We start from the raw sequence: 144,179 nt of genomic DNA, 5'->3' as shown, positions 1-144,179 counted from the left end.
ATGCATTGCATAGTGTGTTTGGGAAGATTGATAAGCCCGCTGATTTACTGTACAAATTTGAACACACCTACCAGAGGGTTGGAGAAAAGCTATCAAGTTATGTAAGGCGACTAGACCGCCTCCTGCATCAGTTAGTGTTAAGTAAAGGAATAGACCCAAAGCAGGTGGATCGGGCCGAATCCGTCAAATCCAAGAGGGATCACAAGCTCTTGACCCAGTGGTGTTCAAGTTACACTTGGGGGATCAAGTGGAGGTGCCAAGCTATCCTCAACTGATTAAGAAAATTCGAGAAGAGGAGGCATTACAAGATCTAAAGTCTGGGTATACTAGTGCAAGGCCCGTGAAGATTTCTCAAGTCCGTACAGTGGAGGCAGAACCAGTGTCTCAAACAACTTTCCGGAGGATGCATCATTAACCAGTCTGTGGAAGGTGTTGACCCAAGTAGTACAGACACAATGCGAAATGCAGAAGACACAGTTGCGAGTCCTGCAGGCTCTGACATCACAGAAGACAGGAAGGTCCTCTTCTGATGTATCCAAGTACCAGACAGAAGCAATAGTCCCGTCAAGGGGAGGACCACAAAAAAAGACTGGTTATCGTGGTGGTGAGTTGGGTCACATCCAGCAGGAGTGTAGCTGGCAATCAGATTTCAACAGCAGGAAGAGGAAGACCAATCAGCTTGTGGAAAACCACTTTGGTAACAAAATCTCCAAAGACTTTGCCAGTAAGAAAGTGACTGAGCAAAAAGAGTCATTGGGAGCTGCACCCACATCAGGCTTTACACGTACCCAATGCCAACAAATGAGGAAACGAGAGAGGAGGCCGAAAGCTTTGGCCAAATCTGCTTCTGAAGCAGGAGCCACCACATTCCCTAAAGATCTTTTGGGACCATCGCCAGTGGTGCCAGTACAGATAGAAGGTGTATTCACTCATGCATTACTGGACACAGGCGCACAAGTGACATTGTTGTATAGAGACTTTTATGAGAAGCATTTAGCTCATTGTCCTTTACAGGCACTGGATAAGCTGGAGATCTGGGGAATCAGTGAGAAACAGCTACCATATGATGGATATGTGAACCTTCAGATTCAGCTCGGATATAAAGTGGCAGGAACTCAAGAAGTCCTGGATACACTAGCAGTAGTCTGCCCCCGACTGCCAGGGTCCTCACGGTACTCAGTGATCCTTGGAACTAATAATCACCTGGTTAGACGAGTATTGGAGCCCATCATGGACCGTTATGGGCAGCCACCTAGTCCATTGCACCCTTTGCTTCAAGCCGCATGGGAACAACTGTTGGTGGAGCGGGAGGCCCCAGCCCATGGGGTTGGAAGTGTATGGTTATCTCAGCGAGAAGACTGTCAGTTGATGCCTGGACAAGTGGTATGTCTGAAAGCTGAAGTGAGAACGACATGGAAGGAGTCAGTCCCGTTGCTGTTGATCGAAGGGGAGGAAGGATCTGGATTGCCGCTAGGGGTGGAAATTATCCCTGAGACTATCCCCGCAGAGGATTTGCAACGCAAGAATGGCAGAGTGCTTGTAGGAATCAGAAACACCTTACCACAACCAGTCATGTTAAGACCTTGGGCAAAACTAGGAACGGTGTTTGTAGCAAGCCGAGTGACGACCCCTTTTCAAGTGGGGGGAGAGGCAGAAGAGCTGGAGAACAAATTGGAGATCTCAGTTTCTCAAAACTCCCTTTTGCCTTCAGAGTGGAGACAACGATTGCTCAACATTCTGCGAGGACAAAGTGAAATCTTTGCACAACACGAATATGATGTCGGATGTGCAAAAAGTACACAGCACCGTATTCGCCTTCAAGATGACCGGCCATTCCGGGAAAGGTCAAGGCGGCTAGCCCTTGGAGACATTGAAGATTTACGGAAACAGCTGGAAGAACTCAAAAGAACTGGAATCATTAGAGAGTCTCGAAGTCCCTATGCTTCACCAATTGTAGTGGTGCGGAAGAAGAATGGTACTATTCGAATGTGTGTAGACTATAGAACTTTGAATCGACGTACTATTCCAGATCAGTATACCACACCACGAGTGGAAGATGTATTGCAATGCTTGGCTGGAGCTAAGTGGTTTAGTGTGCTGGATCTTAAAAGTGGATATCATCAGATTCCAATGCATCCTGAAGACAAGGAGCGAACTGCCTTCATTTGTCCTTTAGGATTCTTCGAATTCAATAGGATGCCCCCGGGACTCATGGGTGCTCCAGCCACCTTTCAGAGGTTAATGGAAAATACAATGGGAGATATGAACCTGCTGGAGGTGCTTGTGTATTTGGATGATGTCATTGTGTTTGGAAGAGACCTGGAAGAGCATGAGACTCGGCTAATCAAGGTGCTGGACCGGTTGAAGAAGGAAGGGTTAAAGTTGTCGCTGGAAAAGTGCCAATTCTGCCTTCCATCTGTAACGTACCTGGGACATGTAGTGTCGGCTGATGGTGTAGCAATGGATCCTTCAAAGGTTGAAGCACTAACAACTTGGCCAAAACCTAAAACAGTTTCTGAGCTCCGTTCATACTTGGGTTTCAGTTCTTACTATCGAAGGTTTGTCAAAGGCTTTGCACAGATCGCAAGACCCCTCAATGATTTGCTCCAAGTGAAAGAAAAGGTGCAGGCTCCAGGGTCTAAACAAGTTGTCTAACCAGCACACCTGTTTTAGCTTATGCAGACCCTCAGAAGCCGTATGTCTTACACATTGATGCCAGCAGAGATGGGCTAGGGGGTGTTTTGTACCAGGAGCAGGAGAGTAGACTGAAGCTGATAGCCTTTGTGAGCAGGAGTCTGTCACCAACAGAGCGGAATTACCCAGCACACAAGCTTGAGTTCCTGGCACTGAAGTGGACTGTGGTAGACAAGCTTCATGAGTATCTATATGGAGCCGAGTTTGAAGTACTGACTGATAACAACCCTCTCACCTATGTGCTGACCACAGCTAAATTAGATGCTACAGGACATCGATGGTTGGCGGCCCTTGCTAATTACAGATTCAGTCTCAAGTACCGTCCAGGCATGGCCAATCAGGATGCAGATGGGCTTTCTAGAAGACCTCATGATGTGTTGCAGCCTGAAGATGAGTGGCTAGAGATTCCAGCCCCAGGTGTGAGAGCCATGTGCCAAGGTCTACAATGCGAGATTCAGACAATCTGTGCTGCTGAAAAGCTAGGACTATCACATGAAGCAATTCCTCAGAGGTACTGCAATATGGTGACATTAAAAAGCACTTCATTACCTGCACTGAGTTTGTCAGATCTGCATCACGATCAAGCTGAAGATACACTGTGCCGGGGTGTCAAAAAGGCTCTACATGAGAATAACCAAAACCACCTAAAAGATATCAACCATCCACTGGTTGGATTATTGCTTAGAGAGTGGAGTCATCTGAAAATGAAGAATGGTTTGGTGTACCGGTTAGCACCAGCTGCTGAGAACACAGAGACATGGCAGTTACTGCTACCTGAAAAATACAGGGACATGGTCTGTTCCTCCCTTCATGATGATCATGGGCATTTGGGTGTTGATCGCACCCTGAAGTTGTTGCAGGATCGCCTTTACTGGCCGGGTATGAGACAGGATGTGGAGAATTACTGCCGGTCTTGCTCCAGGTGCGTACAACGGAAGACACAGCCAGTGCGAGCTGCACCATTGGGACATCTACAAAGCCAAGGACCAATGGACTTAGTGTGCATTGACTTCTTATGTATCGAGCCTGATGAGGGTGGGTTTGCCAATGTCTTGGTGGTCACCGACCATTATACCAGGTATGCCCAGGCCTTCCCTACTAGGGACCAGAAGGCTATGACAGTAGCAAAGGTACTGGTGGAGAGATACTTCGTACATTATGGCCTCCCGCAACGCATTCACTCAGATCAGGGTCGAGATTTTGAAAGCAAGTTGATACGTGAGTTGCTGAGTTTGTTGGGTGTAAAGAAGACCAGAACTACACCTTATCATCCTCAGGGAGATCCACAACCAGAGAGATTCAACAGAACATTGTTAAATATGTTGGGGACCTTACCCAGTGAGAAGAAGGCTCAATGGAGCAAACATATTGCTGCTGTTGTCCATGCCTACAATAGTACTGAGAATGATGCCACTGGATTTTCTCCATACTTTCTGATGTTTGGGCGGGAGGCCCGGTTGCCAATTGACACTGTTTTTGGGACTTTTTGTGATGATACAACAACAGTCTCTTACAAGGGGTATGTGGAGCGTCTCCAAAAGAGCCTGAAGACTGCTTATGAAAAAGCTCAAGAGGCTGCAGAAAGGCGGGGACAGCAGAATAAGGCCAGGTACGACCAAAGAATCCGGATTCATGATTTAAAGCCAGGTGATCGTGTGTTGTTAAGAAATCTGGGGATCCCTGGAAAACACAAGCTTGCTGATCGCTGGAGTTCGCAGGTGTATGAGGTGTGTTCTCAACTGCCAGGTATTCCTGTATATCGGATTCGGCCAGAAGGACAAAGTGGGCCTGTGAAGTCATGGCACCGCAATAACCTGTTACCACTGGGACAAGCAGTGAGAATGCCTGATCCTGTGGCAGCTGAGCATGATCAAGGTCGTCAGTTGAGGAGGTCACAGCGGCTAGCCACACAGAAGGGGAGCATGGCAGCATCACCTGAGTGTGACCACAACACTGAAGAAGATGATGAAGAGTGAGGATGGGACGCACCCCCAGTAGGAAGATTTGTTTTGGGTCCTCTTGAGAATGGCTTAGATTTAAGGCCCGAAGATGTGAGTGTGCCACAGACTAGTCCAGATGTAGTGGAGAAAGATGCTGAGGAGAGCCAACTCAGAATAGAAGCGCCCGAGTTTGTCCCATCGAGTAGTCTGGAACAAAATGCTTCAGGCAATCTAGAAGACCTGGTGACTGAAAGTGATACAGATGGTACTCTTCTTTCAGACAAAGTTGAGGAAGAATTGCTACCAGTGGATATTTTGAAGGATAAAGAACCAGAAAGTCATACAATAATAGAACAAGAAGTTCAGGAAGAAAATGTCCAAGAAAGTCCATTGGAGAAAAGGGAGCCTCGACAAATTAGAGCTCCTAAAAGATTAACTTATGATTCTTTGGGGAACTGCAGTGAAGAGAGAGTATGTGCTTCACACCGAGAGATCAACGCCCATGTTCCCAAAACCATGAACTCAGGTCTTTCAGGTGGCACCCTGTATCCCTGTGGAGCCAAAGTACCTAGTGCTAGTTGGTGGGTTCCATTTAGTTATGGTCAGTATATCCAGACCATTTAGGTATGTCTATGTCTGTGAATTAAAGAAAAGTTGTGTAACTTTCCGTACTTGGGAGGACCCAAGCTTGTCAAGTGGGGGGAGAATGTAACACCATATAATGTGCTGTTATTGTTATGTTATGTACTGCTGCCTTTAGAGGGCATAGTTCCTTTAAGACTGCAGAGAATTCTGGAAGAGAGGCTGGAGTGAGCAGAGGCTGCTGGGAGCTGAGGTGTGGCTGGTGTGCCTAGAGCCTGGGAGTGAGGTCTGGAGTGACTGGGACTGGATCTTCAGGCCTAAATCCATAGGACTGGCTTCCATTTGATTGCTGAGTGTGAAGAAGGGATCCTGTGACACAGATTTGCTGCACCCTGAGCTGAATCTTGCTGCTGGATCTTGGTGAAAGGATACAGCTGCCGGACCAGAACTGTGTGAACCTGTGAGGTTGGTGGAGTCTGGATTGTACAAGCCGCGTGGACTTCAGAAGGAACCATTTTAGCTGGATTACAAAGTTTGTGAATCTCAATCTCCTCAAAACTTCTGCCTGTGAGTTCTGCACCTGCTGAGTGACCATTATCAGGGACTGGCCCTGCACCTCATGGTAGGAACATCTTTGCAGTGACAGAGGGGCATTAACCTTGCTGAGAGGTTTGGGAGTCATATACCACTCCTCTTACAACAAACTGTGGACAGTGTATGTCAGGACTGTTTGCTAGAGTTGGGCCGAACGGTTCGCCTGCGAACGGTTCCATGCGAACTTCAGTGGTTCGCGTTCGCGTCCCGCAGGCGAACCTTTGCGGAAGTTCGGTTCGCCCCATAATGCACATGGAGGGTCAACTTTGACCCTCTACATCACAGTCAGCAGGCCCAGTGTAGCCAATTAGGCTACACTAGCCCCTGGAGCCCCCCCCCCCCCTTATATAAGGCAGGCAGCGGCGGCCATTACGGTCACTCGTGTGCTGCCTGCGTTAGTGAGAGTAGGGCGAGCTGCTGCAGACTGTCTCTCAGGGAAAGATTAGTTAGGCTTAACTTGTTCCTGTCTGGCTGCATACCTGTTCTGTGAACCCACCACTGCATACCTGTGCTGTGAACCCACCACTGCATACCTGTGCTGTGAACCCACCACTGCATACCTGTGCTGTGAACCCACCACTGCATACCTGTGCTGTGAACCCACCACTGCATACCTGTGCTGTGAACCCACCACTGCATACCTGTTCAGTGAACCTGCCACTGCATACCTGTTCTGTTCAGTGGACCCGCCACTGTATACCTGTTCATTGAACCCACCACTGCATACCTGTGCTGTGAACCCACCACTGCATACCTGTTCTGTGAACCCACCACTGCATACCTGTTCAGTGAACCCGCCACTGTATACCTGTTCTGTTTAGTGAACCCGCCACGATAATAAGGTCGTTGCCTCATTGTGGTCAGACCAAATTTGATCAGCTGGACAGTCACTGTTCTGTCATTCAGCTACATCAGCCAGGCGACCATATGGGCTGTAAAGCCACCAAAACCTGCACTCTCGCCATGGTGCGCATCAGTCCAGCACGGCCGTCACTACACAAACAGCTGTTTGCGCTGCGTTACACGGTGAGTTTGGTGTGTCAGTGTGAAGCAGTACCTTAATTACACTACCTGATTGATGTATACACATGCAAGATGTTTGAAAGCACTTTAGGCCTGTCATTTAGCATTCAATGTGATTTCTGCCCTTAAAACGCTGCTTTGCGTCAAATCCAGATTTTTCCCGGGGACTTTTGGCATGTATCCCACTCCGCCATGCCCCCCTCCAGGTGTTAGACCCCTTGAAACATCTTTTCCATCACTTTTGTGGCCAGCATAATTTTTTTTTTTTTTTCAAAGTTCGCATCCCCATTGAAGTCTATTGCGGTTCGCGAACTTTAACGCGAACCGAACCTTCCGCGGAAGTTCGCGAACCAGGTTCGCGAACCTAAAATCGGAGGTTCGGCCCAACTCTACTGTTTGCCATAGCCTGCCATTCTGAACTGTAGCCTGGTTAACCTGTCCCCTCTCACATCACTGGCATCTATGCTGTTTTTGCTGAGTGCATCAGGAGTCTTCTTGCTGCTGCACCTTCTTCACAAGGCGCCCAACTGTGCACATAACGTTCCTTAAAGGGGTACCCTGAGTGCAACTGCACTATAGCCCACTGGCCAGTCGGGAGTTAAATAAGAATGTGCTACTGATTGCATTGTCTTAGGTTTGTTTCTTTGCTATGGTTGTGCGTCTTTCGCCAGTGTAGTGTGCACTCCTTTAAAGTGACACTGGAGGGGCGCAAGAGGTTACTACCGTGTGTTGATTGCAGTTTATTAAGCTTGTCCCTTTGCTGCGGTGCGTTCTGTGCCAGGCTAGTGTACACTTGTTTAGAGTGACACTGGAGGGGCGCAGGAGGTGGCTACCTTGGACATACACTTTCTATGCACTTTGAATGTGTGAAGCGTATTACTGTTACTGTTATGATCTTGCTGAGTTAACAAGTGTTTGATTAGTGCTATATTTTCTATTGCTTACTTCACCCCATTAGATCACGTTGGTCTGTGGGGAATAAATATATTGCATTGATACTGGTGTCTGCATGATTCTAGGAGGCAGGGTGCCACTGGAGGCGGTATCCACTAAGAGGCCCTGTTACATTCATTAGCGATCCAGTCTGTCTCGCTACACGTGTTTCCAACATATAGTTTACTACAGGGGCATTGTGGGGTATACATCACATTCTTTGTCATGCAGTTTATAGAGGAAAACACATGAAATTTCTTGGTACCATCTTGACCAGTAGATTCTGCACCTCTCTTAACATGCCTACAGATACTGCATGCCCCATGGGGAAAAATTCTCTGGAAAGGGGATCCTAAAACCACACCTACCTCTTCACCACACCCAACAGTGTAAATTCTTGCTCCACAAGGCATTGTTCAAGAGGAACTGCAGTGAAAATAATGTAATAAAAACATGCTTATTTTTTACAATAATTATTTATACAATGATTGAGTCAGTGTTTGCCCATTGTAAAATATTTCCTCTCCCTGATTTACATTCTGGAATTGATCACAGGAGATATCTTTACTGCTGGCAGGTGATGTCTGAGGAAGGGGATGCTGCTTTTTTTGGCAGTTTGAAACAGCTGTTGTTTCCCACAATGCAACAAGGCTCCCACGGTGTGATGTCAGTACCTAGGTGCTGACATCACACTGTGGGAGGGGATTCACCACAATACCGCCCACACAGACCCCTCTGATGATCTATTAGAGAAAAGGTAGAGATTTCTCATGGGAAAGGGGGTATCAGTTACTGATTGAGATAAAGTTCAATCCTTGGTTACAGTTCCCCTAAAATCAGTGGTTCATCCAAGAATGTAAAGAAGCCACCCTACTTTGGATAAGTTCCTCAGGATAACACCTATTTTTGACCTTTTGACCTTCCATCCTTTGTTATCATTATCAGGAATTACTAGTCAGCTAACAAAATGGCTGTGATAAGCCATCCTGAGCCTTTAGAATGGAAGGGGTACACTAGAAAGGTCACATTTTATGCTATTTTCCAGACATACCAAGATGAATAAAGCATACTGTTAAGTTTGGCATGCTGGTACTGTAACATAAATATAGAATCCAGCATGTATGGACACAGAGCAAGCAGAAGACAGGGAGGCATTTTTCTGCTGTCAGGCTAAGCCTGTATAGTTGCTGGTGGGTGGGAGTTGTCACGACTAGTGACAAAGTGAACAGGGATGTTGGTAGATAAGGCCTGTATAAGATGAGTAGCAACATGATGCGAATGTTCAACTTTCAGTGACCCACTGTAGTTTCCTTGTGCATGAAATTCCACAAAGATCAGACTCATTTTACCATGAAGAAAAGAAAAATGCTTGAAAGAAGGAATGTACGATAACATTATGTTGACTGGAAGTTTCAGTCAGAAGTCACGAGAGGGAAGTCTGAGAAAGCTACTGCGTATTCATGGCTGAAACATGACAGTAATGTAGATATAATCAATCTTAATAAACAGTGGAAGTCTGACCATGAACTACAGTGTTCACAAAAATGTAGGCCACCATTTTGAGAATGCAGGCTCTGTCACGTGATAAAGGATTTTGGTACCATGGTACTGACAGACACTGCAGAAGATAAAAAGTGTTAAATTCACATCTTATGTCAGCCACTATAGCCTCTCGTTAACTCCTATGAAGTTAAGCTGTATGATCTGTCATTTGTACGTAGAAAGACATCACAACTGATGATCTGAATGGACAGACACTCAACAATCTAGGATGTATTGTTCAGTTAGCTGTAGTAAGTTGGACACTTTGCCTTCAAATTGAGCAACTAGGGCTTACCCTATCTGTGACGGTTGCCCTGTCAGTCTTACCCTGCACATACATTTTCCAGTGTTCAGGACAGAAATCTAAGTAGCACTAAGCTGAAGGGGCATTATGGGTAATGTTTACTAAACTGCTGACCTTTACACACACACACACGCACACGCACACACGCATGCACGCACGCACACGCACACACACACACACACGTACACACACGCGCATACCTCCCAACTTTTTGAGATAAGAAAGAGGGACACTTAAGCCATGCCCCTGCCCCACTCCTGACCACGCCCCCATCACACCCCTAGTCATGAATACCATGAAAATTTCATAAGAAAAATATGTTGTTTTATAACTCAAATGACACTGGTCCTTTCTATCCTGGTTCATTTTCCTTTATATTAACATTTGTAAATTAGAAATATATCAATTTAAAGGATGGGAATAAAGTTAGCTGTAGTAAGTTGGACACTATGCCTTCAAATTGAGCAACTAGGGCTTACCCTATCTGTGATGGTTGCCCTGTCAGTCTTACCCTGCACATACATTTTCCAGTGTTCAGGACAGAAATCTAAGTAGCACTAAGCTGAAGGGGCATTGTGGGCAATGTTCACTAAACTGCTGACCTTTACACGTACACACGCACACACACAAACACACGCACACGCACGCACGCACACATGCACACACACAAACGCACACGCACGCACACACGCACACACACGCATACCTCCCAACTTTTTGAGATGAGAAAGAGGGACACTTAAGCCATGCCCCTGCCCCACCCCTGACCACGCCTCATCACAACCCTAGTCATGAATACCATGAAGATTTTATAAGAAAAATATGTTGTTTTATAACTCAAATGACACTGGTCCTTTCTATCCTGGTTCATTTTCCTTCATATTAACATTTGTAAATTAGAAATAGATCAATTTAAAGGATGGGAATAAAGTTTAGAGTCAATCAAACACATTTTTCAGTAGAGAAATACCCATATATATAGAAAGAGGGACAAAGTCCTGAAAGAGGGACAACTGAGGAGGAAAGAGGGACAGAGGGACAGGGCATCCAAAGAGGCACTGTCCCTCCAAAAGAGGGACAGTTGGGAGCTATGCACATGCACGCACACACTCACTCACTCACCTTTCCCTGCGCTTTCTAAGCACTTTTGCAGAGCGATTCTTTTTTTTTCACTTCCTGACGTCAGGAAATGAATAAATACAATTTATTTACTTATTCATAGAAGCACACGGGAAATTGCTATACACAGAGCTTTGTGATTTCCCTATACCTTCCATTGAGCCAAAGTGCTCAGAAAATGGTACAGGCAGCGCTTTTGGAAGCAGATCGTAATCGAACCGCTCATATGTGAACACTCTCATAGGGAATCATTGCACAAGCGTTTTTAGGACGATTTTCAAAATCACCAGCACTTAAAAAAATATGCTAATGCTCATAGGGCTTGATTCACTAAACCATGATGTAACAATCGCGTCTAGTGAAAAATGGCGCCGGCAAAATAATGGCGCCCCCTTCTGCACGATATATGTTTAAAACGATATTTATCGTTTTAAAGGTTAAAATAGTGCAGACATTTTGAACGAAATTTATCGTTTTAAAACTTTTTTTTTGTCCTGCCTGAACGATATTTATCGTTTTAACCCCTGCTTTGCTGCCGTTTGGAAAATATCTGCCCGCCGGCTTTAATGTTTAATAGCAAAGCCCCCTTAAAAGTTAAAAACACCAAATTTGCAGGAAATGTTAAGAAGAAAATTGTGAACAAGAGGAAAAAAAATGTTTTCAAAAAGACCTTATAGTTTTTGAGAAAATCGATTTTGAATATTCTTCTTCTGACCATGGGAAAATTAAATGCCCGCCGACTTTAGCGGTTAATAGCAAAGCCCCTTTAAATGCCAGAAACACCAAATGTGTAGGGAATGTTAAGAAGAAAATTGTGAACAAGAGGAAAACATTTTTTTTTCAAAAAGACCTTATAGTTTTTGAGAAAATCGATTTTAAATCTTCAAAGAGGAAAATGTAACTATTTAAATCGCGTACTGACATTTCCGCGGCGGAAACAATTCCCGCCGACTTTAGCAGTTAACAGCAAAGTCCCCTTAAATCCTAGCAACACCAAATTTTCAGGATATGTTAAAAAGATACTGGGAAACAATATTTAAAAAAAAATTGATTTTTTTTTTTTAATTTAAATTTTTGGGTTATGTTCAGAGTGTGGGAAATTTTTTGAAAAAAATGACGTGGGGTCCCCCCTCCCGAGCCTCTGTAACCCCTTGTCCCCCATGCAGGCTGGGATAGCCAGAATGCGGAGCCCCTGCCGACTGGGGCTTCGCACCCTGAGCTATACCAGCCCGCATGGTCCATGGTATGGGGGGGGGCTTCGGGGGGTAGGGGCGGCCAAGCCTTCCCCTCCCCCCCGGAGCCCTTGTCCAATCCATGGACAAGGGGCTTTTCCCCACCTCCGGTGCCCCAGGAGGAGGTGGGGGTGACGACTCCCTGGGGGGGTTCATGGTGGCATCTGGGAGTCCCCTTTAAGAAGGGGAACCCAGATGCCTGCCCCCCTCCCAGGAAAGATGAGTATAGGGGTGCACCCCTTACCCATTTCCATAAAGGGTTAAATGAAATAAAAACGCAACAACGAGAAAAGTCCTTTAATGTTCTAAATTAACCAGAAATACTTACCTGTACCTTTAATAAAAAAATCCAAAGCCAATTAGGTCCCACGACAGTATCCTCCATCTTGCGATCTTCAGAAATACTTACCTGTACCTTTAAGAAAAAATTCCCACACCATTATCCTCGGAAAAGGTCCCGCGCTATAATCTGTTATGTCCCACGACGACAGTATCCTCTGTCTTGCGATCTTCAGAAATACTTACCTCTACCTTTAAGAAAAAAATCCCACGCCAATTAGGTCCCACGACAGTATCTTCTATCTTGCAACCTTCTGTTACATGTTGATTGAACATCTCCTCCGCCTCGACGCCACACAAGCCGCCTCCGCCGAACTGCTCTCAGCCAGGCATGTGCACAGGGGGGTGCTCCACCCCCCTTTTTAAAATCTTCAAAAAAGGCCCAACTCACGATGCAAAATAAGCTCCGCCCCCGACCTCGTCAAGCCCCGCCCACCCGCGGGAAGCTTCACCCCCGCCTGGGACACTTTCAAGTGAAGAGGCCCAGACAGGAATCCTAGTGTGGCAAACTAACCTCTCCCTCCACCTAGGACCCATACTGACCTCTACCTCCCCCAGCACCCATAGTGACCTCTCCCTCCACCTAGCACCCACAGTGACCTCTTCCTCCTCCTAGCACCCACAGTGACCTCTCTCTTACCCAGCACCCACAGTGACCTCTCCCTCCACCTAGCACCCACAGTGACCTCTCCCTCCACCTGGGACCCATAGTGACCTCCAGGGGCGTCGCTAGGCCTATTTTGGGGGGGCCCGTGCCCCCAATCTGTCCTGGGGTGCCACGGATCTCCCGGCCGCCTCTGCCCTGCTGTCCTTGCTGCGCTGCCATTCAGACCTCGATCAGCGCCGGGTGACCAGATAGAGCGGGCGCTAGGACCTAGCGGACACCGCTGATATGCGGAAGTGACATCACTTCCGCATATTTGTGCCCGGCGCCCGCTGTATCTGGTCGGGTCGCCCGCTGATCCTGAGGTCTGAAGCGGCAAGGTAGGTGGGGTGGGGAGCGCGCCTGCCACTCACTACCTAACGGGGGTCCCTGGTCACTCACTCACTAACGGGGGTCCCTGCTGTCACTCACTAATGGGGGTCCCTGCTGTCACTCACTAACAGGGGTCCCTGCTGTCACTCACTAACGGGGGTCCCTGCTGTCACTCACTCACTAACGGGGGTCCCTGCTGTCACTCACTCACTAACGGGGGGTCCCTGCTGTCACTCACTCACTAACGGGGGGGTCCCTGCTGTCACTCACTGCCCAACTGGGGGTCCCTGCTGTCACTCACTGCCCAACTGGGGGTCCCTGCTGTCACTCACTGCCTAACTGGGGGTCCCTGCTGTCACTCACTGCCCAACTGGGGGTCCCTGCTGTCACTCACTGCCCAACTGGGGTACTCCTGGTGCTACCTTAACTATCCAGGCCAGCCAGCCCAGCATCACCACCAGCCAACCAGCCCAGAATCACTATCAAAAAGGCCACAGCATCGCCACCAGTCAGGCCAGCATTTACTTCAACCAGCCAAGCACAGCCCAGCATCACTGCCAGCCAACCGAGCCACAACATCGGCCACAGCATCACCGCCAGCCAGGCCACAGCATCACTGCCAGGCCTTTCAGCTCACACATCATCCCCAATCCAGCCAAAAAGAGTATTGCCAGGTACAGCAGCCAGTAGAGGAGAATTCAGAAGCCAGGTGAGAGGTGTCTACCATATTAAGGGGGCATTCTGCCTATTTATGTGAAATGCTGTCTATTTATGTGCCTCATGATTGCTGAATTTGTCTTGTTGAGGGCCTCAAGATTGCTGAATTTGTCTTGTTGGGTGCCTCATGATTTGTTGGGGGCCTCACGCTTGCTGACTTTGTCTTGTTGGGGGCCTCATGATTGCTGAATTTGTCTTGTTGGGGGCCTCATGATTTCTGAATTTGTCTTGATAGGGGCCTCATGATTGCTGAATTTGTCTTGTTGAGGGTCACATGATTGCTAACTGCGAGACTATGAGAAAAGCTGAATCATCATCATATGAGACAATAGGAGTAGGATGGATGAAATAGGTTATCTTTTCAGTTTTTCAACTTGGATTTTCCATAATGTTCATGTATGAGTGATAACGTTTGTATAGTATTTAGTTTAAATTGCTGTTGCCACTTTGCGATAGATAAGTGACTTGTGGGTTGCAGTATGGGCCTCCAAAAAGTTCGCCACCACTGTCCTAATCTAATATACGATTGGCCCCACCCATGGCCACACCCACTCACTGCATCCCCACGCCCATTTTTGCAGCTGGGCGCGCCGCACATACCCCCCACCTAGTGCCCCCAGGTGCCACTGATCTCCAAGGACCCTAGGAACGCCCCTGGTGACCTCTCCCTCCCCAGCACCCACAGTGACCTCTCCTTCCCCCAGCACCCACAGTGACCTCTCCCTCTACCTAGCACCCACAGTGACCTCTCTCTTACCCAGCACCCACAGTGACCTCTCACTCCATCTAGCACCCACAGTGACCTCTCCTTCCACCTAGGACCCATAGTGACCTCTCCCTCCACCTAGGACCCATACTGACCTCTACCTCCCCCAGCACCCACAGTGACCTCTCCTTCCACCTAGGACCCATAGTGACCTCTCCCTCCACCTAGGACCCATACTGACCTCTACCTCCCCCAGCACCCATAGTGACCTCTCCCTCCACCTAGCACCCACAGTGACCTCTTCCTCCTCCTAGCACCCACAGTGACCTCTCTCTTACCCAGCACCCACAGTGACCTCTCCCTCCATCTAGCACCCACAGTGACCTCTCCTTCTACCTAGGACCCATAGTGACCTCTCCCTCCCCTAACACCCACAGTGACCTCTCCCTCCCCCAGCACCCACGGTGACCTCTCCCTCCCCCAGCACCCACAGTGACCTCTCCCTCCCCCAGCACCAACAGTGACCTCTCCCTTCACCTAGCACCCACAGTGATCTCTCCCTCCACCTAGGAACCATAGTGACCTCTCCCTCCCCCAGCACCCACAGTGAACTCTCCCTCCCTAGCACACACAGTGACCTCTCCCTCCACCTAGCACCCACAGGGACCTCTCCCTCCCCAGCTCTAGCAGTGATCCTGCCTACCCCAGCACCCACACTGACCTATCCCTCCCCCAGCACCCACAGTGATTTTTCCCTTCCCCAGTGGCTACCCTCCTGTCCCCAGCAGCACCCACAGGGACCTCCCATCCCAAAAGCAGCACCTACAGTGACCTCTCCCATTGCCAGCGCTCACAGTGGCTTCTCCCAACACCCAGCATCCACTCCCTCCTCCAGTAACCACACTGACTTCTCCCAGCACCCACAGTGGCCTACCCTTCCTCCAGCACCCACACTGACCTCTACCTCCCTTAGCAGCAACTATGCCATTCATAACAGCACCCATAGTGACCTCCCACCCCCTGCACCCACAATGACCTCTACCTCCCGAGACCCACAGTGATCTCCCCCAAAGGACCCACAGTGACCTCCCTTTCCTCCAGCACCTATACTGACCTCTACTTTCCCCAGCACCCACAGTTACTTCTCCCCCCAGTACCCACAGTGACCTACCCTTTCCCCATCAACCACACTGACCTCAACCTCCCCTAGCAAAACTATGCCATTCATAGCAGTACCCACAGTGACCTCCCACCCCTGCACCCACAGCAATCCCACCAATATTCAGCACCCACATTACACTCAACCAGTAACCCCCACTATAGCAAGCACCCAGTACTTGCACCAAGCACCCTGCACCCAATACTCACATCCGGCCTCAATATGGCACTTAGTACTTGCATCAAACAGCCACATGACACCCAATACCTGCACCCCTTCACCCTATAGCTGGCACCCAGTACTCACACCTACATGGCACAGTACTTGCACCCAGCTCTGACATGTCACTCACTACTCACACCTGCACACAGCCTCCACATGGCACCCACTCACATAACCAGTACTAGCACCCGAAGTACCTGCACTCAGAATCCACATGACACACAATGCCCACCCATAGCTAGCACCCAGTGCAGACATGGCACCATGTACTTGCACCTATGTGATACCCAGTACCTGCACCCAACACCCACATGTTTCATCTGCAGTAGTTCCAGTTGCACTAAGCCTCCAGTTGGTGGCCATTACCCACACCAAGCACTCACATATGACATCCAGTACTTGCATCCAGAACTCAAAAGGGACTGAGTACCTGAAATCAACACCTACATGATGGTTGATACACACACATACAGCCAGAATCCACATGACACCCTGTGCCAGCACCCAGAACCCACATGGCACCCATCATCTGCATTCAGCAGCATGACAATCAATACCCCCCTAGCCAGAAACGAGGAAGGGGGGAGGAGCATGCGGGGGAAGCCATTGCCAGGCCCCTTTTTTAAATTTGAGCACCCCCCACTTAAGGACCCTCTGCACGGCCCTGCTCTCAGCTATACTAAGTATAGCTAAGAGCAAAAAGCATCTTTACATTTTAGGTCCAATGGTCCCCATTGGTTCCTTAACAGACCAATGAGGATCAGGAGGATCCCCATTGGTCGATAAGGAACCAATGGGGAGCCTTGGAGCCAAAATTTAAAGATGCTTTTTACCTGTCACCCTCCCCCATGCTGGCACCCATGGGTGCATTGGGTGCCAGCATGGGTGAGGGTGAGGTGGGGGGAGGCAGTTAGGGCAGCGGCAGCCAGTGGTAATGCGTCTGTATAGACGCACTCTCAGCTATACTTAGTATAGCTGAGAGCAGTGCGGCGGGGTCGGCGTGTGTTGCATCGGGGCGGCGGAGATCTTCAATCAAGATGTATCAGAAGATCGCAAGATAGAGGATACTGTCGTGGGACCTGATTGGCGTGGGATTTTTTTCTTAAAGGTACAGGTAAGTATTTGTGGTTAATTTAGAACAATAAAGGACTTTTCTCGTGATTGTGTTTTTATTTCATTTAACCCTTTGTGGAAATGGGTAAGGGGTGCACCCCTATACTCATTTCTCCTGGGAGGGGGGCAGGCATCTTGGTTCCCCTTCTTAAAGGGGACTCCCAGATGCCACCATGAACCCCCCCCCCCAGGGAGTCGTCGCCCCCACCTCCTCCTGGGGCACCGGAGGTGGAGAAGAGCCCCTTGTCCATGGATTGGACAAGGGCTCCGGGGGGGAGGGGAAGGCTTGGCCGCCCCTGCCCCCGAAGCCCCCCCATACCATGGACCATGCGGGCTGGTATAGCTCAGGGTGCGAAGCCCCAGTCGGCCGGGGCTCCGCATTCTGGCTATCCCAGCCTGCAAGGGGGACAAGGGGTTACAGAGGCTCGGGAGGGGGGACCCCACGTCATTTTTTTCAAAAAATTTCCCACACTCTGAACATAACCCAAAAATTTAAATTAAAAAAAAAAAATAAATACAATTTTTCAATTTTTTTTTAAATATTGTTTCCCAGTATCTTTTTAACATATCCTGAAAATTTGGTGTTGCTAGGATTTAAGGGGACTTTGCTATTAACTGCTAAAGTCGGCGGGAATTGTTTCCGCCGCGGAAATGTCAGTACGCGATTTAAATAGATACATTTTCCTCTTTGAAGATTTAAAATTGATTTTCTCAAAAACTATAAGGTCTTTTTGAAAAACATTTTTTTCCTCTTGTTCACAATTTTCTTCTTAACATTCCCTACACATTTGGTGTTTCTGGCATTTAAAGGGGCTTTGCTATTAACCGCTAAAGTCGGCGGGCGTTTAATTTCCCCACGGTCAGAAGAAGAATATTCAAAATCGATTTTCTCAAAAACTATAAAGTCTTTTTGAAAAAAAAATTTTTCCTCTTGTTCACAATTTGCTTCTTAACATTCCCTGCAAATTTGGTGTTTTTAGCTTTTAAGGGGGCTTTGCTATTAAACATTAAAGCCGGCGGACAGATATTTTCCAAACGGCAGCAAAGCAAGGGTTAAAACGAAAATTATCGTTTGGGAGCAATACAAATATAAATATAAACGATAAATTTCGTTTTTAAAGCCAGCGCCGTTTTTTAGCTGTCAAAAACTAAAAATAACTAGCGATAGTGGTTCTCTATGGGGCGCCGTTTTTTAACTATGATAACTGGCGCCATTTTTAACAGACCCCCGTAACAATCGGTGTCAGCACACAGAGAGAATCTGATTATTGGTGATCTGCAGTATCACCAAGAATACAGATGTATACCTGATTATTGATGATATGCAGAATCACCAATAATACAAGTATGACTAACCTCTGGACACCTAGAAATGAGTAAATGTATTGGTGCAACAGTAGGCTATCTCCCGTGGAGCGGGAGATGCAGCAACTATGAGCGTGGACCACCCGAGGAGCAGGTGGCCTATGGCTGTGTGGGAACTATCCCCTAGGAGAGGGGATAGAGATAACCTGGGAGCCAATGATTCCCTGCAGTACTGGGAATCAGACTATACTGCAGCCAACACCTGGTGGAATGGTGTTGCTGCTAGTACAGTTAGGCTGAGCACTCGGGGTGAGTGACAGCTTGGGTGGTCGGGCAGGCCAGGTCGGCAACACACGAGCAGATCAGGTACAGAGAGAGAGAGACTGATGCGGTAACAGGCAGGGCCTGGCAACAAGTAGGCAGATATGCAGAGGTACCGAATCAGAAAGCAAGAGAAAGGTCGACAGAGCAAATGGTCATAACATATAAGTAACAAAATCCTAGACTGGGGTGTGAGTTCCTTGGTCTTGACACCCTGGAACTAGTCTAGAGTATAACACAGCAATGACACAGTATCCCTAAGCTTGGGTGTGAGGTCCGTGGTCACAACACCCTGGAACTGGTCTAAAGTATAACACATCAAATGACACAGTATCTCTAGGCTTGGGTGTGAGGTCTGTGGTCACAACACCCTGGAACTGGTCTAAAGTATAACACATCAAATGACACAGTATCCCTAAGCTTGGGTGTGAGGTCCGTGGTCACAACACCCTGGAACTGGTCTAAAGTATAACACATCAAATGACACAGTATCCCTCAGCTTGGGTGTGAGGTCCGTGATCACAACACCCTGGAACTGGTCTAAAGTATAACACACACGTAATCTGGCTAAGTGTGAATTCCCAGGTCCTCCTGGTTCTAACACACTGAGAGATCTGACTGGTCTGAGTACTCACACGTAAGTTACATAGTTACATAGTTATTTTGGTTGAAAAAAAGACATACGTCCATCGAGTTCAACCAGTACAAAGTACAACTCCAGCCTGCTCCCTCACATATCCCTGTTGATCCAGAGGAAGGCGAAAAAACCCTTACAAGGCATGGTCCAATTGGCCCCAAAAGGGAAAAATTCCTTCCCGACTCCAGATGGCAATCAGATAAAATCCTTGGATCAACATCATTAGGCCTTACCTAGTAATTGTAGCCATGGATGTCATTCAACCCAAGGAAAGCATCTAAGCCCCCTTTAAATGCAGGTATAGAGTTTGCCATAACGACTTCCTGTGGCAATGCATTCCACATCTTTATCACTCTTACTGTAAAGAACCCTTTCCTAAATAAGTGGCTAAAACGTTTTTCCTCCATGCGCAGATCATGTCCTCTAGTCCTTTGAGAAGGCCTAGGGACAAAAAGCTCATCCGCCAAGCTATTATATTGCCCTCTGATGTATTTATACATGTTAATTAGATCTCCTCTAAGGCGTCTTTTCTCTAGACTAAATAAACTCAGTTTATCTAACCTTTCTTGGTAAGTGAGACCTTCCATCCCACGTATCAATTTTGTTGCTCGTCTCTGCACCTGCTCTAAAACTGCAATATCTTTTTTGTAATGTGGTGCCCAGAACTGAATTCCATATTCCAGATGTGGCCTTACTAGAGAGTTAAACAGGGGCAATATTATCCACTTTACCCCCACGCATACAAATTTCTCCGTCCCTTTTTCCATCCTTTAACCCCCAGGGACGGAGAAATCCGTACTTTGCGCAATCCCGCTGCTGACCGCGCTCTCGCTCGTAAACACGCCGCCCGCCGCTAGTAAACACGCCGCCGCCCGCTCGCCCGGAGATCAATGAACGGGAAAATCCATTCCCGTTCGTTGATCTAAGCCCCGCAATGATCCGCTGCTCTCCGATGGGCAGCGCGATCATTGTGATCTTACCCAGCCTCCAAGTACTTCCTCCAAGCTTCCGGAAGGACGCTTGGAGGTCGCATTAAAACAAAAAGTTACTGTGGCCATCTTGTGGCCAAATAGTAAAACTATACCCTAAGCATTTTTCCCATACAAATAAATTACTTTTACACAAAAAATGTACTCATTACCTCCCACACTCCCAATTTTTTTTTTTTGTAATTAAAAAAAAATTAAAAAATGTACAATAAAAAAAATACATAAATAGTTACCTTAGGGACTGAACTTTTTAAATATTTATATCAGGAGGGTACAACACTGTTACTTTATAAACTATGGGCTTGTAATTAGGGATGGACGCAAAACTGAAAAAAATGCACCTTTATTTCCAAATAAAATATTGGCGCCAAACATTGTGATAGGGGCATAATTTAAACGGTTTTATAACCGGGACAAAAGGGCAAATACATTTCATAGGTTTTAATTACAGTAGCATGCATTATTTAAAAACTATAATGGCCGAAAACTAAAAAATAATTAATTTTTTTCCGCATTTTTCCTATTTTCCCATTAAAACACATTTAGAATAAAATAATTTTTGGCATAATGTCCCACTTAAAGAAAGCCTAATTGGTGGCGGAAAAAACAAGATATAGTTCATTTCATTGCGATAAATAATAATAAAGTTATAGACGAATGAGTGGAAGGAGCGCTGAAAGGTGAAAATTGCTCTGGTGGTCAGGGGGTAAAACCCCTCAGTGGTGAAGTGGTTATACTCGCATCTCGAGTTTTTATTTCCCTTTTAATGCATCCCAAAATTTTGTTAGCTTTAGCTGCAGCGGCTTGGCATTGAGTACGATTATTTAACTTGTTGTCGATGAGTACTCCTAAGTCCTTCTCCAAGTTTGATGTTCCCAACTGTATCCCATTTATTTTGTATGGTGCTAGACCATTGGTACGACCAAAATGCATGACTTTACATTTGTCAACATTGAATTTCATCTGCCATGTATGTGCCCATATAGCCATCCTATCCAGATCCTGTTGCAATATGACACTATCTTCATGGGAGTTGATGATTCTGCACAAAAATAGCAACATTTGTGCTCACTACTGCATCCACTAGGTCATTAATAAATAAATTGAAGAGCACTGGACCCAGTACAGACCCCTGTGGGACCCCACTGCTAACAGTCTCACATTTTGAGTATGATCCATTGACCACAACTCTTTGTTTTCTGTCCATTAGCCAGTTCCCTATCCAAGCACACAGACTCTTCCCCAGTCCTTGCATCCTCAACTTTTGCACCAGACTTTTGTGGGGAACAGTGTCGAAGGCCTTGGCAAAGTCCAAGTATATCACATCTACAGCATTCCCAATATCCATATTAGCATTCACTACCTCATAAAAGCTGAGCATGTTAGTCAAACAGGACCTGTCTTTAGTAAACCCATGTTGATGCTGAGAAATAAGATTATTTTCTACTATGAAGTCATGTATAGTATCTCTTAGTAACCCCTCAAATAGTTTGCATACAACTGATGTTAAGCTTACAGGTCTATAATTTCCTGGATCTGATTTTTTGCCCTTCTTAAATAATGGGAAAACGTGGGCTGTATGCCAATCCACTGGGACTCTGCCAGTTGAAAGAGAGTCACAAAAGATAAGATAAAGGGGTTTATCTATAACTGAACTTAATTCCCTTAAGACCCGAGGATGCATGCCATCCGGGCCAGGTGCCTTGTCTATTTTTAATTTATTTAGTCTTGCCTTTACTTCTTCCTGCGTTAAGTATTTAATATTACAGTTTGAAGATTGAGACTCTTCTGCATCTGTAATTTGCAACAGTGCTGTTTCCTTTGTGAAGACAGAAGCAAAGAAAGCATTTAATAACTCTGCCTTACCTTGGTCATCCACCATTGAGTTCACACCCTCATCCTTTAGGAGTCCTATACAGTCAACCTTTCTTTTTTTAGAGTTGATGTACTTGTAAAACTTTTTTGGGTTAGATTTGATATCCCTAGCGATTTGATTTTCAGCTTCGATCTTTGCCAGCCTAATTTCTTTTTTACAATTTTTATTGCACTCCTTAAAATTGCTGAGTGCAGCCTCGGCCCCCTCCTGTTTTAGGACCTTATAGGCATTCTTTTTCCTCTTCATTTTATCTCTAACCTTTCTATTCATCCATAGAGGCCTTTTTTTATTCCTAGACATTTTGTTTCCATATGGGATATACATACTACAATATTGATTGAGAATACGTTTAAAAGCTTGCCATTTCCCTTCAGTGTCTTCCCCTTGTAGTACATTATCCCAGTTCACCAAACATAGTGCCTGCCTAATTTGATTGAACTTTGCTTTTCTAAAATTCATAGTTTTAGTGGTCCCGCTGCCCCGTGGCCTATCAGTCACCAGATCAAACGTTATCATGTTGTGATCACTATTTCCCAAATGTTCTTGAACCTGCACATTTGATACATTATCTGGTCTATTAGAAATGATCAGATCCAGTAACGCATTTCCCCTAGTTGGTTCCGTTACCATTTGAGTCAAGTAATTGTCCTGTAGTGCTGCCAGAAATCTGGCAACGGCAGACAACCAGCAACTGACAGGCAAGAAGTATATATAGTGCAGCGCTGCTCATCGCCGCCCAGTCCCATTCAGCCAATCACCCACAGTGCTGGGATCAGCTGATCGTCCTGATCAGCTGATCCCTCTCCTATTGGCATTAAGGTCCTGCCTCCTAGCGCGCGCGCGTAGCTCTCCATCTGTGTGCACTACTAGGCTCAGACAACCCAGACGCATGCTGCTGTGCGGAAACCGCCGGTCTGAACGCGGAGACAGCCGCCCCGCTGCCAGACCGCGCGGCGGTGTCTCCGCCATCCATTACACATGACAACTCATTTCACGGCCGCGCTAGTGTTTTTTGGGCGCAATCGTGAATTTTCATGCGCGATCGCAAATATTTGAGTGCAAAAATTTGGGATTGCATGCAACATCGCGCACAAAAATGCTAGCGTGGCCGTGATATGAGTTATCACGGTTTAGTGAATCAAGCCCCTAGTATGAACAAGCCCTTAAAGGGAACCAGAGAGGATAAAAAAAGGTTTTATACATACCTGGGGCTTCCTCCAGCCCCATACGCACGGATCGCTCCCACGCCGCCATCCTCTGCTGCCTGGATCCGCCGCCACCGGGTCCCGTCATTGCCGCGAGTCGGCCAGTCCGCCGGCGGACGCGGCCGATTCTCCGCATCACACGGAGCTCCCTCTATACAAGTACGCATGAGGCTGCCTACCGCGCAGCCGCATGCGTACGGGTATGGAGGGAGCCCCTGTGATGCAGCCAATTGTCCGCGTCCGCCGGAAGTGACGGGCCCGGTAACGGCGGTTCCGGGAAGCGGAGGATGGCGGCGTGGGAGCGATCCAGGCTTATGGGGCTGGAAGAAGCCCCAGGTATGTATAAAAGCTTTTTTCATTTTCCAGGCTCCATTCCTCTCTGGTTCCCTTTAAGCAATGGCATTCATACTTACTGCCATGCTCCTGACAGAATAAACTGAAGTTGCATAAAAAATGTTTTATTGTAGCATCACAGAGGCAGAGCTCAATATTTTTTAAATGTCTGTGCATGGAGATATTCATAGTGATTTTTAAATGATATATTAAAATGCAACAAGAGAAGTTAATACATATTTACAGAAAAATAGAAAAAATGTATCAAATAAACATGATAGCAAGGAGAATTAAAATAAAAAGTATAATGACCGGCGTGGCCTGGCAATAGTGGGAGGAAGAAGTGCTTAACCAGAGCTCCGCACCCGTCCTTGATATACCCCATTACTTACCTGCTGTCGGACTGCTGACAGCATGGGGAAATACTCCAAATCCAAAAACACAGTAGAAGCGTGAGGCTCCACAAGTTAGGACACCATTACTCCTTCTTGTCCAAAAATCTTCTGCTCACAGTGGAAGCCTGAGTCTGCCTCTCGCAAACCTTTTTTTTACCATCTTGTAATATAATTTGATGCTCACCTAAAAACTCTCCTCTGCTCTATACTCTCGAGGAAGGAATTTGAGGGGTTTGCCCAGTACATTTTTATTAGCATATAAGAGAAATCTGGAGGGGGTTAAAGAGACTCTGAAGCGAGAATAAATCTCGCTTCAGAGCTTATATATAGCAGGGGCATGAGTGCCCCTGCTAAAATGCCGCTATCCCGCGGCTGCACGGGGGTCCCTTACCTCCCGAATCCCCCCTTGCAAAATCTACGACCAACTTGGTGGTAGATTTTGCTGCTGTTGGAGGCAGGGCTAACGGCTGCAGCCCTGCCTCACAGCGCGTCTATCAGCGGTGCATCGCCACCTCTCCCCGCCCCTCTCAGTGAAGGAAGACTGAGAGGGGCGGGGGAGAGGCGGAGATACTCGCTGACAGACGCGTGTGAGGGCAGGGCTGCGGCCATTAGCCCTGCCTCACCAGGAAGAGATCCCCGGGCACCACGGAGGGGATTTGGGAGGTAAGGGACCCCTGTTCAGCCGTGGGATATCGGCGTTTTAGCAGGGGCACACATGCCCCTGCTGAATATAAGAGCTGAATCGAGTTTTATTCTTGCTTCAGACTCTCTTTAAGGCTGTGTTCCCACTAGAGAGGTGAGTGGACTTTTTTGTCTGTTCTCCGCTCATCACTAATTGGACCGCGAATGGCTCCTATTTTCTACATAGGAGCCATTCACACTTGTCACTCTGCAATGGATCCGCAGGATGCGCCTGCATGTGTCCGGGCTACGCATTTCATTGCCGATCATCACCACAATCATCCTGTACACAGGGAAGAAGCATGGGGATCCCCACTGGGCTGCAAAAGTCCAATGGGAATCCTCGGCAATAGGGAGAATTATCATTGGTTCATAGTGGACCAATGAAAATGCTCCCTGTTGCTAGGGAGGATTGGCCTAATGCAGTCTATGGAGAGCTCCATGCTCCTGCTGGCCTCAGGGCTGAATATAGAGGGACCAGCAGGACAGATTATCAACAATCGCTTCTGACGGCGGGCGAATGCGCAGACCGGATGAAAAATGGAAAGAGCGCATCCGCTTAGGGGATGTGCTTAACAGGACCGTTGCATCTGCTCATGTTGGAACCGAGCCTGAATCAGACTTCAAACAGTTGGGAGAGCGGGGTTGAGACACTGGAATAGACCCAGACACTAGTAGAGGAGAAAGAGGAGAAATTGAGCATGTTGATTGATAAAAGGAACACCCCTGATCATCTGACCCCTGGACCTTGTTCTTAAAATGGACTACATGGAAAACAGGTGTCACAGGAATAATGTATGCATGCGGAGTCTGCCAGAAGCAATGAGGCAAGAGGATTTGATTTCATCCATGCAGGGTTTTCTGCTTACTTTTTCATAAAGATGCAGATTTTCCAATTGTCATTGATAGGGCTCATACAGCATTTAGCTCGGTTAGGCCTGTCTCTCAGCACCACGTTATTTGTTGCCTACATCTATATTCCCTGCAAGAGGACATAATGGCAGCTGTACATCACAAGCGGTCTCTGATTCTCGTTGATGGGGCTATCTAATCATTTTTTCCTGACTTTTCTCGTTATACCCTCCGGTGTATTCTTAGGGCTTTCCGATTCAACTGCAAATGAAAAAGGATGGTTGGTCTACTACTTTTCAGGGTCTGCAATACTTGCAAAAAGTTTTGGATCTGTATTCATTGCCTCATGTCTCCTTGCCAGACTTGCCTAGTTTGGAAAATCATTACCCTGAAGAGAAAGATGGCACACACCGGGTTCAGCTTCATGCCAATGACAGTGTTCTAATCACTACTGATGGGCCGAATATCACATTTTGGGTTCGCAAATTTCGAATGCGAATTTCCGCAAAAATATTTGAATATGCGAATCTGGTGAATCTCCATAGACTTCAATGGGCTGGAGAATTTTAAAAACTACAAAGACTGTTTTTTGGCCACAAAAGTGATGGAAAAGTTGTTTCAAGGGTCCTTACACCTGGACTGTGGGATGCCGTAGAGGGATCCATGGCAAAAGTCCCACCAAAAATTAAGTCCTTGATGCAGAGTCATGTTTTAATTGCTAAAGGGCAGAAATCACATTACATTCTCAAATTGGTGGAATAAAGTGCTTTAAAACATCCGGCGTGTGTACATGTCGATCAGGTAGTGTAAGGGTTGGACTTGCTTCACTCTGACAGATGAAACGTCGCATTTAACGCACCGCAGTCCACAAACAACAGTAAAGACCTTTAGTGATTACGTCAGGTGAGAATATCTTTGTTTTTACTAGTTGGCACCTCCAGGACATAAATGTTAGTCCTCTCGGCTGCAATCTTTGTGTAGTGGTGTGTAGTGGCCACTGTGCTTGTGTGCACAACCGTTGGAGTGCAGGCGATCGTGGTTTTCCAGCCTCTATGGTCAGGATGAGGTAGTTCAATGACAGCTAAGTGAACAAAAAAACACTGATTCTGCACTGAGGCCTTAAGGTGGCCACTAATGATACAGTTTGCTGAAAGATCGATTACAAACCATTCTTCATATGGACGATTGTAAATGATAGTTTGAGACCACTAATGGACAAAAATCTCCAAACCAATCTGATCAGATTAATGAAATTGATTTGAGTTTTGGTTCAATCCGTTCAATCTGATTGCATTGTTTAGGAGATTATTGTCCATTAGTGTCCCAAATGATCATTTACAATCGTTAATACGAAGAATTGTTCATATTCAATCGTTCAGCAAATTGTATCATTAGTGGCCACCTTTATACAGGGGACAGTAGTGGATACTAGATGCCAGTAGTGGTGTGAAGGATTATTGGGTTATGGGCATTGCACTACTAAGACTAGCAGACCTATCTCCTACAGCAGGGGTCCCCAACCTGCTGTAGGAGATAGTGACCCGGGGACCGCTATCCATACCAAACTCTTCCCTGGGGACCGGGGGGGGGGGAGGGGGGGCGAGGGGGGAGTGAAGGGTGTGGCAGGTTTCATTGGGAGTGGCTTTGGTTGGATGCGGCAAAGGTAGCCAGGTACAGGTATAGGATATCTAGGTATAGTTGCCCCAGTAGAGGTGGTATAGTTACCCCAGTATAGGTAGTACAGTTGCCCCAGTATAGGGAGTAGAGTTAACCCAGTATAGTTTCCCCAGTATAGGGAATATAGTTACCCCAGTATAGGTAGGTACCCCCCTACCCCCATGGCCGCCACTTGTGATACCTTAGCTGGCGGCCGCTTTCTCTTTCATATTACTCTATCTGCCCCTCTCCTCCATGCCCGTCTTTTCATTCACAGCAATGTGTCCCCCGGCTGCTGTGAATAAACAGCGGCTTCCTATAGCGGCGATGTGTATTGCCGATACCAGGGGAACCACTGCCCTGCTTCCTGCTTGTAAACAACAGTCAGGGGACGCGCTACTGTGAATGAAAAGATGGGCATGGAGGAGAAGGACAGACAGAGGAATATGACAGAGGAAGCAGCCGCCAGCTAAGGTATCATTAGCGGCAGCTGCTGGGATGGTGGACAAGAGGCCAGCGGCCCAGCAGGAAACGGCCCACGGACCAGTTGTGGGCCACAGCCCAGTGGTTGGGGACCCCTGTGACCTACAGCACTGAGGTTTTACACTGGGGCCAGTGGATACTAGATGCCAGTAATGGTGTGAAGGATTATTGGGTCGGTGCACTAGTAGGACAAGCAGACTTGTCTCCAACAGCTAACTTGTGCTCTGGTCACAGAAGAGCAATACAATAGTAAAAAAAATCTATGTATCAGCCCTAAGAAGAGCTTATCTCTTCAGGAAAATGTGGTAGCACTGCAGCAAGAATCTGCACTAAGGACACAGAACAAAGGCCTACCTAACTCTCTCCCTGTCAGCAACACACTGTCCCTGTCACTGTGCTCTCACTAACACTGCAGCCACAGACTGAGTCTAAGATGGCTGCCGTCCTGACGTTTTTATAGGGGGGTCCAGGAGTGGGTGCTAGCTTATTGTCTGCTGACTGTAAGGTAAGGGGTCAAAGTTTAGCTCAATGATGATGTATAGGGGGCGGATCAAATCCACCATGTATTCTCCTGAGGAGGCGTATGCGATCCTTACTGCAAATTATTCGCCTGGTGAATACTTCGGCCCATCTCTACTAATCACAAGGAAGATTGAGGTTGTCCTGGATCTAGGTGACTATGTACAAGTGTTTTTTGTTTTTTTTTACTTACTAGCTATGCCCAGGAGGCCATGTGCGCATCCGCGCGCTCCCGGCCACGGATCGTTAGCCCACGAATCAGTGAATCGTGCTATGGTGCCCGGTCACTGATTCCTCTCCTCCGCAGAAAAAGCGACAGCTTCTCTCAGAAGCTCCGCTTTTTCTGGCTGTTGCGTCCCCCATACGTCCCTCTAAGCGTATGTTACGCTCAGAGTGACGTCATGTAAACAAACTCATGGCTGCCATCTTGTGGCCAAAAAGTAAAACTACAATTAAAGTAAAAAAAAAAAACTTAAAGTGACTCCGAGCTCACCCAAAAAAAGAAAGTTGTACTCACCAGGGGCTTTCTCCAGCCCAGTGCTGGTCGGGAGGTCCCACGCCGGCGTCCTGGCTCCTCTCCTTCTCCCCGCTCCGGAATGTCTGACAGGCCGCAGCCCGGGCGACACTCGGTAGAGTGTCGGGCTGCAGCTTCCGCGTATGACGCGGCTGACGTCACACGCTGGCCGCCTCGCGTCATCACGGCGGCCGGCGTGAAAGTACTGCGCATGCGCGCTTTAAACGCGCATGCGCAGTGTTTTCACGCCGGCCACCGTGATGACGCGAGGCGGCCGGCGTGTGACGTCAGCCGCGTCATACGCGGAAGCTGCAGCCCGACACTCTACTGAGTGTCGCCCGGGCTGCGGCCTGTCAGACATTCCGGAGCGGGGAGAAGGAGAGGAGCCAGGACGCCGGCGTGGGACCTCCCGACCAGCACTGGGCTGGAGAAAGCCCCTGGTGAGTACAACTTTCTTTTTTTGGGTGAGCTCGGAGTCCCTTTAACACACATTTACATTATAAAAGTTCTGTTTACATCCCACCCTCCCAAAAAACCCAAATACAATGTTTAATATAAAAAAAAACAACATTACAATAATAATAAAAATAAGACATGTAAATATTTACCTAGGGGTCTAAACTTTTTAAATATCAATGTAAAGATGAAATATTTCTATACTATTTTTATTTTAAACTTGTAAATAGTGATCGATGCAAAACTGAAAAAATGCACCTTTATTTCCAAATAAAATATTGTCGGCATACATTGTTATAGGGACATAATTTTATTGGTGTAATAACCGGGACATATGGGCAAATACAATACGTGAGTTTTAATTATGGAGGCATGTATTATTTTAAAACTATAATGGCTGAAAACTGAGAAATAATGAATGTTTCCATTTTTTTCTTATTCTTCCTGTTAAAATGCATTTACAGTAAAGTGGCTCTTAGCAAAATGTACCACCCAAAGAAAGCCTAATTGGTGGCGGAAAAAACAAGATATAGATCAGTTCATTCTGATAAGTAGTGATAAAGTTATAGGCTAATGAATGGGAGGTAAACATTGCTCGGATGCATAAAGTGAAAACGACTGAAGGCTGAAGTGGTTAATCTCACCATCCTGACTTTGATTTTTGATATTTTTGGATCTTGTTTTTTCCTCACCTTGGGCTTGATTCACTAAACCGCGATAGGTCATATCACGGCCGTTTTTGGGCACATCTTCGCGTTTGCATGCAATCGCAAATTTTTGCGTAAAAACGATATCGTTCTCGTGCAAAAAATCACGATGGATCACGCAAATTTGCAATTGCGCAAGCAAACGCGAAAATGCGCGTGATAACGGTCGTGATATTACTTATCATGGTTTAGACTAACCAGCAAGCTCATGGTGACCCAGAACTCATTGGAGTGTGTAAGGGACTACAATGGTCCTAAAAGCCCCCTTACTAAGATGTTAAGAAAAACAAAAATTTGCTTTCCTAAAACAGAAAGAATTTGCGATAATTCAGGTTGGAGTGAGCTCGAGATGTCTCCCAGAGCACCACTGCTGAATATATGCAAATTAACCATTGTGCCCTTAGAAGCTAAACACACCTCCAGAACCGCTGGATTATCATGGTTTAGTGCATCAAGCCCCTTATGTTGCCAGACATGGGTATGTTTTATCTATGAGATGCCTGGAACCGGCATAGGCTCTGACCATACGGTGCCTTATATGCAAGCATGTACAAGTAAGTAACCAGCATCATGGATGGTTAACGTATATTAGTTTATTTAATTTGTAGCTTTACACAATTCTGTTTTTTCATTGTCTGCAGGATATAGACTTTCATTTTAGCACTAATGATTGCACTTTCTTTACCCACAAGGGGGCAGAGTTGTTCAACATTCACTGCACTGTTTTGTACACTGATCACAGTTAACCATACATGAACATGACAACTCCTTTCCTTTCCCTCCTTTTTGGTATTAAACTGTATATATATCAGGCTTTTATATGCATGGTTTATAATGCTATTTGCTTATTTAGGGGTTTTGATGGAAGGGGAAGGCCTCGCTTGTACCATATTAGTTACGTTCCCCCAGGAATATGCATATACTACTGCTGAAACTGTATTTCAGTCTGTTTCTTGTACTATATCCTGCTAGCCAGTATATTTGGGGTGTTCTGGAGACTCCTGGGTACAAGGCAATCTCTAAGGGTTGGGGGTGGGCTTTCTTTCCTGTTGGGCCCTGTGTTATACCTTAGCTGACATGTGATACTGTTTGTTTTATGTTCTACTGCTGTGTTATACCTCAGATGACGTGTGTGATACTGTTTGTTTTATGTTCTGCTCCACTGATTTTTAAATACTTTGGACATTGAACTTTTAGTTATGCTCCCTTAATTCACATGGGCGTTTTTGTGGAGTTAAACGCAGCTATGCGGACACAGAGCGTTTTTGGGGATCTACCGCTGTCCCATTCAAGTGAATGGAAGCATTTAGAGCTGGCTTTTGTAGGTTTTCATGAAAGCCTGGCAGCAGATCCCGGAGCTGCGTCTCATCTCGAAAGCAACATGTTGCTTTCAGAGGCGGCTAATGCCGTGAAACAAGTGCAGAGACCCGAACTGCTAGCCTTGAAGGCTTTCCAAAAGCCTTCAAAAGCTAGCGTCTAAACGCCGGCGTTTGAACGTGGTGCAGAGTGAAAGCTCAGCAGAAGCCTGTGTGAACCAGCCCTTAATGTTAAAGAGGAACTTCAGCCTAAACAAACATACTGTCATTAAGTTACATTAGTAATGTTAATAAAAATAGATAGGTAATATAATCTCTTACCCACCCTGTTTTAAAAGAACAGGCAAAGGTTTGTGATTTCATAAGGGCAGCCATGTTTTTGGTTGAAAGAAGGTGACAGGGAGCATGAGACACAGTTCCAACTGTCCTGTGTCCTGCTCACCCCTCCCAGTTGCTAGGCAACGTGATCAACAACATAGGAAATCCCATCATGCTTTGCACAGCATCAGGGGAGAAAAGCCCGGGCTGGTTTCTTTAATGGGGCGGAGCTTAGCTAAAAATGCAGCTAAAAATGAGACTTCTATAAGAAAAACAAAGTTCTGATGCCGTGAAACTGTTAAAGAAACACCAAGCTTTTTCAGTTCTGCTGAGTAGATTTTTAGTCTGGAGGTTCACTTAAAGGGTTTTAATAAGACTAAAAAACATTCCCACATTCTGCACAGGTGGCACATAGAAAAAGTAAACATGCTTCTGTCCTCCTGCAGGATCCATCCTGCAAGCAGGGGCAGACTGACAACTCATGGGGCCCCTGGGCAATGGGAGATTATTGGGCCCCGTACAAGTGTTGCCAACCTTTCACATTATTTTTTACTGACAAAGATATAACAATTTACTGACAAAGGATATTTTTTACTGACAAAGATAAAAAAATTACTGACAAAGATATTTTTTACTGATGCTGAAAATAGGTGTGTTCATGCACTAGAATGTGAGCGTAGTCATGGGTGGGGCCAAATATGCATGACCTTAGCAGTGGTGTAAAAGGTCTGCTGATGAAGTTTGAGCTCGGCCGTAGTGCTTCCCCCCAAAATACATGTAATCTGACATAATTTTACCAAAAATAAATGTAATCTGGCAGAGTTCCTCCAAAATAGACGTAATCTGGCAGCAGCAGTTCCCGCAACATACACATAATCTGGCAGCGGTTCCCCAAAATACACATAATCTGGCAACACATCAACCAAAATACATGTAATCTGGCAGCAGTGGTTCCCCCAAAATACACATAATGTGGAGGCAGCGGTTCCCCCAACATACACAATCTGACAGTGGTTCCAAACTGCGGTTCCCCAACATACACATTATCTGGCAGATGTTCCCAAAAATTCCCTTAATCTGGCAGCAACGGTTCCCCAAAAATGCAGTTAATCTGGCAGCAGTTCCCCCAAAATAGGTGCCCCCAGTATTGGTAACCAGGTCTATAGGTATCCCCAGTGGAAGTAACCAGGTCTGTAGGTGTTCCCAGTATAGGTAGCCAGGTATATAGGTGTCCCCAGTATAGGTAGCCAGGTCTATAGGTGTCCCCAGTATAGAAAGCCAGGTCTATAGGTGTCCCCAGTATAAGTACCCAGGTCTATAGGTGTTCCCAGAATAGGTAGCCAGGTCTATAGGTGTCCTCAGTATAAGTAGCCAGGTCTATTTCTCTCTGCTTCAAACACAATAGGAAAATGATCGCTGAGTGAGTTGTACATGTAATCTGACATAATTTTACCAAAAATAAATGTAATCTGGCAGAGTTCCTCCAAAATAGACGTAATCTGGCAGCAGCAGTTCCCGCAACATACACATAATCTGGCAGCGGTTCCCCAAAATACACATAATCTGGCAACACATCAACCAAAATACATGTAATCTGGCAGCAGTGGTTCCCCCAAAATACACATAATGTGGAGGCAGCGGTTCCCCCAACATACATGTGTGTGTGTGTGTGTGTGTGGGTGTGTGGGTGTGTGTGTGTGTGTGTGTATGTGTGTGTGTGTGTATGTGTGTGTGTGTGTGTGTGTGTGTGTGTGTGTGTGTGTGTGTGTGTGTGTGTGTGTGTGTATAAGTGTGTGTATAAGTGTGTGTGTGTGTGTGTGTGTGTGTGTGTGTGTACGTGTGTGTGTGTGTGTGTGTGTGTGTGTGTGTGTGTGTACGTGTGTGTGTGTGTGTGTGTGTGTGTGTGTGTGTGTGTGTGTGTGTGTGTGGTGCGACGCATACAGTGAAGCATACAGTAAGTAAAAAGTATGCTTCACTGGCACTGTTAACTGGTAATGTACTGCATGCATTGCATTATGCCAACAGATCCGTCACACCACACTTCTAATGCACTAAGGGCATGTGTGTACTAGATGCAAACTTTTGCATTGCATCCAATCTGAAGCCAATGCATGTCAATGAGTACTTTCAATAGCATGTGAATTTTGTGATGTGAGGCGACCCAGGAAAGGAATGGGATGCATGCTGCATATATTCACAGCACACATCCGATTCCTCTTGGCAGTAATAGACGGCCACATCCAGGGCCAGATTTGTACTTTCCAGTGCCCTAGGCCTGCAGTCACCAACCCCCCCCCCCCTCCCCCCAAAAAAATGTTGTCCAACACCCTGACTAGTGATCATTGGTTTGAATGGGCTCATTTCAGTTGTGCTGCTCTGCCCCCCATTCAACAAATAATTCCTGTAATTTGCGCTCCTGCCCGAATGTGCACAGCAGCCGATAGTGTTCTGGGCATGCATACTGGAGAAATGACACTGATGTATGACCGGTACTTGTCAAGAATGCATAACACTGTACCGGCCATGAGCAGGAGCGAGAAATTACAGGGAGCGCGAGTGGAAAGAGCATGCGCTGCTTCTTTGTCCTCTGTGGGACTGGCTGCAGTCATAGCCACAAACAGGTGACAGGGCAGTGCAATGGAGAGAAGCCCATCCAAAACAGAGAACAGGTAAGTAGCAAACATCCTGTCAAGACCCACTTTGGATGTTCTGTTGTAATTATAGTGGACCTGAGCTCAGAATTTCCTCTCTGCTTTAAAAGATACGCAAAAACATAACCTTTAAATAAAAACATTTCTTTGTTACAGCTGATACAAAACCTGCAATAAATCTGCAGTGTGTCTACTTCCTGCTTTTATGGAAGCAGCCATATTTTTAACATCCCGTGCTTTCAAATGAGCTTAGATGTTGTGGCAGTCAGGTGACACAGTGTAGAGATCAAATTACAACTTGTGATTAGACACAGATGAGGGGGAATTAGACAGGCTCTCGAAATACATACATGGTACATTTCTCTGTTTTCCTTCTGTCCTGTGCAAGAGTTCAGCTCCACTTTAAAGCATCTGAATGACATTTATTTATATTTGCTGAAAAATCTATGCATCTCTTTTGAATGTTGAATGTACATATGGTGGTGTGCTCTAACATATTGACAGTATACAGGAACAAAGTCTGAAGAAGGCTTATTAGCAGAAAGCTTACTCTTTTTCTTTTAAGCCAATAAATGGTATCATCCTGGTTCAAAACTCTCTGCTTTCGCTGATGGGTAAGATGGTACAATGCTCTACTGCTACAGGAAAGTAGAAGAATACCAAATCATACACTAGCATAGAGGTAGTAACAGTTCAGGTGCAGTGCTGCTCGGATATCTTTTTCAAAATCCGGATTGAATTCAGATCCGGATACCCAGATATCCGATCCGAATCGGATATACGAGTTTGAAATTTTGGAACCCGAATCCGAATTGGATATCTGAACCCAGTATCCCAGATATCCGCCCGGATTCGGATATCCAGGTAGAAAACCGGAAGTGGGTTTTAAATTGCCTTTAAAACGTTTTTTAGGTTAAATGATGCATGTAGCATTATGTTTTTTTTAATGATGTGGGGACTTAAAATCCCCCCTCAAAAAAATCTCTCTCTCTCTCTCTCTCAGATGGTAAATCAGAGTTTGCTCGGATAGTGCTATTCAGATTTTAAAAAATATCAGAATTGCTATTCATAATTCGGATAGTGGAAAAAGTTCGGATTATCTGGATAGTTCGGATACCCGAATATTGGATGAGCACCACTGCTCAGGTGTCCTTTAAAATGACAGTTTAGCAATGAAAGGGAAGAAAACTGCATTTTTATCCCTGCAGTTCTCATAGATGGTAGGAGCTGGAGGACAGAAAATGAGTCAGGAAAGAATTAACTAAGGAAGCGAAGAGACCACTGCTAGCTAGGAAAAAAAAAGAAAAACAGTCATAAATTAGGATTAGATAAATTAATTAACAGCTGCTGGGGTCAGTGTCAAAGCTGTAAAAGAGAAGAAACTAGCAGAGCTCACTAATGTTTGGGAATGATCTATATCACATTAATTATTGCACCATATTAGTTTGCACCACATAGTATCCAGACCTTTTTCCAATCCATATGCATATACCTATTATTCCCTATATATCCATAAACCATCAACCCTATCCATATTAATACAGATTACATTTAATCCTCTTATTGTGCAATCATTATGTGTATATATCATAACCGTGCCCCATTTTAAACATACTCATTTTCCTCTTCTTCATCTTATACATATGTCCACCCCCCCCCCTTCCCACCCCCCCTTATTAATATATCATACGTGCTTTATTCACATCTCCGTGTATTATTACCTACTCATCTTATCTCCTCATTTACGCTACTCATCTTATCTCCTCATTTACGCCCTCTAGTGACCAATTGTTGTATTGCGTGCACCACTTATATTCCTCATTAGCAACCAACTTATATTCCTCATTAGCAACCAACTTATACATCAATACCATCTTGTAAGGCTGGCAAGGATTGATGCTTTTAGAAGAAGTGATCGCAGTATTTTGAAAAATTGATGGACTGTTACAGATTGGTAATCTGCAAATAAAGCAATCCACGGAGGAAAGGGATTGGTATATATATATGTGTTGTGGCCCTAGCGAGGGATAAAGCGCAGCACACAATATATTGATTTTTTTTCTAAAAACTGTATATACTACAACGGTGCAGCAGCTGACATGGATCTATTTGAACGTAGAAACCAGAGAGGAATGGACTTAGATGCTATATTTAGGGAACATCCAGAGGGGGAGGGGAGGGGGTGGGGATGGATAATGATTTTAAGAATTTACAAACGGTGATGCTAAAGGAACAACAAACATGGTGGGATGTAGCCACTCTGACAAAATACGATAAGAAAGGGATAGTTCCTAGAAAGATTAGGTGGGATATAACCCCAAATGATGGGGAGGAGGGAGGGGTAAATGATGAAGAATGGGAAGATTACTTTGAGAAATGTGGTAATGGCTTAATTAAATTAATGATAAAGAGAAAAACCAGACGGTTGGACCGTTTAGGTGCGGAAATTGAACAATTAAAATCCAACTTATAACCATTCAAGGGAGGGGAGGAATATAAAAGGAAATCGGAAAGACTACAGGAATTATTAACTAAAAGTGAGAAAGAGATCATTATAGATAAACAGAAGTCAACGAATAGTAAGGAATATGAATGGAGCGCAAGCCGGATATGGTAGAACATATATGAGGTGGAACGCAAATAGGAAGTAGAAGGGGATGACGCATGCGCACTCAGGAATAGAGTATGTAGTATGACACACTGGAAGGAGGGAGGAGATAGCAAACATGGTAATGAGTGCGGAGGACATGGCGTAATGCGGAAGTAAATTAAGGACGGATCGTGAGGAATAAGGTAAAGTATAATCTAGATAATATAGGATTTCTCTTGAAGTGAAGGTAATTCTAATACACACTGGAAGGTAACGGGCAACCAGTGATCTCGGCCCTATTGCATGCGCACGACACCGGGCTTGTACGTAATATGTAAATGTGGTGGGAGGCGGATATAAGACTCGGCTGGATGTGCTGTCATTAGCCCCTGATGAGTCATGTGATATGACGAAACCGGTAGGGTGGAGCTACAGGGCATACGAGCTGAGTCTATAAGGCGGCGTGGAGGCGGTGGAGACACGAGACGCTGAATCCTGCCTTGACCGAGGGGATGGTGATATACAATGCTGTTATTGTATTTTCTTAATGTACGGGCATTACTATGTTTTTAATCTAAGTATTAAAATTGGTTTTACACATAGCGTATCTCTCTAAGTTTGGTGGCAGATATATCCATGAGGGAATGCCCAGGTGGCAGACATTGATGAGTGATTAAAGGCGAGCTTTTGGTGAGCAGAGATATATGGGGGGGGGGGGGAGCGCCTGAGCCCGCAGGTGGTGGACCCCTTCAGTGTTTACTCACACCTTGTATGTCTATGGATGTCTGTCACATGAGGGTGATAGAATAGGAGTTTAAACCGGCTACACCATATATGTTTTTTTTCCCTTTTTCAAGGTGTTTTCTTGTAAGGCTGGTAAGGATTGATGCTATTAGAAGAAGTGATCGCAGTATTTTGAAAAATTGATGGAATGTTTGGGAATGGCTGCATTAAAACTCAGCGGAACTTAGTTCTATCTGCTTTGTAATGTAAATCTCTGGTATTTCTCACTCACATCGATCTCTATGTCAATCATACAGAGGAATGGATTATCAGGTGACAGTTATGATTGATTCTGATTGTTTTAACACATCAGGAAATGAGAGAGAGATGCAGGGATTGGGGAACTCTGGAATTCAGCTATTAGTGCAGAGCAGGGTTCTGGATGGCAGCGCTGCGGGACCAGAAGAGATGATTTACTTTGACATATGACCTCTTCTCTCTCCAAGTCGTGCCGCCCTTCTTATCTTATCTAATTGTATCGCCCTAGGCCGTGACCTTCTGGCCTTCCCAGAAATCCAGCCCTGGCCACATCCAGACTTCCAGAAGACAACCTGAAGTAACCATCAGGTAGATGCAGGGCAATGCGATCGCATCCGCACAGTGGGAACGGGCGGGCACTAAAGTGAACGTACCATTGCAATATAACTGCAATATGGTAGTAATGTGATTATATTAAATCTGCAGTACTTGCCATAGCAATAGAGCCAAATCCTGTGAAGCTGTGTGACAGGCAGGTCTGCCCTGAGGTACCATCATTCCAGTAATTCATCTGTAAACTGGTCATTCAGCACCGCACATTCCATAATTGTCTGTGAATGTCAAGGCTGTGTCAATTTCAAGTGCTTTGTCACTCTGAGGTTTGCTAAAACCACAGATTCATTTAAAATACTCGAGTCTATTTCTTTGTATACTCATTTGTCTGTATGATTATATTGTCACTGTGTTTTATAGCACACATTAAATATTTATTGACTGTGACTTTTAGGTATAATGTTCCTGATTTTAAAACTTTCTCCTGAGTTCTCGAGGATGTTTTCTCAGCTTGTTTACCAAAATACCTGTTAAGCTCGGAGCAATGCTTTTCAGCGCTGCTAGATTTGGGCGCAGCCGGCGCCTCCATAGACTTTAGTAGGAATCACTCCTATTGAAGCGCTCAGTGAGTAACGTCGGCTCCTTCAGAAGACGGAGCCGAGGTTGCTTAAAAACATAATAATTCGGCCTCCAGCAATCGCTGGAAGCCGAATTATTTCATTCCCCCACTATCCATGGCGGCCTGGGGGGGGGGGGGGGAAAGTAATTAAATCGGCCCGGACTTGTGCAGAAGCAGGATCAGCTATATACCGCTGTATCCTGCGCCCAAGTCTACCGGCACCGATTTCAAATGTACTCGTTAAGCTGGGTATGAGTGAGCAAGATTTTTAAGTTTAATCTTGCAGCGAATTGGACCTTTCTCACTTACCAAACTTTTCAGTGAGAGCGGAGATTCGCCATGTGGTCATATTTTCGCCAAATGAGTGGCATTAACTGAGGGTCAGTAAAGTTGCCACATTTTGGCGGGAATAGGTATCTGCTTGCGCAAATTATTTGCTCCCAGGATGCACAGCAAGGCCCAGCAGCCAATCATAAGAGATCCCATCACAAGCAGATATATAGAGGGGCTGAAGGAGGGGTTAGTCACCCCATATTGTGATCTATGTGTAGGAGGTAGAGTCAGGGAAAGAATTCAGGGGCGTATGGCTATGGTTGCAGCAGTCGCCTGCGCAACCGGGCCCGGGTCCCTGAAGGGCCCACTCATCCTCCCCATCTGCTGCCGCTGAGGGAGTAAGATACTCACTTCGCCAAGATCCAAGCGCTGCAGCTACAAACTTCTTCCTGTTCTTGTGTTCCATCTCACAGTAAGAGCGCCCTCTATGGGGTGCTCTTACTGTGAGGAAGAAGATGGTAGCTGCAGCATGTGGATCGTGGCAAGTGAGTATATGATGACAGCTGAGCTGCTGCTGGTCCTGCTGCTGCGTCCCCCCTCTGCCTGGCTACCCTGGCTACCTATACTGAGGTACCTATTCCTGACTATCTATTTTTAGTCATCTAATCTTGGCTATCTATACTGAGGTACCTATTCCTGACCATCTATACTGAGGCATCTATGACTGGCTATCTATACTGAAGTACCTATTTTTGACTATCTATACTGAGGTATCTATCCCTAGCTATTTATACAGAGGTACCTATTCCTGACTATCTATACTGAGGCATCTAATCATGGTTACCTATACTGAGGTACCTATTCCTGACTATCTACTATACTCAGGCATCTATCCCTGACTATCTATACTCAGGTACCTATTCCTGGCTATCTATACTAAGGTACCTATTCCTGGCTGGGTGGGGGGTGGCTATTTAATGTAGGGTGGGGGGCCCAGGTCCAATGTCTGCATCGGGGCCCTGAGGTTTGTAGCTACGCTACTGAAAGAATTGTATTGTGTCAGGGAGAGATAGGAGCTTAGGTAGGCCAGATTTACCAACATAGTTCTGTGCCTTATAGGCTATATACTGTACAGAAAGTTATTGTGTAGGATTTATTGTTTACAGAAGTGGTTAGGCAGATGTCATCTCTGTTGCACTAGTTTTATTTTATTATTACGGTAATCTTTATTGTGTTTTTCCAAATAGAGAGAACAACCCCCTACATGATCACACAGCACAATGCCACAGATGTCGCATCATTTGAGGGAGCGTGCAACTGGCATGCTGTCTGCAGGAATGTCTACTAGAGCTGTTGCCCGTGAAATTAATGTTCTTTTCTCTACCAAAAGCAGTCTCCAAAGGCGTTTCAAAGAATTTGGCAGTACATCCAACCAGTCTCACAACCGCAGACCACGTGTAACCACACCAGCCCAGGACCTCCACATCCAAACTGCAAACTGTACAAAACTGAGCACATTCCAGAGTGGCCTGTATTGTGACCAGTCTAATGCTAGGTACACACTTCCTGCAGCACCCACACTGACCTCTACTTTTCCCAGCATCCACCCCTTCCCCTCATAGCTGGCACCCAGGCCAGTACTCCCACTCACATGACACCAAGTATCTGCACCCAGGCCTAAAATTGCACACAGTACTCACACCTGCACACAGCTTCCACATGGCCCCCACTATCTGAACCAAGCACCCACTTAACCCGTACCCGCACCTAAAGTACCTGCATTCAAAACCCATGTGATGCCCAAAGCCCACGCATAGCCTGCACCCAGTACAGGCATGGCACCAAGTATTCACACCCATGTCACATCCAGTACCTGCACCCAGTACCCACATGACATCCAGTACATGCACCCAGATCTTACGTGGCACTAAGTACTTGCAATCAACACCCGCATGACACTCGATACCTAGCCATAGCCAGAACCCACATGACACTCTGTGCTCACACCCAGAACCCACATGGCGCCCAGCATCTGCATTCAGCACCCACATGACAACCAATACCCCCCTAGCCAGAAACGAGGAGGGGGGGCATGTGGGGGAAGACGTTGCCAGGCCCCTTTTTTAAATTTGAGCACCCCCGGGTAAAGGACCCTCTGCACGGCCCTGCACACGATACAATTTTCTGTTAGATTTACCTGCCAGATCGATTTTTTTCAACATGTCAGATCCTAATTTCGATTGATTTTCTGATCGATTTCCGTTCACTTCTATGGAAATCGATTGAATAATCAATCAGAAAATCAGTCAAAATTAAGATCGGACATGTTGAAAAAAAAATTGATCTGGCAGGTAAATCTAACAGAAAATTGTACCGTGTGCACCTAGCATTAGGCACACCTGTGCAATATTCATGCTGTCTAATCATCACATTGATATGCCACGCCCGTGAAGTGGGATGGATTATCTTGGCAAAGGAGAAGTGCTCACTAAGGGCTCATTCACACTAAGGGCATCTGTGCCCTTTTTTCAAGCATAGGCGATTTTCAAAATCGCCGTAAAATTGCTTGTGTAATGATTCCCTACGAGAGAGTTCACATCTGAGCGGTTCGTTTCCGATCCGCTCAGCAAAGCGGTGCCTGTACCTTTTTTGAGGTGATTCTGCCTCAATGGAAGGTATAGGAAAAACTCAAAACGCTCACAAAATCGCAGCAATTGTGTTCATGTTTTTAAGAATAAATACATTGTATTTATTATTTTCCGGGTCAAAGAGTTCACTTCCTGACTTGCATCCGGGAATGAATTAAAAAAACGCTCTGGAAAAGCGCTTAGAAAAGCAGGGGAGCGCCGGAAGGGGGGGAAAAACATTGCACAAAAATGCAAAACGCTTGCGTTTGTGTTTTTGTTTTTAGGTGTGAATGAGGCCAAAGAATTACCACAGACATAAAACAGATATCTCAGCATGCTTCTAAAAACTAGGGTAATGGCTAGTTCAAATTAGAACATTCTAGCTGCTGTAGAAACAGAGTTATTTAATGTCTGATGAACACACAAGTTAACCTGTCCACGTTTGGTATAATTTTCTGAAGCGTTGCTGGCAGGTTATAAATCTGCCCTCAGATTTATTGTAGGCCAATCCATAGAGAAATAGCAAAGGATATTAATAAATTGTGTCATTTCTGCTTGGGGAACCTGGGACCCACCTCCCTTCCCTAGAGAGCGGGAAGGGCCGGCTTTAGGGGGGGGCGAGAGGGGGCAGAGCCCCCTCAAATAGACTTCTTGCCCCCTCAAATCAGCCGCTCTGCCACTGCTTCCTGGTCCATGAAACGCGCAGTGGCAGTGTGAGTGTAGTGAGCGGCAGGCGCGTCGTAATGACGCCGCCACTCTCTGCTCTCCCTCCTTGCACTCAGCTGTACAGTGGCTGGGGTACGCAGTGCCAAGCTGCTCCGCCCCTTCTTCCTGTCACCTTCCTAGATTTGGCCCTCCCAGCTGGATTTGAATTCAGCGCGGTCTCGCTGAGGCTGGGGGGGAGCAGAGCAGAAGTGTGCCGACAAGATCAAAGGGCTGCAGGCAGGGGAGGACTGGCCCAGGGGGACGGGGGGCAATTGCCCCCCGGGCTGCCCGAATCTTAAGTAATTAGGGCTGGCCACTGCTATACGCAGCGGCCGCAGACATACCACAGGTGACAGGTTCGCAGTGGGGATCGCAACCTCGCGCGATATTTCCCGGCAAGTTGAAGTATCCAATCAAAGAAGGGGCTGAGGCGGCCGGCCGTGGTGTGCCCTTGTGCGTGGCTGCGCCTGCGGTGGATGTGAGCGGCACAAGGACACAAATAGCTTAGGTCCTCTCCGGCCAGGTGGGTTGAAACTGCTTGACTCCGCCCCCCGCCTGGAGCCATTGCCGCCCGCAACGTGCTGCTGTGCCTGCGGTGTCATCGGAGTGAGCTGTCTCACTCTTCAGCTTTCTGTGCTGGGGGGGCTGGGGGCCTGGAGCTGTGGCTACGAGTGGCTGGCTGGAGGAGTCGGACACAGTCCTCCCCTGTGCTGCTGTGCCTGAGGTGTCATCGGAGTGAGCTGTCTCACTCTTCAGCTTTCTGTGCTGGGGGGGGCTGGGGGCCTGGAGCTGCGGCTACGAGTGGCTGGCTGGCTGTCCTGGCTGGAGGAGTCGGACACTCTTGGGGCTGGGAGTTGGAGATGCCACCTATAGCTGCTTGCTGCTGTGGAGGAGGAGGAGGTGTAGGACTGAGGAGACAGGAGGAAAGAGGAGGTCGGGTCCAGGTTGCCAGAGGAGAAGGTGTTTTTTATAAATTTTGTTTCTGTACTTCTTCTCCCTTCTTGTCACTGAGTTACTCACACTTTGCTGCCTGCCTGCTACTGCTGTCAAATTCAATTCTCTGCCCAGTTCAGTGCCCTCTGAGGTTTTTTTTGTGTGATAATCATCCCCATTCTGACCCTGGCCTGAGGGGGAACGTTTTTTCTTCTTGTGGTGTGATTGGCGGCAGGGGAGGGGGGAGGCAGGCAGTTAGGCACTGTCAAACAGGTAGTTGGAGGGGGGGGGGGGGAGTAGGTGTCAGACAAGTAGTTTGTATGGTGGGTGGGCAGGAGTGGGGTTAGGCATCAGCAGGTAGGTAGGTTTGTGTGTGTGTGTGTGTGTGGGGGGGGGGGGTTGTTTAAAGGAGTTATCAGGCATTTTTAATGAAATAAATGCTACTTACCCGGGGCTTCCTCCAGCCCCACGCTCCCAGCATGTTCCTCGCCGCAGCTCTGCAGTCAGCCATTCGCTGCCGCTGTCTCCCAGTCCTTGGCGATGGCACCAGTCCGACCTGGATGTCGGCCTGTACTGCGCCTGTGCGAGCAGCACTGTCAATCACCGCCACTTGGACCGGAGTGTACTGCGCAGGCGCAGTAGTTCTGCGTCTGCACAGTACGCTCTGGTCCATGTGGCAGTGATTGACAGCGCCGCTCGCACAGGCACAGTTGGCCTGACGTCATCGCCGGGGGCTGGGAGGCTGGACGAGCCCTGGGTAAGTAGCACTTATTTTCATAAAAAAAAAAAAAGCCTGATAACTCCTTTAAGGTTAGGCATCAGACACAGACAGGTAGATTGTGCGGAGAAATGGGGTTAGGCATCAGGTACATAGTGTCTGTGTGTGTGTGTGTGTGTGTGTGTGTGTGTGTGGCTGGGGCTGTTAGTCATCACAATTTGAAGATTTGCACACAAGAAAGATATGGCTTTGGGCTGGGGATGCCGTGAAACGGGCCTCTAGTTTGTGTTGTCCCCCCAGGCCAAAAGGTCCCAGTCCTCCCCTGGCTGCAGGCACCTGCTGGCACTTCACTGCTCTGAAGACTGAGCAGCGATGAAGCAAGACTGACTGATGAGGGGGAGAACACTGAATGTTCTCACAGCTAGGAACTCGGAGGATGCAGTGGCAGCTGGCCAGCAGAGCTTTGAGGACTGCACGTCGGGGGAGGAGGTCTGGATTCCTGTCTATCTTCTTGGGGATTTTTGTGTGTGTCTGTCTCTCCCCCTCTCTCTCCCTCCCCCCCCCCCCCCCTCTCTTTTTCTCACCCTCCTTCTTTCTCTGTCTCGCTCTGTGTGTGTGTAGGTAGTGTTATGTGTGCAGTGCAATGTGTGTGTGTTGGGGTAGTATGGAAACAGTGTGTGTGTTGTGTGCCCATGTGTGTGCCTCTCTCTCTGTGTCCTAGTGTGTGTAGTGTTGTGTGCAGTGCAGTGCAGTGTGTGTGTTGGGATAGTATGGAAACGGTGTGTGTTGTGTGCCTCTATCTGTGCCCATGTGTGTGCCTCTCTCTGTGTCCGTGTGTGCGCGCGCGCCTCTGTGCCCAGTCCTGTGTGCGTGTATGTTTTTTGTTGTGTCCCCCCCATCGTGTGTGTGTGTGTGTGTGTGTGTAGGGTGTGTGTGTAGGGTGTGTGTGTAGGGTGTGTGTGTAGGGTGTGTGTGTAGGGTGTGTGTGTAGGGTGTGTGTAGGGGGTGTGTGTAGGGGGTGTGTGTGTAGGGTGTGTGTGTGTGTGTGTGTGTGCCTCTCTCTGTGTCCGTGTGTGCGCACGCGCCTCTGTGTCCAGTCCTGTGTGCGTGTATGTTTTTTGTTGTGTCCCCCCCATCGTGTGTGTGTGTGTGTGTGTGTGTGTGTGTGTGTGCGCGCGCGCGCATCTGTGTCCAGTCCTGTGTGCGTGTATGTTTTTGGTGTGTGTGTGTGTGCTTCTTTCTGTGCCCTGTGTGTGTCTCTCTTAGTGATATAGCCCCTGCTAAAGCTTATACTCTGTGCTTGTACTGACAGTAAACTAGCTGCAGTGTGAGATCTCTGATGCCTCCATTATGTACAGTGTAAGCTGTTCCTCTATGCCTGTACTGATACTAATCTAGCTGCAGTGTGTGCTGATCTCTGCTACCTCCAGTTTGTACAGCATTAGCTGTTACTGTGTGCCTGTGCTGATGGTAAACTAGCTGCAGTGTGTACTGATCTCTGCTACCTCCTGTATGTACAGCATTAGCTGTTACTCTGTACCTAAACTCAACGTTAACTCACTGTAGTGTGTGCCCTTCATTTCTAATCCCCGTGTGTTGTTCATTTCTACCCCTACCTCCAGTATGTACAGTATAAGCTGTTACTCTGTGCCTGTGCTGATAGTAAACTAGCTGAAGCATGTTTTGATCTCTGCTACCTCCAGTATGTACTATATAAGTTGTTATTCTGTGCCTTCTGATTGTAAACCAGCTGTATTGTATGTACAGTATTAGCTGTAAAGCCTGGTACACACATAAATTTTGATTGGCCAATTTTACTCTTCTAGGTATTATGAGAGCTCAGCTCTGTTCATAGTATTTAAAGTCTGTTGGCCCTCATACTAGATGGGGGTGGTACAATTGGTCAGTGATTGGCCAATCAAAATTGAACGTGTGTATGCATTTTTACTCTATGCCTATACTAATAGTAAATAATCTAATTAAAGGATAGGAGGCTCCACCCAACATTTTTCTGGGCAGGCCCTTTATCTTTAGGTTACAACGCTGCTAAGTTCATGTATATTTGGCCCCACTCATGACCACGCCCATGGTCTGCTGCATGACCACGCCCATTTTTCGACGCGCCGCGCCACGCGCGGCGCAGGGTTTTTTTTTGTGCCCCCTGCAAATTTCTGTCTGCCCCCTCATATGTGCCTGTCTAGAACCGGCCCTGGCGGGAACGCCCACTTTCTAGCCCAGACCACCTCCACAGGTCAAATTCTATAAAGGTCTGGCCCAGCAGCAGTCATTTTAGTCTTCCAAATTTCATTGACTAAGAACTCTACACACGTATCCTCAGGAAGATCGACACATGGGCCTACAAACTCTTTGCTTTCAAGGACTTTGACCTCATGGCATACATTTGAACTGGACTATTTTCATTCATCCCAAAAGACTGAATGCAGCTAAGTACCTTTCTCATGTTATCCCTTTTATTTTATGCTGTGTGTATATGTGTTAATTTGTTAGTTTGTGTAAATTTGTGTAATGCATGTTTGTTATAAAAATGTTTAAAATCGTTTTAACGGTTATCACCTGTTCCTGAGTATCCAAAAACATACTTACTCCTCCGAAATGTTACCTTGTGTTCTATAGCATTTTCCATCTGCAATCCATATACTGGACTCGAGCACAGATAGACAGATCTGCAGCCAAACCCTGCATACAGCTAAGGGTTAAGTTAAAGTTTTCTTAAATAGTAACTGTCAGGCTGCAGAAGCTAATTTAAACCTCTATTCTCCTGTGTTAAACAGTTTAGAAGGAAGCTCAAAAGCCATTAGTGAAGATAAACATCTCAGTTACCTTTGATGTGTGCTTATCTTAAAGTCTGTTATAGACCCATAAAGACGCAAGCCGCAGCTAAACTGCAAAGCATTCTGGGGCCCTCCCCTCGGCTGCTAATGAGACGGTACAGGAGCTTCTAATCAGTCCAGCGCGAAACACTGATAAATCTCGGGGCAGAGTTTCACTGCAGGAGTCAGCTATTGTTCCTAGCCACATGGCTCATTAATATTCACTGCACACCGTGTTGTTCAAGAACGAGCTTATCTGTGATCAGAAGCAGGCAGGACATGAGGACACATTTGGCTTCACAAACATGGAGCCTGCCATGAGCTGTCAGGAGCATCTATCTCTGCATATACTATATACAAATTCTGTGAAATCCAAACGTGGACAGTGAAATGCATATGTAATGTAAGTACAGCCAATCTTTAGCTACTGATATATGTGTTTATTTTCTCTGAGACCCTATACCTAACAGCTCCTCTTTAATGTGTTATTATAGTTTAGTCATGCACATGTTGGTAAGCAATTAAAATTGTACATGTGTGGGGAATCCTTTGGGGTCAGAACTCTACTCCCAGCTAGTCAGTTCATAGATTGTGAATCAACATCTGGGTGTCTATGGGCACATTGACAGCGCAGCTGAGTACCTGAATCTGAAGCGATTAACCCAATCACGGATCATCCCTTGCGGTCTGTGACATTGTCTAGCTAAACTACTTTCCTTACAGCTACCGCGATTTAACATTGTGGACTTGGCTCCCTTGCGTGAGCCGATGATCTGTGCCGAGCTTTAATGGAATATACCAAGCAGGCATTACTTCTCCTGCACGGCTGTGCCTAGTTTACACAAGCATGCTATGAAGAACATTTCTTAGACTTTGGGATTTTCTGTGTGTAGCCAACTCCATATCACCATGGACAGCTGAACAATGCTACCTGTCTTTCACCACTTACTGGGTGATCTTATCGCTCAGTCGATGGTTGTCTGCAAGAGGTATTACAGCACCTGGTATACCTGCCAAGGGGTGTGGTGGGAAAGCATAGGCCACCCCAGTCCTCTACTTTCTCCTCCTGCATTTCTTCTACCGGCACCCCCTCTCTTTTTAATACTCCTCCTTTTAATACTTTTAATACTTTTAATACTCCTCCTTTGGTTTTTTCTACCTACATATAATACTCCTCCTGAAAGGCAAGCAGCAGAATAAACAATGGTTAAACAGACACGCCACTATGGCTCTCTCAAGCAGACAGGTTGCCAGGCAGTGCTGAAAATGGTGTCCTTGGGGTAGAAAAGTCACACGGCAAAGAGACTATCAAGCTTCTTTCAGGCACTGCATCCAGTGTTCTGTCCAAAGAAACCTTCAGTGTCACAGACAACCGATCACAGAAGTTGTCTGAAAATATTAATCACCTCACCTTTTTGAAAATGAATGAATGGTGGGTTACCAGCTACTATCATACCCCAGATGTCACTGATTGACTGACAAAAGGACTCACTGGCCAACAAAGATACCTGAACCCACACCGCTCCCGTGCTGAGCCTCTGGCAACCGCCAGCACACTGCAAGCTGCAGATGCCCCAATTTTTCTACTAGTTATCGCAACATAGAGGAGTGGTATTTGTATTTGATGGGGTCAATCACTGAGAGTCAGAACCTCGGCCTCGCTGTCGCTTTGCGCATAGATGCCCATTTGTGGATTCGCAGTCTATAAACCGACTAGCCGAGAGGAGCATCCTGACTCCAAAGGATTCACCACACACGTACAATTCAAATGCTTGCCACCACATGTGAGTCAGCACAGGACTGTAAATATATTAGCACACTGCGAACACTGTAAGTTAACCCTTAGCTGTATGCAGGGATCGGCGCCAGACCTGTTTATCTGTGCCCCATTCAAGCATACAAGTTATAAATACAGGATACTTCAGAACACAAGGTAACGTTTTTTTGGAGGAGTAAGTACGATTGTGTATGTTCAGCTACAGGTCATAACCGGTAATGATTTTTTTTAAATGTTCAATAACAAAAATGCATTACACACATTTACATACACCAACTAACATATAAAAACAAAGCTTAAAATAAAAGGGAATAATTGTGAAAAGGTTTACTTAGCCGAAATGCAGTCTGTGTGGGGATATCTCTGTCTGGGAGAATAAATGCAAAGTCCTTGGTTTCAGAATCAGAGGCCTTTAGGTATACTTTGTAATCCAAACTGATGCTACAGTTTCAAGATGGCTGCTAACCACATGGTCCTCAGGTTAGCAGCAGCAGGTCGAGTTGTAATCCAGATGATGTTAAAATGGAGGACTGAAGTCCGCCTGCAGGCAATGTGCTTTTGATGAAGCTGGTTTGGGGGCGTGGCAACGCCTGCCCACTCTGAATTACCCACCAATGACAGTCCACCTCCTCCTAGGAGGATGTTGAGCTTAAACTGTAAAACTCTGTAACTAATAAACTATACATGTCATATTTGGGTGGATAGCAGATTAATATTCATCAGATTATGAATGACATCAGACTTGATTAGGGTAGGGGGTCCAGTTCTTGAGAAGTTTAATAACTTGGTTGTAGCATACCCCTTGCCCCTCAAGACTGGTATCAAAAGTTTCAGCAAGACACTACAAACCCAATGATACAACCATAACTATACTATATTCCATAAATAGACAAAAAATCATATACAGCATTCATCTTCTCTCTGCTTCTGACGGAGTCAGGCACTCTGGTCTCATGCTGAGTTTATCCTGTCTCTTCAAAAGGCAGTAACACTTGCCATTTGGTTACTGCTGGAGAGCTTTCACACCTCTGTCCCTGGCCAGCAAGGAATCCTTTTGAACCAGTTAATTAAATGTGGGTGATGAGTTTGATTTCACTCAGAAGAGAGGAAAAGACATCTGTTGTACGTTTAAAAAGAAAAAAAAATGTCATTCTGCTCTGCTGTGCGGATCGATACAGAATCGCTAATCATCCCGACTTCCGTATCATTTATCACAGTATTCATCACCAATGTCATGCTTGTCATGCTGCCAGCTAGCAATCTACTTTCCATTTCTGCTAATTCCAGGAGGTTGGGTCAGATGAAAAACCCTGAGCACTGCCACACTGATAGGTATTGTTGCCTATCAGGCAGTCACCTAGAGCTCCATTGTTCCTGGAAGGCGTCACGGCAGTGTCTGCTGAAAGTGATCAGTAAGATCACTTCAGCAGCACTGTCTCCCTGATTCGTCCCCCTGCTCTCCGCTCAATCTCCTCCATAGTAACAGCTCAGCAGTGGACTCCCCCCATGATTTCTTCCCCCATGATTCAACTTCTTAGGCTGTTTGTGGACTCTGCTGTGCTGAAAGAATGGGTTCCATGTCTCTTCCAAGGTCAATATACTTCCAATTACTGTATTTTAACATTTAATACAGAGTTTATGGAATGTACGTGGAGTGGGGTATAGCACTGTATCAGCTAGACTTATTTTTAACATTTACTTTCAAGCGAACAGAAAGCACACTTATCTGGCCGATTCCCTTTGGTGCTAAATAACCATGACTCTACTGTAGTTCTACTGTATGTAGAATATCTTACCACAGGAAGTTGTAATGGAAAATTATACTCTTGCATTTAAAAAGGGCTTAACTGCTTTCCTTAATTTGATTGACATCCACACAGGGAAGGTTTTAGAGTAAATGGGGTAATTAGAAAAAATAAATGCTGGGCTCCTTACATTTTAGTACTGTATTGGGAAGTTTACCAGAGTTCCACTAGCCCTGTTACCTTCATGAAGTCCTTCCTATGGATTAAGATGCATGCAGCAGGGTTTAAGAGGTTGAGCTTGATACACATGTATTTTTTTCAATTTATATAGATATAATGATATTTAAAAAACAAAAATTACAATATTTGTATAAGACATTCTTCAGAGAAATATGACTTTTAGCTGATATAAAGGAAAGGGCCATTTAATTTTTGGGCAAGCTGAAACCATCTTGGACCCACAGTACAAGTCCCAGGGCTTGTTGATGCCACTACATGTGAGGGAATAGGAGTTTGGGTTATGCCTGATAAATCTTAAAGAAAAATTACAATAGTAAAATAAATACTCAAAAGAAAAATTACAATAGTCGAATAAATACTGAAACCTCATTACATTGAATACTCAAAAAAAAAAAAGAAAGAAAGAAAGAAAAAAAAAAAAAAGAGAGAATGTCTAGGTTTTGGGTTTATTTCACATAAACATGCTTACCACTTACCTGTGATGCAATGCAATATTTTTAATGGTTCAAAATTCATAGAAAACAAACTCATCAGGCGCCCCGAACAAAACATTGGGCGGAGTCTGGCTGTGAGGTTTGAGCTGCAAGCACGCAGGACACAGGGTGGCTGAACCCAGCTTTGTTTGTTTTTAATGCAGTAAGTTTGTGGGGCCCCGAGCGCATAGCTTAGCAGGAATAGCTTGGTCCATTGCTTCACTAGCGAGGCTGGTCTGGCCAGGGGGGTATATCTCGATACCCACACTGCTGTTTGTGTTTTAAAGTGTTAGTGCACATTTTAAAATATTTTTAATAAAAAGCCCAGGGGTATTTTTATGCTATTTGGAGCCTTTTTACTTTGTGAGGTGTAATGGAAGACTCTCTACAGGTCAGAGGAGAATGGCAGACGGAGATTGCCTGAGGGGCTGGGGGTGGCCATCCACCCCGCAAGCACAGATAGACCGAGGAGGTCTCAGCATCTGGTGAGTTGTTACCCTCAGGGAGGAGCACAGTGTGTTGTGCATTTCAGAGGCGGTTGACTGCTGTCTTTCCAAGAATTTATGACATCATAGTGCCTGTGGAGTTGATAACCAGATTTGAGCGCTACTTAATAAATTCTGAACCTTTGTTTCATCCTGAATAGTGATTAGGACTGAGAGCGCTCCACCGATTGATGAGAGCCCTCTTTGCATTTGCAGGTTGACTGAATTTGCAAGGGAGTTCTGCATGTTGATTTGCAAGGACTTTGCATTAGCAGTTTATTAACATTCAGTTCCCTATATGTGTGAGCGCTTTTAAATCATTGCTATCCACAATATTTGTATTGAGCATACCAAGCCTAAGAAGGGAACCTTGACAATTGTAGCGGGTTGACTTAATATGAGAATGCTGCAGCGTTTTTGGTACACTAAGTTCCTCCCCTTGGTTTGGCAGTTTTCATTACTGTGTGCTATGTGTTGTTGCCAGTGCAAGCTTTGATTACAATTTGCATTTATGTGAGGAATAGCCAGATGCACTACTTATTTTTAAGATGGAGATGACAGTAGGTATGGAGCAAATGTAAAATTTAAATAAGAGCACATAATCAAATGGTATCCCTCAAAGAACAGGTCTATGAAGTAGAGATATTGATGTGTTGTCAGGAGATGCAGCTTATTCTATACAGTTCAACCAGCAACCTCTATAGTGTTTTTTGTTTTTTCACTATAACACACAAAATTTTGTATTTGTCAAAAAAAAGCTGATTCTTTGCATAAGGTAGCTGTACAGCTGGCTGGTGCATTGCTATACTACTGTTGATATCAGTTCCAAGTAAGTGGGCACATACTGTCTGCAGGTGTGTAATAAAAATGGAAATAGTGCTCTTTAATAAACAGGTGTTGCACTGTGTTTGGGAACACTGGGCTTGTTTTTGTCTGGTGGTGTGGGACAGAAAGTTGGAGCGCAATGATAAAATCCAGAGGTGTCTCGATCCTCCATCCACATGTTGACATTTCCGTCCGAATTCAGAGAGTCTGTATCAGCGAGGACCAGACAGGCAAAGCATTGACAAGACGTTCCCGGGACAGAACAATGGTACATTGTGTTCTTGGTCATTCTTGTTACTGTGGAGGGGAAGCGAACGACAGGCACACAAACTGTTTACTGATTCCTCAGCAGAAGGGCACCCAGAGCACAAGCACCTACCAAGAGGTGTCAACTTCCGAGGGCTGGTGGCACCACGTCTGGCTGAGCCTGTGCCAGGTTCAGTGCTTTGCTGGTGATGCCCACAAGAACTTGAGGGATGACAGCTAATCCATGGTGATGTAGGCAGAGATCCGAATTTAGGATCCATCTACCAAGGTGAGGTCTCGTCTTATTAAAGAAAAGCTGAGAGAAGCAGCCTGAGAGAGACTTAAACAGATCACTAGGTATATGGAAGGAGATACACAGAGAGAGAAAAGGAGAAATGTGTAAAGATAGATTATCTATATAGTGCTGATTTCTTCTGCAGAGTACATAGTCATGTTACTAAGAGTTTTTTAGAGGGCCTTACAGTCTAATCCCTACTATACTCATTTTCATATGTTCATACTATAGTTGGGCCTGTTTCCACTTGTGCCCGGCGTGCATTTCCATATTGCGGACTGGTATATGTTACAATGAGCCTGATGCACTAACTAGCGGTAATATTACCAATACTACCACAACAGTTATGAACGATACCCGTAGTAACTAAATAATGTAAGTGTTGCTAATGTAATGCACATTACTAATGCATGTTACTGTGGGTTGAGCTAATAGCGTAACTTGTGGTACTCTGCTGTGGTAGTACCGGTAATATTGCTGTGCATGGTCTCTGCACGGCAATATTACTGCTGCTTAGTGCATCAAACACAATTTGTGTACACAAGTGATTCCTTCTAGCCATGCCACACATTTGGGGATGGCAGACTATTGATTTCAGTAGACAGCGTTTTCGGAATAGCATGAAGGGAAATGCCATGAGTTCGCAGCAGTGGAAATGGGCCCCAAGGGCAATTTTTAGGAGCACTGGAAAACTATACAGATTAATAGGTGAGAAAACATTTTCCACTTATGAGGATGAGAATATGACATAATAACACTTATTACAAATAGTTAAATACAATAATGGAATCTGGCCTTGAGTTTGAATATGTTACATACTGTACATGAACGAGTTAAATGTCACATAAAATGTCATTGTGGAAAATGAGTGTAAAATGTAAGCTCACCATGAGGCTTTGGTAGTGACACAATCCTCTCTTGTATGTATCAGACAGATCACAGAGCATCCCTCATGAAGATGAAAGGATTCACCCCCCTTCTACTTCTTCTCTTCTCTTCTGTCTCTATAGAGGAGCCTGGAATCTATCGCAGCGCAGACCGGAATCAAGGTCTATTACTCTGGGGTTCATGAGGTGCAAAGACAAAAATGGCTGGGCCTAGAATAGAAACAAACAGAAAGGCACTAGTATAGTATACGAATATAGTATACGAATATGTAGTTTAAAGTGTGCCAGAACTGGGTATCTTTTTTTAAATAAAAGTTCTCCTCTGAAATATGGTTATCGATATAGTTTTTACTCTGTCTCTAATAAAGTACATTTTAAAAAATAACGTAAGCATGTAAGATAACTAAAAATGTAATTTTAACTTCTTAAAGACCGTTCCACACCAATTGGCGTGGACGCGGCAGCAGCCCCAGGACTGCCTAATGCCAATTGGTGTGCAGTCCTGGGGGCGTTTTGCAGGAGATCGCACGCACTGATGCTACACGGTTGTCCCCCGAGGGGGGGTGGTGGAATCACTTGTGTGCTGAGCTGTACAGCCCTGCAGTGAGCCCTTAAAGCTGCAGTGGCCTAATTAGTGAGAATGGCCTGGCCACTAGGGGGGTATAAGCCCGGGGTCCCTAAGTGGTTAAGGAGTAGGAGGATAGATACAACGGCGCATGGCTGTCCGTTCTCACCTGCATTGCCATTTATAAATGACACTCGGTAATTGCAGCAGCCCAACCACCCCTCCCCTTCCCGCCGCTCATATCCCATGGGACCCTGAAGTATGGTGCAAAAATTCTGCTTCAGATTTTCAGTCCATGGAAATGCACTAAGTCGATTGTGGACCCCCAGTTCTCTAACAATGCGACTGAGGCATTGGTATTTGGTATCCCCATTCATGGGAGAAGTTGAGGAATATATTTTAGGGTGTATTTTGTGGCCTCCAAACAGCATGTGTACATTATGTGCTTTCAAATTAGCATGTTTCCCCACCAAAAATGAATGAATTTTTACATTTTACCCCATTTTTTCAATCAAAATTGAGAAAAGACTTAAAGAGGAACTGTAACGACAAAATGGCCCCTGGGGGTACTCACTTCGGGTGGGGGAAGCCTCAGGATCCTAATAAGGCTTCCCATGCCGTCCTGCGTCCCTCGGGGGTCTCGCTGTAGCCCTCCGTACAGCCGTGACGCAATATTTACCTTCCTGGCTCCTGCGCAGGCGCTCTGATGGCTGTCGGCGCCGAAGTAGGCGGAAATACCCGATCGCCGTCGGGTCTGCTCTACTGCGCAGGCGCAAGTTTCCGGCGCCTGCGCAGTAGAGCGGACCCGACGGAGATCGGGTATTTCCGTCTATTTCCGTGCCGAAAGTCGCCACAGCGCCCCCGCTGGAGCCAGCAAAGGTAAATATTGAAGCTACAGTCGGCTCTGTCGCCGGCTGTTCGGAGGGCTGCAGCGAGACCCCCGTGGGACAGAGGACGGCGTGGGAAGCCTCATTAGGATCCGGAGGCTTCCCCCACCCGAGGTGAGTACCCCTCAGGGGAGGTTTTTGTTGTTACAGAGTCTCTTTAAGAGTCAAATTTCTAATTATACCCCTTGTTGAATATGTTTGGGGGTCTAGTTTTCTAGATGGAGTCATTTTGGGGGATATTCTGAGGAATGCGTCCTTCTACACCGCTATAAATGAAGTATGCAGTGGTGCTCACCGCCAGGTCGTGATCACGCTTACGCGTGGATTCACGACCATTTTGACGCATTCCGCCTCGGACACAAAAATCCGTGAATAGATTTTCAACCACGAAAATCTACTTCGGCTTCGCGTGAATGCGGACAGAAATCCGCATTCACGCTCGTGAAACCCGGTGCTGAAGTCGTGGTTTGCGGAAATGCGTCAAACTATGTGGAAGTGACACATTGCAGGCCAATCAGAGTGCCCCAGCCAGGCCCTAGCAACCAATCACAGGAGGGGAGCTATGCCCTCCCCTCCTGAATATAAAGCGGCGGCCATGATGGAAAAGCTCTGTCCTTGCTAGACTGTGGTGCTGAGAGGATTATCTCCAGGCCATTGTTGTTTGAGCAAGTGCATTTATTGTGTTAAAAACAAAGCGTTTTTTTTGCTAACACTGCTCTTATACTGTACACAGTTAGCTAGTCAGTGAGTGATTGCTGTAGTTAGTTGTAGTCAGTGTAGTGTAGTGGGAGTGTGGGAGTCTAGTGATTATTTAACTGTGTGTAGTGCTGTGCAGGCAGGTTCAGTGCTGCAGTGTAGTGGGAGTGGGGATTATCTGTGTGTAGAGTGCAGGCAGGCAGGTTAGTGCAGCTGCAGTGTTCACTTGTATATTCCAGTGACAGTTATACACTTGTACTATTTGCAGGCAGCCAGTCACACCGCCGGCACCGCCACTCTCTGCCAGCGCTGTTCATTCATTCTGTCAGTGACCTTGTGCCATGCCCAGTGCCCACTGCTCGCTCGCTCGCTGGCATATGAGCATCTCATTACACAGTGTGACATCCTTGTGTGCCCACTGCATCCTTCAGTGACCTAGTTGTATATCCAGTGCCCACTGCTGTGCCCACTGCATCCTTCAGTGACCTTTTACTGTGCCCACTGCATCCTTCAGTGACCTTGTACTGTGCCCACTGCATCCTTCAGTGACCTAGTTGTATATCCAGTGCCCACTGCTGTGCCCAGTGCATCCTTCAGTGACCTTGTACTGTGGCCACTGCATCCTTCAGTGACCTAGTTGTATATCCAGTGGCCACTGCTGTGCCCACTGCATCCTTCAGTGACCTTGTACTGTGCCCACTGCATCCTTCAGTGACCTTGTACTGTGCCCACTGCATCCTTCAGTGACCTAGTTGTATATCCAGTGCCCACTGCTGTGCCCAGTGCATCCTTCAGTGACCTTGTACTGTGGCCACTGCATCCTTCAGTGACCTAGTTGTATATCCAGTGCCCACTGCTGTGCCCACTGCATCCTTCAGTGACCTTGTACTGTGGCCACTGCATCCTTCAGTGACCTAGTTTATATCCAGTGGCCACTGCTGTGCCCACTGCATCCTTCAGTGACCTTGTACTGTGCCCACTGCATCCTTCAGTGACCTTGTAGTGTGCCCACTGCATCCTTCAGTGACCTAGTTGTATATCCAGTGCCCACTGCTGTGCCCATTGCATCCTTCAGTGACCTTGTACTGTGGCCACTGCATCCTTCAGTGACCTAGTTGTATATCCAGTGCCCACTGCTGTGCCCACTGCATCCTTCAGTGACCTTGTACTGTGCCCACTGCATCCTTCAGTGACCTTGTACTGTGCCCACTGCATCCTTCAGTGACCTAGTTGTATATCCAGTGCCCACTGCTGTGCCCAGTGCATCCTTCAGTGACCTTGTACTGTGCCCACTGCATCCAGTGATTCATTACTAGCAACATGTCTGGCAGGGTTTCGCGGGGTGAGAGGAAAGGGAGTTCAATTGCCTCAGCCACTTCTGGGACTGCTCCACGTCCAGGGAGAGGACGTCCAGCTGTACGTGGTCGTGATGCAGCAGAAAGGGGGGCAGCAAAGCCTGGGCCGAGTCAGCGGACGCCATTGTCCAAATATTTTAAAGTTTCTGGTCCCCGTGTGGTGGTTGAGCAAATGGAACCTGACGTACTCATGGACATCATGACTTCCTCCCAGACCTCTACTGTGAGCACCACTCCAAGCAGTAGCAGCAGCAGCCAACATCCCACACTTGTTGTGACATCCACCCCAGCACCCACTGGTCAGCAGCCCTCCAAGGATGACAGCGTTCTGTCCCTCAGTCCAGCATCTGGGAACCTGCTGATGCAAGAAGCTCAGGACTTACTGGGGACTGATGTGGCAGAGATTGAGATCGGGCCACAATCACAAGCGTTGTTGAGTTCTGGTGATGAAGAAGAGGGGTCTGTGTCTGGGGATGTAGGGACAGAAGAGGAGGCGGGGGAGTCAGAGGAAGAGCTGGATTATGATGATGCTGCTGATGATGACGACGTTGTGGACCCTAACTATGAGCAGCCTGCTGAGTCCGTGGAAGAATGGTCAGAGGCAGAGCAGGATGACGAGTCACCTCGGCCTAGGCAAGGATATCGCCATATGTCAGGCAGGGGCATCGGCAGCAGTGGGCGTGGAGGAAGTAGACAGGACACTGCTTCAGCCGGCACCACCACCATGCAACCCCCGGCAACTACTACCACACATTGCTCCTCTGCACCCTCTGCTAGTGGGGGCCGCAGTAAATTAAAGTCACCAGTGTGGGATTGCTTTGAGGAATGTACTGATGACAAAAGGTATGTGGTGTGCAGGTTATGCAGCAAAAGATTGAGCCGTGGGAAAAGTCTGAGCAAGATGGGTACCTCATCCCTCCAGGGCCACCTGAGAAGCCGCCACTGCCGCGAGTATGCGGACTTTAAGAGGAAGCAGGCACTGCTGGCAGGGGTTCCTGAGAGCAGAAGGCCCACCAGCGCAGCAGCATCCTCCCTCCCTCAGAGTCGTGAATCCCCCACAGCAGCAGCAGTAGTAGCACGCAAGCGCTCTTCCACCTTGGCTGCTCAGGACACAGACATTGAGGCTGGCAGCCAGTGTTCGTCTCTCTCCTCTGTCTCCCCTGCATCCCAGCGTCGTCAGACCCTGCTGAGCGACACCTTTCAGGGTCTGACCAAGCCTCTGCCTCCAAGCCACAGGCGGATCCGCAAACTAAATGGCTTGCTGGCCCGGGCCATGGCATCACAGCTGCTTCCCTACTCCCTGGTGCAGGAGGGGAGCGCCATGCGGACGCTGCTCCAATTTGGCATCCCCGAGTGGCAAGTCCCCAGTCGCCACTATTTCAGCAGGATCCCAGCACTCCACAAGTTTGCGGTGGAAAACGTGGCCCGTTCCCTGGACTACTCTGTGGGCAAGCGGGTCCACGTGACCATGGACTCGTGGAGTAGCAGATTTGGGACAGGTCGCTACCTGTCCTTTACGGCCCACTGGGTGACACTGATGGAAGGGAGGGAGGACAAGAGCGCATCAGCCCAGCTAGTGGTGCCACCACGCGGGATCAGGGGGGATGCAGAAGGGTCCTGTCACGACACTCCCTCAGCACCTGGAAAGCAAGCCTGCCTCGGCAGCAGCAGCGCCAAGCCTCGGCACTGCCAAGCCCTTTTAAAATTGGTGACCCTGGGGAAGGAGAGGCTTACGGCCACCAACGTCCTGGCCGCCTTCAGGAAGCAGGAGCGGAGGTGGCTGACCCCCAGAGGCCTGGAAGTGGCAGCCGATAACGGGGCCAACCTGGTGGCAGCAGTGCAGCAGGGAAACCTCCAGCACATCCCCTGCTTGGCCCACGTGCTCAATCTTGTGGTGCAGCGCTTCTTGCACCCCTCCTAGGGGATGAGCGAGCTGCTGCAGGATGCCCCCGGCGGTGGTACGCTTTTTCCGCCTGTCAGCCACTGCCTCTGCACTCTTGTCCACCTTACAGCAGCAGTATGGAAGGCCACAACACCGGCTGATCATCGACATGCCAGTTCGCTGGAATTCGACTCTGGCCATGTTGGAGCGGCTGTGTCAGCACAGGCTTGCTGTTAGGGCCTACATGCTAGACCCAAGTGTCCCCAGCAACCAGCAAGTCCCCATGATTACTGCCACTCAGTGGACACTGATGCACCAAGTATGCCTGGTGCTGAGTCCCTTCCTGGAGGCAACCAAGATGGTCAGTGAGGAGCGGGCCTCTGTGTGCCAGTGGGTGCCCTTGGTTTGTCTACTGGAGCAGGCAATGGACAATTTAATTGAGCGTGGGGATGAAGCCCTGAGGCAGTTGGAAGAACAGGAGCAGATGGCAGCACAGTCCAGCTCAGAGGAGGGCTCACAGCAGGTAGTGGAAGAGTTGGAGGTCCCTAACCTGAATGAGGAGGAGGAGGAGGAGCAGAGTGCAGCAGGCGTTGTACGTGGATGGCGGTTTGAGGAGGACAACGACATGGCACAGGAAGAGGACAGGCATGCGTTATGGGACAATGGCGAGGACGAGGAAGATCTTGCTGGCAGGGCCCACTTGTTTCCCATAGCTGTGCACATGTTGCGCTGCCTTCGCAGGGACCCCCGGGTGATCCAGATGCGTTCAAGGGAGGACATCTGGATTACCTTGATGCTTGATCCCCGTCTGAAGGGGAAGCTGGGAGACTTAATGACGCCATCCACCACCGAGCAACGCACAAGGGAGTTGAAGGAGGCCCTTGTGCGCAGACTACTGGAAGCATTCCCCCAGCCTTCCACCCCGACTGTAACTGCTCTGCCAAGCCAGCAAGAGGTGCCTGCCATTGCCACTAGCAGCACAACAACAACCACCAGCAGCAGCAGCAGCAGCAACTGGCGCCCCGGAGACCTGAAGAGCCTAAGCAAGAGCCTGTATGCAGTGCAGCAGCCAAGAACAGAGGTGCCCGCCACAGCATCCACCACCAACCAGCACAAGCAACGACTGACCACCATGGTGTCTGACTATATGAGGTCATCCAGCGGGCTCAATGACACCGACAACCCCGTGGACACCTTGGAGTACTGGGTCAAGAGACTGGACATCTGGAGCGAGCTTTCCCAGTACGCCCTGGAACTCCTATCCTGCCCTCCTTCCAGTGTCCTCTCAGAGAGATGCTTTAGTGCGGCCGGTGGCGTGGTCACAGAGAAGCGCTCTCGGCTCTCCCACGCCTCTGTGGACAAACTCACCTTCCTGAAAATCAACCAGGCTTGGGTGGAAGGTGAGTTCCTGGCCCCTATTGTCAGACACAGGGGGACATGAAGTGGCTGCTGCATGTGCTGTTGTTAACTATGCCTGCCTTTATAAAGACATTTACTACCTGCCTAGTGCCTACCTTGGTTAATTTTTTGGTGTTATGGTACTACTACCAGTAAGTTGCCATGGTCCTCCTTCTGAGCTGCTGAACTGACCGCCCGCTTTGTCCTCCTGACTCAGTCGCTACTACACTCTGCGTTCACACTGCCCGGGTCGCTGGGTGCATTTAATTTTTTGGCCAGCACTATGACGCTGTGCTACTACTACTGTGCTGCTGCTGCTGAACTGACCGCCCGCTTTGTCCTCCTGACTCAGTCGCTACTACACTCTGCGTTCACACTGCCCGGGTCGCCGGGTGCATTTAATTTTTTGGCCAGCACTATGACGCTGTGCTACTACTACTGTGCTGCTGCTGCTGAACTGACCGCCCGCTTTGTCCTCCTGACTCAGTCGCTACTACACTCTGCGTTCACACTGCGCGGGTCACCGGGTGCATTTAATTTTTTGGCCAGCACTATGACGCTGTGCTACTACTACTGTGCTGCTGCTGCTGAACTGACCGCCCGCTTTGTCCTCCTGACTCAGTCGCTACTACACTCTGCGTTCACACTGCCCGGGTCACCAGGTGCATTTAATTTTTTGGCCAGCACTATGATGCTGTGCTACTACTACTGTGCTGCTGCTGCTGAACTGACCGCCCGCTTTGTCCTCCTGACTCAGTCGCTACTACACTCTGCGTTCACACTGCCCGGGTCGCCGGGTGCATTTAATTTTTTGGCCAGCACTATGACGCTGTGCTACTACTACTGTGCTGCTGAACTGACCGCCCGCTTTGTCCTCCTGACTCAGTCGCTACTACACTCTGCGTTCACACTGCCCGGGTCATCGTGTGCATTTAATTTTTTGGCCAGCACTATGACGCTGTGCTACTACTACTGTGCTGCTGCTGCTGAACTGACCGCCCGCTTTGTCCTCCTGACTCAGTCGCTACTACACTCTGCGTTCACACTGCCCGGGTCGCCGGGTGCATTTAATTTTTTGGCCAGCACTATGACGCTGTGCTACTACTACTGTGCTGCTGCTGCTGAACTGACCGCCCGCTTTGTCCTCCTGACTCAGTCGCTACTACACTCTGCGTTCACACTGCCCGGGTCATCGGGTGCATTTAATTTTTTGGCCAGCACTATGACGCTGTGCTACTACTACTGTGCTGCTGCTGCTGAACTGACCGCCCGCTTTGTCCTCCTGACTCAGTCGCTACTACACTCTGCGTTCACACTGCCCGGGTCGCCGGGTGCATTTAATTTTTTGGCCAGCACTATGACGCTGTGCTACTACTACTGTGCTGCTGCTGCTGAACTGACCGCCCGCTTTGTCCTCCTGACTCAGTCGCTACTACACTCTGCGTTCACACTGCCCGGGTCGCCGGGTGCATTTAATTTTTTGGCCAGCACTATGACGCTGTGCGCTACTACTGTGCTGCTGCTGCTGAACTGACCGCCCGCTTTGTCCTCCTGACTCAGTCGCTACTACACTCTGCGTTCACACTGCCCGGGTCACCTAGTGCATTTAATTTTTTGGCCAGCACTATGACGCTGTGCTACTACTACTGTGCTGCTGCTGCTGAATTGACCGCCCGCTTTGTCCTCCTGACTCAGTCGCTACTACACTCTGCGTTCACACTGCCCGGGTCGCCGGGTGCATTTAATTTTTTGGCCAGCACTATGACGCTGTGCTACTACTACTGTGCTGCTGCTGCTGAACTGACCGCCCGCTTTGTCCTCCTGACTCAGTCGCTACTACACTCTGCGTTCACACTGCCCGGGTCGCCGGGTGCATTTAATTTTTTGGCCAGCACTATGACGCTGTGCTACTACTACTGTGCTGCTGAACTGACCGCCCGCTTTGTCCTCCTGACTCAGTCGCTACTACACTCTGCGTTCACACTGCCCGGGTCATCGTGTGCATTTAATTTTTTGGCCAGCACTATGACGCTGTGCTACTACTACTGTGCTGCTGCTGCTGAACTGACCGCCCGCTTTGTCCTCCTGACTCAGTCGCTACTACACTCTGCGTTCACACTGCCCGGGTCGCCGGGTGCATTTAATTTTTTGGCCAGCACTATGACGCTGTGCTACTACTACTGTGCTGCTGCTGCTGAACTGACCGCCCGCTTTGTCCTCCTGACTCAGTCGCTACTACACTCTGCGTTCACACTGCCCGGGTCATCGGGTGCATTTAATTTTTTGGCCAGCACTATGACGCTGTGCTACTACTACTGTGCTGCTGCTGCTGAACTGACCGCCCGCTTTGTCCTCCTGACTCAGTCGCTACTACACTCTGCGTTCACACTGCCCGGGTCGCCGGGTGCATTTAATTTTTTGGCCAGCACTATGACGCTGTGCTACTACTACTGTGCTGCTGCTGCTGAACTGACCGCCCGCTTTGTCCTCCTGACTCAGTCGCTACTACACTCTGCGTTCACACTGCCCGGGTCGCCGGGTGCATTTAATTTTTTGGCCAGCACTATGACGCTGTGCTACTACTACTGTGCTGCTGCTGCTGAACTGACCGCCCGCTTTGTCCTCCTGACTCAGTCGCTACTACACTCTGCGTTCACACTGCCCGGGTCACCGGGTGCATTTAATTTTTTGGCCAGCACTATGACGCTGTGCTACTACTACTGTGCTGCTGCTGCTGAACTGACCGCCCGCTTTGTCCTCCTGACTCAGTCGCTACTACACTCTGCGTTCACACTGCCCGGGTCGCCGGGTGCATTTAATTTTTTGGCCAGCACTATGACGCTGTGCTACTACTACTGTGCTGCTACTGCTGAACTGACCGCCCGCTTTGTCCTCCTGACTCAGTCGCTACTACACTCTGCGTTCACACTGCCCGGGTCACCGGGTGCATTTAATTTTTTGGCCAGCACTATGACGCTGTGCTACTACTACTGTGCTGCTGCTGCTGCTGAACTGACCGCCCGCTTTGTCCTCCTGACTCAGTCGCTACTACACTCTGCGTTCACACTGCCCGGGTCACCGGGTGCATTTAATTTTTTGGCCAGCACTATGACGCTGTGCTGCTACTACTACCACCAGTATGTTGCCGTGGTCCTTCTGTGCTGCTGAACTGACCGCCCGCATAGTCCTTCTCCTGACTCAGTCGCTACCACCACTGCACTCTGCGTTCACACTGCCCGTGTCCACTGACAACTCTGCTGCGATGTCATTGCTAATTGCTGCAAAAAAAACAAAAAAAAATATTACAAAAACCTCTCTGGAGCCTTTTTGCCGTCAGCCACTCATCCTCCTCCAGCGGTACCTTCGCCGCCAAGTGCCATTGGAACTCGCCTTCACCTCTTTGACTGCTTAACGCGTATATCCCTTTTTAAAACCACTTATTACCAATTAATAGCCCCATTTAAAGTGTTGATTTCACTTTAACCACCTGAGCGGTCTGGACGAGCTCAGCTCGTCCAACACCGCCGGAGGCTGCCGCTCAGGCCCTGCTGGGCCGATTTTAACGAAATAAAAAGCAGCACACGCAGCCGGCACTTTGCCAGCCGCGTGTGCTGCCTGATTGCCACTGCAGCGCGGCGATCCGCCGCGTGCAGCGGCGAAAGAGGGTCCCCCCAGCCGCCCGAGCCCAGCGTAACCGGAACAAACAGTTCCGGCCAGCGCTAAGGGCTGGATCGGAGGCGGCTGACGTCAGGACGTCGGCTGACGTCCATGACGTCACTCCGCTCGTCGCCATGGCGACGAGGTAAGCGAAACACGGAAGGCCGCTTATTGCGGCCTTCCGTGTTACTTCTGGCCGCCGGAGGCGATCGGAAGAACGCCTCCGGAGCGCCTTCTAGTGGGCTTTCATGCAGCCAACTTTCAGTTGGCTGCATGGAAGTTTTTTTTTTATTTAGAAAAAACCCTCCCGCAGCCACCCTGGCGATTTTATCAGAACGCCAGGGTGGTTAAAATCCATTTTCTCTAGAAAAAAAAAATTTTGGGAATTTTTTATGTTGAAGTTATGTTGCTCCTTATCACCTCGATAATCCATGCTATTTGGGGGACTGTAGCATGTATGGGGGCTTTGTTATTAACGTTAAAAGAAAATCCGCCTCCGGGCGTAAATCCACGCGTGATTACGCCATTCACAGAAAAAATCTGCGTGGTTGCGTGGACGCGACCGCAAATCCGCATGCGGCGGGGCCGAATGCGGATTTTTTTTTTCAACCACGCGGATTTCCGAATTCGTGGATGAGGCACATCCGAGCATCCCTGGAAGTATGGTGCTAAAAATTCTGCTTTGAATTTTCAGTTCATAAAAATGCAAAATGCACTCTGTTGATTCCAGGCAGCCCAGTTCTCTAACAATGTGACCGAGGCATTAGTGTTCCCCATGCACAGGAGAAGTACATGCATATGTTTTAGGATGTATTTTGTGGCTTGTAATTAGCATGTGGGCATTATGTGCTTTCAAATTATACCCCATTCTTCTGATCAAAATTTAAAAAAAAGGTGGTCAAATCCCTAATTTTTCGGAAGAAAGAAAAAGTTCCATCAGGCACTGCAGTTGATTCAGATTTAATTGTGTTTTCAGTGTGATTTAAATCACAACATGTATATATCTTGCATTCAAAGAGGTAGGTACAAAAGTCATGTGCAGACAACTTGTGCTTATATAATATTTGCAAGAGATGGATGTCCTACCATATCAGAGGGTGGCAGTGGTGGGTGCAGGGCAAAAATGGTAGCCTAATGGCCGTTTCGCACGCGGTGCTTCTTCTGAGGTTGATCCATGCCAATACACAAAAATACACAGGTTTTTATTTCCTGTGTCACCTGTTAGAGGCGGGTGCGCGATGACGTAAGCGTTCCGGCTGTATGCCTAAAGACGTATGTGTCGACCAGACGTGCACGCGTCCAATTGGAAGCGTGTTCCTGAATGCGTACAAAGCTATGCATCAGTGTAGACCATGCGTACCACAGTGGGACGCACGCTGACGCGTAACTACGTAAGCTTGAAATCATAAATGAGGCGTATTCACCATCTTAAAGGAGTACATTACTTCTATTGCAAATTGGTAGCATAAATGGCCGTTTGAATGGCTGTGAGAAAATACAGTGACTCAAATGTGCATGTGGAACGTGAGAATTGCATAAAAACGCTAAAAATGCGTGGGGAGAGAGAAAGCTGGGGGACGTTGCAGAAAGATATTGTAGGAGACATAAATCTTCATTACAAACAAGGGTACATAAAATTGTATAACAAGTTTTACATTTTAAGCATTTGAACTAGCACTGCAAATTTAAACAGTGGATAAAATCTCGTATGCAAGATAAGCTGTGACTATGGGTCTAGAAAACATGCTAAGTCATTATAGTTGTTAAAACCTAATGGGTCAAGGGCTTCACTCCTGATAATCAAGAGTGACTATTTCCTTAATAAGAGGCAGGAGCGATCTCCCCCTCTTCTAGGGATCATAACTTGCACTAACCCACAAAATCTCAGTACGTCTGGGTTGCTACCATGTATCTGTCGGACATGGTCTATCATTCTTGTGGCCCCTTTGCCGTTGTCAATGGAACGCCAGTGTTCCTGTATTCTCTCTTTTAGGGGGTGAGTGGTTTTACCAATGTAAAATCGGCCACAAGGGCACCACAGAGCGCAAACTACAAATTTAGTATTGCAAGTTATTAAATGATGCACTGTCCACTGCAATGCGCCTACACGATAAAACGTGCCGGTCTGCATAAATTGGCAGTGGGAGCAAAATTGACATCTGTGGTTGCCCTTTGGCCGACATCTTTGTAGCCAGTTTTCAGTGGGACCCAGAGTGCTCTCACTGTTGGTGTCATAGTCCCCAACAGTGGGTGCGCGTCTGAATGCCACTAATGGAGATGGAGGCAGAAAAGTTTTAAGGATGGGGTCCCTAACTAGTATTGACCTTTTCTTCTTAATAACGTTTTTGACAGTATTGGCCATTTGGGTATAATTGAAAGTGAATTGCGATCTTTGAATAAAAGTTCATCCCGATTTTTTTGTAGGGCTTCATTGAAAGCGTTATCAAGTTCATTCTCAGGATATCCTCTACCATGGAGTCGCTCCTTTAAGGCAGTTCCTTGAACTATGAAGTCCTCCAATTCTGTATTGTTTCTCCTCAGATGGAGCAATTGACCGTATGGTAGCGATCTAGTTACATGGTCTGGATGGAAACTATCCCTCCGTAGTAGCGAGTTGGTAGCTGTAGGTTTGCGGTGCCCCCTTGCCACTAGGCGGGAACCGCAAACCCGCAGCTCCAGATCCAAAAAGGCAATTTTCTCGGGACCCATTTCAAATGTGATGGTCATATTGACCTAATTGAGGTTAAGATAATCCACAAATTTTGTGAATTCCAGGGGTGACCCAGACCAGAACACCAGGATGTCGTCCACGTACCTGGACCATCTCCTGATAAAGTGTCTGAAGGCATTATGTCTACTATAGACATAATCTTCCTCCCAGACCGCTAAAAATAAATTAGCGTAAGCGCATGCGACCGGCATTCCCATTGCGGTGCCCGACTCTTGCGTGTACTAGGCACCGTCAAATCTGAACGCATTATGGTTAAGGACAAACATTAACAGACGAAAGCAATCTAGTCCTTGTTGGACCAAACCCGATTTAAGAAGCGTTCGACTGCCTCTATGCCTGCATTATGAGGTATGCGGCTATAGAGGCTCTCGACGTCAATAGACTTCAACAAGTCACCTGGTAGCCATACATAATTTTCGATTCCTTGGAAAAACTCTAAGGTGTCAGACATGTAGGAAGGCACCAATTGTAGAAGAGGTCCCAGGGGATGGTCCAGGTAGCGGGAAAGTCTCTCAGTCAGGGCCGGATTACCGACCAGGCAACAAAAGCAGTCGCTCGGGGCCCCATTCAGAGTCAAAGGGGCCCCATCAGCACATAAACCAGCCCTCGCCATCCTGTCAGCGGTGGCTGGATGCTATAATGGTTAAAGGGACTCTGAGCAGTGCAGTAACTATGGAAAGATGCATATCATTTTAAAGCTCTCTTTCTCCTCTTTCCAATGATATATAAACTGCCCTATGCCTTTTAGTTTAGTTTAGTTTTTAGTTGCCTTTCGAAATCGCGGCCACTGCAATTTCAATCATGAAAATAGTGAAAACTAAAAGGGGTAGGGTGGCAGTTTATCTATCATTGGAAAGAGGAGAAAGAGAGCTTCAAAATGATATGTATCTTTCCATAGTTACATTGTATTACACAGGACGACTTTTCTCCAAAGTCGGCAGCTTGATTCTGCACAATGCAATGAAATATAAGGAACCTAGGGGGATATAATTACAAACATCATGCTGGTAGGTGTGAGGATGTAATTAATTAGTTGTGGGTATGCTTAAAGGCATACCCACAGGCACTGCTCGGAGTCCATTTAAGGGCTCTGCCTCTGACACAGGAGACCAGGGTTCGAATCTCGGCTCTGCCTGTTCAGTAAGCCAGCACCTATTCAGGAGGAGACCTTAGGCAAGTCTCTCTAACACTGCTACTGCCTATAGGGTGCGTCCTAGTGGCTGCAGCTCTGGCACTTTGAGTCCGCCAGGAGAAAAGCGCGATATAAATGTTATTTGTCTTGTCTTGTCAAATGATGCCGTGCGCTGCTGATTGTCTTCAGAGCCAGGATCTCCACCTAGGTCCCCCTCCTGCTACTGTGCGCTCTGCCGCTGCCCACTCCTCCCTCCCTTCCCACTGAGAAAACCACAGCTGCAGCAAGAATGATAGCAGCAGATGGCGATCACTCACTCACCTATCCATGATCCAAGCGATAGAGATCCCGTGATCTGAAACCCATTTGTCTCTTCTACAGTGCAGCCACTCGCTCTGAACTTCCTGATTCTCAGATCAGACAGGAAGTAGGAAGTAGTAATAGTAGTAGTAACAGAGCGGCAGCACTCTAGAGGAGACAGATGGGCTCCGGATGACGGGACCTCTATTGCTTGGATCGCAATAGGTGAATGTGAGTCATCTGGTGCTGTCATTCTCCCCCGCTGGGCCTGCCTTCTCTGCTGGACTATCGTATTCACTGGGATGGAGGCTGCATGGTGGCTGTCTAGTTTGGGAGGAAATCGGTTGTTCGGTGGTGGGGGTGGTTATGTAATTCTGTCTGGGGAACGGCTTCTGGTTTGGCGGTGTCCAGAGCTTTCTGCTATTGCCAGGCTGGAGATGCAGGGGGGAAAGTGCTGCTGCTGTGATATCTGGCGCCCTCTTCACAGGGGTGCCCCAGCCCCTGAGTGCAAATGTCACAGCCATTCATCTCTTACTCTGCATTTTGCCGCTGCTATTCCCTGCATTGTGCACCCTCAGAGTAAAGCGGGCTGTTGCCCATAGCAACCAGTAGCTCGGCTGCCCCGGTGTGTGCGGCATGTTGCTGTGCAGCTGCATCTTCTGATTCTATTACGACATGATGGGGGGGCCCAAATCAGTTACTTTGCTTAGGGCCCCATTTAGCCTTAATCCGGCTCTGCTGCTGCCTACTGAGTGCGCTCTAGTGGCTGCCTCACAAGCGCTTTGAGTCCGACAGGAGAAAGGCGCTATACAAATACTGCAATTATTATTAATTATTATTATTATTATATTGCGGTTCACACACGGAGGGGAGGAAGAAGCCTGTGCATGCTCAGAGAGGACCCGCAGTCTTTCTGTTCTGGGTCACAGCGTGACTTTATTTTAAGAGTTACCGATCCAATGTAATTTATAGCGTCTAGCCCGGGAGCAGGAGAAATTAGATAACCTTCTATAGCCTTAATCCGGCTCTGCTCTCAGTGACAGAGCCGACTCCCGAGACAATCGGACGTCCTGGTGGTTTGGTCCGGGATTTATGAATTTTGGGGATACAGTACCACACTGGCTTGCGGGGAAATTCAGGAAGTAGATTAGTTGCCAGATTTGGGGCCAGAAAACCTTTCTCGACTCCTTGTCTAAGAAGAGATCTTAACGCCCCCTGATATTTAAAGAGACTCTGAAGCGAGAATAAATCTCGCTTCAGAGCTCATAGTTAGCAGGGGCATGTGTGCCCCTGCTAAACCGCTGCTATCGCGCCGCTAAACGGGGGTCCCTTCACCCCCAAACCCCCCGCTGCAACACTTGGTCGCAGACTTGGTCGCTCCTGGAGGCAGGGCTAACGGCTGCAGCCCTGCCTCCAGTCGCGTCTATCAGCGGCGCATCGCCGCTTCTCCCCCGCCCCTCTCAGTGAAGGAAGACTGAGAGGGGCGGGGGAGAGGCGGAGATACGCGCTGACAGACGCGCGTGGGGACGGGCTGCGGCGGTTAGCCCTGTCCCAACCAGGAAGCGCTCCCCCGCTGCACCGAGGGGATTTGGGGGATCAGGGACCCCCGTTAAGCCGTGGGATAGCGGCGGTTTAGCAGGGGCACACATGCCCCTGCTATCTATGAGGTCTGAAGCGAGATTTATTCTCGCTTCAGACTTTCTTTAAATGTAGGATCAAAACTGATTAGCAGATAGACTCGGGTGGCCCGCAGTTGTCGCATTGCCTCCTCCCTGTATTGGGTGGCCGACATGACAACTACGGAACCACCCTTGTCTGATTTTTTTTACTACCAAATCAATTTTTGTGATTGCAAGCGTGTGTAGTTACACGTCAGCGTGCGTCCCACTGTGGTACGCATGGTCTACACTGACGCGTAGCTTGGTACGCATTCAAGAACACGCTTCCTATTGGACGTGTGCACGTCTGGTCGACGCATACGTCTTTACGCATACGGCCAGAACGCATACGTCATCGCATACCCGCCCCTAACAGGTGACACAGAAAATAAAAACATAGCACATAGAGACGTCACTGTGCACCTGTCTCTTTAAATGCTTTTATTTAGTCCTTCAGCCAGAAATCGAACAGCATTGACATTGAAGAAAAAGTAACGCCAAACCTGAATTGCAGACGGTGTAGAGGTGTGCAGGGGTAAGGTGACCAAGGGAAGAACAGACGGCACATTTCTTTTCTGCTACAGTGTACTAACAGAAAATAAAAACCTGTGTATTTTTGTGTATTGCGTGGATCAGCCTCGGAAGAAGCACCACCGTGCGAAACGACCGTTAGGCTACTGTTTTTGCCCTGCACCCACCACTGCCACCCTCTGATATGGTAGGGCATCCATCTCATGCAAATATTATATAAGCACAAGTTGTCTGCACATGACTTTTGTACCTACCTCTTTGAATTCAAGATATATACATGTTGTGATTTACATCACACTGAAAACACAATTAAATCCGAATCAACTGCAGTGCCTGATGGAACTTTTTCTTTCTTCTGATGATCTATGATGCATATATCTGCTAGCAACATCATGAGCACGCAGTTTCTTTAATCAAGGTGGCGTTTTGAATATCTGTCCTTTCCTACCTCCAGTGATACGGCTATACGTCTCGTAGTGCCGGTAGACCCTACACTTCTTGACTAAATCCCTAATTTTACCATATGTTGGATACATTGGGGGTGTAGTTTTCTAGATGGGGTCTTTTTTGGGGTATTCAGGGGTCTTGGTTATTTTGCACTGCTATAAATTAAGTATGATGCTAAAAATTCTGCTTTGGATTTTAAGTACTTAAAAATGCAAAATGCATTCAGTTGATTCTGGGCCCCCCAATTCTCTAGTAGTGTGACTGAGGAATTAGTATTTGGTATCTCCATGCACGGGAGAAGTTGAGGAGTAAGTTTTAGGATGTATTTTGTGGTCTCCAAACAGCATGTGGGCATTATGTGCTTTCGAAATAGCATGTTTGCAGAAAAGTAATGATTTTTTTTCAATTTTATCCAATTTTTCCAATCAAAATTGAGAAAATTGAGGGTAAAATCCCTAATTATACCCCTTGTCGAATATGTTGGGGGTCTAGTTTTCTAGATGGGGTTATTTTGGGGGCTATTCAACGGTCTTGAACCTTTACATTTACTCCCCTTTTAAAATATTTTTTGTAGCGTCAAAGTGAAAAAAAAAGTTTTTTTTTTCAGAACTTTGTGTTACATAGTTACATAGTTATTTTGGTTGAAAAAAGACATACGTCCATCGAGTTCAACCAGTGGATTTATTGTTTTGTTGTAAATTGTGGGATTAAATGTTTAACATTAGAATTAAACCCTATCCGATCTGAAAACAATACCAAGATTGTCTATTTCGGAAAAGTACAGAAGAATTATAATCTATGCAAGTGTAACAATCCCAAAGGCAAAAAAATGCTCTGATACTGATTAGCTGCTTTTACTGAAGGTAGCGATGTGGTTAAAGTGAGCCCAAGATGAAAATAAACTGATCAAGTAAACAATTGTATTTATCCTCATACTCCTAAAATGACTTTTTTTTTAGATATCCCATTGCTTTATTTTATATTTAAACATTTATAAAATAGATTGAATATTTTGTTATCTGTGCTCAGTGGCAGCCCATTAAAGGAAACCTGAGATGAAATACATCTCAGGTTTTATACTTACCTGGGGCTTCCTCAGTCCCCCTTGAGGCCGCTCAGTCCCTCGCCGTCACCCCAGGCCACACCTGTCTCCCTCAGGACAGCCTGGTACTTTCGCCACTACACGCATGTGTTGCCCGACCACGCACTCTCGCTTGTCGTGCTCCCCTGGTTACAGGAGCGCAACGGTGAATGATGAAGCACGACTCGGCGACAGTATCAGGCCTTCCTACGGGGACAGGAGCGGCCTAGGCGCATGCAAAAGGTGCATGCAGATGTACAGAAGTCACCAACCCTGCAGTTTGGTGATCATTACGGAGGGAGCAGTGGAAGACTGCATCACAGTGGAACTGAGGCGAGGGACCACACACATTTCTAGGAGCTGGAAGAATCCCCAGGTAAGTAAAGCAAACTATGGTTGTATACCTCAGAGTTCCAGCGAGAGACCAACCGGCCTGAAGGGGAATGGAGGAAGCCCCAGGTAAGTAAAGCAAACTATGGTTGTGTACCTCAGAGTTCCAACGAGAGACCAACCGGCCTCAAGGGGGTGGGAGGAAGCCCCAGGTTAGCATAAAACCAAAGATGTATTTCATCTCAGGTACACTTTAAGTGTTCCTATAAAAATACATGAACTATTGACCTTTTTCTATCTCTCCTTGCTCTCAGAAGTTGTATTCTGCCAGGAAAACTTTTATGGCTGTAATTTGCTTATCAGTGATGTATACTATATTCCCGACAAGGTACCAACAAGACAGAAGCTGGCACTTCCATACCTAAAAATTAACTGTTTCAGGCAGCAAAATAAAACAAATAAAACAGCCTGGTAATTAATGTTTTGCACTGTACTTACACATGTTTATCTCATCATGTCCCCCGACGCCTTGGGTACACTTTAGGGTTAATTTTAAATCTCTGGAAATTTGCATGCAACGTTTAATCTGGCAATAACTGTAAGGCCTGGTACACACTTTCAATTCTGATTGGCCAATCACTGACCAATTTTACCACCTCCAGGTAGAATGAGGGTCAACAGATTTTGAATACTATGAACAGACTGTGTAGGTGAGCTCTCATACTACATGCAGGGCCGGATTACCGACCAGGCAACAAAAGCAGTCACTTGGGGCCCCCATTCAGAGTCAAAGGGGCCCCATCAGCAGCACATAAACCAGCCCTCGCCATCCTGTCAGCGGTGGCTGGATTGTATAATGGTTAAAGGGACTCTGAGCAGTGTAGTAACTATGGAAAGATGCATATCATTTTAAAGCTCTCTTTCTCCTCTTTCCAATGCTATATAAACGGCCGCCCTATGCCTTTTAGTTTTCGCTATTTTCGCGATCGAAATCCCGGCCACAGGACGACTTTTCTCTTAAGTCAGCAGCTCGATTCAGCACAATGCAATGAAATATAAGGAACCCAGGGGGATATAATTACAAACATCATGCTGGTAGGTGTGAGGATGTAATTAATTAGTTGTGGGTATGCTTAAAGGCATACCCACAGGCACTGCTCAGAGTCCCTTTAAGGGCTCTGCCTCTGACACAAGAGACTAGGGTTCGAATCTCGGCTCTGCCTGTTCAGTAAGCCAGCACCTATTCAATAGGAGACCTTAGGCAAGTCTCTCTAACACTGCTACTGCCTATAGGGCGCGTCCTAGCGGCTGCAGCTCTGGCGCTTTGAGTCCGCCAGGAGAAAAGCGCAATATAAATGTTATTTGTCTTGTCTTGTCAAATGATGCCATGCGCTGCTGATTGTCTTCAGAGCCAGGCTCTCCTCTCCGCCTAGGTCCCCCTCCTGCTACTGTGCGCTCTGCCACTGCCCACTCTGCCCTCCCTTCCCACAGGGAACCACAGCTGCAGCAAGAATGATAGCAGCAGATGGCAAACGCTCACTCACCTATCCATGATCCAAGCGATAGAGATCCCGTCATCTGAAACCCATCTGTCTCTTCTACAGTGCAGCCCCTCGCTTTGAACTTCCTGATTCTCAGATCAGACAGGAAGTAGGAAGTAGTAATAGTAGTAGTAACAGAGCGACAGCACTCTAGAGGAGACAGATGGGCTCTGGATGACGGGACCTTTATTGCTTGGATCGCAATAGGTGAATGTGGACTATCGTATTCACTGGGATGGAGGCTGCATGGTGGCTGTCTAGTTTGGGAGGAAATCGGTTGTTCAGTGGTGGGGGTGGTTATGCAATTCTGTCTGGGGAATGGCTTCTGGTTTGGTATCTGGCACCCTCTTCACAGGGGTGCCCCAGCCCCTGAGTGCAAATGTCCCAGCCATTCATCTCTCACTCTGCATTTTGCCGCTGCTATTCCCTGCATTGTGCACCCACAGAGGAAATCGGGCAACCAGTAGCTCGGCTGCTCCTGTGTGTGTGGCATGTTGCTATGCAGCTGCATCTTCTGATTCTAATACGACATGATGGGGGGCCCAAATCGGTTACTTTGCTTAGGGCCCCATTTAGTCTTAATCCGGCTCAGACTACATGGAAGTGGTAAAATTGGTCATTGGTCAATGGTAATATTTATTCATCAAAATAAAAGTGTCTACTTGACTTTGGGTATAGTTAAGCGACATGAACTGTGCAATGATGAGGAGAAAAGGATGATGGAAATAGTGAGCCTAAAGTAATACAAATTGTTTCTTGCATTTAAAAGAATCAGTGAAAAAGAAATAAATAGATATAATAAAATCACTGTATATTCTCTTTAAGACCCATAAAACAATTTAATCAGAGGTATCTCCACTTGCAGATTTCTCTGCAGGGACTCATTACCTCTTGGATCCCATTCACAATGTGATTCAAAGCACAAGAGGGTCCAATGTAACTCTGCCCTGCATCATGCGCAGACGGCCCAGGAGCTACAGGGTGAAATGGAGCAAGGTCAATCCTGCAGACCCCCTGGAGAATCTTATCATTATCACCAATGGGAAGTACCATAAGAGCTATGACAGGCTGAAGGGGCGTGCTCGTATGAGAAGGAGTCACCGACTAGATGCTTCTCTAGTCATCACCAATGTGACGCTGGAAGATGAGGGACGTTACAAGTGTGAGCTTGTCAATGGTCTGGAGGATCAAAGCCTGACATTGTCACTGCAGTTGGAAGGTAAGTTCCTCAGTATAAACCAGAAGTATAATGAAGTTATAATGTATAACGTCTCAGCTTTTAGTGGCAGTTTCCACTTAGCCTATGTACATCTTTCAGGACACATGCCAGCACTTGTAAAGATGCGTGTATGTATCTGAATCGCTTAGCCGTGCCATGCATGGCTATAGGGATTTGGGTGCGTGCTGCAGGAAACTACAGCATGCCGTCCACAGTGCAATTCGGACAGCAAGGCATAGAAGTGGGGTAAACACTGCTGATTCATGCTGCATTTGGCCGCAGTGAAAACAGGCTCCTGAAGTCAATATATTGTCTAGGAAGTGAAGAGAAAAAATAAGTAATTGGACTGAATACTTAAAGGGCTGAAGAGGACAGTCACTGCTCAATAGTTTTTATGTTGTTCTTTTTTTAACAATTTTATGTAAGATGTTAAAATGGGGAAGCGGACAAAAATGTATACTAACACACTCCTCATGCATTTCTATTTTTCACCTCTGAGTTTAACTGATGTGCTAAAAGAAATGCATGCAGCTTCTGAAACTGGAAGCATGGCAACACATACCGTAAGTGGGAATGCTAAAAGGGCATCTCAGTAGAAACCCTATGTTCTTACCCAATGTATGCTTTCAAAGATCCACATGGTATTGGGAATGAGCCCAAAGCATTAGCACCAGTGGGTTAGTCAGAATCACCCTGTAAAGTGAATCAGCTGGGACCCAGTCACACATTGAAAATACATTTTTTAAACCCATTTAAATGTTCTAGGTGGTTTCTAGAGAGTGGCAGACAGGGCCATACAGATACAGAGGATCCTTCTGAAGCAGGTGCATACATGTAAAAAAGGGCATGCCCTCCCCTGTAATAACTTATACTTGTGAAGAAAAAGGAGCCGTGCATATACGGTAGTGCTAAACTTCTTTATATATTTTACCAGCACTATTTACAAGCATATCTTCTGAGTTCAGTTTATTGTACATTCTCCATTTGCCGGGAGCACTCTGCGCTTTGCAAGTTCTATTCTTTCTGAACCGTGCAAGCACAGATTGTGATCACGAGAGGCGTGGCATGCCTATGCAGAAGTTCTCGACCCGGCCGCAGGTCGCAATCTTATGGAGGGAAAAGTGGAGGCCTGGCTCAGAGTGGAACTGCACCATGGAACCTAACAGACTTCTAGGGGCTGGAAGAAGCCCCAGGTGAGTGAAAATTGTATTTTTCAGAGTGGCTTATGTAATCTTTAACTTATGATTTATCTCTCCTTATCTAACTTATAATGACCCTGAGCAGACGCCCTGGGTATGCATTTAAGCATACTCACGTCTATTAAGTATAAAGGATACACTTACCAGTTCCTTATCTAATTTCTCCTGCTCCCGGGCTAGACGCTATAAATTACATTGGATCGGTAACTCTTAAAATAAAGTCACGCTGTGACCCAGAACAGAAAGACTGCGGGTCCTCTCTGAGCATACACAGGCTTCTTCCTCCCCTCCGCGTGTGAACCGCAATATAATAATAATAATAATTAATAATAATTGCAGTATTTGTATAGCGCCTTTCTCCTGTCGGACTCAAAGCGCTTGTGAGGCAGCCACTAGAGCGCACTCAGTAGGCAGCAGCAGAGCCGGATTAGGCTAAATGGGGCCCTAAGCAAAGTAACTGATTTGGGGCCCCATCATGTCGTAATAGAATCAGAAGATGCAGCTCCACAGCAACATGCCGCACGCGCCGGGGAAGCCGAGCTACTTGCTGCTATGGGCAACAGCCCGCTTTCCTCTGTGGGTGCACAATGCAGGGAATAGCAGTGGCAAAATGCAGAGTGAGAGATGAATGGCTGGGACATTTGCATCTCGGGCTGGGACACCCCTGTGAAGAGGGTGCCAGATATCACAGCAGCAGCACTTTCCCCTGTATATCCAGCCTGGCAATAGCAGAAAGCTCTGGATACCGCCAAACCGGAAGCCGTTCCCCAGACAGAATTACATAACCACCCCCACCACCGAACAACCGATTTCCTCCCAAACTAAACAGCCACCATGCAGCCTCCATCCCAGTGAATACGATAGTCCAGCAGAGAAGGCAGCCGCAGCGGGGGAGAATGACAGCACCAGATGACTTACATTCACCTATTGCAATCCAAGCAATAGAGGTCCCGTCATCCGGAGCCCATCTGTCTCCTCTAGAGTGCTGCTACTCTGTTACTACTACTATTACTACTTCCTGTCTGATCTGAGAATCAGGAAGGTCAGAGTGAGCGGCTGCACTGTAGAAGAGACAGATGGGTTTCAGATGACGGGATCTCTATCACTTGGATCATGGATAGGTGAGTGAGCGTGTGCCATCTGCTGCTATCATTCTTGCTGCAGCTGTGGTTCTCTGTGGGAAGGAAAGGAGGAGTGGGCAGCGGCAGAGCGCACAGTAGCAGGAGGGGACCTAGGAGGAGAGCCTGGCTCTGAAGACAATCAGCAGTGCACGGCATCATTTGACAAGACAAGACAAATAACAATTATATTGCGCTTTTCTCATGGCGGACTCAAAGTGCCAGAGCTGCAGCCACTAGGGCGCGCCCTATAGGCAGTAGCAGTGTTAGAGAGACTTGCCTAAGGTCTCCTACTGAATAGGTGCTGGCTTACTGAACAGGCAGAGCCGAGATTCGAATCCTGGTCTCCTGTGTCAGAGGCAGAGCCCTTAAAGGGACTCCGAGCAGTGCCTGTAGGTATGCCTTTAAGCATACCCACAACTAACTAATTACATCCTCACACCTACCAGCATGATGTTTGTAATTATATCCCCCTGGGTTCCTTATATTTCATTGCATTGTGCTGAATCGAGCTGCAGACTTTGGAGAAAAGTCGTCCTGTGGCCGCAGCAATTTCAATAGCGAAAAATAGCGAAAACTAAAAGACATAGGGCGGCCGTTTATATATCATTGGAAAGAGGAGAAAGAGAGCTTTAAAATGATATGCATCTTTCCATAGTTACTGCACTGCTCGGAGTCCCTTTAATCATTATACCACTGACAGGATGGCGAGGGCTGGTTTATGTGCTGCTGGGTCCCCTTTGACTCTGAATGGGGCCCCAAGTGACTGCTTTTGTTGCCCGGTCAGTAATCCGACCCTGGGCAGCAGCAGTGTTAGGGAATCTCGCCCAAAGAACTCCTTACTGAAATAGGTGCCGGCTTACTGAACAGGCAGAGCCGAGATTCGAACCCAGGTCTCCTGTGTCAGAGGCAGAGCCCTTAACCATTACACTTTCCAGCCACTGGATGCGAGGCAGAGGGAGGAGGAAGAAGCCTGTAAGCTTGTGCCGACAATCCATTGTAATCTATAGGGGCCAGACCGGGAGCAGGAGGGCTTAAATAAGGGACTAGTGAGTGTATCTTCTTTACCAAATTGACGTGGGTACGCTTATATGCATACCCACAGCCTCTGCTCAGGGGCCCTTTAACTCATGCATTATTTCTCCTTAACCTCCCTGGCGGTTTAATTATTTTGCCAGGGAGGCTGCAATGTGGTTTTTTTTGAATAAAAAAAAAAATATTTAATGCAGCCAACTGAAAGTTGGCTGCATGAAACCCCACTAGAGGGCGCTCCGGAAGCGTACTTTCGATCGCCTCCGGCAATCGAAAGTAACAAGATATGAGCGGCCTATCTTGTTTCGCTTTCCTCGTCGCCATGGCGACGAGCAGAGTGACGTCATGGACGTCAGTCGACGTCCTGACGTCAGAGCCGCCCGATCCAGCCCCTAGCGCCGGCCGGAACTGTTTGTTCCGGCTGCGCTGGGCTCGGGCGGCTGGGGGGACCCTCTTTTGCCACTGCACGCGGCGGATCGCCGCGGAGCGGCGGCGATCAGGCAGCACACGCGGCTGGCAAAGTGCCGGCTGCGTGTGCTGCTTTTTTCAGAATGTAAATCGGCCCAGCAGGGCCTGAGCGGCGACCTCCGGCGGCATACCCCGAGCTCAGCTCGGGATTACCGCCAAGGAGGTTAATAGACCTAAAGGACAACTGTAAAAAGAGGGGTATGGAGGCTGCCATATTTATTTCCTTAACAGTTGCCTGGCTATCCTACTGATCCTCTGCCTCTAATACTTTTAGCCATAGACCCTGAGCAAGCATATGCAGATCAGATATTTCTGACATTATTGTATTGTCAGATCTGACTGGATTAGCTGCATGTTTGTTTCTGGTGTGATTCAGACACTTTTGCAGCTAAATAGATCAGCAGGACTGCCAGGCAACTGGTATTGCTTAACCATATAAGCCTCCTGGACGTAGAAGCTACGTCCAGGAGGCCTTGTGCGCTCCTGCGTGCTCCCGGCCGTGGATCATTAGCCCAGGAATCAATCAATCGGGACATGGTGTCCGATGATTGATTCCTCTCCCCTGCAGAAAAAGTGACGGCTTCTCTCGGAAGCATCGCTTTTTCTGCCTCTTGAGTCCCCTTACAACCCTCTAAGCGTACATGTTACGCTTAGAGTGATGTCATGTAAACAAACTCATGGCTGCCATCTTGTGGCCAAAAAGAAAAACTACATCTAAATGTAAAAAATAAATAAAAATGCACATATATTTACATAAAAAAATTATTATTTACATCCCACCCTCCCAAAAATACCCAAATAAAATGTTTAATAAAAAAACCCCCCAAAAAAACCATTACAATAAAAAAAACACGTATTTACCTAAGGGTCTAAACTTTTTAAATATCAATGTAAAGATGAAATATTTCTATTTTTTTTAATTATAAGCTTGTAAATAGTGATGGATGCAAAATGGAAAAAATGCCCTTTTATTTCCAAATAAAATATTGTCGCCATACATTGTGATAGGGACATAATTTAAACGGTGTAATAATCGGGACAAATGGGCAAATAGAATACGTGGGTTTTAATTATGGAGGCATGTATTATTTTAAAACTATAATGGCTGAAAACTGAGAAATAATGATTTTTTTCCGTATTTTTCTTATTCTTCCTGTTAAAATGCATTTACAGTAAAGTGGCTCTTAGCAAAATGTACCCCCCAAAGAAAGCCTAATTGGTGGTGGAAAAAACAAGATATAGATCAGTTCATTGTGATAAAGTAGTGATAAAGTTATAGGCTAATGAATGGGAGGTGAACATTGCTCGGATGCATAAAGTGAAAACGACTGAGAGGGGGGAAGTGTTTAAAAGGAAATAATTATGGCAGCCTCCATATCCCTCTCATTACAGTTGTCCTTTAACTCATGGTTTGTCTCTCCATATCAGTGCATCTCATGAATTACCTCTCCTTATTTGTTTACCTCGTGCATTAGCTCTCCTTACAGTTAAGGTGAAAAAATAAGAAACCTTTGTGAATCAATCCCAATGTCGCTAAAGGGGCTATTTGTTCATCTCACAATTTCACTTCAATGGCATATCAAGAAATGCAGTACATTCTTCTTTATCTCTTATACCTAGAATATTCACCAGTGATCCTCTTCCTGTGACTAAACAATATAACAGTAGGAACTTTCACTTTGCATTACAACACTCTCCCTTTAACGCCCTTGGTGGTGTGATTATATCTGGATTTTAGAGGACATGTAATTTTTAATTTCCCAAACATTCAGAATTAAGAGCACACCAGAGACCCCCACCACCACCATCACCAGTTCAGGCAGCCCCTACACAGAACTAACCACCCCAGGATCCAGCACTGCATCTCTTCTTCCTGTCCTTTGGGGGGTGCCAAGTCTCTACTGTGAGATTGCTGTCTCTCATAATGTGACAGATGGCGATTCCATTGAGAGCCTTGGAGGAGTCTCTCCAAATACCAGAGAGATAAGTTTAACATGCTGCTCCACTGCATGCTCTGTGGCGGTAACCCCGACCCAAACTAGGGATCAGTGTTGCTTACGAATTTTCGCCAAAGGCATTGTCGCATCGAAACTGCCATTTTCAGTTTCGAGAGCTTTCCGCAAAAATTCACTTACATATTCACGTTTTCGTATTCGATATTTTCATGTAAATTCGCTAAAATTTTTGCCTAATGGCTGCTGAATTTTGTGGTTAATAGCAAAGTCCCCTTAATAGCTAAAATCACTAAATTTGCAGGGTATGTTAAGGTGAACAGTGGGTCTAAGAGGAAAAAAGATTTTTCAAATACACCTTATAGTTTTGGAGAAAATCGATTTTAAAATTATGAAAGAAAAAAGTATACATTTAAATGCGGTAAATTTCTTATGAATTATGTCTCAACGTAATGGTTGTGTAAATTTACATATATCAAAAGAAAGAGCAATGCATTTCATGATGGGGTTTCTAGAGGGTCCGTACTAGTGATGTGGCGAACTTGAAATTTTCGGTTAACAAACGCAAATTTGCCGCAAACGTTCACGAACCGTGCGAACCACCATAGACTTTAATGGGCAAGTGAATTCTAAAACCTAGAGGGACTTTTTCTGGCCACAAAAGTGATGGAAAAGTTGTTTAAAGGGGCCTAACATTGCATGCCGAAGTGGGATACATGGCAAAAGACCCATGAAAAGTTTCATAGTTGACCCAAAGTCGTGTTTTAATCTCTAAAGGGCAGAAATCACATTACATTCCTAAATTTGTGGAATAAAGTGCTTTAAAACGTCCAGCATTGCCAGGGATCTTTATACAGCCATAGTTATCACTAAAGCTGTTTGCGGTGCAGTAAATGTGGCGTTTCATCTGTCCGGTTTAGTGTGAACCGGGTCTAACCCTTACACTACCTGATTGACGTATACACATGCTGGACACGTTAAAGCGCTTTATTCCACAAATTTAGGAAAGTAATGTGATTTTCTGCCCATTAGAATGTATACTTTTTTCCTATCAAAACTTTAAAATCAATTTTCTCCAAAACTATAAGGTCTTTTTGAATACTTTTTTTCCTCTTGTACCCACTACTCTCCCTAACATATCCTGCAAATTTGGTGATTCTAGCTGGTAAGGGGGCTGTGCTTTTAACCGCAAAAGTCGACAGCTATTAGGCAAAAAAAGACCAGGTTGAAGGAGGAAGTGTTTGTAGTCACGTGACCGGTCATGCGGCTCTTGGAGCGCATCGTGGGAGGCGACGCGTACGGACCGAAGAAGGCGTCATTCTGCATAGCTGCATAGCTTTACTGGGAGATATCCGGATAGCAACTATCCGGATGTCTCCCGGATCGGATTTGAGCATCCCTGCTCATCACTGCTCAGGATTACCACCAGGATCTCACAGGACCCCTCACACCCAAGCAGTCACTCCCCCTCCAGACGCAGGAGCACCTTCTTCCCACAAACGGTTCCTGCTGAACTTCCTGCTCCCCTCCCTCACCAGTTCTGCCCCCTGCAGCTCTACCTAGCTGGACTTCGGATCCAGACTTATTAGGCAAGATTCCTGGCTCCTAATTTCCAATTGTATGTTTCTATTCTTTTATCAATGTATCTCCCTCGGTCTGTATTTGCTTTGTTTGTCATGTGTTCTACTGCCATTGCCATGTGAACCACATGGACAGTGCTACTGTGCATGCACAGAATGTTCCCAGCTATGGGAGCACGATTGCGAGAGGCGAACACGGATGCACAGAAGCCGGCAACCTTGCAGGTCAATGATCATTATGGAGGGGACAGTGGAAGACTGCAGCACAGCAGAACTGAGGCGAGGGACCACACAGACTTCTAGGGGCTGGAAGGAGCCCCAGGTAAGTAAAAAAAATATGGTTTTGTTACCTCGGATTTCCTTTAAAGGACCACTCTAGCAAAAAAAGGGAGCAGTTAAAATCTGACAGAACCGACAGGTTTTGGACTAGTCCATCTCCTCATGGGGAGGGTTTTCTTTGTTTTCTAAAGCAATTCCTGAACTGCAGTTGCTAAGTCTAACTTACAAAATAGTGTGCAAGTAAATAGGAAGGCTGGCTGGTATCTTACTATTTTGGCAGTTAAACTGCCCTTCAGGGAATGCTTTTGAAAACAAAGAAAACCCATGAATCCCCCATGAGATGAACTAGTCCAAAATCTGTCTGTGCTGACAGATTTTAACTGCTTACTTTTTTCACTGGAGTGGTCCTTTAAAGGATACCTTAGCACAAAAAGTAATTAAAAAGGGGGGGGGGGGGGGGAGAGCAGGCATGTTTAGTGGGCTTGTGACTGACTGCACAGTCACTTTCCTGGCGGTGCATTACAATTACATAGTGAGCCTGTGCAAAGCACTCCTGGATGCAGCCACATGATCAAGGACGCGTGGGACGAAGCTGCCCAGTCAGCAGCAACCACCCCGACCAAGAAGTAAGTTCGGGAGGTAGTAGGCAGTAACGGAGGGGGACTAAGGAGAGCGGGGTGAATGGTGGGCATGAGGAGAGCCCACTAAACATGCCTTTTTCACCTTTTTGTTATTTAATTTTACGCTAAGGTATCCTTTAAGCATAGGATATTTGCGAGTTAATTCTACTGCTGTGGCAAAGTAACAATAAACAACAGAACACATTCCTCTTGTAATAATCGCTAATGGTACTCCCAGATTACTTATAGCTCACTTTGGTAATCCTTGCACACAGCCTCCTGGTTGAGAGGTTGTTTATAGAATGAAAAGTCTATGGGTCCCACTGCAGCACCAATATAATGCGCTGGAGGAGCAAGGACAAATTAGTGAGTGTGAAGCTAACAAGGCCAAAGGTTGAACTCCTCTTTAGGTGTAAGCAGGGGCCCCAACCGTCCCGTTTTCGCCGGGACGGTCACGGGTTGGGGGAGGCGTCCCGCTGTCCCGGGATACCCCCCTTGTGTCCCGGCTGGCAGCGGAGCCGGAGGTGACAAAAATGATCGAGGCCCCAGCCGGCGGCTTTGGTGTGTGGGATGCGGGTCTGGGGGATAATATTGTCCCTCCCTCCCTCCGAATGTGCCCCCCAGTGTCCCCCTGTATGCAGATTTAACAGCGCAGCGGAGCGGGCAGTCTTACCATTCCTCCTCGTCTCTCTTGCTTCCATGTGCATCTCTCTTGCTTCCATGTACTTCCTGTGACGTCACAGGAAGCGGAGAAGAGATAGAGATGCTCGGTACGCAGGGAGGAATGGTAAGACTGCCCGCTCCGTTGCGCTGTTATCTCTGCATACAGGGGGACACTGGGGGGCACATTCGGACGGAGGGAGGGACAATATTATCCCCCAGACCCGCATCCCACACACCAAAGCCGCTGGCTGGGGCCTCGATCATTTTTGTCACCTCCACACCCATGGGCACCCTCACCCATCTCTTTAATAAATAATTGCATATATATATATATATATATATATATATATATATATATATATATATATATATATATATATATATATATATATAATGATTGACCAGAGGTGTGGTTGGAGGTGTGGCTTAAGTGTCCCGGTTTCTCATCTCAAAAAGTTGGGAAGTATGGTGTAAGTGGTGAGTGAGTGGGAGACTTGGAAAGATGCAGGCACATACAGTTTGTCAGACTGGAGTCCTGTCTGTGGGTGCTGGGCTGTCTTGCTCACTGTTTTCCTGAATGCCAGATGGTCCTCTCCTGAGATATCCCCATCTTTTGCCCTACAGAGGGCTATACTTGGGGGTTCCCAGTGGCCACTATATTAGTGTTGTCCGGTTCATGAACAAATCGTTCATTTGATCCGGATCTTTTTGGTGAGTCGAATCATCCGGATTATCACAATGAATGATTCGGTTCACAGTGGATGTCTGGAAGAAACAGGAACTGCCGCTTCTGCTGAGCTGTGAAGAGTTAGGGACTCGAGAGTGAGAGAAGCAACTCCTCCCAGCTCACTGAGGGTGAGGGATCAGATTACAGCAGCATAAGCTAGGCTGACCAGGTGTCCTCTTTTGCCCGGACAGGTCCACTTTTTCCGACCTGTCCGGGTAGTGAAGAGCGAGCCAGCTCTTTAAATGGAGCCGAGCGGCCAAGCCAGAAGAGCCGATGCTTTGTAAAGAGCTAGACTCAGTCTAGTGATGGTAATTCCATTCCGGCTCTGTAAGCAACGGCTCTTCTGGCTCGGCCGTTTGGCATCCAAAGAAGCGGCTCATTCGGCTCCCAAAACGGCTCTTCAACACCGCTAACAGTCAGATCAGCAGTGAGCAGGAGATGTGAATCAGCCAGATCGGCGCATAGCAGCCGCACGGTGGACTTTAAATGCTGGACGTGACCGATGATGTCACTTCCTGCATTTGAATTCATCGGCGCGCGGCTGATGTGGCTGACTCCTATCTCCTGCTGTTTGTTAGCAGTGGCAGCTGCACCACAGGGGTCAGGGTAGGACGAGGGAGGTATATTTAGGACGCAGCATGGGGGAAAGAGCATTTTGTGGGGAAATGTGCTGCCAATCTCATTACCTTTGTGGGGAATATGCTGCCAATCTCATAGCATTTGTGGGGAAATCTGCTGCCAATCTCATTGCATTTGTGGGGAAATCTGCTGCCAATAAGATTGCATTTGTGGGGAAATCTGCTGCCAATATGTTTCCATTTGTGGGGAAATCTGCTGCCAATAAGATTGCATTTGTGGGGAAATGTGCTGCCAATAAGATTGCATTTGTGGGGAAATGTGCTGCCAATAAGATTGCATTTGTAGGGAAATCTGCTGCCAATCTCATTGCATTTGTGGGAAAATCTGCTGCCAATAAGATTGCATTTTGGGGAAAATCTGCTGCCAATCTCATTGCATTTGTGGGGAAATCTGCTGCCAATAGGATTGCATTTGTGGGGAAATTTGCTGCCAATAGGATTGCATTTGTGGGGAAATCTGCTGCCAATAGGATTGCATTTGTGGGGAAATCTGCTGCCAATCTCATTGCATTTGTGGGCTAATATGCTGCCAATAAGACGGCATTTGTGGGGAAATCTGCTGCCAATCTCATTGCATGTGTGGGGAAATCTGCTGCCAATAAGATTGCATTTGGGGAGAAATCTGCTGCCAATAAGATTGCATTTGTGGGGAAATCTGCTGCCAATAAGATTGCATTTGGGGGGAAATCTGCTGCCAATAAGATTGCATTTGGGGGGAAATGTGCTGCCAATAAGATTGCATTTGTGGGGAAATGTGCTGCCAATAAGATTGCATTTGTGGGGAAATGTGCTGCCAATCTCATTGCATTTGTGGGGAAATGTGCTGCCAATAAGATTGCATTTGTGGGGAAATGTGCTGCCAATAAGATTGCATTTGTGGGGAAATGTGCTGCCAATAAGATTGCATTTGTGGGGAAATGTGCTGCCAATCTCATTGCATTTGTGGGGAAATGTGCTGCCAATCTCATTGCATTTGTGGGGAAATCTGCTGCCAATCTCATAGTATTTGTGGGGAAATCTGCTGCCAATCTCATTGCATTTGTGGGGAAATGTGCTGCCAATCTCATAGCATTTGTGGGAAAATCTGCTGCCAATCTCATAGCATTTTTGGGGAAATGTGCTGCCAATCTCATTGCTTTTGTGAGGAAACCTGCTGCCAATCTCATTGCATTTTGTGGTCGGCCGGCCCTCCACCATGTGGTCTGGAAAAAGAAAAGCGACCCTCCATGCCCGTGAAGTTGGATAGCACACTGCTAAGGTCTTGTATGTTTGGCCCCACCCATGACCACGCCCACATGCTGTTGTGATCGTCCTCTTTTTTGGAAATCAAAATATAGTCACCCTAGCATAAGCAGCAGCTCTTTGGTTACAAAGTTAATAACTCCTAGTCTCACACGCCCACTATCACTGCTGGTCATGTGTACTCACACACCCACTATCATTGCTGGCAAGGTGAGAGGTATTTGGAGGCTGCCATATTTATTTGCTTTTAAACAATACCAGTTGCCTGGCAGCCCTGTTGACCTTGTGTCTCTAATACTTTTAGTCATAGACCCTGAACAAGCATGCAGCAGATCAGGTACTCTGACCCAGGTTTTACTGAATTTGCCATATGCTTGTTCCTGGGTTTTGACTCAGACACTACTTATGCCAGATGATCAGCAGGGCTGCCAGGCAACTGGCATGGTTTACAAGGAAATAAATATGGCAGCTTTCATATTCTTCTCACCTCAGGTTCCCTTTAAAGGACTACTGTCAGGGGCAAACGCAGGATTTTTAAGGGGGGGATTCCTGAAAGGTCCAGAAGTACTTATGTCTTCGAGTGCTTCTGAATACAGGTGTCTCAATACTGCCCATCCACAAAAGTGTGCTGGCGTATTATGGAGCAGCCTATCTTTGGAAGTACTCAAGGACACAAGTGTTTGTGAGGGCTTCTGGTAGCAGCAAATTTGAACAGGGGACAGCGCTGGCACAACTCCCCGAGAGAGGAATGGGAGATAGACTTAGTTTGGATAATTCAGTGGAATATGCCACATAGTGTCACATAGCGCAAGCGATAGTCATATGATGCAGGGATATATGCAACTGCGGAAGATGGCGGCGCTATATAAATACTAAATAATAATTTGCCTTACCAGGATTGCACTTTTATTTAGCTTTCCTGTATGACAAGAACACACAGCCAGCTCTAGGGGAAGAGGGAAACAAAGGTGAATGAAGGAGGCTGGTGCACACCAAGAGTGCTTCTGAGCGTTTTTCAAATAAACAGTGATTTGAAAAGCGCTTGGCTAATGTTAACCTATGAGGGTGTTCCCACAGCAGCGTTGTGACTTTTTCAAAATCACAGGTATACTGCATGTAGCATGTTTTTGAGCGATTCATTCAAAAATCGCTCTGAAAATCGCTTCACAAAATCACACTCACAAATTGCTAGCGATTTGGCGTTGCACTAGCCCAGAGAGAGGAGTGGAGAAATTGAGAATAGCCTGAGATGGAGCAGAGAACTTATCTGTATTGCAGTCCCACATCAGACAGGTTACTTGCCTGTAATCGGACTCCTGTCCCTGCCAGTCTCTCACCCAAGTCAGAAAGAAGCCCTCCTGGAGTCTAGGGACTGTCAAAAACTTTTCAACTTGTTTAACATCTTATCCACACATGCAGTCATTATAACAATGGGGAGAGACCAGACAGATGTTTGCCCACAGACCCTGAGTCCAGGCAAGCTCTGCATCATGCTGTGCATATTTACCAGCTTACCTGCCCTCTAATTGCATCATATACATAAAGTAAACCTCTTCTGCCCTATATTACACTACAGACAGGCGTTTCAGGGGATACTTCAGGGCACTTATAACGGAAAAGGCATTTACACATTTATAGGCTAAAATTCAGGAAATAGCCTAAAGGTGGCCATACACTGGCCCGATTCCTGGCCGTTTCGACAGCAGATTCGATCCTGGGATCGAATCTGCTGCCAATCGTTCGCGGTAAACGCAGCCGCCGATCCGATTTCCTCCCGAAATCGGATCGGTCCGTCGATCGCGCCGTGCGGGAAATTACCCTCGATCGCCCGCGGGTAAAGTGCGCGTCGCTAGCGGCGGCCGATCCGATGAAAAATACATTACCTGATGCGGGCTCCCGGGCGTCTTCTCCGCATCTTCTCAGCGCTGCACCCGCTCCATCCCGGCGCTTCTTGGGTCACTGCAGTGACCCAGGAAGTTCAAATAGAGGGCGCTCTATTTGAACTTCCTGGTCACGGAGTGACACAGGAAGCGCCGGGATGGAGCGGGTGCAGCGCTGAGAAGATGCGGAGAAGACGCCCGGGAGCCCGCATCAGGTAATGTATGCGCGGGGGGGGGACAGGCGGCAGGAGCAGCTGAACAGATTGTGATCGGTTTCAGGCTGAAATCGATTCACAATCTGTTTGCAGTAAAGGCAGCCATACGATCCCTATCTGATCAGATTCGATCAGATAGGGATCTGTCAGCTGGTCGATCTGATGGCACATCGACCAGTGTATGGCTGCCTTTAGCCTAAGCTCTGTCAGGCATCATGAAATAATAGCAGTGTTTGCAGCTTGACTGATTTACTGTTTGTGTTTTCTTATCTGCTGCACTTATTTACCTCTAGCAGAGCTGAGTTGATAACACAAGGAGGTCAGTTCCTCCCAGGTCCAAGGTTACACACACACAGCTTCTGCAGACTGCAGCACAGGGCAGGCAGGAGTGACTGGTGTCGGAGTCCTCCTAGCTTAGCTGACACTTCTGTGCTGTGGAGAGTGGACTCCAGAATCAACATTCTCTCACTGCAGGCTTGGCTGCCTCTCTCATTCTATTAGCTGGAGGGAGGCGCCAGAAGTAAGAAGGGAGGGAGAATGAGGCTGTTTATATTATGCAGGCTTCCCTGGCTGAATACACACACAGCTCAGTGCAGGGGGGGGTGTTCCAGACACCCGGAATAGCCCCCTCGGTTCGCCAGTGTCTGTGGGGTTTTTTAAAAAGAAAATCGGACACTTACCTGGGGCTTCTACCAGCCCCCTGAAGACATCAACTCCCGCGCCGTCCCTGCAGGATCTGGCGTTTGCCACTACCGGTCACGGTGTCATTATCACTGCGGCTGCACGGCCGGGACCGTGAACGTCCTCGCTTCAGATCGCGTCGTCGGGAGCTTAATGCGCCGGAGTAGTTCGAGAAAGCTTTGTACTGCGCAGTAAGTCCCAATGACACGATCGTGAGCGAGGACACATGCGGCCCTGGCTGCGCAGCTGCAGTGATATTCGTCTAGTTAGATGAATAATGATGACACCGTGACCGGCGTCGGGGAATGGAAGATCCTGCAGGGACGGCGCGGGACTTAATGTCTTCAGGGGGCCGGTAGATGCCCCAAGTAAGTGTCCGTTTTTCTTTTAAAAAAAACCTCACAGTACTCCTTTAATAGATCCTGTGTGTTGCTGTGCTGCATACACACCTGTTGCTTTGGTGGTAAATAAATAAAGCTCAGATTTACAGAATACCCAGCATGCTCAGGAAGATCAGGCCATAAAATATTAACTCTAAACTGTTAAAGGAGAACTGTAGTGAGAGTGATATGGAGGCTGCCATATTGATTTCCTTTTAAGCAAAACCAGTTGCCTGGCTGCGTACATTTGAATTAGCCGCTTGTTGAATTGGGCGCGATTATCGTGCTTGTTATATAGCGGCTATAATGTCTGTTTATTGTTCGAACTATTTATCGGTTATGTGCTGTAATGGAGAAAGGAGCCTGAGCAGCAGCCGCAGGGAGGGCAGCTGACCTCTCCCTTCCTATATTGCGGCTATATGTGTATATTTAGCATCGGAAACATTTTTAGGTTATCTCACTGTAATGGAGGGGGGGGAGCCACAGAGAGGGCAGCCCGACCTCTCCCTCCCCTTCTCTCCCCGCGCCGCCCTCCGTGCTCCCTTCTAGGACTCAGAGTAATGCGCACCGACATAGGGAAGCGATGTAAATACCTACCTCATCTCCAATTGCCGCTCACTCGCCGCCGGTCTTCTCCTCTCTGCATAGCCGCTGCTGTGTACAGCGGGTATGCAGAGAGGAGAAGACCGGCGGCGAGTGAGCGGCAATTGGAGGTGAGGAAGGTATTTACATCGCTTCCCTGTGTCGGTGCGCATTACTCTGAGTCCTAGAAGGGAGCACGGAGGGCGGCGCGGGGAGAGAAGGGGAGGGAGAGGTCGGGCTGCCCTCTCTGTGGCTCCCCTCCTCCATTACAGCGAGATAACCTAAAAATGTTTCCGACGCTAAATATACACATATAGCCACAATATATTTTACATTGCGCCCATACTATGCAGTCTGCGCTGGCAAGAAGTGTTATAGCCGAAAATTGCATTGAAAGAATAGCCGCGCCTAATTCATGCAGCGCTTTAATCGTCGTGTTCAGCCTGGCTATCCTGCTGATCTATTTGGCTGCAGAAGTGTGAATCACACCAGAAACAAGCATGCAGCTAATCTTAAACAACAAGTGTCAGCGCCAAGGCAGAAGGCGAACGCAGCCGAGAAGGATAATGTCCAAAAGTCCACACAAGCAATGAATATATAAAGTCAGCGCAGGTCTATAGTAATACAGCTTTTGTCATTTTCTGGTATACAGGATCTTCGAACAAAAAGGTAAAGAAGCAAGGCTTACCAGATTCCAACAACCCACATTATAAGGTTGTAAACGAGTTTGATAGATGGTCCGCAGAACTTTCAAATGGTGTTGTTTCACCAGCGATGTTGCACACCATAGATTCCTCCGGAATATAGTAGATATCCTGAGGTCGCAGAGACTCGCCAAAGGGGAGTCCAGTAGGATAGTGACATAAAAAGAGATCAGGGCAGTTTCTAGGCTAAATTTCACTCAGGGCGAGGGTGTAAAAATCGCCCCCCCCCCACACATACACACCGTGGAGCCCGGTATAGGTGCCCACAGTACAGATAGATTAGCTAGGTAGGTGCCCGCAGTATAGGTTAGATAGGTAGGTGCCCACAGTATAGGTTAGATAGGTGCCTGCAGTATAGGTTAGATAGGTAGGTGCCCGTAGTATAGGTTAGATAGGTAGGTGCCCGCAGTATAAGTTAGATAGGTGCCTGCAGTATAGGTTAGATAGGTAGGTGCCCGCAGTATAGGTTAGATAGGTGCCTGCAGTATAGGTTAGATAGGTTGGTGACTGCAGTATAGCTTAGAAAGGTAGGTGACTGCAGTATACGTTAGATAGGTAAGTGACTGCAGTATAGGTTAGGTAGGTAAGTGATTGCAGTATAGGTTAGATAGGTAAGTGATTGCAGTATAGGTTAGATAGGTAGGTGACTGCAGTATAGGTTAGATAGGTAAGTGACTGGAGTATAGGTTAGGTAGTAGGTAGGTGTCTGCTGTATAGGTTAGGTAGGTAGGTGCCTGCTGTATAGGTTAGGTAGGTAGGTGCCTGCAGTATAGGTTAGGTAGGTAGGTGCCTGCAGTATAGGTTAGGTAGGATGGTGCCTGCTGTATAGGTTAGGTAGGTAGGTGCCTGCTGTATAGGTTAGGTAGGTTGGTGCCTGCTGTATAGGTTAGGTAGGTAATTGACTGCAGTGGCGGTGGGAGCGGGCATAATATTAATAACTCACCTTCTTTCAGCCGAATAGCTGATCTCACGCTGCTTCAATGTACTTCCTTTCTCTGCATCTGTCTCAGTAACAGCGCTCCCTGTGTTGACATGCGGTACATCATCAAAGGGGGCGCTGTTACTGAGAAAGGAAGTACATTGAAGCAGCTTGAGATCGGCTATCCGGCTGAAGGAAGAACGTGAGTTATTACTATTATGCTCGCTCCCACTGCCACTGCGCCCTCTCCTGCAGCAAGAATCCAGCGCCCCGGGCGATTGCACGCATGTGCGATGCGTGCAATCGCCCGGTGCGCTGGATTCTTGCTGCAGGAGAGGGCGCAGTGGCAGTGGGAGCGAGCATAATAGTAATAACTCACGTTCTTCCTACCATAGAAACGGGGCTGAAAGAGATATACGGCACATCTAAGTGTAAACCGTCTTTATTACATAACAAGTAAAACAATTTAAAAACAAGGATAAAATAAAAACTCACATACGGGGCCCGTGCACTAGGAACCCCGAAAAAGTAGCGCGCATAAAATGGTCAATAGAAGACCTCAAATAAAATGGTGCCGCCTGTCGCCTTCCCATGTAATAAAGACGGTTTACACTTAGATGTGCCGTACAGGTAGTCCTCGGTTAACGAACGAGATAGGGACTGTCATCTCGTTCTTAACCTGAATCTGTCCTTAAGTCGGGACAGCGCTGGATTTCTGTGATTTAAAAGTTTTTAAGTAGTTTAACATTGACCTAAAGACGCCATGTGTGTGTGGGGAGGTGAGCAGCTACATACCGCACACCTCCCGTGCCCTGACGTCACCCTCTGCCTCTACAAAACACCTTTGTATCATTACAGAGATCCGCGTCCTCTGACCCGGATACTGTTAATGCTCTGCGCATGCGCAGTATGCCGGGTTGCCTCCTGGCCTGCGTCAGAGGACGCGGATCTCTGTAAGGATACGGAGGTGTTTAGTAGAGGCAGAGGGTGACGCCAGGGCGCAGGAGGTGTGCGGTATGTAGCTGCTCACCTCCCCACACACACATGGCGTCTTAAGGTCAATTTTAAACTACTTAACCACTTGCCGACCGCACACTCATAACGTGCGTCGGCAAAGTGGCAGCTGCAGGACCAGCGACGCAGTACTGCGTCGCCAGCTGCAGCCTAATTAATCAGGAAGCAGCCGCTCGTACGAGCGGCTGCTTCCTGTCAAATCACGGCGGGGGGCTCCGTGAATAGCCTGCGGGCCGCCGATGGCGGCTCGCAGGCTAGATGTAAACACAAGCGGAAATAATCCGCTTTGTTTACATTTGTACGGCGCTGCTGCGCAGCAGCGCCGTAAGGCAGATCGGCGATCCCCGGCCAATCAGCGGCCGGGGATCGCCGCCATGTGACAGACCACATCCTGTCACTGGCTGCACAGGACGGATAGCGTCCTGTGCAGCCCGGAACACCAGGGGGAGGCAGCAGGTAGGAGAGGGAGGGGGAATTTCGCCGCGGAGGGGGGCTTTGAGGTGCCCCCCCCCCCCGCCACCCACAGCAGGCAGGAGAGATCAGACCCCCCCAGCACATCATCCCCATAGGGGGGAAAAAAAGGGGGCAATCTGATCTCCCTGCCTGCACCCTGATCTGTGCTGGGGGCTGCAGAGCCCACCCAGCACAGATCAATCAAACCAGCGCTGGTCCTTAAGGGGGGGTAAAGGGTGGGTCATCAAGTGGTTAAAAACATGTAAATCATAGAAATCCGGCACTCGCGGTGACGTCATCGATGGGGCGGAGCTATCGGCGGGCCGTTCGTATCAGCGGGGCATTCGTAAAGCGGGCATACGTAACCCGAGGACTACCTGTATATCTCTTTCATGTCACTATCTTACTGGACTCCCCTTTGGTGAGTCTCTGCGACCTCAGGATATCTACTATATTCCGGAGGAATCTGTGGTGTGGAACATCGCTGGTGAAACAACGTCATTTGAAAGTTCTGCGGACCATCTATCAAACTCGTTTACAACCTTATAATGTGGGTTGTTGGAATCTGGTAAGCCATGCTTCTTTACCTTTTTGTTCGAAGATCCTGTATACCAGAAAATGACATGCAGCTAATCTTGCCAGATCTGACAAAAATGTTAGAAACACCTGATCTACTGCATGCTTGTTCAAGGTCTAGGGCTAAAAGTATTAGAGGCAGAGGATCCACAGGTTAGCTAAGCAACTGGTATTGCTTAAAAGGAAATAAATATGGCAGCCTCCATATACCTCTCACTACAGTTCTCCTTTAACTTAATTTTGGAGGGGATAAGGCCCCTTGCTTGCTAAACCTCTCTCTTTAGGTGGGGAAAGGTTATCTTATCATCCTGCACGAGTCTACATATCATGTCTTAAAACAGAACTAAAAGTAAAATATATCAGTGAAGTTGACACATAGCTTGCTATACTAGCAGCCATGCTTGAACAGAATGTACAGTGCAGGGAAAGTCCTGTCCTGCTAGTCATTTCACCCCCAGTCTGCTTCCCTAGTAAAATGATTCAAATGATTTGGTTCAAAGATCCGGATCTTTTCAATGATCCGATTCAAATGATCCAAATCCTTGAAAAGATCAGGACTTCCCATCTCTACACTATATCTTTAGGAGAAGCAGGCTATCTTTCCCTTCAGCTCTCTCCTTGCCCACTACATGTCAGCCTTCTCTCCCAGAGCCAGGACAAGGTCCTCCAGCACCCAAGGCTGAGACACCAAAGTGCGCCCCCCCATCCCCCCCACCCTAGCCGTCACACACTGATTGCTATTAGACTAAGAGGCGCCACATGGCCCACAACCTCCCCAACACCTTAATATCTAGTTATCTGGCTTGCAGTCACTGCCATGTATCCCCTTTTCTTATTTCTCTCTGCTTCAAACACAATTAGGAATGACAGCTGAATGAATTCTGCGCCCCCTCCTACACTGCGCCCTGAGGCTGGAGCCTCTCCAGCCTATGCCATCGGCCCGGCCCTGTTCTCTTCTCTTTCTCACTACTCTCCTCCCTCTGCTCAAACTAACTTTATTGTGCTAAAAAAAATAGACACAGACTTGCTCTGAGAGCACACCACACATAGTAGCTCCCAGGCCCACTGTCACAGGAGCCCTCAGTGGCTGACCGCACTTAGCCTTCTAAACGGTGCCAGCGCACAGATCGTGCGAACTCTGGTCGCAGTCAATGCGCAGGAACCGTTAAGAATTAGCCGCAGACAACTCAGAAGGGAGCCTGTGAGACACGGGTGATTACAACGTCACCTACTGGTTCAGAGTAAACTGCCACCACCGCGGTTACTATGGGACCGTGGGGCCCACTAACTGACTGACTAATCCTGCGAATAAAACGGTTAAACACACGATATCCTGTCTAGCCAACAACAAACAAACAGTAGCGTATCTTCAGAGACCCGGGATCATTTCTGTGTGTGCTGATAAGCAGGGTAGCGGAAAGTGAATGACTTGGAGAAAGTCGTTTATTCACGCAATATAAATAATTAATATATACAGCCAATTATGAAAATCAACAATTATGAAAACAGTAATAGCCAGTATGAAAAATAAAAGAAGGGAGAAAAATACTTAGTTGCTGGAAAGATGTCCTTATTGTGGGAAGAATCATAAAGTCCTTGGTTTCAAAGTCCAGAGTTCAGAGTTCAGACCAGGTGGATGCCAGCATATCCTCAAGCTGGCATCTGATGAGTGCAAGATGGTTCAGTGTGGAGGACTCTGAGTTTTTGTCCTCAGCCATTCTTATGCCCCTGCTTCAGTAGGAGGGAGTGAGGGCGGGGAGCTATACACCTCCTTCAAAGATGAGATGAGCCCTCCTCTTGTACTGGGGCTAGAAATCATATCTACCCATATATGGGCTCTATCTCACAGAACCGTACAGGTCAGGGCAGATTTACTAATATTTCCAGATCTGCCTCGATGTACCCAGCAGTCTGATACCAAACATGAGGGGTGGGACCCCTGTGGTACCAGTAGGGCACTGTTGGACTGCCTAACGGGCAGTCTTTACCTCAGAAGGTTCTGAAATGTGCTCAGAACCAACGCCAGGCAGGGCCCTACCTGCTCTGTTAGTTTGGAGGGTCTGCCAGCCTGGCAACACAGAAAATATGATACATATAGCAATTTATGGAATATGAGAGACCCCTGGGATTTATACCAGGTCATTCCCAGGCAAAGGTTCTTTGAAGTTGGCAGCAGCAAGCCACATGTCGGCTCCCTGCTGGGAAAAGGAGTCGGAGTGTCTGAGTTCCCTCACTCTAAATTTGGTTCTGTCATGGTGTTTGTCACCTTATACCTGATGGATGGGCCATCAGCACAGCTTGAAGCCAGGGACTCTCTGGGCCCAGGCTCATTAGCATATCAAAAGAGCCATCCTGCAGTTAAGGTGATGCTATTCCTCTGCTAAGAAGGGACTGCAGACCTCCTACACAATAAATCCAGATTGTACCGATTTGAAGCGCAATCGACGCAGGAATCGAGTGCGATCGTTCTTTTCTTCACGGGCGGTTCCAGGACGCGCCTGCGTCCCCGCAATCGTCCGTGACAGCCCCCCCCCTTGTCCGTGGCTTAGCCACTCATCCGCAAGATGTGTGGCGGCGCCGCTAACCTGGCTGACGGGCCTCGAGTTGCCGGTACGGCGGGAAAACCTATTGGAGCCTGTGGCTCGGTTCCCCTGGACCGGTCGCGGTCTGCTACCCTCAGGGTTGACCCAACATGGACCGTTCTGGACAGGGCGTTTGGGCCACTGCAGTCGGACGTGGTGTCTGCCGGGACTGCGGACAACGGGCAGTGGGTTGGTTAGGTCAACAGCCAGCCCACGCAGGGTTCCCCTGCTGAGTGGCTGTGGACCTAAGGGAACCCCGCGGGAATCCCTGGACCTTCCCAGCTCCTGACAGACGGCACATGCCCTGCAGTAGTTGGCTACATCCCTGTTCATCCGGGGCCAATAAAACTGTTTCCGAATACCGGCGAGTGTCTTGCGGACACCCGAGTGCCCGGTCAGAGGATTACCATGTGCGGATTTCAGCACATGTCCCCTAAACGCACTCGGGACCACAAGCCACTTGGTATCCGCGTGGGATCTACCTGTAGGGGGCTGTACAGATTCACTGTACAGTCTCCCACCTTCCCAGTACACCTTGAAAGCGGCCCCGTCTGCGAGGGGCTCAGCGGCTTGCTGCCTGAGCACCTCCAGGCTTGGGTCACTTTGTAGTGCGGCTGAGAATATGGCGCTGTCAGTTTCAGCCAACTGGCTCATGTCACACGAGGCCAGCGGCTGAAAGGTCTCATCCCTGCGGTCAGAGGAGGGGGAGGAGGCCGGAACCCCCTCCACCTGTTCTGAGCTCGGGTTCCGAGCAGTGCAGCTGCGCGGTATGGCTAGCACAGGTACACTGTCAGAATGGCACATATTGGCATTACCTACATCATTGTCACAAGCATTTATAACGGTAACAGGAACATTTTCATCACAGACAGTTTGTACAGTAAACTCAGGTACAGTTACAGCATCCTCACAACAGACAGTCTGTACATCAAACTCAGGTGCCTTTGAAGCAGGCACTATTGAACCTGGTACCCTTGAACTGGGCACATTCAACCCGCCTCCCCCTGGTGCTCCCCCAAGTGTATAAAGTACCTGGTGGTGGGTGGAGAGTCCGTCTCCTTCCGTGAGCGACAAGGCGGTCGTGGCAGGTTCATAGTAGGACACAAGCTTGCCCAAATCAGTCCCTAGCAACACAGGGACTGGGAGATCCTTCATAACCCCAACAACCCTTTCTTGGACCCCTCCCACTCCCCAATCCAGCTTCACTCTGGCGTGGGCTATGTGAAAAAGGGTGCCTTCTACTCCAGTAAGGGCAAGGGATCGGCTGGAGCTGATGCTCTCCTTTGGCACAAGGTGTGAGTGAACTAACGTGATGTCAGCTCCGGTGTCTCGGAATCCGGTGACAACTTTGCCGTTCACTCTAACAAGTTGCTGCTGGTCGGTTCGGTCGCGGATTTCCTTTCCGCGGGCAAACAGGACAAAATCTGATGATCCAGGCTGTGGTTCGCTGGCGGGATGCCTCTGCTGTGGGTGAGGTGCAGGTGATGCAGATGATCCAGGTGCTGGTGGTGTCTGTCTCCGCTCCGGGCAGTCGAACTTCATGTGTCCGGGCTGGCGGCAGTAGTGACAGATGACCTCTCCAGGCGCTGCAGGCCTGGGTGCAGCAGCTGCGCTGGGTGGCCTCTGTGGCGGACGGCTCACAGGGGCAGGAGGGTCTGCCAGAGTATTGGGCTGACCTCCTCTCCAGCTGGATGGGACAGTTCTGCGGGTATCAGCCACCCGGGTAGTTGCAAAAGTCTCAGCAAGGTCTGCAGCGACAGTTGCTGAAGTCGGCTTGCGTTCTAACACAAATTGTCGTACATCAGCAGGGCAAATGTTCAGAAATTGCTCGAGGACTATCAAGTCCTCCAGGACGCCATAAGACCCTTTGGTGAGGCCTAGAGTCCACTGACGGAGTGTGGTGAGCAAGCTGCTGACCACATCTCGGTACGAATCAGAAGACTTTTTCTGCCAGGCCCTGAACTTTTTGCGATAGGCTTCTGGCGTCAGCTGGTACTTAGTAATGATAGCGTCTTTTATAGCAGCATAATCATTATCCTTCTCCGCAGGCAATTCTGCGAAGGCATCAAGCGCTTTGTAGCGCAGCAAAGGTGTCAGATGTCTGGCCCACTGGTCTTGGGACAGACGATACTGACGGCATGCTTTTTCAAAAGACCGCAAAAACAAGTCAATGTCTGTGTCTTTTTCAATATTAGCAAACTTAAATTTTGCACTTACGGGTGCTGCAGCTCCTTCAGCAGGGAGGCTGGGCGGTTAACTCCGGCTGGCCTGTTGAACCTTTGCCATGTTGAGCTCATGCTGTCGTTGGCGCTCCCGCTCAGCGGCATCCCTCTCTGCGTGGCGTTCAGCAGCAGCAGCTTGCCGCTCCCGTTCCTCTCGTGCTTCCATGTACTGCATGTACTTGTCCAGGTCAGTCTCCATCAGCTTTTGTAATGCCTGCTGCATTACCGGGTCAGCACCCCTGGACAGTCCAGTACTGGCCAGTTCCGGGCGAGTAATGTCAGAAACTCTGGGATTGGGGTCCATACTGACAGTCTCTGGCGTAACTGTTGCAACAGGGCCCGCAGGATGCTCAACCTCTGTACGCCTAAGATCTTCAGCCTCTGGTTCCCCTTGATTGTCAGATGGGCTGGTATCCACCTCAGCGGACACTCCCGGCTCCCGCAGTTGCTGGGTATCCCATCTGGACAAGTCGGCTATCAGGTCCCGTTTTGTCTTGCGGAGGATGCCAATGCCCCTCTCTTCGCAAAGATTTTCCAGGTCTGCTAGGCACATGTTCTGGTAGTTCCCGGACATTTCCATGCCAAATAAAATAAAACTTTGGGGAAGGGGTACTGGCTACACAGTCTCTCTGTATATATAAAAAATATATTGCCTTCCAGCTACACCAACGAATTAGTTCGTTTCTCGATAGCGCTAGCGCTATCGCAGATACTTTCAGCACAACACAGATCCAACCGCTGCCTAACACTGTCACAGGAGCCCTCAGTGGCTGACCGCACTTAGCCTTCTAAACGGTGCCAGCGCACAGATCGTGCGAACTCTGGTCGCAGTCAATGCGCAGGAACCGTTAAGAATTAGCCGCAGACAACTCAGAAGGGAGCCTGTGAGACACGGGTGATTACAACGTCACCTACTGGTTCAGAGTAAACTGCCACCACCGCGGTTACTATGGGACCGTGGGGCCCACTAACTGACTGACTAATCCTGCGAATAAAACGGTTAAACACACGATATCCTGTCTAGCCAACAACAAACAAACAGTAGCGTATCTTCAGAGACCCGGGATCATTTCTGTGTGTGCTGATAAGCAGGGTAGCGGAAAGTGAATGACTTGGAGAAAGTCGTTTATTCACGCAATATAAATAATTAATATATACAGCCAATTATGAAAATCAACAATTATGAAAACAGTAATAGCCAGTATGAAAAATAAAAGAAGGGAGAAAAATACTTAGTTGCTGGAAAGATGTCCTTATTGTGGGAAGAATCATAAAGTCCTTGGTTTCAAAGTCCAGAGTTCAGAGTTCAGAGTTCAGACCAGGTGGATGCCAGCATATCCTCAAGCTGGCATCTGATGAGTGCAAGATGGTTCAGTGTGGAGGACTCTGAGTTTTTGTCCTCAGCCATTCTTATGCCCCTGCTTCAGTAGGAGGGAGTGAGGGCGGGGAGCTATACACCTCCTTCAAAGATGAGATGAGCCCTCCTCTTGTACTGGGGCTAGAAATCATATCTACCCATATATGGGCTCTATCTCACAGAACCGTACAGGTCAGGGCAGATTTACTAATATTTCCAGATCTGCCTCGATGTACCCAGCAGTCTGATACCAAACATGAGGGGTGGGACCCCTGTGGTACCAGTAGGGCACTGTTGGACTGCCTAACGGGCAGTCTTTACCTCAGAAGGTTCTGAAATGTGCTCAGAACCAACGCCAGGCAGGGCCCTACCTGCTCTGTTAGTTTGGAGGGTCTGCCAGCCTGGCAACACAGAAAATATGATACATATAGCAATTTATGGAATATGAGAGACCCCTGGGATTTATACCAGGTCATTCCCAGGCAAAGGTTCTTTGAAGTTGGCAGCAGCAAGCCACATGTCGGCTCCCTGCTGGGAAAAGGAGTCGGAGTGTCTGAGTTCCCTCACTCTAAATTTGGTTCTGTCATGGTGTTTGTCACCTTATACCTGATGGATGGGCCATCAGCACAGCTTGAAGCCAGGGACTCTCTGGGCCCAGGCTCATTAGCATATCAAAAGAGCCATCCTGCAGTTAAGGTGATGCTATTCCTCTGCTAAGAAGGGACTGCAGACCTCCTACACAATAAATCCAGATTGTACCGATTTGAAGCGCAATCGACGCAGGAATCGAGTGCGATCGTTCTTTTCTTCACGGGCGGTTCCAGGACGCGCCTGCGTCCCCGCAATCGTCCGTGACACCCACCCTCTCCCTGCACTGAACAATATTACCCTTGGCTATCCAGGCGATTGTAAGTCTTCAACTCTCTCACACGCACACAAATGGGCAGCCAAGCTCCACTCAGGGTGCAAAACACATATGGGGGGTTACCAGAGGTGTAGCAATAGGGGGTGCAGAGGTTGCGACTGCATCTGGGCCCACTCTCAACCACAGTATTAGCTCTCTATTGGTCCTGTGCTTATAATAATCACTTCTATAGATACTTTGCATAGTGGCAATCATTAACAAACTGATCCCCACTCCCTTCTTGCACCTCAGCCACTGTAGTTGCCATTGGCAATTTTTGGTGCGCCATATCAATTGTTATGTATAGAGTAGGGTGACCATATTTTGATTTCCAAAAAAGAGGACGATCACAACAGCATGTGGGTGTGGTCATGGGTAGGGCCAAATATACAAGACCTTAGCAGTGTGCTGTCCAACTTCGTGGGCATTGAGGGCCGTTTTTTTTTTTCCAGACCACATGGTGGAGGGCCGGCCGACCACAAAATGCAATGAGATTCGCAGAAGATTTCCCCACAAAATGCAATGAGATTGGCAACAGATTTTCCTACAAATGCAAAGAGATTGGCAGCACATTTCCCTATAAATGCAATGAGATTGGCAGCAGATTTCCCTACAAATGCAATGAGATTGGCAGCAGATTTACCCACAAATGCAAAGAGATTGGCAGCAGATTTACCCACAAATGCAATGAGATTGGCAGCAGATTTCCCCACAAATGCAATGAGATTGGCAGCACATTTCCCTATAAATGCAATCTTATTGGCAGCACATTTCCCCACAAATGCAATGAGATTGGCAGCAGATTTCCCCACAAATGCAATGAGATTTGCAGCAGATTTCCCCACAAATGCTATGAGATTGGCAGCACATTTCCCCACAAATGCTATGAGATTGGCAGCAGATTTCCCCACAAATGCAATCTAATTGGCAGCACATTTCCCCACAAATGCAATGAGATTGGCAGCAGATTTCCCCACAAATGCTATGAGATTGGCAGCAGATTTCCCCACAAATGCTATGAGATTGGCAGCACGTTTCCCCACAAATGCAATCTTATTGGCAGCAGATTTCCCCCCAAATGCAATCTTATTGGCAGCAGATTTCCCCCCAAATGCAATCTTATTGGCAGCAGCTTTCCCCCCAAATGCAATCTTATTGGCAGCAGATTTCCCCCCAAATGCAATCTTAGGGCCTGTACACACTGCTGCGCTTGCGCTGCGTTTTTAAAAATGCATGCGTTTTTAAGATTGCAAGGTTTTTTGAAAAATAATGAAAATCGTGATGACCTGTACATACTGGTGCGATGCGTTTTTAGAAAAATGCAATCTCAGTGCCTGCTGCGCTTTTTTAAGCGCAGCGCTTGAAAAACCCATGAAAAAATGCAATGCAATTCCATTGCGTTTTTCAGAAGTCAGTATCCCAGAAGACTGCAATTTCCTGATTCCTGTTGAAATATAAACTACAAAAAAAACAAAGGATTCTTTAGCCAATCAGCAGTTACAAGAAAAATGCAGGCAAAAGCGCATGTGTTTTTAAAACTACATGCGCTTGCGATTTTGCTTGCGTTTTTCAGTGTGTACAGGCCCTAATTGGCAGCAGATTTCCCCACAAATGCTATGATATTGGCAGCATATTCCCCACAAATGCAATGAGATTGGCAGCACATTTCCCCACAAAATGCTCTTTCCCCCATGCTGCGTGCGGCTGCCTAAATATACCTCCCTCGTTCTCCCCTGTGGTGCACCTGCCACCGCTAACACACCTCAGATCGGTGGTGAGCAGGAGATAGGAGTCAACCACACCAGCCACGCGCCGGTGAATTCAAATGCAGGAAGTGACATCATCAGTCACGTCCAGCATTTAAAGTTCACAGTGTGGCTGCTATGTGCTGGTCTGGCTGGTTCCCATCTCCTGCTCACCGCTGATCTGATGTGTGTTAGCGGTTATGAAGAGCCGTTTTGGGAGCCGAGCGGCCGAGCCAGAAGAGGCGATACTTTAAGAGCCGGAATTCCCATCACTAGACTGAGTCTCAGTCTACTGAGACTCAAGTCTAGTGATGGGAATTCCATCTCTTCTGGCTTGGCCGCTTGGCTCCCTTTAGGCTTCTTACCCACTAAGACGTTGCGTTAGATGCCACGTTAAGGTCGCATAACGTGCCCCTAACGCAACGCATAGTGAGGTTGAAGCTAACTAACGTGCGCCTGTAACGTCTTACTGTGAAAGCAGCCTTACAGAGACAGCTCGTTCGGCTCCCAAATGGCTCTTCACTACCCGGACATTGCTAAAACCCGCCAGGACGCCCCGGACAGGTCGGAAAAAGTGGACCTGTCCGGGCAAAATAGGACGCCTGGTCACCCTAATATAGAGTGCTTGGGGGCCCAATGTAAAACTTGCATCGGGGCCCACAGCTCCTTAGCTACGCCACTGGGGCTTACTTTTCACATAAAAATTGACAGGAAGTTATTCTGACTGGTCAAAGTTTGAGCTGCATATAATAAACATCAAATTTGGATGATCTCATTGATCATCCCTAGTCAGGGCTGAGCTTTGTACTGAGCATGATACTGCAAGGAGCGAGCACTGAAAAGAGATGTTGTTCTGGCATACCAGAGCAACACATTGGGCTCTATTCACAAAGCATTACCACATTTTATCATCCTGAAAACAGCTGATTTTACCAATCACCTTCCTAAGTTACAATTGGCTAAACCCATCACCGCACAGAAAATCACAGTTCCCGACTAGTGAGGTAAATTACCGACCTGTGCGGTAATTACCTCAGGAAATGTCAAGAAATGTCAATTCACAAAGATTTCCGCATTAGGTTTACTGACCAACAGTGTTCGGTAATTTTCTCCAGCTCACAGCAGCCGATAACTTGCTCTCCCCCTGCTGTCTCTGTGCGGTGGATTTGACAGGCAGCCTTTGGGGAAAGCCAGTCTGCCAATAGGGAGAGCCACACAGACTGCTTCTCACTCTGATTTGATGCAATGGGGTATCGGGTGGGTCTTTCACTGTATCAAATCAGAGAAAGAAGACAATTCTGTGGGCATCCCTGCATCCCTTTAGATGTGCATATTTGTATTGTAGCATACATAAGCGCTCTCCCTGGTGGCTGCAGCACATCTGCAATGGACAGAAAACCTCAGAGTCACACACACAGCTCCGTGCCTGCCTGCTGCTCTGCTAGAAGGCTGGTAAGTGACACTTGCTGAGCAGGGCTTAGTGAATTGAGGCATGTTTGCTCTGTAAATTACCGAACTTCTGCCTCATGGGGGGAAAACTTTAATGAATTTGCAAAAAAAAGTGTAAAATACCGCATGAGGTATTTTACCGACCAAAAAGATTTTACCGAACTGCCTATTGTGAATATAGCCCATTCTGTTGCTATGGGGAAATAAGAACAAAGACATGGCACACAACAGAGCGACTTTTGGTGGGAGGGGTAAAGATGGAAAAATGTGTTTAGCCGCAGCTCTCACTAATGGCCTGAGCTCACTGTGTCATTGCTGATCACACTTCAGCTATGTGTTTTATCATTTTTATACTCGAGAACATTGGGCAGTGAACACATAGACAACATTGTCTGATGTGCACACAAATACTATGTGCAGCAGTACATGATGACAACACACTGCTCCTTGCATTTTGAGCGCAACTCAGAGCTTTCTTATTCACTATAGTTGAACGGGGCAGAGTTGGAAGGGAGAGCAACACAGGTGCCATACATTTGTATATAACATGTGGCCACCTACATTACCAATGTAGTATCTTCATGTGACCTTATTCCCATTCCCATTGCCATAGCTAGAGATTATGGGGACCCATAGCAAAACTTTCATGGGGCCATCAGATGCACTAACCCTTAAACAATGCCACCTGCCTAATGGATATGAGTTAGTTGGGCAATTTACATTCTCATGCTATCTTCACTGCATATACGGTAGTCCATGGGCACTGAGGCAAACTGAGAGGGAGGTAGAATACAAGAAACGTAATAGTGAAAACATTAAGCATCACCTGGGTCCCTCTGCTCCAGAGCCCCATAGCAGCTGCTATAGCTGCTATGGCTATTGCTACGCCCCTTCTTCTTATTATTGATTTATAAAGCCGTTCTGTGGCACTGTACAAAGTAAGAAACAAACGTGGAGTTCTAAATAATACAGACCATGGTGTACACCAATATACAAAATACAGAACTGGTACAAAATATTAAATTGGTACAAAATACAGAATTGATAATTACAGTGACAAAAGTAACATGATAAATAAAATGTAGAACAAATTGCAAGGTACAAAATGAATATCAAATTCCAAGACACAAAAGGGTGAGAGAGCCCTGTCCTTGCGAGCTTGCAGTCTAAAGGGGACATCTGTACGCATGCTGTATTTTCAGCAGACAAGGCTCCAAATGGCCGCCTTGGTTAAGTTCCATTTAGCATGTGTATGATGCTTTGAACTACACCGGAAGTGAAAATAAAAATTGAAATTATGTTTATATTGTTTTAATTAATTTACCCCTTACACCTCTCATGCTGCTCGTTGTCTTCAGGGTTTCTGCCTTTTCTGGTCCTTCTGCTTTTTAACATTCAACTTGTTTGTCAGTTGAATACTGTGCAGAAATTGCCCATAGACATGCACCAGCGCATTTGAACTGGGCATGCGTGAGTTCTGAAGCAAGGATATCCAGTAAAAAGCAGTGCATAAAAAAAGAGGATGTGCTTGAGGGGTATGCAAAAAAAAAGCTTGGGCGCCCAGTAATCCCGATACTAAAATATTGGTAGATTTAGCAATATTTTACTATTAAAGTGTAAAAATGATATATTTTACTATAGCTAAATCTAAGCCTATTCTCACACTAAAACCTCCCATTACCAATGCCTAACCTTAACCAACCCCCTCCACACCCAACCTTAACCACTCCAGCCCCATGCTTAACCCTGACTGTCCCTGCTGCCGCATCCCCACCCCCATCTAACCTTAACCCTTCCTCCTCTGCGCTGAACCTTAACCATCCTCACAGCAGCAAACCCACCCCCCAAGCCTAACTTTAACCCTTCCTCGCCCTCACCCTGCTGCAGGTATAAAAACACCATTTTGGTCGCCACCATAGGAGTCCATTGTAATTATCGGTTGCAGCGGGCATCCAAATTTCCCCTTTGCTGATAATTACAATGGGCTTCTATGGTGGCGCCCAAACATTCACAGCTATTGGGCACCCATGGACATGCATGGTTTGGAACTTGTGCATGCCCACTTAAAATCTCCATTGCTCATAGCCTGGTGAACTTCTGGGATGCTGTGAACAAAGTTCTGTGAAACTGGAAATGGGAGGCCCAACCCCCTCTGTCAGGGCTGCCTCTGCTGAGAATCAGGGTTGTGTATGAACCCTGGAATACCCAATGCATTGCTGAGAGATCCAAACTGCTGTAATCCAGCTGAGTCCCTCCTTACCTTTTCCTCTGTGTCATCCTCCACCCCCTCCATAGCAACAGAATGTGTTGCTAGCCTAGGGGCTAGCAACAGGTCTAAACAGGATTTGGCTCCAAACTGTTGCCTAAGACAGTGGTTCCCAACCTTTTCCGGCCCGGGGAACACTGTCTGACCAAATTTTTCTCCGGGGAACGGCGCAGGGGGAGGGGGGGGGGTATGCGGCCCCGGTTGTTTGCGCAACCTAGTGGACAGTGTCGTGCGCAGCAGGCTATTGGGGGGGGGGGGGCCTGGGGTGCGGCTGCATAGCTAGCATAGTTGCCCCAGTGTAAGGAGTATAGTTGCCTCAGTGTAGCTAGTATAGTGCCCCAGTATAGTGCCCCAGTATAGCCAGTATAGTGCCCCAGTATAGCTAGTATAGTGCCCCAGTATAGTGCCCCAGTATAGCTAATATAGTGCCCCAGTATAGACAGTATAGTGCCCCAGTATAGCCTCCCAGTATAGCTAGTATAGTGCCCCAGTATAGCCCCCCAGTATAGCTAGTATAGTGCCCCAGTATAGCCAGTATAGTGCCCCAGTATAGCGCCCCAGTATAGCCAGTATAGTGTCCCAGTGTAGTGCCCCAGTATAGCCCCCCAGTATAGCTAGTATAGTGCCCCTGTATAGCCAGTATAGTGCCCCAGTATAGCCAGAATAGTGCCCCAGTATAGTGCCCCAGTATAGCTAGTATAGTGCCCCAGAATAGTGCCCCAGTATAGCCAGTATAGTGCCCCAGTATAGCCCGCCAGTATAGCTAGTATAGTGCCCCAGTATAGCCAGTATAGTGCCCCAGTATAGCCAGAATAGTGCCCCAGTATAGTGCCCCAGTATAGCTAGTATAGTGCCCCAGAATAGTGCCCCAGTATAGCCAGTATAGTGCCCCAGTATAGCTAGTATAGTGCCCCAGAATAGTGCCCCAGTATAGCCAGTATAGTGCCCCAGTATAGTGCCCCAGTATAGCCAGTATAGTGCCCCAGTATAGCCAGAATAGTGCCCCAGTATAGCTAGTATAGTGCCCCAGAATAGTGCCCCAGTATAGCCAGTATAGTGCCCCAGTATAGTGCCCCAGTATAGTCAGTATAGCCAGTATAGTGCCCCAGTATAGCCAGAATAGTGCCCCAGTATAGCCAGAATAGTGCCCCAGTATAGTCAGTATAGCCAGTATAGTGCCCCAGTATAGCCCCCCAGTATAGCTAGTATAGTGCCCCAGTATAGCCAGAATAGTGCCCCAGTATAGTCAGTATAGCCAGTATAGTGCCCCAGTATAGTGCCCCAGTATAGCCCCCCAGTATAGCTAGTATTGTGCCCCAGTATAGCCAGAATAGTGCCCCAGTATAGTGCCCCAGTATAGCCAGTATAGTGCCCCAGGATAGTCAGTATAGTGCCCCAGGATAGTTCCCCCTGCCCCTCCCCGCCGCTGTTATTACCTTAACAGCTGCCGCCCCTCCCCTCTCCGGCGTGTGTATATTTCAAGCAGCGTATCTCCGGCTGTCTGTGTGATGCGGAAGGAGGCAGGGCAGCGGCTTCCTGTAACGGCGATATGTATCGCCGTTACTATGGAAACCGAGCCCTGCCTCCTGCGCATCACACACAGAGCAGCCGGGAGATACGCTGCTAGAATAAAAACATGCGCTGGAGAGGGGAGAGCAGCCGCTGCTAAGGTAATAGCAGCGGCGGCCGCGGGGACGTGCGGGAGGGGGGATAAGAGGACGGCACACCAGGCAACGTTCCGCGGCACACCAGAACACTGGTTGAAAAACGCTGGCCTAAGAGATTAGGTTCCTATACCTGTGGGCCTCAGTATTCATGCCTGTGTATGCTCCATTAGCCAGTGAAATTAAAATTTACATTATGCCAATGCCCTGTGCTTACTTTTTAAAACATTCAGTGCCATCAACAAGACCCTGCAATTACTGCTGCTTACTGTGAGCCAGGTCAGATTGTTATCACCAGTGTTGGGGAGTGTGGGAAAAATATAGTCACTAAGTATCTAAGTAGAGTCAAACACATTTTTCAGTAGAAAAATACATATTTATGCGTAGAGCCAGGGGCGTCTCTAGCCATTTTGTTGTCACTCCAGGCGAGAAATCCTGTGGCGCCCCCCCTCCGTGATTTCCCCCCAGCCCCATACCCCCCACCCCTGTGGTGAACCCCACCCCCAAGACCCCCGAAAATCATAATACAGCAGCATATCACCAGAAAATACACTTATTGCGGCATGGGTTCACCAGAAAATAGTTGTAAGCAGAGCGTTTCACCATAAAATATACTTATTGCGGCACACACACACACACACACACACGCACGCACACACGCACACACACACACACACACACACACACACACACACACACGCACACACGCACACACGCACACACGCACACACTATACATACACTATAGACACACACTATGCTGCTGCCAGGGGAGGACTGGGACCTTTTGGCCTGTAGGGAGACATAGACTTGAGGCCTGTTATCATGGCGGCCTCAGCCCAAATTATCAAGTCGCATTTGCAAATTGCTAGCAATTGCTGTTGCGATTTTTGTCGTGCACTAGCCCAGAGAGAGGAGGAGTGGAGTGAGGCTGAGAATAGCAGGAGATGGAGCAGAGAGCTAATCTGTATTGCAGTCCCACATTACACAGAGACTAGTTGCCAGTAATAGGACTGCTGTCCCTGCCAGTCTCCTGCACAAGTCAGAAAGCAGTCCTCATGGAGTCTAGGGACTGTCAAAACTTTTCAACCTGTTTAACACCTTATCTGCACATGCAGTCATTATAACAATGGGGAGAGACAAGTCAGATGTTTTTCCACGGACCCTCCAGGCAAGCTCTGCATCATGCTGTGTATATTTACCAGCTTGCCTGTCCTCTAATTGCACTTTTATCAGCTAGCCTAGTGTTTCACATTGCTGTACAACAACAAACCTGAATACACCAGACAACAGACCAGCCCTAAATCACTGAATAAAAGGCGGCCTGGGGGGCAGTCCATGCCAGGCTGCTAATCCTGCTAGGCTCAGTCTCTACATCCATGCAGTTACCAGTAGCAGAGAGAGAGGAACTGAATGAATCAGGGAATCAGAGTGAAGAGTCAGGACTCAGGAGCTGATTCTGTACTCTGAGCCTTCTCTCACTGACTCATTACTGTGGTTCTTTGAATCATTGAGCTGAAAGAACTGAATTAATCAGTCAGTGAATCAGTTATGAGTCCAGTCAGGCGCTGTTGTTAGCAGCTGCTGTGTAAACTGATACCTGAATGGGCTGAGAGGCATTTCTTCTCTCACTACTCAGCAGCGCTCCTGGCTCCTCCTGCCGCTCTAGGCAAGAATTTATAGCTGCCTGGTGGGTGAGAAGTCTGTGCTTAGAGCTGTACATTAGTTTTGAAAGAGGGACAAATGAATAAGAAAGGGGGACAATGGATCTGGTTCTTAAACAGGGAGGGTCCCTCTGAAAAGGGAAGAATTCTGACCTATGTCTAAGGAGAACATGCTGTGCTGCTGTGAGGTGGAAAAGGAAGGCTAAGCTCTATGCATGGACACAGATACAGGTGCTCTGAGGTGACAGCTCTGCTATAGTGCAAGTGTAACAGGCAATCTGCGCCCATAGATCTGAAACCCTTAACAAACCATAGATACTCCTCTGGTAGAGAGATATGAATTGTATCATGTTTCCTGTTTATGGAAAGAATTTTCTTTCTTTTGCACATTCTAGGAGTTGTATTTCCATATCAGTCCAAAAAAGGACGGTATAATTTCAATTACGTTGAGGCCCGCCAAGTCTGCGAGGAACAGGATGGAAGATTGGCCACTTACCCCCAGCTCTACCAAGGTAAGAACATTTGTTCTGTGTTTGGTGCACAAGTTGCCATCTTTGAATGTAGACATAATTACTGCCATGTCTCTTTTTTTTTTTGCCAGCATGGACAGATGGCCTTGACTGGTGTAATGCTGGATGGGTCCTTGATGGTGGGGTTCATTATCCAGTTATTGTCCCAAGAGGTCCATGCGGTGGGAACCTTCCTCCTGGAATAAGAAGCTATGGTCCCAAAGACAAACTGAAAGACACATTTGATGCATTTTGCTTCACTTCTGCTCTTAATGGTACTATTCTTATTTTCAGTATTATTGCACAGCACTGTTTAGTGAGCTCAAACCCATTATCAGTCGTTATCGCCAAGGAACTCACAGTCTCTGACTGGGATACTTTAAGTATTGAAAATAAAATGGCAAAAATACCTGTAGAAAGAAAGCACTGTACAGTACAGTATTCACCTTTCCATCAAAGGACAAGTGTTCACACCTGCTCTTCCATGGCTTCCATAGCTAGGAACAGAGCTTCTGTGGATGGGGTACAGCTGGCAACATACTGTAATTATAGTACAAATCAGCGCAGATCTTTAAATACAGGGTTATACAATAAACAGTTTGTAAGACTTCACCACAGTGGTATACAGGCCTCCTATATTCTTGTAGTCACCATCACCCAAATTAATAAAAGGGGCTTACCAGCTCCAAACAACCCATATTATAAGGTTGTATATATCGCTTTCAATGGTAGAAGGCATGGGCCACAGTCCACCGGGGATCCACACGGCCTCCAGTTCCTCAATCCAAGCGGGTATAGTATCCAGAAGGCAACTCTAAGTGTCAACCATTTATTTAAAAAACATTTATGTAAACCATAAAAAGATAAAAGAATAAGAACTTACATACGGGGGTCCAAGACTTTGGGGACCCCAAAATGAATTTGCACGTATGTGCTGGTCAACAGCTAAAAGGCAATAAAAGGTGCCGTCTGTCTCCTTCTGGAAGGATTTCACAATCTTGCGTCATCAGGGGTTCCCTGCTATCACTTGACAAAGATCCATTGTGAGCAGACCTGGCTGCAGCGTGGACATAGCTCCTTCCACTGAGTGTGTCCTCTAGCTGCTGCTTGCAGCAAGAACTATAATTACTACCAGTGGCGGACACAGCCAGCAGTGAGCCCCTGTGCAAAATTGCAATTGTGGGCCCCTACGATCATGTCGGCAGATATGCCCAGAAAATACGTGCAAACATGTCGGCAGATATGCCCAGAAAATACGTGCAATCATGTCGGCAGATATGCCCAGAAAATACGTGCAATCATGTCGGCAGATATGCCAAGAAAATATGTGCAATCAAGTCGGCATATATGCCCAGAAAATACGTGCAATCAAGTTGGCAGATATGCCCAGAAAATACATGCAATCAAGTCGGCAGATATGCCCAGAAAATACGTGCAATCAAGTCGGCAGATATGCCCAGAAAATACGTGCAATCATGACGGCAGATTTGCGCAGAAAATACATGTAAACATGTGGCAGACCTGCCCAGAACATACACCTGCTAATATAAATAAAAAAACAAAAACATTTACTCACCTGCAGCAGCAGACCTCCTGTCCCAGCCTCCATCTGGCGCGCAGCTCCCATGGGTGGTTGGGTGGATAGGTATCCTGGTGGGTGGGTGGGTGGATAGGTAGCCTGGTGGGTGGGTAGGTAGGTAGGCAGCCTGGTTGGTGGGTGGGTAGGTAGGTAGCCCTTAGCCAGGTGGGTAGGTAGCCTGGTGGGTGGGTAGGTACCCGGGTAGGTGGCTGGTTAGCTGGGTGGGTAGGTAGCCTGGTTGGTGGGTGGGTAGCCGGGTGGGTAGGTAGCCTGGTGGGTGAGTGGGTAGGTAGCCCTTAGCCGGGTGGGTAGGTAGCCTGGTGGTGGGTGGGTAGGTAGGTAGGCAGCCTGGTTGGTGGGTGGGTAGGTAGGTAGCCCTTAGCCAGGTGGGTAGGTAGCCTGGTGGGTGGGTAGGTACCCGGGTGGGTGGCTGGTTAGCTGGGTGGGTAGGTAGCCTGGTTGGTGGGTGGGTAGCCGGGTGGGTAGGTAGCCTGGTGGGTGGGTGGGTAGGTAGCCGGGTGGGTGGTATGGGTAGGTAGCCTGGTGGGTGGGTAGGTAGCCCTTAGACGGGTGGGTAGGTAGCCTGGTGGTTGGGTGGGTAGGTAGCCGGGTGGGTAGCTGGGTGGGTAGGTAGCCTGGTGGGTGGGTAGGTAGCCTGGTGGGTGGGTAGGTAGGTAGCCTGGTGGGTGGGTAGGTAGGTAGCCTGGTGGGTAGGTAGCCTGGTGGGTGGGTTGGTAACTAGCCCGGTAGGTAGGTGGGTGGGTGGTTAGGTAGGTAGCCGGGTGGGTAGGTAGGTAGGAATCCTGGTGGGTGTGTGGGTAGGTAGCCCTTAGCCGGGTGGGTAGGTAGCCTGGTGGGTGGCTGGGTAGCTGGGTGGGTAGGTAGCCGGGTGGGTGGGTAGGTAGCCGGGTGGGTGGGTAGGTAGCCTGGTGGGTGGGTAGGTAGGTAGCTTGGTGGGTAGGTAGCCTGGTGGGTGGGTTGGTAACTAGCCCGGTAGGTAGGTAGGTAGGTAGCCTGGTGAGTAGGTAGGTAGGCAACCTGGTGGGTGGGTAACCGGGTGGGTAGGTAGCCTGGTGGGTGGGTTGGTAACTAGCCTGGTAGGTAGGTAGGTAGGTAGGTAGGTAGGAAGCCGGGTGGGTGGTTAGGTAGGTAGCCGGGTGGGTAGGTAGGTAGGTAGCCGGGTGGGTAGGTAGCCGGGTGGGTGGTTAGGTAGTCGGGTGGGTGGGTAGGTAGGTAGGAAGCCTGGTGGGTGGGTGGGTAGGTAGTAGTGTTGGGCGAACAGTGTTCGCCACTGTTCGGGTTCTGCAGAACATCACCCTGTTCGGGTGATGTTCGCGTTCGGCCGAACACCTGATGGTGTTCGGCCTTTTAAGTTCGGGTTCGCCCCGAACTTCTAATGGCCGCCGAACAGGGCCGAACAGGGCCCCTGTTCGGCCGAACAGGGCCCTGTTCGGCCGAATACTGCCCCCCTATGGGGTCGCAGGCATAAGGGGGGAGCATGCCCCGATCGCGGGGGGGGGTCGGAAATTCCCCCCACCCCCTCCGCTAGCGCTCCCCCCTCTGCCCGCTTCCCCATACAAAAGTTTAAGCAAAGTACCTGTAGTGGATGGCCTGGCAGTGGGCGGCACTGTGGAGTGAGGAGGAGGAGTCCGGAGAGTGACGAGTTGAGGGAGGCCGGGCAGCGGGCGTGAGGTCAGAGAAAGGGCGGAAGTACCACAAGGGTACTTCCGCTGAAGCGCCCGCTGCCCGGCCTCCCTCAACTCGTCACTCTCCGGACTCCTCCTCCTCACTCCACAGTGCCGCCCACTGCCAGGCCATCCACTACAGGTACTTTGCTTAAACTTTTGTATGGGGAAGCGGGCAGAGGGGGGAGCGCTAGCGGAGGGGGTGGGGGGAATTTCCGACCCCCCCCCGTGATCGGGGCATGCTCCCCCCTTATGCCTGCGACCCCATATGGCCCCCAAAAGCTGGATGTTCGGAAAGTTCGGGGTTCGGCCCGAACATGCCGAACATCTCGGCCATGTTCGGCGAACTTTCCCGAACCCGAACATCCAGGTGTTCGCCCATCACTAGTAGGTAGCCGGGTGGGTAGGTAGCCGGGTGCGGGTGTGTAGGTGGTTAGGTAGCCGGGTGGGGAGCCCGACTCCTATCCTCCCTCACCTCGGAGGGCCCCCCTCCCGGTATGCGCGCCGGGAGAGCGGCAAATACAGGAAGTCTTCGGGGCTCCAGGCAGGCGCTAGAGGCTCAGCCGCTTGGTCTCCAATATGTCTCCAACTCTGTATACGGCTCGCTACTTCCTGGTTTAGTAGCGAGCCGTATATAGAGTTGGAGACATCGGAAACCAAGCGGCTGAGCCTCTAGCGCCTGCCTGGAGCCCCGGAGACTTCCTGTATTTGCCGCTCTCCCGCCGCGCATATCGGGAGGGCGGCCCCCTGAGGTGAGGGACGGAGGGAGGACAGGAGTCGGGGCCCCCCAGGGAAAAAAAATAAATTAAAAAAATATATATATAAAAAAAAAAATACTTAATGGGGCCCTGAAGCAACAGAACTTCAGGGGCCCTCGTGCGGCGGCACGGCCTGCACGGCCGTATGTCCGCCACTGAATACTACTAAGAGCTGTAGTTCCATCCTGAATTGTGGCTGGATGTCTGGGCTGATGTTGGTCACACTGTGCAAGTGAATAAACCTACAGTTGGAACTAGGGTTGCCAGGTGTCCGGTTTTAGACCGGACAGTCCGGTTTTTGGCCGCTGTGTCCTGTCCAAAAAGGCATGTTAAACCGGACAATTAAGATGTCTGGTTTTATGCCTTTTGCCACTTGCCGCCACCCGTCCGCCAGCGCTGCGCGACCGCTGATTCGCTGCCTGGCTGTCAGTCAAAGGCACAGCCAGCCAGCTTACGCGGCGTAAGTTACGCCAGCTTAAGTACCGCCCCCGAGCCCGCGCTTCCCGGCGTTGCTACGGCAACGCCAACACTACGTTGCCAACGCACGCATGACGTGCGTCACTCACGTCATTTGCAATGCGATTCTGCATCTGCGAAGGAAGCAAGGTAAGGTCAGGAGTCTGGAGATATGGTGAGTGAGTGACCCATAATTCTCTGGTTGTATTTCCGCTCTTTGTGTGCATTGGCTCCGCTCTATCTCCCCTCCGTATAGTCCAGGCGTGACTTTCAATCTCATTCAATCTCGCCTGAGCCCTCTGCTTGCTATACTTTACACTTGAATTCATACTATTGTACAACGCAATTTATACTGTTATATTTGTTATATTTGCTCAAAATGTGTACATACATGTATGCGCAGATTTATATTTTAACTTTATGCCTATGTATGTCCACTTTATTGTTCTCAATAAAAAATTTTGGTGGGAAAAAAAAAATAAATTTTAAAACTTCCCGCAAGAAATCGACCACTTCACTGTGCATAAACGCCATAAATGCATTGCATTATTTGCATAGTTTTCCAGTTTTGTAATAGTTTTCTGCTCTGTCTCTTATTATGTGCATTTACTGGTGAAAAGCGGTCTCTTATGTGCATGTACTGGTGAGGACAGTTAGTGACATGGCTATGTACTCTGTAATGTGCTGCAGAAGATGTCAGTGCGATATAAATACTGTAAAAAAACATTTTTTAAAAAGCCCATTGCTTAGCCCCACTCTACATAAAAGTGCGCTTCTGACTCCGCCCCTAACTCCACCCCCTGTCCGGTTTTCTCCATCAGCCGACCTGGCAACCCTAGTTGGAACTATCTTGTGCTGGTCACTTTCACTGTTGGATTTTGTTGGTATTTGTGGAAATTTGGGTGCCCCAGTAAATAGCGGGTGTAGGTACAGCGCCAGCTATTTATTGGGCACTGCGGGCACCCAAATTATGTCTCAATGGCAATATTTCTATAGGCGTGTATGGCAGTGCCCGAGAACTGACGTTTCCCTTTGCGGAGTGGCCAGCAGCAGGGGGGTGGGGTGGGCAGTGAGAGTTACTGGCAGGGTGTGTGAGGTAGTTTAAGGGTTAGGCATCAGGCATGTAGTTTGTGAGGGGGAAGGGGGGGGGTGTTTAACCTCCTGAGCGTTACGCCGCTCAGGAGGTTTTGCAGCTTTTGAGTCCCCCAGGATGAATCTAAGTGATTGCATGGCTGGAAAATGCTTAGCTAGCACCAGGCTAGCTAGTATAGGTAGGCAGCACCTCCCAATCGCCCCCGATCACCTGATCCAGCCACTTAATACATCACCCAACCAGTGATCGGCGCAGCCTCCCCGGATAGCTCTGCTCTTCTCTGTGGGGAGGATCATACATGACATCACCAATGCCATGACGTCATGCACAGACCCGATCGTCCCCATAGAGAGACCAGAGCTGTGCAGGGAGGCTGTGCCAATCGATGGAGCCAGGCTGGGTTATGTATTAAGTGGCTGGATCAGGTGATCTGGGCAATCAGGAGGTGCTGCTTACCTATACTAGCTAGCCTAGTGCTAGCTAAGCATTTTCCAGCTGTGCAATCACTTAGATTCATCCTGGGGGACTCCTGAGACAAGCAAGCAGTATGCCTGACAGTGTCGGGCTTATTGCTAAGGAGGTTAAGGGTTAGGTATCAGGCAGGTAACCTCCAGAGTGGTTCAGCATATCCATAATATACACTACCCCTCTGGTTTCAGCAGATTAATGACAACATACTGAATTAAATTCGGCCAAAAAGCAGCTAAAGACCGCCTTGGGTAAGAATCTAGAGTAGGGGCGCCTACACTTTTCCGGCTTGTGAGCTACTTTACAACCTGCAGAGACCACGAGATCTACCTGCCCCTGCCCCCCCCCCCCCCTTCCCCAGCATACATAAGGATTCTTCTCCTCTCCCCCTCCCCCCAATCCTATTGAATAGCAGCAGCAGAAGCCTTCTCCCCTACATGTCATGAACATTCTTCAACAAGCCCTCTCCCCTACATTCCCTATACCAGCAGTTCAGATTATGCGCAGCTTCAGATTATGACAGGACATGGCCATGTGGCCGCGATCTACTCAGCAGGCGGTCGCGATTGACCTATTGGGCACCCAGGATCTAAAGTGTGTACAGTGGTCCCAGTACATTGGTAAGAGATCTGGCATGCCGGATTAATCTTGCCCAAACAGTCTGGCGCTATTGTTCTCTCCCTCAATCCACCCCTTCTGTTGAATGCAACACATTGGGCTTGATTCACTAATGATAGCAAAGCGTAACAGCGCAAGTTAGCTACTGTTACGAGCGCTTGTGAATCACTGTGGCCGTTGTGTGCCCACCACCCTCCACAGTGACAGAACACATTGCTATAATCTGTAGGCTAGAGACATGTCTATATAGCCTTGGCTACACCCAGTCAGCAAGGGATTGAGTCCCCATCCCTGCTGGGTGGCAGAAATCTTGAGTGTGTATGCAGCTTTAGTGTGAACCAGGCCTAATGCCTAACAAGCTGTATTAATAACTGAAGGCAAAGTATGCAGCACTAGGTCTATCCAGTTTATTCTGCCATGAAACGGGTAATATGCCCATTGCAAGTCAATTTACAGTCTGTGTAACAAGCTTTTTTTTAAAGACTTTTTTCACATTAGTAGTGATGGGATGAATCTGAATGCTCTGATTTGCCTTCCTCTTAGCTTGACAGCTGACTGCATATTTACTCATATTTAATACATTTAAGATAGGAAGGTGGTCACACTGGGGTTAAAAACACACTGGGGGTACATCAAACACGTACATTGTATGGATAATATGGAATGAACTGAAATCTGAACTGAGAGAGTTATGGAGGCTGCCATATTTATTACTTTTTAAACAATGCTGGTTGCCTGGCATTCCTGCTGATCTATTTGGCTGCAATAGGGTCTGAATCAAACACCTGAAACAAGCATGTGGCTAAGCCAGCCAGTATCCAGTCAGAAACACCTGATCTGCATGCTTGACAGGGTCTATAGCTAAAAGTATCAGAGACAAGATCAGCAGGACAGCCAGGCAATTTTCGTTGTTTAAAAGGAAACACATATGTCAGCCTCCATATCCCTCTCACTTCAGGTGTGCTTTAAAGTGGTATTAAACTCAGCATTTCGTCCTTGCTCTGAAAGGTTATCTACAGTTGTAAACCTACTACCACAAAAAAAAATGTAGCAGAACAGCATTCAAACAGTTAAACACAGTACTTGTTCTTCAGTGAAAAAGCTCCTTGCTTCAGTGGGCAGCTTCTGGCCACACCCAAAGTGGTTATAACATTACATTTTGTTTACATTACTTTGTCAGATACATGTAGTAAATATGGTAACTGTATGGATAATAAAAAGTAGGAAAATACAGTTTTATTGACTGTTATGTGAGAGTTTTATTCCACTTTGACCAGTTCACCCCCAAGTGGTTTTTACCCTAACGGACCAGAGCAATTTTCACCTGTCAGTGCTCCTCCCTTTTATTCCCTAATAACTTTATTACTACTTATCACAACAAAATGATCTATACCTCATTTTTTCCGCCACCAATTAGGCTAATAATTCTAATAATTCTGTGGGTAGCACATTTTGCTAAGAATTTTTTTATTCTAAATGCAATTTAACGGGAAAAATAAGAAAATAATTCATTATTTCTCCGTTTTCGGCCATTATAGTTTTAAAAATAAACATTCTCCTGTGGATAAAACTGACACATTTTATTAGCCCAGTTGTCCTGATTATTAAGCCTTTTAAATTAAATATGTCCCTATTTCAATGTATGGCGACAATATATTATGTGGAAATTTAGGTGTTATTTTTCAGGGTTTTTTTCCAGTCCATAATTACAAGCCCCTATGTAATGAAGTTTTAGTAATATTCCCTCATAAAATATAGATTAAAAAAGCTGAGCCCCTAAAGCAACTATTTACGGTATGTATTTAATTTTTTTAACTGATTTTTTTTTTCGGGGGGGGGGGGGGGGAGGGGAGGGGGCTTTGGAAGTGTAAGTTATTAATTTTATTAATATTGTGCATAAGTGTATGTACTGTATATGCCTGTATGTGTAATTTTACTTTTTGGCCACAAGATGGCGCTGGTGAATACACTCGTGTTTTAGAGGAAGCGTTCACTTTTTTTTTTTTTTTCATTTTTTTTTTTTGTTTCAATAATGTTTATTGAGAAGAAGTAAAATAACAATAACATTTGTATAATAGTGATAGACATAAAATATAAAAGTTTCATTCAATGAAGTTTGTAGCAAGCTTTTATGGGTGCAAAAATATCCAGACGTTTGTATCCTTCTTACTTTAGCAGGGGTATACGTCGTTTCTTTTAATAACATTGAACTCTCTCTAAGAATGTATAGTTCTATTAATTATAAACTCTTATGTTTCAAGCTTAAAACTCGTAGATGTTGAGCATATGTTGAGTATATTATGATCTTGTTGGGGAAAGGGGAAAGAGAGGTCTGGGTTATATTAGCCACGTCTAGGAAGCTTATTACTTGAGTTCTCTATCTCCCTTTTTCTTATTTATTGGGGCTGTGGGCAGAAAGGTTGAGTTGCCCGTCCCAAAGAATATAATTTATTTTTCAGAGTTTTGGAATGAAGTATAGTGCTCTGAATAAGGCCTATGTTCATTCTAGGCCAAAGGGTCTTAACTCATGATGTTTAAATATTCTTCTGAACATTGGTATTCATACCAACTCGCCCAGGTTATAGAGATTTTTTGTGCCTGATCATGAGCGATGAGTACTATTTCCTCCAAATCTCTGACTCTGTTAATTCTTTGGAACCATTGTTTGATTGTAGGGGTCTTAGTGGAGTTCCATAGAGATGGGATTAGATTTCTGGCGGCAGAGACCATATGTGGGACTGGGAGTATTGATTTCTTGTAGGCCGTGGGAGATAGTGTTGAATTGTGTAGAAGGAATGTGTCTGGAGAGAAAGTAAGGGGTAGCTCAGATACCAAACAGGTAATTCTATGAACTTCTTTCCAGAAGTTCAAAAGCAAGGGACATTCCCATGCAATATGTAGAAGAGTACCTGTATCTCCCTGACATCTCCAACAGTTGCTCGATATAGTAGGATAGAATTTGTGTAGGCGCTCCGGTGTTCTATAGTCTATACCATAGCGTTTGGAACTTAAAATTTTGTTCTTTTGCTTTAGAGTCTCGAGAAGATTTGTGAGTATTTACAAAAATCGTATCCCATTGGGTTTGTGATAGAGGTGTTGGTAAGAGCTTATTCCATTGTTGTTGGAATTTGAGAACTGTAGGAGGTTTGATTGAGTTGAGAAGAGAATAAGCCCATGATAGCATGTGTGTCTTGGGAGTTTTTTCCATACATTTATGGTCAAAAACTGTGGGAGATGTCAAGGTTTTCTCCTTTAAATGTGTACTGTTGATATAGTGTCTGATTTGAAAATAGAGCCATCTCGGAAGTTCAACACTTTCATCTGGATGTTTAATTTCTGCCCAGTTTCTAATACGAGTACCTAAGGTAAAATGTAGGATTCTTGGGCTTTCTACCTTGGCCCATAAGTTTAGAAATTGGGAGGATTTTCCCGGTGTAAAGTCGGGGTTCCCTTTCAGAGGGGTCATGGGGCCTGGGTTGTTTGAAATTTTGAAGGTAGAGCAACATTGTTGAAAGGCTTTATATGTGGCTTGAATTGGGGAGTGGCTGATTTTTAAGGTCTTAAATGAGTTGGTACTCAGCCAAGCTAGGCCTTGTCTAGGAGTCTCACACAAAGATTGCTCTATGTGTGTCCAATCTTTGTTGGAGGATTCTGTAGTCCAGTCTATTACTCTTAGCAAATGAGCCGCCAAGTAGTAGGTTTTTAGGTTGGGCAATCCTGCCCCTCCTAAGTCGTATGGTAGAGATAGGGTCTCTTGTTTAAGTCTCGCTCTTTTATTTGCCCAGATGAAGGTGTTTAATGTGGATTGGAGATTTTTTAAATACTGAGTAGGAATCGTTATTGGTAATGTTTGCAGTAAGTAAAGTCAATATTCACCTACAACGTCTAATGTATGGGCACCTTCAATCCCCTCTCACTGCTGTGATTTCTCTTCAGCCGTATCCCCTCTCTACCTCTCTTACAGTAACATTACGTAATGATAGATGCCGCTGGAGGAGTTATAGAGGGGGACACTGTTACTCAGATGAAGAGAGCCGAGTGTTGAGAGGTGACTTGTTTCGCCAACACGCTCTTCTCGAGAGAGAGACTCTTTCATAACCGGGGGCACATGCCACACATCAGTTTCCAGAGGGAATTTGTGCTGATGTTGCCACTAACAGCTCTACGCTGGTACCCTTTTAAGCCTCTCCCCTGAATTTGAGAAGTGGTGTGTGCTGGTTAACACAAACAGGAACCTCCAAAATCTTCTCCCCCTATAAGTAAACAAGTCCAGCTCATGTTCAGTAAGTCCCCCCAATCACTTAGGCCTAGTTCTCATTATAAATCGCCAGCGCTATCGCAAGCATTGAGCAATTCATTGAGTGATTTTCAAAGCGCTTTTCTAAGCGCTTTTGTGGAGGAATTTGTTTTTTCACTTCCTGACATCAGTTAGGAAGTGAACTCTTTGACCCGGAAATTAATAAATACAATGTATTTATTCATGAAAGCACTCAGGAAATCGCTTTGCAAAGCGCTTTTTCAAGAGCGTTCCCTATCTTTTCTATTGAATCTCAAACGCTTTAAAAATGGTGCAGGAGCCGCGTTTGCGATTGAATAGAAGCGCATGGCTTATGTGAGAACACTCACATAAGCTTACATTACACAAGCGGTTTTAAGGCGATTTTTAAAATCTCCAGCACTTTAAAACACCCTTAAATCGCCCCCAATGGAGTACATTTGAAATCGGCGCCGGTAGACTTGGGCGCAGGATACAGCAGTATATAGCTGATCCTGCTTCTGCACAAGTCCGGGCCCATTTAATTACTATTCCCCCTCCAGGCCGCCATGGATAGTGGGGGAATGAAATAATTCGGCTTCCAGCGATTGCTGGAGGCCGAATTATTATGTTTTTAAGCAACTTCGGCTCCGTCTTCTGAAGGAGCCGACGTTACTCACTGAGCGCTTCAATAGGAGTGATTCCTATTGAAGTCTATGGAGGCGCCAGCTGCGCCCAAATCTAGCAGCGCTGAAAAGCACTGCTCCGCCCTCAATGTGAACAAGCCCTTAAAGCAGTGTTTCTCAAACCTGTCCTCATGACTCCACAATGGTGCCTGTTTTGCAGGCAACATCACCTATTCACAGGTGGGGTAATTAGTGTGCCAGCTGGGTGGCTTCCATGTAGCTGAGACACTAATAACCCCACCTATGCATAGCTGAGGTTGCCTGCAAACCATGCACTGTTGGGGAGTCATGAGGACAGGTTTTAGAAACACTGACTAAAGGTGCGTACACACATGTGACTATAGTCGTTTGAAACGATCGTTCCCCGATCGTTTCAAATGACGATCGTTTAAAAAAAAGCAGCCAACGACCATTAAGTCTAACGACGGACGAGCTAGATCGTTAAAAACGAACGATCTAGCTTGGCGGATTTTTCCCAACGACGATCGTTTGCAAAAGTAGTACATCGTTGGAAACGGTCGTTCGTACTAGGCTTGACATGCGCAATTCACTATTTCTCCATGGAACTTTTCATTTTTATGCGCAGGCGCAATAGGTGCTTTTACGTGATGTAACGTTCGTTCTAACGATGTGATCGTTACACTCCTTTTAAAACTAACTTTACTTAGGTCGTTTTACTTTCGTCAATTAAAAGTTCGTTCGTCGTTGACAACGAGCGATCGTTGTCGCATGTGTGTACGTAGCTTTAGGCCTTGTTCACATCTAAAATCGAAATTGCAAACGTCAGTGTTTTGCAATTTTTAAATCAATTTTTTCCCCTCCTTTTTTAAAGCGCTTTTCTAAGTGCTTTTTCAATTCACTCCCTTTGACCCTGAAAAGAATAAATACAATGTATTTATTCTTTAAAACGCTCACGCAATTGCTGCACAATGTTTTGCGTTTATCCTTTACCTTCCATTAAGGCAAAATCGCCTAAAAATGGTACAGGCAGTGCTTTTCTGAGCGGATCAGAATCAAACCGCTCAAATGTGAACTCTCTCATAGAGAATCATTGCACAAGCGTTTTTTCATTTTCAAAATCGCCGGCGCTTGAAAAAAGGGCAAAAACGAAGAATGGAGGGGGGCGGGGCATGGAGCAGGCATGTACAGGGAGCAGTCCTCATGCCCACCTCTCCCCCCAAATCGACTCATAATGTGCCTGCGCAGAGTGCTCAAGGCCAGGGAACCCGATCAATGACACACGCTGGCAGGCCCAGCGCTTGCGTACTGCTGCGGACCTAGCTTTTAAGATAGAACAGAGGGGGACAAGGTGAAATGGGGAGAGATATGAGGACTGAGTCTGCCCCTGTTCATGCCTGCTCCCCCCCCCCCCATTCTTATTCACCTCTGATATCCTTTAAGTAAACCAGAGATGACCCATTGTAAAAGATTTGATACTTACCTGGGGCTTCCTCCAGCCCCACAAGCACCGCAGAGTCCCTCGCAATCCTCCCGCATGCCTCCATTCAGTCGCAATCAGTTCTGGTAACTGGCTTAGCCCTGCCAGTCGGGCTCTTCTACGCATGCAGGTAAGAGCCGCACATGTGCAGAAGAGACGACTGGCGTGACTGAGCCAGCAGACTGGCGTGACTGAGCTAGACTGGCGTGACTGATCCCCTAGCAGAAGAACGGAGGCACTCGGGAAGACTGCGAGGAACTCAGCGGTACTTTTGGGGCTGGAGGAAGCCCCAGTTAAGTATTAAATCTTTTACGATGGTCGTCTCTACTACACTTTAAAAGTGACTAGGTGATCACAATTTAACCAAGCCCCACACATTTGGTATATGCGTTGGGGGGAGGTTAAGGGCACTGTGCAGTATTGAGAGCGCATCTAGTCTGATGGGGTGGGCATTGAGTATAAGGTGGGCTTGTTTAACAATGCGGGAAAGGGGTGGAGGTGTCTGGCCCACTCACTGCTACCTGGCCACGCAGGGCTTCCCTCAGAGTCAGAAGTCACCCACTGCCTTTATGTGGGGTGTGATTATTATTCATGGGCAGAATTGACAGTCACTCAGGTGATGACAAAAAAAAGCAATTTATTATGGTAATCCGAGAGTGCAGGTGATGAGGGAGACCTTTTAGGAACCCCCCTCCTTAAAGCGGATCCGAGATGAAAAACTAAATATAACAAGTGACTTGTCTATATATCTTATCTAAAGTTTAGATAGTTTACACAGCAAATCTATCTTCAAACAGCTTCAACAGTATATTAATATTTTTTCCTGTGATACAATGGGAGCAGACATGTTTTCTGCTTGTCACTATTACACAATTACACACACAGGCAAGCTTATCTGTATCTAGGCATGCTAATCTGCATATTCTGTGAAAACTCCACTCTTATCTCCTCCATTACACAGGCAACTGATCTGTATCTGCACTGCAGCTCTCAGATTGTGAAAACTCTGCCTCTGAAATCTATAGCTAGTAACACCTTTTTCACCTGCCCAGACTGAAATCCCACAATCCCTTGCAAGCGCCAAGGCACTCTGGAGAAGCTGTGGGTGTGGCTTGTTTAGTTTATAGGAAATTAGGGTATTCAAACAAAACAAAAACGTATTTGGCTTGAGGAATGCCCTATAAACAATAGGAAAGGAACACAATTATGCAATGTGTAAAAGTTCATCTCGGATCCACTTTAAAAATCCTGGGTTTGCCCCTAGGTGACAGCTCTCTTCACAATTAGGGAGAGAAGTGAGCTGTCACCAGTCAGCTGTGCTCTCAGATTATCCTCTGTGACCAGCCCCCCTCTCAGTTGGTGAAAGTTTTCTCACCTCTCCTCAGGCAATTTCCACAGCTTCTCCGCCCTCAGCCAAGCCCACGACATGTCTGTTGTCTCCTCTCATGAAATGCAGGCAGCCCAGAGCCAGCAGCAGCAATGATTCCTCTGGATAGCTGCCTGTTTCCCGTGATCTCAACACTTGCACTGCTAATTACAGGCAGCAGTATCTTCAGTTACAATGGCTCTAAACATGGACGGGGTGGAGTCATGTCTGCGACTCAGCGTGACTAGGGCAGCAGCAGAAAAAACAGCCAGCCCAGGCCAGGTGGACGCTGCACACAAGGTTTTCAATCTGGCTGACAGCCTGTGACACAGCCGGATGGAAGAGTTTAGAACGGCCGAGTATACATTATTCACACTACACAGTGCACACTGTGCACGTGGTAATGACTGCACCATCGCCACCAGCCCTAAATAATTGAAGGAGAGGAGGCGGGGGGGGGGGGGGGGAATTGCCCCCCTTCCCCCCAGGCTAGTCCGCCCCTGATGTGATTGCTTTTTGTTCCCATCTAAAGGGGAATTGAGAAATGCAAGTGTTAACCAGTGCTTGTGGTAGTGTGATGTTGAGTGCCCAGGATTTTTCAAAATGTATCTTTAGATTTAAAATAGTGCCAAATTCTCGCAGCGCCTTGATTAAAGCTGGGATTGAGTGCAGAGGGTCTGTTAAGAAGAACAACATATCGTCAGCAAATGCTGCTATCTTAAATTGCCTTTTATTAATGGTGACTCCTCTGATTTCTGGGTTTAATCTTACAAAGTTAAGGAATGGCTCCAGTGTAAGCACATAAATCAGAGGTGACAATGGGCACCCCTGACGGGTCCCATTTGAAATCTTAAAGGGTGCTGAAAGGAATCCATTAGCTTTAACCGAAGCTGAGGGGTTAGAGTACAGAACTTCTATCCATGCCAGGAGGGAAGGTCCCAGACCCAGTGATCGTAGAACCGCCTTCATGTATGTCCAAGAGACCCTGTCAAATGCTTTTTCGGCGTCCGTGGAGAGATAAAATCCCTCCACGGAACGCTTAGTAAGCCACTCATGTATGCCCAATGCTTTGATTGTATTGTCCCTCCCTTCTCTTCCTGGGACAAATCCCACTTGGTCAGATTGTATTATAGAGGGTAGAAGTGGTGATATTCGGTTAGATAGAATTTTAGCAAATATTTTCGCATCATTATTTAAGAGCGAGATTGGCCGATAACTCGCGCAGGAAGATGGGTCTTTCCCTTCTTTATATATAACTGAGATATGCGCCTCAAGTAGTTGTTTTGAGGGGATAGTCTGGTCATTAATAGCATTAAATGCTGTAACAAAGCATTGGGCTAGCTCTTTACCAAAAGTCTTGTAGTATAAGGAAGTTAGACCGTCAGGGCCTGGGCTCTTCCCCGCTTTCAGCTTCTTAATCACTAGAGTTGGGCCGAACCTCCGATTTTAGGTTCGCGAACCGGGTTCGCGAACTTTCGCGGAAGGTTCGGTTCGCGTTAAAGTTCGCGAACCGCAATAGACTTCAATGGGGATGCGAACTTTGAAAAAAAAAAAAAATTATGCTGGCCACAAAAGTGATGGAAAAGATGTTTCAAGGGGTCTAACACCTGGAGGGGGGCATGGCGGAGTGGGATACACGCCAAAAGTCACCGGGAAAAATCTGGATTTGACGCAAAGCAGCGTTTTAAGGGCAGAAATCACATTGAATGCTAAATGACAGGCCTAAAGTGCTTTAAAACATCTTGCATGTGTATACATCAATCAGGGAGTGTAATTAAGGTACTGCTTCACACTGACACACCAAACTCCACTGAACAGAACAGGTATGCAGTGGCGGGTTCACTGAACAGAACAGGTATGCAGTGGCGGGTCCACTGAACAGGTATACAGTGGCGGGTCCACTGAACAGAACAGGTATGCAGTGGCGGGTTCACTAAACAGGTATACAGTGGCGGGTCCACTGAACAGAACAGGTATGCAGTGGTGGATTCACAGAACAGGTATGCAGTGGCAGGATCAATGAACAGGTATGCAGTGGCAGGATCACTGAACAGGTATGCAGTGGCAGGATCAATGAACAGGTATGCAGTGGCAGGATCAATGAACAGGTATGCAGTGGCAGGATCAATGAACAGGTATGCAGTGGCAGGATCAATGAACAGGTATGCAGTGGCAGGATCAATGAACAGGTATGCAGTGGCAGGATCAATGAACAGGTATGCAGTGGCAGGATCACTGAACAGGTATGCAGTGGCAGGATCAATGAACAGGTATGCAGTGGCAGGATCAATGAACAGGTATGCAGTGGCAGGATCAATGAACAGGTATGCAGTGGCAGGATCAATGAACAGGTATGCAGCCAGGGACAAGCTAAGGCTAACTAATCTTTCCCTATGAGAGACTGCAGTAGCTCGCCCTACTCTAACTAATGCAGGCACACGAGTGGCCACGGCCGCCGCTGCCTGCCTATATAAGGGGGGGTGGGGCTCCAGGGGCTAGTGTAGCCTAATTGGCTACACTGGGCCTGCTGACTGTGATGTAGAGGGTCAAAGTTGACCCTCAGTGCATTATGGGGCGAACCGCAATGGGGCGAACTTTTCCGCAATAAAGTTCGCGTGCGGTACCCGCACGCGAACCACCTAGGTTCGCGCGAACCAGGTTCGCCGGCGAACCGTTCGGCCCAACTCTATTAATCACTGCCAAGAATTCACCCTTTGAGATAGGTTTATCTAATTCTTTTAGTGTGGAGTCATTTAAGGGTTTTAGTCCATATTTCTGCAGAAAATCACTGATCTTCCCACTGATATCTCCTTGCTTAGGTTTAGGAGTCTGTGTCTTAGAAAGGTTGTACAGCAGGGGTCTCAAACTCAATTAACCTGGGGGCCACAGGAGGCAAAGTCAGGATGAGGCTGGGCCGCATAAGGGATGTCACCATCAGCAGCTCCCGCTGAATCCGCCCCCCCCCCCCCCCCCACACCGTCCCTTGCATTGATTTTTATTTCAAAATCAAATTCATACTGAAGCTAACTATTTTGCCTATTTTACCTTATAGTTCGCTTCAGTGCTCCCATTACAAGTAATCCGCCATGTCCCTGCTTCAAAACGAGGGCTGCAGAGCCCCCAAATCGCCCGGGGGGCAATCCACCGGCATTTCCTGGAAGGGGCAGAGCTTTCAGCTTCAGCTCTGCCCCTCCTGACGTCAATTGTGGCGCATCGCCGCCTCTGCCCGCCCCTCTCACTCTTCCTTCACAGAGAGGGGCGGGGAGAGGCAGCGATCTGTGCGGCGATTGACGTCAGGAGGGGCAGAGCTGAAGCTGAAAGCTCTGCCCCTTCCAGGAAATGCCGGCGGATTGCCCCCCGGGCGATTTGGGGGCTCTGCAGCCCTCGTTAAGCGGCGGGGATGAGGCGGATTACTTGGGAGCACTGAAGCGAACTATAAGGTAGCTTTTGCCGGCGAGGGCCACAAAATATTGCATCGAGGGCCGCAAATGGCCCGCGGGCCGCGAGTTTGAGACCCCTGTTGTACAGGCTTAGGTAGTACTGTCTGAAGGCTTCAGCAATACCTTGGTTAGTGTGATGAATTTCTCCCGTCGAGTCTTTGATTTTGTTAATCTGCTATCTAGCCCTTTTTTTTTTAATTTTTGAGCTAACATGGTACCTATTTTATTGCTCCATTCATAGAAGGTAGCATTTGAATTGAGTACTAGGATGTTTTTAGCTTTCCTATCTATTAGCCGTTTCAGGTCATCCCGTGGTGTCATTAGCTCGTTTGCTTTTTCTTCATTTAAGGATAGTTTATGAATCTTTTCAAAGTCAGTGATTTTTCGCATTATGTTTTCGATTTGAAAGAATCTTTCCTTCTTTTTACTGGCCCCTATCTTTATGAATTCTCCTCTTATTACTGGCTTATGAGCCTCCCATACTAATAGAGGAGGAGTCTCAGTGTCTGAGTTATGTGTGATATAGTTAGTGATATCTCTTTTAATGTTAAGTATGACTTCTAAGTCTTCTAGGAGCTCTGGATTAAGCCTCCAGTTAAATTGTCGCTGTCTTTGGTCAGGGAATTGTAGGGTCATGGATACCATGGCATGGTCTGAAAAGCATATAGTTCCAATATCCACTTGCTTGAGGTATGTCAAGTCTGATTGAGTTAACATTAAATGGTCTATACGCGAGTATTTTTTGTGTGGATTGGAATAGAAAGTAAAATCTTTCCCTTTCGGGTGAAGTATTCTCCATGTATCCACTAACCTCAGATCGGTTAGACAATTTTTAATTTTTTTCAAACATTTAAAAGGTATTGAAGCTTTCCCTGTGGATGTGTCGACTACTGGGTCAAGGGGGATATTACTGTCCGAGCCCCAGATAATCATCCCCTTAGCAAAATCTAACAGTTTATTTGTTATGTTTGTCCAGAAAGCAGCTTGCTTGTCATTTGGGGTGTAAATGGCTGCGATGGTAATATCTCTATTTTCCAGTGCACCCAGCTAGTGTTGGGTGAACAGTGTTCGCCACTGTTCGGGTTCTGCAGAACATCACCCTGTTCGGGTGATGTTCGAGTTCGGCCGAACACCTGGTGGTGTTCGGCCAAACTGTTCGGGTTCGCCCGAACTGCTGAATGCCCGGCCAAACAGGGCCCCTGTTCGAATACGGCCCCCCTATGGGGTCGCAGGCATAAGGGGGGAGCATGCCCCGATCGCGGGGGGGGGTCGGAAATCCCCCCCACCCCCTCCGCTAGCGCTCCCCTCTCTGCCCGCTTCCCCATACAAAAGTTTGACGAAAGTAAAATAGTACCGGTGGTGGTGGCTGGCTGCTGCAGTGGCTGGCTGGCACTATGAAGTGACTGAGGAGGAGGAGGAGGAGGAGGACGCGTTGAGGGAGGCCGGGCAGCGGGCGGTTCAGCGGTAGTACCCTTGTGGTACTTCCGCCCTTTCTCTGACCTCACGTCCTCTGCGTGATGACGCATACGAGGGTACGCGTGAACCCGAACATCCAGGTGTTCGCCCAACACTACACCCAGCAAGAAAATATATCTTCCTTCAGGGTCTAGTAGGTATTTGTTAACCTGAAAAATGCACGTTTTGTGAAGGAGCAATGAGACTCCTTTTACCTTTCCGCTTGGCGACACCGCGTGGTAGCTCCTGGTATAGCATTTATCTTTAAGATAAGGGACATGAGATTTTGAAAAATGTGTCTCTTGGATTAGAGCAATAGATATTTTTTCCTTTTGGAGTAGTTGTAGTAAGGATGTTCTCCACTCAGGAGTATTCAGACCTTTTACATTATAAATTGCTATTTTCCAAGAGCTAGCAGACGGTGCCATCTTTTCAATTTGGAAGTGAGCGTTTACCTTTAAAAAAAATAAAAGTGATATAAGTAGCCAGGTAGAAGTTGACCACTTCCAGAGTTTATGCCACATATTATGGAAGGGAGAAATTACTTCTCAATGAGTGACGTTAGCTATGCAACCTAGACCTCTAAGAAAATAAATATAAGATAGGTAGGAAGGTAGGAAATGAGTTATAGCTCAGAAAACATAGAAAGTATAAGTAAAGAAAGAGGAAGAATACAAGGAGTGAAATTAGTCTAAATATTTCGAGATACGGTGTGAGAGATTCTTAAATAAAGCAATCTCTTTAAACGTGACCGTTATAATTTCAGTAGCTAAATAACCACTGTGTGGGGGTTGGATCTGTATAGAGTCCTGGATAAACCGCAAGCAAAAATATATACCTCACAGTTATCCGGGCCCGCTCTTGATCCAGTCTCTAAACTCTTATTTTGAGAAGTTTAACTGGTTACAACCAGAAGCAGCTTGGTAATGTGCTTCGTGGGGGCCACCGTTTCCTCTATTAATAATATTACGTTGACTTTGTCTTAGGTAAGGGCGGCTAAAGTTATAGTTCAGTTTGCCCAATAAACTTGAGGAGATAGTTTTTCTTTTTAGATTCAGTATTTCTATTAACATTCAAGTGATCAGAAGAAACAAGGGCCCCATAATGTAATTTTTTCCATGTGAGTGATGTCTTCTTTTAGGTCGGCTATAGCAGATGCGAATGTAGATTTTATATCCGCTGCTATGTCTTTCATGATATCGATAGTAGGCATGGTGTTGAGTCGTTCCAGGACATCTTTTTCTTTACTTTTGCCTGCATCCGATTCTGGGCTATGCGCATCTTCTTCAGGGTTCTGGGACGGAGGCGCCATATTGAATCCCGTCCGGCTGGAGGTGCTCGCTTTTTGAGCCTTGAAAATCTCGGGTATGTTCCGAGGGAGCTGCAGGTCCGGGTCCCCGGCTGTCTTGGTGTTTGTCTGGTTCTTTTTGGTGCCTCTTGTGGTGCTCATTTTAGCTGGAGACTGTGATAAAGAGCGGGTCCCGACGGAGCTGTTCTAACACGCAGCCATCCACGAGCGGCAGCAGACCACGCCCCTTTTTTACAATTTTACTGAACTGTGACAGGTTCCTGTTTTATGAATGGACGTGGCTGCTGATCGCGGTCATGTCCATTCATTCCAGGCATTGCGATTGAGTAGAGGAGCGCTCGGTCCTCTTCCACAATCACAGAACACGGAGTCTCGACGGGTAACGGCAACTCGAGCAGCGCGCACACGTACGGAGCGGCGGTGGGAGCGAGAGACTTATTAAAACGTCCTGTTGCCGTTAACAGACTCAAACAGGATGTTTTAATAAGTAGACAAGGAAAGTAGGCGAAAAAGGCGCTGCACAAGATTGCTGGCAAAACCACTTCTTGACAGCCACCTCCGCTGTCGTGACCAGGATAGATCCTTTTCACCTTTCGAATAGTCAGTCATACAATGTCACAGCGCCAGGATTTATGCTGTCTCAGGCAGTCAAGCAATCCACTATTACTCCACCTCCAGAGATACACTCAACTCTGCATACTTCCTGTGTGACTCGTTTCACCGGAAACAGAAAAGCAGAAAAAAGTCTCTCTCAGTGGGTAACGGTAACACTTTAATTTTCCATACAAGGCACAATAAAATCGGAGTAAAAAGATCACTTACATCAAGAGGGTCCTATGCCAATATAGGACCCCCTCCGGACATATCGCTTCCCACCCTTGTGGTACTAAGGACATGCACAATCGAGCACTGGTGCCCAGCCCGCTCTCGTCCCGACTAGTTTCGGCCTTCCGCCGTCATCAGGGGATACGAGAGCGAGCAGGCTAAGGCACATATATAGAATCATGAGCATAATTACCTGTAGCATGACAAGCCGCTGTCACCGCCCGGAGCGCTTGGACGCACTGAGGACCACTTCCGGTCGGCGGCCATACTGCATCCGGTTTGCGTCAGTGGAACGCATACGCGTTCCACCTATGTAAACAAGGAGACAAACGCGGAAGTAATGTCGCATGTACATGCCGACACTTACTCCGCGGTGACATGCGGATGGCAGCGGCAAGGCAGCCAAGGCACTGACGTCAAAACTTCTTAAAGTTAAAATCTAATACTGTAAAACATTAACATTTACACATCATTCTTAAAACAACAAAATACAATTAGAAAACAAGTGTCTGTATACAGTTACGGCTGTAGCGCCATCTGCTGTCCATATCTAATATTGCACTCTGTCCCAAAACCACATAAATTCCTATCTAAAATCAGTCAAATACAGGTACATGGGCATTACAACATTGGTCATTACAGAGATATTATTGCACTCTACCCCACAGACCCTAACATCATATATTATTGGTATGAGAATTGCAATGCCCATAAAACTAGATATAAATATGGAAATATAAAATAGATAAAATGGATTCTACCTTTAAAATTTCATAACGAATATTCACACATGTTACGAATTAGCTAGAAAACAATTCAAATTAAAATCAATGTTAAGACCAGCCAGGTACATACAGTTCAATTTTATAATCCAGTTCATTTCTGACTTAGCAAGATCCCTATCCTGATTGTTGCCCCGCCAGTTCTTCGTTACTTGGTCTATGGCAGAGTACACAAGTCCTTTAGGATTACAATTATGCTGTTCCTTAAAGTGGGGCAACAATCAGGATAGGGATCTTGCTAAGTCAGAAATGAACTGGATTATAAAATTGAACTGTATGTACCCGGCTGGTCTTAACATTGATTTTAATTTGAATTGTTTTCTAGCTAATTCGTAACATGTGTGAATATTCGTTATGAAATTTTAAAGGTAGGATCCATTTTATCTATTTTATATTTCCATATTTATATCTAGTTTTATGGGCATTGCAATTCTCATACCAATAATATATGATGTTAGGGTCTGTGGGGTAGAGTGCAATAATATCTCTGTAATGACCAATGTTGTAATGCCCATGTACCTGTATTTGACTGATGATTTTAGATAGGAATTTATGTGGAGTGTTTTGGGACAGAGTGCAATATTAGATATGGACAGCAGATGGCGCTACAGCCGTAACTGTATACAGACACTTGTTTTCTAATTGTATTTTGTTGTTTTAAGAATGATGTGTAAATGTTAATGTTTTACAGTATTAGATTTTAACTTTAAGAAGTTTTGACGTCAGTGCCTTGGCTGCCTTGCCGCTGCCATCCGCATGTCACCGCGGAGTAAGTGTCGGCATGTACATGCGACATTACTTCCGCGTTTGTCTCCTTGTTTACATAGGTGGAACGCGTATGCCGCAAACCGGATGCAGTATGGCCGCCGACCGGAAGTGGTCCTCAGTGCGTCCAAGCGCTCCGGGCGGTGACAGCGGCTTGTCATGCTACAGGTAATTATGCTCATGATTCTATATATGTGCCTTAGCCTGCTCGCTCTCGTATCCTCTGATGACGGCGGAAGGCCGAAACTAGTCGGGACGAGAGCGGGCTGGGCACCAGTGCTCGATTGTGCATGTCCTTAGTACCACAAGGGTGGGAAGCGATATGTCCGGAGGGGGTCCTATATTGGCATAGGACCCTCTTGATGTAAGTGATCTTTTTACTCCGATTTTATTGTGCCTTGTATGGAAAATTAAAGTGTTACCGTTACCCACTGAGCGAGACTTTTTTCTGCTTTTCTGTTTCCGGTGAAACGAGTCACACAGGAAGTATGCAGAGTTGAGTGTATCTCTGGAGGTGGAGTAATAGTGGATTGCTTGACTGCCTGAGACAGCATAAATCCTGGCGCTGTGACATTGTATGACTGAGGATGTTTTAATAAGTCAGTTTGCCATTAACTGGTTAAGTAGCAGAGGGTGTTGTTTTTTTAGTTTCACCTTTATTGGTGTTAATGAAAAAACAGGTGCAACAGAGAAGCAACAATAAGATTAACAATCAGATGGGGAAAATCGCAAAATGCAAAATCACAGATACAAAAAACCATACAAAAAATGTGTTCAAAAAAATTGAGCAGTGCACTAAGTTTTTAACTTAACCCTGACCTTTTAACGTATGATATACCACTGAACTGACATGCTAGTACAAAAATGAATTAAAGATGACTAATTGGAAGGTTTTGAGGTGTAAATTCTATTCAGTTCTTCCACACTGAATTCTTAGAAAATTAGTTGAGCTCAAAATGAACAATATTCTGTGCGATGCATGTGCAAAACTAAGCTGACATAGGTGCCATTTCCAAAATGGCCACAAGATGGAGGTGTTGCCCAGGCAATGGTAAAAGCACTGTATCAGAAGCAATTTTTACTTTGTTATCTCAGATTTATGGTCATCTTTAGAGATGATAAATAAAATGTAAAAAAAAACCTCAAGCAAGCAAATTAAAGGAAACCTGAAGGGAAAAACTGGGTTCTTACCTCAGTAGAAGGAAGCCTCTGGATAATCCAAAGGCTTCCCCATCCCCGTTCACTCCACCGACTGAGCGATGGGACGGAACAAAACTTCCTCGTCACGAACCTTGTCTCAGAGTGTTCCGTGATTGAGCATGGCCGGACTGCGCAGGCGTAGTTGCACAGCGCTGCTCAGGCTCGGATGTGAAAGCTGAGCTAGAGAGGCTTTGTGCTGCTGCTCAGGTGCGAGGCATCATGTGCAGTGCAGTTATACTCATTCATGGATGGAAGCGTGGTCATGAGCTTCCAGGGGGTCCAAGCATCCTGTTAAGGAATAAGGCTATAAGTAAATCTATGTTGAGAATGTATTTTCACTTCAGGAGATTTGAAGTTGAATTTTATATCAAGCTAGTCTTTTCTTGGTTTGCAAAGTTTATGATCTTCTTTTCTTTTCAGGTCGGGTTGTCTTCATCCATGGCCCCATGAACTATTCTGAAGCAGTGGACACCTGTATAGCCCTTAAGGCCCAGATAGCAAAGGTTGGCCAGTTATATGCTGCATGGAAGTTTTATGGTCTGGATCATTGTGATGGAGGCTGGCTTCAGGATGGCAGTGTCCGATTCCCGATCACTGATCCTCGAGAGAAGTGCGGAGGCCTCCCAGACCCAGGAGTGAGAAGTTTTGGCTTTCCCAGTCAGAAAGAAAGAGTCTATGGCGTATATTGTTATGGCTCTAAGGAAATGTCTGTCTGAGGAGATTATCTAAATGAATTCCAACAAAAGGGATGTCCAATACTATCTAAACAAAGGAGGACTGAAGCAGAAAACTGTATTGACATTCTAGTTCCAAAAATTGTTAAAGAAAAAAAATCTATTTTGGAATATCAAGAACACTCTAACCAAAGACAGATATACAATTTTGCACAGTTTAACTTATATCCATCCAAAAATAATATACTAATTACAGTGTGAATATTTTGAAACATAATTTTCTTGGGCACAATTCCTTCCTTTTAGGAATTTTAATTGAATGTAGTGTTGTTGGTAGCAAAAACTTCATCTTCTTATGATATTTCGCTCACACACAAACATTGCTTTCGAAGGACGCAGCACATGAATACAGGAGAAGTCAGCGTTTTATAGAAATGGTCAACCGGATGCAAATAATTCAAGCTTAGGTGAGGTAACACACGCAGCCTGTGCCCACCAACACTCAGATTCATTTCGTGCATGCAAGCTCATCCTTACTCTGGAATAGGCGTCAACTGCAGTAAAATCTAAATTGTCTGGACATGAACCTAGAATGGCATTTTGCATGAACAATTTTTTAATGTGGTCATTTATTCATTTAGGATCTTAGCAGAACTTTTGTTTAAAGTGACACTGAAGTGAACTTTTTTTTTTATATAATGAATTGTATGTGTAGTAGGGACAATTAATAGAACATTAGTAGCAAAGAAAAGATTCATGTTTTAATTTTCAGTTATATCGTTGTTTTTCTATAACGTATAATTCTCTAATATTTGCAGTTTACAAATCACACTCTGTATTTCAAATGATGAAACAGAGCAGAGCTAATGACCCTTTGAACTTCCTGGCAGAAAAACCTTAATTAAAGAAACACTGAGAGACAGGTTGAGATAAGTGCTTCAGAAAATAGCATCACTCTCTGACTAAATTAGCTCAAAGAAGCTCTTTTGGATAGATAACAACTGACGTTTCTTAACTCTTCCTGTACTGGAATGTACTGTATGAGACTCATATCTGTGCTACTAAAGTTCTATTTCTTAGCTGTGCTACACATAAAAATCATTATCTCATAAGTAAATTTTCACTTCAGATTCCCTTTAACCTCCCTGCCGTTATAAAAAATTGCTGCGCACGGCAGGGAGGGTGTTTTTTGGCATTATTTTTTTTTTTAGCATGTAGCTAGCCTAGCGCTAGCTACATGCTTCCCCCCTCCCTGCGGCGTCCCCCCGAATGCGCCGATCGCCGCCGGCGCATATACCCATCCGGAAATCCCGTTCTGAACGGGATTTCCAGGAGGGCTTCCCCCGTCGCCATGGCGACGGGCGCGATGACGTCACCGACGTCGTGACGTCAGAGGGAGTCCCGAACCACCCCTCGACGCTGCCTGGCACTGATTGGCCAGGCAGCGCACGGGTCTCGGGGGGGCACCCTCTGATGCAGCGGGTTGCGGTGAATCGGCGCGGAGCGGCGGCGATCGTAAGTTACACGCAGCTAGCAAAGTGCTAGCTGCGTGTAACAAAAAAAAAATTATGCAAATCGGCCCAGCAGGGCCTGAGGAATCCTCCGAGGCAGGTTACCCCGAGCTGAGCTCGGGATAACCGGCAGGGAGGTTAATAGAAGAGTTGTATGAATAACATACATATGCCAAATTAATTTTGCCTATTAATAGAAGCCTGTACATGTCCTTCTACTGGCCTGACAGCATCTTCTGGCTTTCCCAGCATACCCCACCCATAATTGCACCACAACTGCTGCCTATTACTGTGTATGATAGAATTACTTAAATAACCATGATCCTCTGCAAGGCAGGTTTGATTATCTGAGCACAGACAGAATGGCATTTAATACATATAGCACTAATCATTAGACCTGATGTGTAGGTAGCATAGATAATAGATTAGTTTTATTACTGTACTGTATATAATACAATACTATCACACACAGTTATGCTGGGCCATACGGGTGTGCAGGAACAGGAAACATGCAAACAAGCAGATCACTTGAGCTGGACTCTCAACAGCCAGTGTAGTATGTGTTCCGATGGTCCATTCCTGGTGTGGTTGGAGCATCCGCTCTCCAAGAAAGAATGTAGACGACAAAAGGGAGCGTTCATCTTACCGCAGCTTATCCAACCAATCCATTTCAGACTCACAAGTGTGAACGGGTCGTATTTATAAAATAGGTTCATTTTCAGCTTTTTATTGCAGCTAAATGGACATACAAAATGTCTGTTTTCCGCTGTAGTGGGGACTAAAAGTTGTAAAAGTTGAAGGCAGAGGCATAGCTATAGGAACAGCTCCTGCAACTGTAGGGGGTGCTGAGCTGTGGGGGAGGAACAAACTACTAACCATGCTCCCCTTCGATACAGGTGTCATTCCTCCAGATTAGGTGTTTTTTTTGCATTAAGTTTGTATGTAAGCTTGAACTGTTTGCATCTCTTGACCTCGCTAATGGTGATGATTGCTGAAAAGGTTAGTGAAAAAGAAGACATGCAAATGCACCTGCAACACCTGCTTTACATTTTTTTTTTTCGTAGAAAAAATAGATAACCTGCATTTATTACAAAAATATTGAATTGCAGTTGCATGGTCACTACTATTTTAGCAATCCTCACTGATGTTTCTGTCATCTGATATTTCCCAGATGTTGGTTGCAGGCATTTTTTCCTTAAGGCCAGTTTTACACCTGAGGTGGGCATTTGCGGTGCGATGCCTTAACCCGCGTCACATCGCATGTGCCTACAGGGTCATATGCATAGTGCTGCCCCAGCTCCCTCCTTTCCTGCATGCCTCTCACCCAGCGATGTACTCCCTGCTGGACAGGAAGTACATCACTGGGATTCCTGGGAATCCTTGTCGTATTCTTTTGTTCCGCGCAACCGCCAACTTTTTTTTAAAAAGGTATGGGTCGTCCATTGACTTCCATTACTTACGCCACCATGGAAGTCCGGTGGTAACACGTTGTTGACTTTGCGGCGACTGGGCGGTGGATCGGGCACTTCTGGCAAAACTTGGTAAGTGTGCTAGGCCCCATTGCCTTGCATTGCCGTTGCATTACCCTGCTGTAAAACAGGGTAACGCGATGCACACTTGCAATGCAAGTGTAAAAGGGGCCTAAAGGAGAAAAGTAATCTGGGACAAATGTACATTTTATATGTATGCAAAGATATTGTATTTTACTTTTTTTTTGTGATAGTGGTCCTTTAAAGGGTACCTAAACTGAATAAAGATAAAGCTGTTTAACTTACCTGGGGCTTCTCCCAGCCCCCTGTAGCCACCCTGTGCTTGCGCCAAGATTCTTTGATGCTCCAGTCACCCGCATTTCCCCTCTGTCAGAACGCCCCTGTCCACAGGGGCAAGATCAAGAGGCGCACGGATCTGGGCCACACACCCAACTGCCAGAGGGGTATTGCGTGTGAATGGGAATTTTCTTCCAATTTAGGTTTCCTTTATGGTCACACACACATGCTGCATTACCCAAGCTCTCCACTTCTTTTACATTGCTTTCCAATAGTAAATCAGAATCAGCATGGAAAGGGGAACACCTTAAAGATACACATCTTGCACACCGAATTATACCCCCACCACACCCCAGGTCCAGGTCTGGTTCTACTGACAATGGGGCCCTGGACAAAAATTTGCCTGGAGCACCCTCCCTGCCAGACCCCTCCCTTTACTAAAGTGGTATTAGTGGACACTTGGACGATGCCAAATTATCCCCTCCCAGGCCTGAACACTAGCTGTTGGGCACCTCAGGTCACCCCTCCAAATTGACTATGGTCACTGGAGCCCCCACAGAGTCAGAGTAGCGTCTCAACTGTCCGGGTAGGCACGCTCCTCTGTCAGTCCATGGCTCTATGCGTCATTATGCACCACCGGCCACATCTTCCCTGTGGCCCGCGGGATGTTATTACGTAATAACTTGCACCGGGTCACAGAGAGAGAGAAGCACCCCTGAAGACGGGTGGATGGAGCAATGGCCAGACAGTGGAGCACAACTGCCAGGACATGTGAGAGTGTACTATGCCTAAATCTCTGTATGTATAGCAGAAGGATCAGCACACTCAGTAATATGTTGCAAAACTTTAAGCTCTTTTAATACAAAAAAGTTTCCATAAATGCACTTTGTGTACAACAAGGACCAGCAACTTGCAGTAGATAGGCGCCAAAGACACCCAAAGTCCATCAAATGCCTGCTGGCCGACTTGTATAAAGAGTTCATGAGGGAGTAGAGTCTAAGATCCTAGACTTCCAAGAGAAAAGGTGTTTCAAAACATGGCGACAGACACTGTCCTAATGCTGTTTCGGGCAGCAGCCCGTCTTCAAGCCGATAAATGTGCACATTTATCGGCTTGAAGACGGGCTGCTCCCCGAAACAGCATTAGGCCAGTGTCTGTCACCATGTTTTGAGACACCTTTTTTCTGCGCCCACCCGGACAGGTGAGACGCTACTCTGACTCTGCATGGGCTCCAGTGACCATAGTCAATTTGGAGGGGTGACCTGAGATGCCCAACAGCTAGTGTTCGGGCCTGGGGGAGGGGGGGGATAATTTGGCATCGCCCAAGTGTCCACTAATGCCACTTTTATACAAGTTGGCTAGCAGGCATTTGATGGACTTTGGGTGTCTTTGGCAACAATCTACTGCAAGTTGCTGGTCCTTGTTGTATATGAATTGCATTTATGGAAACTTTTTTGTATTAAAGAGCTTAAAGTTTTGCAACATATTACTGAGTGTGCTGATCCTTCTGCTATACAAATTGTCGATTGCCACCTGGTGCTCTGGTGGCTGGATCGTTGCACCTTACATACGACTAGGGGAGTGCGGCCAGATGCTACTACTTTACTAAATCTCTGTATGGGCCTTAGTTAAGTTGGTGGGGAGAACCTGAGAGGGGACCTGCAGCCGACTCAGGACCCTGGAGCAATTAACCAGTTTGACCCTATGGTAGCGCCGGCCCTACCCAGGTTATGCATAACGCAAATCATTTATAAGCATAGTTTTATAATTTAAACCACACTGGTCCTTTCCATCACTATTACTGTAGTTTTTCTTCATATTAAGAATAGAAAATAAGAAATATATTAATTTAAAAGATGGGAATAAAGTTTACAGTCAAACACATTTTTCAAACAGAAAACAAATCATATATTTACATAGCTCTGTACCATAGCCCCGAAAAAGGGACAAATGAAGAAGAAAGAGAGACAAAGGGATTGGGTTCCCAAAGAGAGACCCTACCTCCAAAAAAAGGACAATTGGAAGAAATGGATTTCTTCCTGATATTTACTAACTACATTGTTTAGCATTTTTGAACAATTACATGTAAGACAAGATGTATGTCCAATATTGATCACACTGCCACCACAGTTAGCTATACACTTTCCAAATCAGTAGAAAGGTGTTGGAACTTCAATCCCATACTAATCCCCCATTTGCTTTCAGTTCTCAGGTACAATAAAGAATGGGTGCCAGATCAATGTTTGATCAATAAAAAAACAGCCATCAACATATCCATAATTTTAATACATTTTAGTTACATACACTGTTTATATGCGATCTAACATCTAATAGTATAAAAATGTCTACTAAAGTTTGGCCAGGGTAAGACATGTTGTTGACATACTGTTGTATAAATACTCTTGAAGGTGCACTGTTAATATGCCACTTTGAGTTTGAGACATACCATCACCGTGAAGATATGAACAGTGCCATAGTGTTTTTAAGTGAGAAGGTAAATACATGTACAGTAAATATATTGTATGCAATTATCATATAATAACGTAAACTATAAAGTAACATAATATCAGATAATTTGAAGACTTATCTACAAAAGTTGTTTAGATCCTAGTTTCTCAATCCTAGGATGTACTTCTGAGGGGTCCAGGAGGTCTTTGGGCTTGATGTAGTTAATTAGGTATACAAATTTAGAGTTTTAGAAAATGATAATCGTATATAAATAACATTAAATTTGTGTTTCAGCTAATTAAAAGCAATAGTAAATGCTTGGAAACTAGTAATACCTTTAATGACCAACTGCACAAGACTTATTTGAAAGCATTCAAAACTTTAAGTTTCTTCTTCAGGAATGATACAGAACTGGACCAGAACCAAAGCTTTTTCGTACATGCACATTCTTACATTTTTAAATATAATTGCATGGGTGTACACACAGCAACTTGAAACTTTCAGTTCAATAAAGTCCCACTTCCCTTGACCTGTAGAAAGGATGCCTGGATCTATTGGCTGCACCAAACAAGGAGAGTGAACACTATAGGTTGTGCATGCCAGAAATAGCTTTATATAGTTCTGATCCAGTTCTGTATCATGCCTGAAAAACAAGCAGCTCATGGTGACCCAAACCACTAGGAATGTATAGGGGGATAAAAGAGGCCGAAAAGCCCTCCTACTAATAAGCAATGCTTGGTGAAATTTTTAAAGGAGAAAAGTAGATCGGGCACCGGTTGCAGTAATTCCAGTATTGATTTTTAATCCAAAAGGTTCAAGTGATACATAGGAGTGAAAAGGGCTGGCCTAACAGTCATTTAGCAGGTTCCCCCGCTTCTTCAGAGGCCAAAGAGTATTGGTGAAATTAGCCTTCTTAAAGGGAACCTAAACTGAGAAGGACATGTATTTTTCCTTTTAAAATAATACCAGTAGCCTGACTCTCCTGCTGATCCTGTGTCTGTAATACTTTCAACCACAGCCCCTGATTAAGCATGCAGATCAGGTGATCTGACTGAAGTCAGACTGGATTAGCTGCTTGCTTGTTTCAGGTGTGTGATTCAGCCACTATTGCAGCAAAGAGATTGGGAAGACTACCAGGCAACTAGTATTGTTTAAAAGGAAACATCCATATCCTTCTCAGTTTAGGTTCCCTTTAAAACTGAAGGAAATTTGCAATAATTTAGCTATAAGTGAACATTTGTGGTTATCCACAATGCACCACTACTGAATATGCAAATGATCTATTTTCTCCCCTGTAAGCCAGGCTAGCACCCAGATCCACTGGTGTATAGCAATCCTATAGCTTTACATTTTACACAGCCACATCAACCCCACAGGTAGACAGCCTGTTTCTGACTTTTTGGTCCTCATCAGAACATGGCAGGGATTGATATGCCTGAAAAAGAAACTTAAAGTTTCGAAAACTTGCAATGAACTCTTACACAGTCCATAAAGGTTTTACCTAAACAAATGTATTCGGATTGTCTTCATGACTAACACGGATCACATACAACTGATAATTTCAGATATGAAAAGGAAAGCACGTGTTTTATAAAATGCAGGTTTAGATCCAACCATAGTAGTGTTGATTTTTCACAGTATTTGTAAAACTAAAACAAATCACCTGCTGTAGTCTACTGTGTAAAATTAGAATTTATAACGTACTGTAGTTTCTATAGCATTTCACAGGAAAAAAATATATTAAAAGCCTGACGTGAATGAACACAGTTTTCCAGTTTTTTCTTCCTCTATTTACTTGTCTTTACTTGTTTTGGGGTTTTTGTTTATACAGAAAGTAGTGTCAGACGCTGGAGAGAGAAACATTCGCAGTGGAACACAAGGAAGGTATGTGTATCTGCCGCTGCCCGCCGCTTGCACAGACACTAATTGATGCTGGAGGGGAGTGCAGAGGGAAGAGTGCGAGGTAAGGGGGGCGTCCACCGATGTGTGGCCAAGCTCTCCCCTCCAGCCCCCCAAAGCGGCCCTGAGCAGGCCTGGGGGAGGGGGGGGCATTTTTTCTGCAGGGAGGCCCGGTGATTCCTAGTTACGCCACTGGATAGTAGGTCACATTCTTGAAAAAATGTGGATTAAATCTGCCAGTGGCTACGCCACTGCTGACTAAAAGCACAAGTCACCCCTGTAGAAACGAGGCCAGCATAACCACCCAACCATTCCCCCCAACATCACATGTGTGGGCGGTATTACACTACTCCCACTTCCATTGCAAATGTGGGCAGTTCAGCAACCCTACCTCCCCCACTACTAGCAAAAAATGCACACAACACTTATAGTTTAGTGTTCACATGAATTTGTTTTATTTTTGTGGATTTAGGTCAGTAACAGAAAAGGTTCAAGTGTCAAATGGTTTATGATATATAGCTTAAAGTCCTTATCTTAAAAAAAGTTACTAATTATGTTACTTCCATAATGCACTGCACATTAACATAAACAAATTAAAGTACAAAACAGCACCTATAGAAAACTGGTTAGAGGATGCTACTTAAGTGCACCTGACTTTCTTAGACAAGGAGGATGTTTGCGGCTGGACCACTATATTTAAGAAGGCAGCCATTTTCTGAGGCACAATGGAGCCAGCCATTCTGAAAGTGGACAGGAGAGTAAATGATCATCTCTATGACCCAGCATTACAATAATATACTGAAGGCAGTAATTGAAAATGGATTTCCTGTTATAAGAAATTGAATCATGTCACTATGTACTAGTGAAATAAACCTATAGCGCCTTGGCTACAAAGGTTCTCCCTGGCTGGAGATTGCAAGCAATTCTACAAACCTGACCAGTTAGATAATCTCTCTCCACTTGTGGCGACATGCATCTCTGAGGGGCACGCCAGCACTTTTTTGTACACATCCGGATC

General features: G+C 46.9%; 2 protein-coding genes across 4 annotated transcripts in view; one reads left to right on the top strand and one right to left on the bottom strand.

The window, feature by feature from the left end:
- The first annotated feature begins 52,910 nt into the window (after positions 1-52,910).
- On the top strand, positions 52,911-135,757 carry HAPLN2 (hyaluronan and proteoglycan link protein 2). Of its 2 annotated transcripts, XM_068251720.1 has the most exons (6): positions 52,911-53,099; positions 54,037-54,154; positions 75,049-75,402; positions 110,572-110,688; positions 110,778-110,960; positions 135,284-135,757. In XM_068251720.1, the coding sequence occupies exons 2-6, from the start codon at positions 54,058-54,060 to the stop codon at positions 135,577-135,579; spliced, it is 1,047 nt and encodes a 348-aa protein (XP_068107821.1). In that variant the 5' UTR covers positions 52,911-53,099; positions 54,037-54,057; the 3' UTR covers positions 135,580-135,757. The 2 variants fall into 2 exon arrangements, with proteins under 2 accessions (XP_068107821.1, XP_068107822.1); XM_068251721.1 differs by lacking the exon at positions 54,037-54,154.
- A 7,935-nt stretch (positions 135,758-143,692) lies between these two features.
- BCAN (brevican) overlaps positions 143,693-144,179 on the bottom strand; it is a 101,969-nt gene continuing 101,482 nt past the window's right edge. For both annotated transcript variants that reach the window (XM_068251718.1, XM_068251719.1), the window contains exon 14: positions 143,693-144,179. This exon is cut by the window's right edge and continues 1,946 nt beyond it. The gene's annotated coding sequence lies outside the window, so the exon portion shown is untranslated.

The sequence above is a fragment of the Hyperolius riggenbachi genome, chromosome 9 (assembly GCF_040937935.1).
Source record: "Hyperolius riggenbachi isolate aHypRig1 chromosome 9, aHypRig1.pri, whole genome shotgun sequence".
In the NCBI taxonomy this organism is placed as follows: domain Eukaryota; kingdom Metazoa; phylum Chordata; class Amphibia; order Anura; family Hyperoliidae; genus Hyperolius; species Hyperolius riggenbachi.
Note: the sequence above shows the minus strand (reverse complement) of the source record. Positions and strands in the feature narration are given on the sequence as shown.

Bases quoted from the DNA above. Each gene is read 5' to 3' on its own strand.
- HAPLN2 (XM_068251720.1), top strand. From the start codon at position 54,058: ATGAAGATGAAAGGATTCACCCCCCTTCTACTTCTTCTCTTCTCTTCT. The intron at 75,403-110,571 runs GTAAGTTCCTCA...TGCACATTCTAG, and splicing joins ATTGTCACTGCAGTTGGAAG to GAGTTGTATTTCCATATCAG. The intron at 110,689-110,777 runs GTAAGAACATTT...TTTTTTTGCCAG, and splicing joins TTACCCCCAGCTCTACCAAG to CATGGACAGATGGCCTTGAC.